This window comes from Pelobates fuscus, chromosome 4 (genome assembly GCF_036172605.1).
Source record: "Pelobates fuscus isolate aPelFus1 chromosome 4, aPelFus1.pri, whole genome shotgun sequence".
Taxonomy (NCBI): domain Eukaryota; kingdom Metazoa; phylum Chordata; class Amphibia; order Anura; family Pelobatidae; genus Pelobates; species Pelobates fuscus.
Window position 1 is genome coordinate 322563414 of NC_086320.1, and position 144179 is coordinate 322707592.

The 144179-nt window shown below is 45.0% G+C and overlaps 1 protein-coding gene across 2 annotated transcripts; it reads right to left on the bottom strand.

Moving 5' to 3' along the window:
• Positions 1 to 22439: 22439 nt before the first annotated feature.
• On the bottom strand, positions 22440 to 64641 carry CCDC126 (coiled-coil domain containing 126). Of its 2 annotated transcripts, none has more exons than XM_063452370.1 (3): positions 64379 to 64641; positions 55184 to 55573; positions 22440 to 23217 (listed from the first exon to the last, which is right to left on the bottom strand). In XM_063452370.1, exons 2-3 carry the CDS (start codon positions 55419 to 55421, stop codon positions 23030 to 23032), a joined length of 426 nt encoding a protein of 141 aa, XP_063308440.1. In that variant the 5' UTR covers positions 55422 to 55573; positions 64379 to 64641; the 3' UTR covers positions 22440 to 23029. The 2 variants fall into 2 exon arrangements, with proteins under 2 accessions (XP_063308440.1, XP_063308441.1); XM_063452371.1 differs by lacking the exon at positions 64379 to 64641 and adding an exon at positions 64199 to 64311.
• Between the last annotated feature and the right edge of the window lie 79538 nt (positions 64642 to 144179).

Below are 144179 nucleotides of genomic sequence, written 5' to 3' on the forward strand. Positions count from 1 at the left end.
CTTCTGCCTATCATCCTCAGTCTAACGGAGCTGCTGAACGTACCAACCAGAAAATTGAACAATATTTACGATGCTTTGTTTCTGAACACCAGGATGATTGGGTCGGTTTGATTCCTTGGGCGGAGTTTGCACACAACAATCTCGTTTGCGATTCTACTCATTCAAGCCCCTTCTTCATGAATTATGGTTTTCATCCGTCTATTCTTCCTTCGGATTCTCCTTCCCAGGGGGTGCCGTCGGTTGATGTTCATGTTGCTAATTTGAGGAAGTTGTGGGATCAAACTCGACAAATCCTTGTGCACAACTCTATGTTGGTCAAGAAACACGCTGATAAACGTAGAAGGGCGGCTCCGGTCTTTGTTCCAGGTGATAGGGTATGGCTGAGCACGAGGAACATCCGTTTAAAAGTGCCCTCCATGAAGTTCGCTCCTCGTTATATTGGACCCTACAGGGTGCTGACCCGTATCAATCCGGTTGCGTATCGTTTAGCTCTTCCTAATACCTTACGCATTCCGAACTCGTTTCACGTTTCATTGCTGAAACCACTCATATGTAACAGATTTTCCTCCACAATAGCCCCTCCTCGCTCCGTTCAGGTGGAGGGTCAGGAGGAGTATGAGGTCAACTCTATTATTGATTCTCGAATCTCCCGGGGGAGAGTACAATATCTGGTTGATTGGAAGGGATATGGTCCTGAGGAGAGGAGTTGGGTACCTCAGGAGGATGTTCATGCTCCCCGTCTCCGCAGGGCGTATCACTCTCGCTTCCCATCTCGTCCCGGTTCATTCCGCCCGGTGGGCGTATCTGAGAGGGGGGGTACTGTCAGGGTACCTGTGGTCTCTACCTCCAAAAGAGGTAGAGACTTAGCTGTTCCACCATCCAGACGGTCTGATGACTCCCTTCCCCGCGGTCTATCCGGTCATGCAAGGCCGGCCACGAGGGAGTGACTGCCTTTTACACCATCTAGGCAGGAAGTCATCATCAGGACACTCCCCCGGATCGACCTGTCAGTCAATTGCTGCAGGACCAATCAGGACGTCTCGGAGGTGTGGTTACTGCTCTGAACAGGGTATTTAACAGAGCTTCCTTCATTAGCTCATTGCCCTGTCGTGGTTCTAGCTTGTTCTAGTCACTCAGTGCTTGTGTATTCTATTATCCCTTTGGTTTTGACCCGGCTTGTTTACCTTACTCTGCTTATCTCTGTTACCCTTGATTCGGCTTGTCTCTCGCTTACCTGTCTTCTGTTACCCTCGACCTCGGCTTGTCTTTGACCATTCTATACGGTACTACTTACGTTAGTCCGGCCATTCTAAGGTCCGGTATACGTATCTGGCTACTGTTTGTACTCTGCGTGTTGGATCCCTGTCCCGATCCTGACAGGCCCCTAGAACAAAAGAAGGTTGTCCTCAGTACCCACGCCTCCTCCTGCCCTCACTCTGCCCTTACCATATCAGTGAGGTCATATCCGCCCATATATCGTGTCATGCTGATCCTATCTTAAAGACATGCTGTTTTCCTTAAATTCCTGCATATTATGAACAAGAAAGTTACAATTACTATAATAATCCTGCTATTAGTTTCCCTATATCAGAAAAGTGTCTGTGACAAGTGATGGTTAATATGTAGATAGAATATATATATATATATATATATATATATATATCGATTCACGTGTAAGTAACAAATGTGTTTTAACTTTGTGAAAAAAAAAATTGATAACCCCTCTTCCAGCATGTTATCTTAAAGAACATTTACTAAAAGAAGTTTCTAATAAACCAAGATTTCTTGAACAAATGGTAATACAATTAAGGTTTGGTTTCAAAATGTTTTAATCTAATTGAAAAGGAACCAGTTAACATTATAAGCATAACTATTAACAAATGGATAAGGTGGAAGCGTGTTCTAATCTGTCTTTATTGGATAGTATTTGCCTCCAAGTTTAAAGACTGACTAACATAATTTTTATTGTAAGCCCAGATATTTTATTATTGCATATGCATAGGAATTGAGACTTTGGGCATTATAGTGTATTAATTCTAGATCTGTTACTAGCAGCAAGTGCTTAGCCTTATGCCTATCCCACGCATGCTTAAACACTTCTACTGAGTTAACCTCTACCACTCCAGTTGGAAGGCTATTCCATGCATCCACTACCCTCTCAGTAATGTAATACTTCCTGATATTATTTTTAAACCTTTGTCCCTCTATTTTTGAGACTATGTCCTCTTGTTATGGTAGTTTTCCTTCTTTTAAATATAGTCTCCACTTTTACCGTGTTGTTTCCCTTTATGTATTTAAAATGCTTTTATCATATTTCCCCTGTCTCGTCTTTTCACCAAGCTATACCTGTTAAGATCCTTTAACCTTTCCTGGTGAATTTTATCCTGCAATCCATTAACCAGTTTAGTAGCCCTTCTTTGAACTCTCTCTAAGGTATCCATATCCTTCTGAAGATATGGTCTCCAGTACTGTATCCAGTACTCTAAGTGAGGTCTCACCAGTGTTCTGTACAATGGCATGAGCATTTCCCTCTTCCTACTGCTAATACCTCTCCCTATGCAACCAAGCATTCTGCTAGCATTTTCTGCTGCTCTATTACATTGTACATTGTCATTAACAGCCAGAAACTGGAAAACAAGAAATGTAAATTAATGTATAGCTATTTATAAGCTTAACAGAATCCCCATTATCTTTTTCATTTATTTTGCAGAAGACAATGTTATTTGTCTATTTTGTATGTTTTAAAAATACATTATCAGTGAAGAGTAGAATAAATTTTATCCCATTTGCGAGACATAAAATTGTGATAATGTATATTTGTGATATAAGTAGGAATTACATTTTGAGATGTTAGATATAAATTAATAAAATAAAGAACGAGAGTCAGGGATAGCGTCTGTCTCCACGGGCACAAGTCTGGTGTGGGAGAAGTGGTGGGCTAGCCACTGCGGGACACCCACGGAGTGAAACGTTCGAGGCCTGTGCAGACAAGATGAGCATGTTAGCCTTTTATTATTTTTCTCTAGGGAAAGCATAGGGCCAGTTAATAGTTGTTGTACATGGGCTATTTGCAGCCTCCATTGCATTTCTACCTAGTCTTGATTTCTGATGTATCCTCCATTGCTACATCACCTGTCTGCTCCCTTACCTGCCCACCCCCCGCTTACTCCTTCCACCGATCCCTCCCCTTCATCTACAGTCTCCCACTTTCTCCTCCTACTCCTCCCTCTACTCCACCTTCTCCTCTCTCCTCCTACTTCTCCTCTACTCCTCCTCCTACTCCTCCCTCTACTCCACCTTCTCCTCTCTCCTCCTACTTCTCCTCTACTCCTCTTCCTACTCCTCCCTCTATTCCTCCCACTTTCTCCTCCTACTCCTCCCTCTACTCCACCTTCTCCTCTCTCCTCCTACTTCTCCTCTACTCCTCTTCCTACTCCTCCCTCTATTCCTCCCACTTTCTCCTCCTACTCCACCTTCTCCTCTCTCCTCCTACTTCTCCTCTACTCCTCTTCCTACTCCTCCCTCTACTCCACCTTCTCCTCTCTCCTCCTACTTCTCCTCTATTCCTCCTTCTCCTCCTCCCTCTACTCCACCTTCTCCTCCTCCTACTCCTTCTTCCTGCTCTTACTCCTCCCTCCTCTTTCTACTCCTCCCTCTACTCCACCTTCTCCTCCCTCTACTCCACCTTCTCCTCTCTCCTCCTACTTCTCCTCTATTCCTCCTCCTACTCCTCCCTCTACTCCACCTTCTCCTCCTCCTACTCCTTCTTCCTGCTCTTACTCCTCCCTCCTCTTTCTACTCCTCCCTCTACTCCACCTTCTCCTCCCTCTACTCCACCTTCTCCTCTCTCCTCCTACTTCTCCTCTATTCCTCCTCCTACTCCTCCCTCTACTCCACCTTCTCCTCCTCCTACTCCTTCTTCCTGCTCTTACTCCTCCCTCCTCTTTCTACTCCTCCCCCTACTCCACCTTCTCCTCTTCCTACTTCCCCTGTCCTTCCTACTCCACCTTCTTCCCCTCTCGCTCTATCCACTACTCATTCCTCCATCTCCCCACTACCATATCTATATCCTTTATATGCTTCCTCCCTTCTTATTCCTTACCAATTTCCTCCGCTCATAGACAACTCTGCCTCTACCTGACAACATTATATTTTGAAGAAAAGTTGCTCTGGCCACTCTTCCGCCACTTCCCAGGGGGGAATACCACACTAACGAAAAATTATTCTAACGGAAAATTATTCAGACTGGTGGAGGTGCACTTCATCATGAAAGAACTGTTTTGGGCACTCTCAAGGAAATAGTGCGGTCCTGATCCAGATTCCCATGGAAGTAAGACACCTGTATCATCACTGGGAGGTGGCTGACCCTCATGTTTTCTTCACTAAGTCCCCAGAAATCTCATGAAAGGAACCTGACTCATTAGAACAAAACATGAACAATCAATTTACAACTCTCTACAGAGGGGGGTCAGCAAGAGAACTGTAAATAGAAAGACAAATACCCCCCAATCTCACACAGAAATAGGTGAGGAAACCTCTTCTACTGCTCCTCATGGTTGCTTTGAACAGATGAAAGAAGAAACAAGACACCTTTCAACAGAGCATGCAGTAGCTTTACCAGATCCTGACTCCACTCTGTTTGCGGATAAAGAGGAAAGGTACCATACTGGATTTGCTGTTGCTACAGAAGATCAGGTACGTCAAGCATCTTCACTTTCCTCACCCACATCTGCTCAAGACGCTGAATTGACAGCCTTCTCAGTGGCATACAAAATGCCTGAAGGAAGACATGCCAATACCTACACTGACTCAAGATATGCCCTGGGTGCAGCACATTATTTTGGATCAATCTGGAAGATAAGAAGCACCACTCAGCTGACCAAAAGCTGCCAACCAAGCCACAAGTGCACCAAGGGAAGTGGACAGAAGGGTGTCCGCTGAAGAAACTTCTATACTCACCATGTAGATCCTACCCACAGATCTCAAGCTTCTGAAAGAATGACAAGCAGCTGCTGACCCTGAAGAAATACAAAGCTGGAAAAACAGAAAGGGGCAACCCTTGAAGACGGGCTGTACTCCAACACTCTCAAGTTCTGTTTACCCAAAAACATGTACTGGGCAGTGGGCCCATGGAACTTTATACCTATCCAAGACCCTCATGAACTCTTTGATCTCTAAATACTCTAAAGCACCTAGAATTACTCCTCTAATCATCAGTTACTGCCGATCCTGTGTTATTTGTGCCAAGGACAGCTCAGGCAGAAGAGGAGGAGAATCCTAAGCACCTAGCTAACTCTCACTATCCCTTTCAAGAATCCAGGTGACAAAGAGCTGCTGGGTCAAATATGCACTAGTTATAATAGACATTTTGTCAGGATGGCCAGAAGTTTAGCCGGTCATCAATGTGACAACCAAGACCATATACCCAATAGTGCATTGTGAAAGTTGCAGAGATCACTCAGTGGATTCATTGTTCCAGATTCAAGACTCTCTCTCTCTGCAACATGGGAAGTAAAATTTGTTGATTTTGACACACTTTTGACTCTAAAGGAAAAATTACTTGTTAAAAAAAAAAAAAAGATACCAACAAGTAGGTGTTTGATGGCCATAATAATGCCTGACCACCTGCCATCGATGGAAAGCCGAGGACCCCAAAAGGAGACCTCGTGAAGCTAAAGAGATCCAAACGCCAAGCTTCCTCAGGATTATTTGCCCATCCTGAGTTTGTGGTGATATTAATATTGACTAAATGATCTGAGTCCACCTACGCTGATGTAGCGTGGGACAGGTTTAATACTACAATGCATAAGCAAATGTGCCCTAGCCAAGGTTATTATGTCCATACACATAATACATGACAAGGTACTCTTGACACATCACATTCATGCTTCAGAACACAAAGAGGAGCACCCCTCTAAAGGGAAAGTTTGACACATATATATGTTGATGCCATAGGTGTGCCAAGGGGGGTACCAGATGATTTTGCAGTAAAAGGAAAGTTTGAGTCCATTTTCCCAACCGTCACTGCTAATAATAATAATATTTTGATTTGCATTTATTATATCTATTGCAACCAATAACGTTTACCTGTCACCATGACTTGTTGTGCCTATACTCCAGATAACACAGGTCCATATGGTAATGTAAGCTTGTCTATTTTATGATGTCCCTCTGAAGAACTAAGAAGACTTTAAGAACCGTTACTTCATAGGGTTTTGTGCCTTTGGGCTAACCTGTCTTCTGGAACTAACCAATAAAGTTTATCTTTTTTAGAATCTAACATTTCATAGGGGGGACTGATGTAGAATTATTTAAAAATCTTTATTGCACCTGTATTGAATTATTGTACTAACTCCATTTTAATCTCACATAACCTCACATTATGACAGACCCTCCATTTTGTCTACATTACATGACAGAATTTCCTAACAGCATTTAGTATAATGAATAGAGACTGTATTTTCTAAAAAGACATAGCTGACTCCGGAATTATTGAATCTCCTGTAACATGCAACAAAGTATAACCAAGGCCAGAGCCAAGGCCATGAGAAGCAGGCCGAATGAAATGTTCTATTCATAAAAGAACCTTGCACCTGACCACGAGTCTGACATCACTAACTGCCCAAAATGACGCTCAAGCCCCCCTTCCCACCGAGTAAGCCTCATGCTGGGAGAGATGGCGCTTGAGCCATCTGTCCACACCTGTGTCCCGAACAATACCACCTCCCGGGGGAGGACACCTAGCTAGTCACTCAAATCCCTGAGCCAATTAATAATATTGATGGGTGGACACTGATATAGCCACTTAACATTTAATCCAATTAATGATGTTTATTTGTTATTATCTGATATTCAATGATGATGTCATTTTGCCTTTAAAAGGGTCTGCATACCCGTTTTCTAACCAGATGCCATTAAATTTTCTGAAGTGCTTTTAACCTGAACTCCATGTGTCAGTGTGAACTTACTTCTGCGTATACGCAATTTAATCATCTCAGATTTGGACAGGAACAGATAGACATTTAAACATATTTGTTTATTTCTAAATTAATCTACATCAATGAGGACCTTGTACTACTTCATCTCATTGAAGTGGTCTGGGTGCAGTGTCTCTGTCCAATTTAGTTATGCACTGTAAATCATTGCAGTTTTTGAGAAACTGCAATAATTACATTGTAAGACTAAGACTGCATCTAGTGACAGTCTTTTTCTGGAGTGAGGGGGCATGTCTAAACAGGCAGGCTTATGGTGCAGGTATAAATATCATTTGACTGTTTATCAATAAATTAACTGCCTCCTGCCCTGTAGCCAGAGTACAGGTGCACATCTCTCTCTATTGTAGGAAGGCTTTAAAATGGCATGGAGTACCCTTCATGACACCCAATACAAGTACAAAAATTATATTGGCCAGTGACATAAATAGGTTCCTTCGTTAACAGGCTTGCGAGAAAGTGAGATGACCTGCTGGAGGCCCGTCTTCACTATATAGCAGCTGTCAGCCTACAGAATGCCACTGGCATTTAAAAATTAAAAAAAAACTTAAGAGCATTATGGGGGATGTAGTCCACAACATCTGGAGTGCCGAAGGTTGCCTACACATGGACCAGGATAAGGCTTGTTACCTGCCTCAAATGTGGGTCTTCATTGCATTAGAAAAATTGAATATTGAGTCTGTAATTGAGTGATTAATGGACTCACCCAAAGCACATTAGGAACCGTTAGAGTTTAGGGCAGTGATGGCGAACCTATGGCACGCGTGCCACAGGTGGCACGCCGTGCCCTCTCTGTGGGCACGCGGCCACAGGTCCGCCATCACTGCAGAGTAGGCACCTGCCTGCCCGAAACGGCAGGCGCCTACTCTGCTTCCGTGTCGGGAAGCAGGGGGAGGGATCTGTGAAGCAGCTCCCCTGTCCTCCCGCGCGATGCTGTGTGGAGCGTTGCCGAGCGTTACCATAGCAACGCTCCACACAGCATCGCGCGGGAGGACAGGGGAGCTGCTTCACAGATCCCTCCCCCTGCCTCCCGACACGGAAGCACTGCCTGCCACCACCGGACCACCAGGGATTACGGTACCACCACCGGACCACCAGGGATGGCTGTGTCCCCCCCCCCCCCACTTCATTAAAGGTAAGAAGGAGGGAGGGGGGGGGGATACTGACACACAGCACCCCTACCCCCCCCAGAAGTACCCTTACCCCCCAAGAAGTACCCTTACCCCCCCAGCACCACCCCTATCTCCCCAGCACCACCCCTACCCCCACAGCAGCACCACCCTACCCCCCCAGAAGTACCCCTACCCCCCCAGAAGTACCCCTACTCCCCCACAACAGTACCCCTACCCCCCCACAACAGTACCCCTACCCTCCCACAACAGTACCCCTACCCCCCCACAGCAGTACCCCTATCCCCCCACAGCAGTACCCCTACCCCCCCAGCAGTACCCCTACCCCCCAGCACCCTTACCCCCCCAGCACCCCTACCATCCCCCCAGCAGTACCCCTACCCCCCCAGCAGTACCCCTACCACCATCAGCAGTACCCCTACCCCCCCCCAGCAGTACCCCTACCACCATCAGCAGTATCCCTACCCCCCACAGCAGTACCCATACCCCACCAGCAGTATCCCTACCCCCCCCCACAGCACCCCTACCCCACGCACAACACCCGTCTCACACACACATACAGCACCCCTCACACACACACACACACACAGCACCCCTCATACACACATACAACACCCACACACACGCACCCCCACACACACATACACGCACCCCACACACACGCACCCCCCACACACGCACCCCCCACACACACACACGCACCCCCCACACACACACGCACGCACCCCCACACACACACACGCACCCCCCCACACACACACGCACGCACCCCCCCCACACACACACGCACCCCCACACACACACACACGCACCCCCCCCCCACACACACACACACGCAATTGCCGTGTTGGCACTTTAAGGAAAAAAAAGTTGCCATGTATTGCGGTTTGGGCACTCGGGCTCAAAAAGGTTCGCCATCACTGGTTTAGGGTTTCCCTTGGCTGGATCTATATAGTCAGTATTTTTTTTTTTATCAAATGAAAGCTAAAATGTCCTGCCAGAATAACTATACCTACTACAGATGAACAAAAGGTTCCCTTAAAGGAACACTATAGTCACCTAAATTACTTTAGCTAAATGAAGCAGTTTTAGTGTATAGATCATTCCCCTGCAATTTCACTGCTCAATTCACAATCATTTAGGAGTTAAATCACTTTGTTTCTGTTTATGCAGCCCTAGCCACACCTCCCCTGGCTATGATTGACAGAGCCTGCATGAAAAAAAAACTGGTTTCACTTTCAAACAGATGTAATTTACCATAAATAATTGTATCTCAATCTCTAAATTGAACTTTAATCACATACAGGAGGCTCTTGCAGGGTCTAGCAAGCTATTAACATAGCAGGGGATGAGAAAATCTTAATTAAACAGAACTTGCAATAAAGAAAGCCTAAATAGGGCTCTCTTTACAGGAAGTGTTTATGGAAGTCTGTGCAAGTCACATGCAGGGAGGTGTGACTAGGGTTCATAAACAAAGGGATTTAACTCCTAAATGGCAGAGAATTGAGCAGTGAGGCTGCAGGGGCATGTTCTATACACCAAAACTGCTTCATTAAGCTAAAGTTGTTAAGGTGACTATAGTGTCCCTTTAAAACTATACCCCTAGTAAAATAGATCATAGATGGCAGTTCTAGATGGTAAGTAATGCCTCCTTATTTGGACTCTGCATTCTCATGGGTATTTTTACCCACATAACAGTGGTAAAGCAGAACTAGGCATCTGATTGGTTGCACTGCAGGGCAACCACCAGTAATCTGGGCTCTTATACATTATAGGATGAAATACTCATTTATATGACTTTAAGCACCAACAATAACATAATTGTCCACCATCTCCATCCTGTCATCTTCAAATGTGAAGAAAACGAGTATTAGAATTGCATTTCTTGCTTTCCTACCAACAGCATTCTCACTGTGACTATCTGAATAACATTAAACGTCTATATTTAGCAACTTGGTGTGAAGTGGCAAAGTGGTGCACACATTTATAGTTTCAATTGACCTCAGAAATGATCTGGTGTGCTGTGCACTAAGCAATCAAATTTTATAAATATTTTCAGGTTGATATAACTCTAGGGGTGTGTGTGTTTGTGTGTATGTGTGTATATATATATTGAGCATGTTCAAGATTTGTTTTTTTATGAACTTTATTTTTTTTTTTATTCTGTAGTTTAACATGTATATTACAAAAATGTTGTCTTTGGCACAAATAAAAGTGCACTGTGCAAATCCACAATTATGTGCAAAGAGAGATGTGAAAGAAAGTATAAATATTACCTTCAAAAGGCTTTAAAATTTTGGTCTGGGCACTGTCAGAATTTATTTATATGTGGTGGATCGTACAATGAGAGAAACATAAAGTAAATACAATATTATAGTGTAGTATTTAATATTACAAAAGTTTAAAATCACCAAATGTACACTCATAAGGATATACACACAAAAAGAATTGTGTTATATATGCATTGTCCACCAGGGGGCCATTTTTCTGGCATATATACACTGTCCCCAGGATCTTATACAGCAATAGCAATCGGCTGGAAAGGCAGTTCGTTCAGTATTTTGTATTCATCAAAATTTAAGTTCCCCAGAGTCCTTGTAGTGCGTTTGTCTATTTGGATTTGCTCGATGTGTTTCATCAACTTTCGGGACTTCGCTCTTGATAACGTTTTTCATTTATACTTTTTTATGTTTTAAAAGCTGTAAGTTAAAGGATCACTATAGTGTCAGGAAAATAAAGCGGTTTTCCTGACTCTATAGTGCCCTGAGAGTGCCCCCACCATCAGGGTCCCCCTCCCATGGCGCTGAAGGGGTTAAAACCCCTTCAGCCACTTACCTTATTCCAGTGACCTTTCCTCCCCCGCCGACGTCAGCAGAGCCGAATGCGCATGTGCCGTGCGCGCATTCAAAGTGTCCATAAGAAAGCATTTCTCAATGCTTTCCTATGGAGGCGAAATATGCCTCTAGTGGCTGTCCGGAAGACAGCCACTAGAGTCTGGATTAACCCCAAATGTAAACAAAGCAGTTTCTCTGAAACTATGTTTTCATCTGAAGGGTTAAAACCTGAGGGACCTGGCACCCAGACCACTTAATTGAGCTGAAGAGGTCTGGGTGACTATAGTGTCCCTTTAAGAAGTATTGTTTTACTATATATACTTACTGGCACTTTTCTTTCAAATACGTTGATACCCGGATGTAGAGTTTAGTGGGGACATGAGGACAAAACTGAATATCATCGTGAATATTCAAAGTCCTATTTTGAAGATGAATATAGGTGTGATCATTGTGCGTTGCTGAACTAATTAATCACTAATGTGCATGTGTGACTAACATCCTATGTTCTGTCTTTTTTGATTTGTTCTTTAGTACAGGGCTGTCGAAAACATGACCTGCTGTGAGCTTTTATTTTTGACGGTGCAGCTGCCCCGGGTGCAAAAATTCAGGGGGGACGCCCAAAAAGTGTCGCAGTTACCTGCCACAAGCTGAAGGGTCCCATCGGGTGGCCATCTTTTGTCAGAGGTCTGGTCAGGTGCTGGGAGGAAGTTAATATGTCACCTCCTCACAGCTTACGAACAAGCTGTGCGGGAGAGTGACAGAGTGGTGGACAAGAGAGGAGAAAGAGCCTGGACCTGACTCCCATCAGACCTAGTCTCATGCCACTGGTCCCCAAGGAAACCACCAGCCCTACACCAAAAGAGTGTGTTTGTGTGTGTGTGTGTGTGTGCGTGTGCGTGTGCGTGCGTGTGCGTGTCATCTCTAATTACCTCAATTTTTCCAGACTTTATATTTCAGACTGGGCCCCAGAAAACAGCATTAATTAACACCCAGCACTCACAAGCAACCAAGCCCTGCAGAATCTTCTAAGCAGAGGTATCCTCTCTGGAAGGTACCCACTCACCCAACAACCTCAGCCCAACCCCCCTCAACTCAGGAAAACCTTAATTCTATTGACCTCCAACAGCTGTCAGTTGATATTTATTCGCAACTGCTATCCATCCCTTCCCTCTCCTGTCCCTCACTGGCCATCTCCACATATAACACTATCCTCACCTCTGCCTTAAACGGTGCAGCCCTGCTCCAAACAAGCACCTCCAAATATGCTCCTATTGTGCTGAACGCTCCAGGAGGAAGTCTTGCACCCAGTCAGACTTTTTCCATTATAGATTCATATTGTGTTTATGTAGCTCTTGCCCTTGCCCTTGCCAAACAGTCATACTTTTCCTTTCGCATTAGTTCATGCTCCCGCAATCTCAGACGTCTCTTTCATACCTTTAATTCCCTTCTTCGCCCTGCTGTGGCCACCCCCCAAACTAACCTTACTGCCCATAGCTTTGCATGTTACTTTACCAACAAGATTGAACAACAAAGGAAAGAATTCTCCCCTCCTTGCCGTTCTCTCTCTCAACCACACGTAGATAATGCCTTTCCTACATTTCAGACTTTCTCCCCGGCTACTAAACAAGAGGTGGCTGCGCTTCTCGCCCCACCACTTGCCCGCTCGATCCTGTCCCGTCTCACCTTATCTGATCTCTCTCCCCTTGTCTTGTGCCTTCCTTAACACACATGCTCAACTGCTCTCTCTCCTCTGGCATTGTCCCTGCTGACCTTAAACATGCCACTGTAGTACCTATCCTGAAAAAAACATCTCTTGACCCGTCCTCACCCTCTATCGTCCTACATCCCTGCTCCCTTTATCTTCAAAGCTTCTGGAAAGACTTGGCTTTACCCATGTCTCTCACTTCTTCAATTCCAACTCTCTCTTTGACCCTCTTCCATCTGGCTTCCGCCCTCTCCACTCTACTGAAATTGCGCTTATCAAAGTTACTAACGACCTAATCGCAGCTAAATCCAAAGGCCACTACTCCGTATTAATTCTTCTTGACCTCTCTGCTGCCTTTGACACCATTGATCATGCTCTCCTTCTTCAAACTCTTCAATCACTCGGTCTCTGTGCCTCTGTCCTCTCGTGGTTTTCCTCTTATCTCTCCCAACGCTCATTTAGTGTCTCCTTTTCTAATAATCCCTCGTCCTGTCTCAGTTGGAGTCCCCCAATGCTCTGTCCTTGGTCCCCTTCTATTTTTTCTTTATACTGCCTCTCTTGGCAAACTTATTACCTCTTTTGGATTCCACTACCACCTGTACGCTGATGACGCCCAGATATATCTCTCCTCCACAGACCTCTCCCCTGCCGTCCTGCAACGTGTCACTGCTTGCCTTTCTTCCATCTCTGACTGGATGTCCTCCCGCTTTCTGAAACTCAATCTCTCTAAAACTGAGCTACTTGTCTTTCCTCCTCCTAATACTGATTCCCCTCTTTCGCTCTCCCTTCAAGTTAGTGGTATCCACATAAGTTTCTTCCTTGCAAGCACGCTGTCATGGCGTCATACTTGATTATGGCCTCAGCTTTGAGCCTCACATCCAGTATGTTGCCAAATCCTGTAGATTCCATCTTAAAAACATAGCCCGTATCTGCCCCTTTCTTATGCAAGATGCTACCGAGGAGCTTGTCCATGCTCTAGTAATTTCCCGCATGGATTATTGCAACCCCTTTCCTGATTAGTCTTCCCAAAAGCCATATTGCATCGCTACAGTCTGTAATGAATGCTGCCACCAGACTGATTTTCCTCTCTAGTCGGTTCTCTCACACCTCACCCCTCTGTCAGTCCTTACATTGGCTTCCTGTATCCTATAGGAGTCAATTCAAGGTACTAATTCACACCTATAAAGCACTGAACAACTCTAGCCCCTCTTATATCTCTTCCCAGATCCATAGGTATGCCCCTTCTGTCTCTCCGTGACCTTCTCCTGTCCGTTGTTCACACCCGTACCTTCAACTCACCCTTGCAGGACTTCTCGCGGGTGGCTCCCTTCCTATGGAATAGCCTGCCTACCGCCATCAGACTCTCCCCTAGTCTTCAATCCTTGAATAGTGATGTCCCGAACGGTTCGCAGGCGAATAGTTCCTGGCGAACATAGATTGTTCGCGTTCGCCACGGATGGCGAACATGCGATGTTCGGTCCGCCCCCTATTCGTCATCATTGAGTAAACTTTGACCAGGTACCTCACAGTCAGCAGACACATTCCAGCCAATCAGCAGCAGACCCTCCCACCTCCTAGACAGCATACAATTTAGATTAATTCTGAAGCTGCATTTTTTTTTTGTGTTTGTGTTTATTATACATTATCCTCCATAGCCAGTAACCTGTGTTTATTATACATTATCCCCCCATAGCCAGTAACCTGTGTTCATTATACATTATCCCCCCATAGCCAGTAACCTGTGTTCATTATACATTATCCCCCCATAGCCAGTAACCTGTGTTTATAATACATTATCCCCCATAGCCAGTAACCTGTGTTTATTATACATTATCCTCCATAGCCAGTAACCTGTGTTTATTATACATTATCCTCCCATAGCCAGTAACCTGTGTTTATTATACATTATCCTCCCATAGCCAGTAACCTGTGTTTATTATACATTATCCTCCCATAGCCAGTTACCTGTGTTTATTATACATTATCCTCCCATAGCCAGTAACCTGTGTTTATTATACATTACCCTCCCATAGCCAGTAACCTGTGTTTATTATACATTATCCCCCATAGTCCTTTATCGTTGGACCTAGGCAGCATGATGTCTTAGGCCGGCCCAGAGAGTGAGTGAGTGAATAATATAATATATATGTTCAGAAACATATTAGTAATATATCTAAATCGGGTTCATGCAAAGAGGGTGAAAAGGTATTAAAGAAAAACACACTTATTGCATCAAATTTACAAAGCCAACCTTTTAAAAGCTTTCCTCATTTCTTTCTCGGGATGAGGAATATATCGGTTGTAGACTGAGGATTTCCATCTGCCCAATCTTTTAATGATATGCACTGGAGTGTCAGTGTTGAAGGAGACCGAAGCTGCCCCTATTCTAAATGAAAGACCCGAGACATGGATACAACCCAATCTTAGGAGTAGTGTTCTGATGTAGAAGATGAATTTAGCCGTAGTCAGAGGGATTCAGTGAGAGTAGTGGTGAAATGTGTGTGGCATGACTGAGTGTGGGTAAGTAAGAGTCAAGTATTTTAACTGGGCACTAGTTCTAGGTGGGATAAAGTGGTATAGCGGATGGATGAGTAGTTTGGTTCGTTTTAGAGGTTTGTAGAGAAAGTATATAGTGATCATGATTTTTAGCGATATCCAATATTTTTAAGGTGGTCTCAAACAAACATAAAATGCTCTATAAAATTTGTGGGAATATCGAATAGTCGTGTACAGTAAATCAGAGAGGGCTCAGAATATCAAACCATCGATCAGTAACCTGGATAAAGTAGGGGGTCTATCTGTTTTATTAAATACACGTTAATATGTTTTTAATGGGATAGGACGTTAGGAAAGGTGTGTGATTGGGATAAGTGGTTGTGGCTGTATTTACCTTATCCTGGGGCCGACCTGGCTCCTAAGCTTGAGCCGCGCGTGGCTGGATCACTCCTGCCTCCACACGAGCCGCATGCGGCTTGATCTCCTCTTCTGACTTAGCCGCGTGCACTGACCGCAGTGATCGGTCACGTGGCCCGCCTGGCACTAGGAGTACGGCTCGAGTCACGAGCTCGCTCTTAAAGGGGCAGTGGGAGCCAAAAGTTGATTCAGGCTCCCATTGGCCCACGTCATTCCAGCACACCCACACACGAACGTTTTGGGGGCGTAGGCATGACGTGGGCCAATCAAATGTTAAAGGATATTTAAACTTCCCTAGCCCTATCCACTTTGTCCTATCGTGGTTTCTCTGTCAGTACCCTTTAGTGCGTTCCTTGATCTATTTTGTTTATTTTGGTATTGACCATGGCTTTGTTCTTGACTCTGAATTTCTCTTTAACCCTTTCCTGTCTTGTTTGCCCGTGTGACTGATTACCATCTACCTGACTCTGGTTTGTTTTCATAGTCTCTCCATGACCTCGTCTCGTTTCTGATTACGCTTTATCTCTGTCTGACGTTTAGTCTGGCCATTCTAAGTCCAGGTAATAAGTTATATCCTAGTCTTGTCCTTTGCTATCCTAAACTCTGTGTGTTGGGGTATTACATCATGACATTATAATAGGGCCATGGGCCCTGCAGGTTTAGGACAGCAAATGGCCTCCTATGAGGCAAGATTTTAAGAACAGGATCACCGTATGGACCAGATTGCCCAGGCCCATCAGACACTTTTGTCCAGAAATGCTTATTTGGCCCCTGAGACACTGGTATGCGTACCATCTCAACCCGTACCTCCCATTCCAGAGGCATCTATCCTGACTAGAGATGTCCCGAATAGTTCGCTGGCGAATAGTTCCTGACGAACATAGCTTGTTCGCGTTCGCCACAGATGGCGAACATATGCATGTTCGGTCCGCCCCCTATTCGTCATCATTGAGTAAACTTTGATCCTGTACCTCACAGTCAGCAGACACATTCCAGCCAATCAGCAGCAGACCCTCCCTCCCAGACCCTCCCACCTCCTGGACAGCATCCATTTTAGATTCATTCGGAAGCTGCATTCTTTTTTTTTTTTTAGACAGAAGTGTGTTATATTTGGGCATGCTAGGCTGAACGTGCGTATATCATGGCTAGTTGCACTGAGGGTATGAGTATATAGCAGTACATTGTTGTGAAAGATGGCTGTGTGTGTGTGTGTGCGTGTGCGTGTGCATGTGCGTGTGTGTGTCATCTCTAATTACCTCAATTTTTCCAGACTTTATATTTCAGACTGGGCCCCAGAAAACAGCATTAATTAACACCCAGCACTCACAAGCAACCAAGCCCTGCAGAATCTTCTAAGCAGAAGTATCCTCTCTGGAAGGTACCCACTCACCCAACAACCTCAGCCCAACCCCCCTCAACTCAGGAAAACCTTAATTCTATTGACCTCCAACAGCTGTCAGCTGATATTGATTCGCAACTGCTATCCATCCCTTCCCTCTCCTGTCCCTCACTGGCCATCTCCACATATAACACTACCCTCACCTCTGCCTTAAACGGTGCAGCCCTGCTCCAAACAAGCACCTCAAGGAGGATACGACCCCAACCGTGGCATACTAAATCAACACGCTACCTCCAAATATGCTCCTATTGTGCTGAACGCTCCAGGAGGAAGTCTTGCACCCAGTCAGACTTTTTCCATTATAGATTCATATTGTGTTTATGTAGCTCTTGCCCTTGCCCTTGCCAAACAGTCATACTTTTCCTTTCGCATTAGTTCATGCTCCCGCAATCTCAGACGTCTCTTTCATACCTTTAATTCCCTTCTTCGCCCTGCTGTGGCCACCCCCCAAACTAACCTTACTGCCCATAGCTTTGCATGTTACTTTACCAACAAGATTGAACAACAAAGGAAAGAATTCTCCCCTCCTTGCCGTTCTCTCTCTCAACCACACGTAGATAATGCCTTTCCTACATTTCAGACTTTCTCCCCGGCTACTAAACAAGAGGTGGCTGCGCTTCTCGCCCCACCACTTGCCCGCTCGATCCTGTCCCGTCTCACCTTATCTGATCTCTCTCCCCTTGTCTTGTGCCTTCCTTAACACACATGCTCAACTGCTCTCTCTCCTCTGGCATTGTCCCTGCTGACCTTAAACATGCCACTGTAGTACCTATCCTGAAAAAAACATCTCTTGACCCGTCCTCACCCTCTATCGTCCTACATCCCTGCTCCCTTTATCTTCAAAGCTTCTGGAAAGACTTGGCTTTACCCATGTCTCTCACTTCTTCAATTCCAACTCTCTCTTTGTCATGTTTAGGGTGTAGCTTGCACGTTATCAACTGTGTATTTAGATCAGCAGCTCCACCACTAGTTATAAATCAAGTGTGAGTCGCCCCATGAGATGAGACTAGTGAATAACATAATACATGAATGGTTAACGTAAAGGCATGTAAGGAACTACGACAATAAACTCTTTAGGAGGTGAAATAATGACATGTTTAAACGCTTGCTACTTTACGATTAGTTAATGTGCAGAGAGTAGTTCATGTGATCAAAGGCATGGTGTGGAGGATCGGCTATAGTGGGACATGCTTGGCAGGCTGCTGTTTACTGCTTGTGCTCATCCGATCCCTTCTGGGCGCCAGGTGCAGACCCTGGGAGTCCCTGATACCTGGAACAACAAAGGCAAGTCTCTAGATGAGTGCCGGGTTCGCAGCTTGAGGTGGTGGAAGCTTGTTTTGTCGGGTGGTCGGATCTGTCCCAGTGATGCTTCACGTCCGGTGCGGGATTGTGGTGGCTTAAGGTGGAGGTGAGTGCTTGACGTGGGGCAGGCTCTGCATTTCTGTTTGTGCCTCCGGTCCCATCTTTGACGCCTTTTGCGTTGGTGGATTTTAATGGGGACTGCTTTGCTTAGCTGTGGTGGAGCTTATTGGGGCTGTGGTGGAGCTTGTTAGGGCTTCCTGCTTGTTATTTGCTTCCAAAATTGATTAAAGAGTCTGTCCAGCTTAGACTCAATATCCTGCCATGCTTTGCTGGTACCAGGAGGACACGCGGCTGCCGTCATATTGGGAGAGTCGCAGATGAGTATGTCAGCCTGGGCGGCTGTGCTCTGTGCGTCCATTAGCTCCAGACAGCCTCTCAGGGGTGGACCAGGATAACCCCCACCGGTCCGAGGGGGGGGGTAACGGAGCTCCTGCCGGGAAGTAGCTGCTCCTGGGCATCCCAGGATCGGGAGATCGGCCGCCGCTCCAGCCCGGTGAGCACCAGGCCACACTTGCCACGCGGAGGTAAGTAAGACTCTGTCGAGTTGCTGACCGCTATTAAGCATGTCTGGTCGGTCAGGTAGGAGCAACATTGCTGGGTCATCCCCTTCTGGGGTGAAATTTGCTTGTTGATAGCTGCTTAAAGTGAGATATTGAGGGAGCTCACAAGAAGTGCGTCTTTCCTCCATGACAGCTAGGCCCCGCCCCCCGGAAGCTGCATTCTTAGTGAGAGGAGGGACAGTGTAGCTGCTGCTGATTTAATAGGGAAATCGATAGCTAGGCTAGTGTATTCAGTGTCCACTACAGTCCTGAAGGACTCATCTGATCTCTGCTGTAAGAACAGCGCCCCAAAAAGCCCTTTTTAGGGCTAGAACATCAGTCTGCTTTTTTTTTCCTGTGTAATCTAATTGCTGTTGCCTGCCTGCCAGCGTGTGTGTCAGGCTCACAGCGTATACTGTGCCCACTTGCCCAGTGCCACCACTCATATCTGGTGTCACAATAGCTTGCATTTTTAAAAAAAAAAGAAAAAAACTTTGACTGTAATATAATAGCAGTCAGTTCCTTCACACGTGTGCGTTTCAGGGCCTGCCAGCGCACAGTGTCACACAAGTGCAACTCATATCTGGTGTAACAGTAGTGTACATTAAAAAAAAAAAAAAAAAACTAGAAATTTGACTGTGAAATAATAGCAGTCAGTTTCCTTCACACGTGTGCGTTTCAGGGCCTGCCAGGGCACAGTGTCACACAAGTGCAACTCATATCTGGTGTAACAGTAGTGTACATTTAAAAAAAACAACCTAGAAATTTGACTGAAATAATAGCAGTCAGTTTCCTTCACACGTGTGCGTTTCAGGGCCTGCCAGGGCACAGTGTCACACCAGTGCAACTCATATCTGGTTTAACAGTAGTGTACATTAAAAAAAAAAAAAAAATACAGGGGGCTTTTTGTCACCTTTCGGGGACCCTTGGTGTTGTACGTGGCTGGGTGGAGGAAGAGACCTTCAATGACATCAGTGAGGACAAGGAACGGGACATGGCTAACTTGGTATCCAACCTTGTGCAAATGGGAAGTTTGCGGTTGTGCAAATGGACTGTTTGCGGTGCGTTAAACGGGGAGTTTGGTCTGTCACTGTGAAGCTGGCGTAACCCTTACACTACCTGATCGATACAACATCATACCTGATGTTTTAAAGCACGTTATTCCAAACAATTTAGGAATGTTAGGCGATTTATGCCTTTTATGGATTAAAACCAGACTCTGCATCAACTATGTAATTTTCCATGGGAGTTTTTCCATGGATCCCCCTCCGGCATGCCACAGTCCAGGTGTTAGTCCCCTTGAAACAACTTTTCCATCACTATTGTGGCCAGAAAGAGTCCCTGTGGGTTTTAAAATTCGCCTGCCTATAGGAGTCTATGGCTGGTTCGCCCGTTGGCGAACATTTGCGGATGTCCGCGTTCGGAAAATTTTATGTTCGCGACATCACTATCCTTGAAGTGCTTTAAAACCCATCTCTTTAGGAAAGCTTATCGCCTCCCAGAGTAACCTCTACCTTACATACTTGCTCTATTCTAAAGGGCCGCACGCTACTCTCTCCTCCAGCTCTGCTTCACTCCCACCTTATTTGATTGCCATTTCCTGTCCTATTGTGTTTTATACCCCACCTCCTATAGACTGTAAGCTCGTTTGAGCAGGGTCCTCCTATCGTTCCTGTAAGTTTTCTTGTAATTGTCCTATTTATAGTTAAATCCCCCCTCTCATAATATTGTAAAGCGCTACAGAATATGTTGGCGCTATATAAATGGCAATATATATATATATATATATTTGTGTTCGGGGCACTCTCATATGATATAGAATAAGATGGTTGTAGCGATGTAGCTTTAGGAATAATCGGTTGAGGTGTGCCGAAACCGACGTATGCTGTAGGCCGGTAAAAAGTGGGCTTACATAGAGGAAATACGAACAATGGGAGTGGAGGGTGGGGTTATTCGTCTGACCCACAAAGGTAAGTAGGGAAAGGGGGGGGGGTGGCGGGGGGAGTCCCTTTTGTAGGTCTATAGCCCCTCCCACAACTTCAGGCCATGCCTTCCAATTTGTGTTCGGGGCATTCTCATATGATATAGAATAAGATGGTTGTAGCGATGTAGCTTTAGGAATAAATCGGTTGAGGTGTGCCGAAACCGACGTATGCTGCAGGCCGGTAAAAAGTGGGCAAAAAGAGATATGAATGCAAAACATTATACAGGATCATAGTGCATTTGTTAACCATCGGGTAGACATTTTAATAAAAGCTTCCCGATTCCTGAATCGGCTGTGGTATGTAAGTCGCATAAGCCTATGATTCCGAGCGGCCCCATGTCTTTAACGTGTGCTGGGATATCTTGGCTATATAGTGCATGAACTTCCCTGTGGTAAGGACAGTATTGTACAGTGACAGTAATGGTTCAGTGGTGCGTATGGTGGCGTGCCCAAGAACGTAACCAGTACCTTAAACCAGCTGCTAGAGGAGCTTCCGCGATTCTCACTGAAAATCCCAGTGAGAAGACGCTGGACGTCCATACGAAAGCATTGAGTAATGCTTTCATATGGGCTGTTTGAATGAGCGCGTCTCTTGCCGCGCATGCGCATTCGGATCTGACATCGGCAAGGGGTGGAGAGTTGCCCAGCCCAGAGGGAGCCCGGCGCTGTAAGTGGCTGAAGGGGTTTTAACCCCTTCAGCCCAGCGGGAGGGGGGGCACCTAATGACCCTTTAGTGCCAGGAAAAAGTTTGTTTTCTTGGCACTAAAGCTCTTTCGTTACATGCACTAAGAAAAAATACTATATATATATTTTATATAAATAAAAATCTTGCACTCCTTGTATATCCCTTATTCTGATGAAAGTTTGCAATTTCAAACTGAAACATTGATTTTTATTTGAGCATTAAAAGCTACGTTTTACTTGGTTTTCCAAAATCCCCTTCCTAACTGCCTACAATCCTACATTTTCTTCATTTGGTCCACAAACATCATTGCTTTCATTGCTCCAAAACAAATTAATAGAGGCACTCTATACCATAATCACGATTGCCAATTATATTGCTTATTGTGCAAATTTAATTTAAAGACAGTCTCCCCTTTTTGTGTCAAAATATTGGATTAGTCGGATTAGACTCACATTTGGATGGTAATACGCTGAGAGCAGGTTAAGCGGGGAAAAGGGTGAGAGGGGGGAGTGAAGAAATGCAATCAGGTAAATATAAGGTAAAAAGGGGTTTGCAGTTTGTGTTTCACTAACCAAAGTGGGTGTAGAGTCATGGTGTAGAGTCGTCCACAGATTAGTTATAGGTTATGTCTTCCCTATCGGAAAGTATTGGATTGGCTGAGATCATTGATCGATGATCTGAGTCAAAGATGTGGAGCTTCACAGAGAAGACTAGCTATGCAAGGGCTGGAAGACAAGTAAACTAAATTTTTTAAACATGCAAGCGCTGGCCAGGTCACAAAACAGTAACTAGGACACAATAGCATTAGAAATACATTTGTATTTCTAACAGTGCAATGATCATTTAAGATTCACATACCATATGAACTGGATTTAGGAATTCACACAAACCAAACCTTTTTATTTTAAGTATTTCCCATCTTTATTTCATGTGTGTGCACGCACATAAATTAGAGGAGTTACAGCAAGTCTTCTACGGTTATGATTTGACAGATAGTGCAAATAAATACATTCTTTGGGTCACACGTTCAGAACCTCAGCTTTAACATAAATCCTCTGTGTAGCAAAATATAATATACTACTACAAGTGTACACTTTATTTTATAAGTCCAAAATATTTCTTACAGTACTAAGTACAAAGCATCAAAACTGAAACTTGACTCACTTACCTTCTAGAAAAACCAAAATTTAAAAACATTATCTGTATTGAGTGTGTATATACAGTAAAATATATATATTACACAAACTGTATATACCCACTCCATCTACTATAAAATGTATTATGGCAAGTAACCGTTACATTCTACAACGTTCCATCGTTTGGATCTCAGTGTTTAGCACTCTATGATACAGCAGTCTTTATTTCCAAGAATATTAAAGCGGAATTTAAATAACATCAGTTTGTAATTGTACTTAAAAGTCAGTATTAAGGATAGTTATGTTTCCTGGGAGGTGTAATTTTTAGTTTTTTAGTTGTCTCTTTATTGCTATCTTCTGTTTCCAGGGTTATTGATGCGTTTACTTGTTGTTAATGGAACCAGATTGCCACTTGGACTGCCACTAGTACTGTTGGTAGAGGAGCCATTTACCACAAAGCAATCTATTTTGTTCTCTAGTTTTCCCAGGCGTTGCAGGATGTCATCCAAAAGTACTGCAATTGTTCTCTTCAAGTCAGCTGTATAAAAAGTGGAGAGAGAAAAAAATACAAATATATATATATAAATGAAGAGTAATATATACACATGCTGCACAGCTAATGCAAATATATTACTGTTTATTTAAACGATAAAATGTCCTTTTTAAACTTTGTAATAGGAATCATAGAAAGAGTAAGTAAACATTTGACCCAGTTTTTCAAATATATACAAAGGTCTATTCCTATGTAATCATTTGCTCTTATATTTTCTTTGGGATAACTTTACACAACAGGATTTCTTAAATGTTTTTATAATTAATATTGCTGCAATTTTATCATAATTAAAATAATTTTATAGTGCCAACATATTCGGCAGCGCAGTACAATAGGTAAACAAGACAAACATAGAATTCTAATAAGAAGTGTATGACATACAGTAGGTGACGATGGCTCTGCCCAAACGAGATCACAATCGAAAAGGTTTATGCACTAAAACAACTACATTAATATGTAACAGTTTTTGGTGCTTAGAATTAAAGGGACACTATAGTCACCAGAACCATTACAGCTTAATGTAGAGGAGCTGGTGGCTATAGCCTGTCCCTGCAGGCTCAGCAATGTAAACACTGCCGTTTCAGGGAATAGGCCGTGTTTACATTGCTGCGTAGGAACACATATAGGTGACAGTCCTTCAGTATGCAGCACTGGATTTCAGCGTCTCCAAGCTCTGCATGGAGGCGTTGAACATTCCCTATAGAGCTGCATTAATTCAGTTTTAGCGCAACGCTGCATTTTTCCGCATATGTGCAATAGCCTCTCAAAGCTTTCCTATAACAGTGTGCGCGCATGTGTGAAGAGTGCATAGGGTCTATGCTGCATGTAGGTGGGAGAGATGTGAAAATCTATCTTAAATGGACATAATGGGGGGGCATAATGATGCAAGCCTTGGTGGTCCACTGCTGGCATGTTCACTTTAGCCTGCAGTTGCAGTCTGACTCTTCTTTCCTTCTGTGAGCATAGCACTGTATCGGAGCGTTGCCATGGTAATGCGCGGCAACGTTCCAAACAGCCTGCTTGCGGGAGGAACACAGAGCCTCCCAAGCCCTTCGCTCCGCTGGAACTAAGTGTCAGCGGACCGGTGAGGGAGATCTTTTATATCTTCAACAGCCAGAGAGGGCTTACAGCAAGGCTGGCTCTGCATGGGCTAACAGGGGAGATGAAAGGATCTCCATTGCCGGTCTTGGTCTACAGCCATCGAGGACAACTGGGCGTTTTCTGCAGAACTCACCACCACCCACTTGAAATTCCAAACCACCCACTAGTGGGTGGTAGGGACCAGGTTGACTACCCCTGATCTAGACAGTGATTCTCAACACTATAGTGTTCCTTTAAAGTGGCTGTGAGTATGGTAATAAGAACGTTCCATTAAGAAAGCATACCAGCGTTACTGATGAGTGGTGTTTATTGCAATATTCTGGTTAGCATTAACTTTCAGTTCATAGTTAGTTGTTTTGGCCAATTACTGGTTAATTATATTCCCAATACACCTGCAAAGTATTTCTGTAGAATAGAATGGTTTTCTCAAGTGCTGGCCAAAGTAAATGAAGGATACCTGATCAATCATGCTGCAGTCTTTCATTGTCCTCGTAGTATGCTTTGTCCTGTTTAGCAGCCTATTCTGAAAGGTCACTTGGAATGGGGCTGGTATATTATAATAAAAGTACACCAGGTTCCTAAAACCACAATTTATTACCTTATCCTCTAAAACCCAATCGGTACTTCATTAATTATAATCTTAACCTCTTGCCTCTATCTAAAACAAACCTATACCTTATGAACTCTCAATAGAACCATACAGAATGCAAGTGTGTACGTCTGGTTTGTTTAGTGGCATATGCATGTTTTTTTCTAGACATTTCATCTACTTTAAGTAGCTGTCACTTCATCTATATGAAATACTCAGAAATCCACTGATTGCATTCTAATTTCATTACACAGCCTGTATAAATCAAAGTAGGGATTCATTTGACTTCCGGTCAAGTCAGAAGTACAGTTATGTCAATTCCCAACAGCAATCGCTAGGAATGTCTGTGGGAAAGGAAACTTCTTGCACAACTTGCTGTACAGATAATCCTGCAGGATCTTTTACACCAGGAGTGCCCAAAAGGGAGATCCCCAGATGTTGTAGAACTAATGAATGACGATGATTTTGGAATGACGATGCATCATGGAAGCTGTAGTTTTAAAACATCTGGGAATCTAACTTTTGGGCACCCCAGTTATAACCTTAGTGTTATACTCTTGCTCGAGAGTAAGACAGTGAGGCAAGTGTCTGCATGTGAACCTCCTGGTGAAGAGATGGCTGTGCCATTGTGAGCTACAACATTCAAGTAAAATATCCCATTACACCCTCAACTGACCACGACCATCAGCTTTGTAAAATGAGCTTTAATTACGTATTTTGGTTTGGACAGCAGCTTTTGCCGCTATTGCTGCAGAGCCTTGGTGCTGTCTGTCAGGATATGCAATGTGGAAACAAAAACAAAAAAACGTATGTGTCTGTATGGAAAGATGGGGCAAATAGCGTATATATTACTAAAAGACTGCTTAAGGTTATTTTTTCACAATTCACAGAACTTCCCCAAACTATACATTAAAGAATATACAACTGTTAGGAGGTTTCAAAACCTTGAGGGAAACAAGCCATTGTGGTTAAAATGACATCGAAACTGTAAAAAGTTGTACAGTATTTGTTTATGGGGGGGAGAGGGGGGAGAATAATTGCATACAGTGAATGTAGATGGGTGTGACATCCTGTGGATGATCATTAACCCCTTAAGAGTGTGTGTGTGGGGGGGGGGGGGGGGGGGATAAGTTCAAAATGTGAATGGTTTAGTTTTGCAATGCAGACTTAAAGCGGCACTGTCATGCCGAACTTACCTTTCCTCAATCTCTTCCTCTTCTCCCCCTCTCTCAGGATCTGTTATTCTTTTCTTCCTGTCTTCTTTAGTTTTCTTTAAAACCATAAGACAAAGTAGGGACTCTTTGTCTTATGGGATTCCTCCGCTTGACCAGCTCTGACCAGCGGAGGAGCAAAGTGTGCTTCATTTCCGCTGGTCAGAGCAATTTTCCCATGATCCCTAGCTTTCCTCCCTGTTCCCACAATGCTTCCTGTCAGTATTGCCGAAAGTCCTGTCACTTAGACAGAACGCCGGCAAAACTGCCGAATTGCATCCTAACAGAATGAGCACTGTTTCTCCATTGGTGTTGGGATGCAATTCGGTACTTTGTTCGGATCGGAATTTCATTCAAATGAATGAAACTCCGATCCTATTCATTGCTGTGGCTGCATCTTGCAGCCGCTTAGTAGATAACTCCCTAATTCCCACGGTATCAGGGAGCTATCTACTAAAAGGCTGAAAGACCTGAATTGGTCTTTCAGCCAACTTTACTAATACTAAGTAAAGATTACTTAGTATTAGTAAATAATATGCCCCTACTCGCTATACCGCGAGTAGGGGCATGTCTAGTAAGCAGTGAGCAGCCTGTGGCTGCTCACTGTAGAAAAAAAATAAAAAAAATATTGCCCCCCACCCCTAAATGACGGGTGGGGGCCGTAAAGTAAAATAAGGGAGGGAGACCTATTGTCGTCCCCCCCCGGCCCCCACCCCTGAGCGGTGGGTGGGGGCCATAAAGATAATGAGGGGGGGGGACCTACTGTCCTCCCCCCCGGCCCCCACCCCTGGCCGGCGGGTGGGGGCCATAATAGTAATAAAGGGGGGGGGGGGACCTACTGTCCTCCCCCCCGGCCCCCACCCCTGGGAAGCGGGTGGGGGCCATAATAGTAATAGGGGGGGGGGGGACCTACTGTCCTCCCCCCCCGGCCCCCACCCCTGGGCGGCGGGTGGGGGCCATAATAGTAATAAGGGGGGGGGACCTACTGTCCTCCAGCCCCCGGCCCCCACCCCTGGGCGGCGGGTGGGGGCCCTAATGGAAAAAAGGGGGGGGGACCTACTGTCCTCCCTCCCGGCCCCCACCCCTGGGCGGCGGGTGGGGGCCATAATAGTAATAAGGGGGGGGGGGGGATCTACTGTCTTCCCCCCCCCCCGGCCCCCACCCCTGGGCGGCGGGTGGGGGCCATAACGATAATGGGGGGGGACCTACTGTCCTCCCCCCGCCCCCACCCCTGGGCGGCGGGTGGGGGCACTAAGTAAATTCCCCCCCCCCCATCAAGGTGACTAGGGGTGCCCAAGCCCCTAGTCACCCACCCCCCACCCAAATAAAAAATGCCCCTACCTACCCCCCTCACCCTAAAAAATAGTGAGGGGGGAATAAAATTGCTAACCTGTAAAGTAAAATTAAACTTACCATTCGACGTCTTCTTTTTTTCTAAAATCTTCATTTTTCAGCCCCAAAAAAGGCCAAATAAAAAACCATCATAGCCGTCGAACTAAAAATAAAATAAAAAACCCGAGCGCAAAAAAAAAACCCGACGAAAAAGAAAAAACCCGAGCGCACAAAAAAATAATCCATCTTCACCCATGGAGGGCTCCGCGCAGACTGAGCTCCGCAGGGCGGGGCAAGGCTTATAAAGCCTTGCCCCGCCCTGCAATTAGCCTAAGAACACTCTGATTGGTGGGTTTAAGCCAATCAGAGTGCTCTTTGTCATTTTACAAGCGTGGGAAAGTTCTTTGGAACTTTCCCACGCTTGTAAAATGACACAGAGCACTGTGATTGGATGGCTTGAAATCCATCCAATCACAGTGCTCTGTGTCATTTTACAAGCGTGGGAAAGTTCTTTGGAATTTTCCCACGCTTGTAAAATGACACAGAGCACTGTGATTGGATGGATTTCAAGCCATCCAATCACAGTGCTCTGTGTCATTTTACAAGCGTGGGAAAGTTCTTTGGAATTTTCCCACGCTTGTAAAATGACACAGAGCACTGTGATTGGATGGCTTGAAATCCATCCAATCACAGTGCTCTGTGTCATTTTACAAGCGTGGGAAAATTCCAAAGAACTTTCCCACGCTTGTAAAATGACACAGAGCACTGTGATTGGATGGATTTCAAGCCATCCAATCACAGTGCTCTGTGTCATTTTACAAGCGTGGGAAAATTCCAAAGAACTTTCCCACGCTTGTAAAATGACAAAGAGCACTCTGATTGGCTTAAACCCACCAATCAGAGTGTTCTTAGGCTAATTGCAGGGCGGGGCAAGGCTTTATAAGCCTTGCCCCGCCCTGCGGAGCTCAGTCTGCGCGGAGCCCTCCATGGGTGAAGATGGATTATTTTTTTGTGCTCTCGGGTTTTTTCTTTTTCGTCGGGTTTTTTTTTTTGCGCTCGGGTTTTTTATTTTATTTTTAGTTCGACGGCTATGATGGTTTTTTATTTGGCCTTTTTTGGGGCTGAAAAATGAAGATTTTAGAAAAAAGAAGACGTCGAATGGTAAGTTTAATTTTACTTTACAGGTTAGCAATTTTATTCCCCCCTCACTATTTTTTAGGGTGAGGGGGGTAGGTAGGGGCATTTTTTATTTGGGTGGGGGGTGGGTGACTAGGGGCTTGGGCACCCCTAGTCACCATGATGGGGGGGGGGGGATTTACTTAGTGCCCCCACCCGCCGCCCAGGGGTGGGGGCGGGGGGAGGACAGTAGGTCCCCCCCCATTATCGTTATGGCCCCCACCCGCCGCCCAGGGGTGGGGGCCGGGGGGGGGGGAGGACAGTAGATCCCCCCCCCCTTATTACTATTATGGCCCCCACCCGCCGCCCAGGGGTGGGGGCCGGGGGGGGGAGGACAGTAGGTCCCCCCCCCCTTATTTCCATTAGGGCCCCCACCCGCCGCCCAGGGGTGGGGGCCGGGGGCTGGAGGACAGTAGGTCCCCCCCCCTTATTACTATTATGGCCCCCACCCGCCGCCCAGGGGTGGGGGCCGGGGGGGGGAGGACAGTAGGTCCCCCCCCCCTATTACTATTATGGCCCCCACCCGCCGCCCAGGGGTGGGGGCCGGGGGCTGGAGGACAGTAGGTCCCCCCCCTTATTACTATTATGGCCCCCACCCGCCGCCCAGGGGTGGGGGCCTGAGGGGAGGACAGTAGGTCCCCCCTCATTCCCATTATGGCCCCCACCCGCCGTCCAGGGGTGGGGGCCGGCGGGGGAGGACAGTAGGCCCCCCGTCCCCCCCTTATTACCCTTTTTTTTTTTTTTTTTACAGTGAGCAGCCAGAGGCTGCTCACTGTTTAGTGGACATGCCCCTACTCGCGGTATAGCGAGTAGGGGCATTGGGGAGATTTTAATCTCCCTTGTGCTATTATGGGGGTCATATTGACCCCCATAGAGTGAGGGGGGGACCTGGGGGGCTTATGAAGTGGTGGGGAGCTCTGCTCCCTGCCGCTTCTATAGTTACATATTACAAGGAGGGAGCTGCACGCCGGTAGCTCCCTCCTTGTAATAAACTGATCGAACAAACGAACACTGATACTCAGTGTTAGTTTGTTCGTCTGATTTTTTCTATTCATTCATTCGTCTGTCTGATGAATGAATGAATAGGTGAAATTCCCGTTCGCATGTCCAGGTGTTTCACTGGGCATGTGCGGGAATCTCAGGGCTATCTAGTGTGGGCAGATGACGTGTCCCACAGGGACTTCACCTACCCACACAAAGATGGCGGCGCCCTGAATAAAGATCGGGCAGAAAATAAAGAATAAAAAATAGGTAATGTGGGGGGCATAGGGGCATTTGGGGATGACTAGGGGGTCGATTGGATGTAGTTGAGGCGGGAGGGGGGTTAAAAAAAAAAACGGAATTCGGCATGACAGTGCCGCTTTAATTTGTGAACCTACTACAGTGGGTCTGTACAGGTGTGTAGTATAATATTATATTTATATTACTACACACACACACACACACAATACATCTACATTTACAACAGTGAGAAAAAATAAAATAACATTCTAAAAACAGATTATCTGTAGCTGTCCAATCACAGACTTCTCAAGGCATCTCCCTGAGAAGTTTTTTCAAGGCAGGTGCCCCAATTGATGCCTCTGCACTAGAAAGTTTAACTAATTTGAGTTAAACAAAACAAGACGTAACAGAACTGGTTGTTGTTGGTAGCCAGGGGGTGTAACAAGGCTAATTTATAAAAAAAAAAATCTGCTCTTTTTTGTAAAACAACAAAAACACTTCATACAAACAAGTTAAAGTACAATATGTGAGTGGAGTGGATCCTTTTAGCCTAATCCAGTCAATCACTAACATTGTACTTGCTTGGATGAGGGAATTGGTGAGTATGTCAGTAACGGACATTCACTCAAGTTTTCATTTTCTAATTCAGTGATAAAGGCTTACATAGGTGATTTAAAAAAAAAAAAAAAAAAAAAATATAAACACTTGTGCAAGTGAAAAGGGAGTGATAGACTTATTACACACGTGTTGGCAATATATTCAATTTCTAGAGGGGCGTGGCCTGGACGAGCATGGTGCAGGACGCTCGGTAAAGGAGCTCCGCACCCCTGGCCGACAAAAAAGCAAAATACAGCCCTTGCACGAGAGGTGATGGTCCGGAATAAAAAGCTACCAGTCTCGGGGACGGCTGCAGTGAGCTCCCCAAGGCGAAATACGGGACCTGATGGACGAATACATTGCGACGCCATCGGACCTGCGAGGCCCCTCACACGCCGACAAAAATGGCGCCTGCCTCTCCGAGCTCGGAGAGTACAGGGGAATCCCTGCCGAGCAGCGAGCAAGGGGAAGATCTCACGCAGATCTCAGAGAGAATGCTGACCAAAGCAGACACGGGCACCTTGGTCCGGGAAATGCGAGCGGCCCTACGGGAGGAATTAGCAGGCCTACGCAAATACCTGAACGCGCTGGAACAGAGGGTGGAGGAAGTGGAGATGGCGGCCCACGGATGCGAGCAGCAACACAGGGCCTCAGAGGTGGCGGCGACGAGACAGGGGAATATGCTTCTTACCCTCCGCAGGCAAGTCGAAGATCTTAAAAATAGAAGCAGACGCAACAACATCCGCATCCGCGGGCTGCCAGAGACGGAGGCAGAACCGCTACAAGCCACACTGGTAGCATTATTTCAGCAAATCCTAGGAACAGATGCACCCGATGAGCTCAGGCTTGAGTGCGCACATATAGCACTTGGACCAATGCGACAGGATGGCAGCAAGGAGGGGGGGATCCGAGGGAGCCCTGCCTGCGGCGAAAGAGTAATTGTGAGGTCTGGAGGGGGGAGTGAGCGTCTGGGGGCATTGTAGGCCGCATAGACCCACAATAGAGGACACTGAAGCGAGTGACCCACCCTGAGCATGCGCACTAAACAGTCAGTTACCACAGCCCAAGGGTCACCCCGCACCAGCAGACTGGCCTCACCCCCTCATTGCACCCACACGACTAAGAACAGGGGCCCATGCCCATCCAAACAAAGCTAGAGAGAGCCAACGACCCACTCTCACTAGGAACATAACTTATACCTGCTGATCACTCGACAGCAGGGTACACAATATACACAGCAGTTCCTGCGCAGGTGCAGTCTAAGTCAGGTACCCACAGACAAACATCTTCCCCGAACTGGTGGGGGGAGTGCGGAACACTATCTAGAAGGTGCCCTGCACGACGCCCCCACCACAGGTGTCAAGTCTACGTAAACCCACTAACGGATCTCTACTCACGGCCAAAACCAGGCATTCACCCCCAGTGTCTGTCTGACACCGTTCTTTCCCCCCTCCCCAGCGCCCACCATGGGACCGGCTGTGGTCCAACAACGAACGCGCCCAAACGGAGGTCACACCTGCTACGCACCCCCTGGACGGAACGGGTATCAGTCGCGTTCCTACAGGAAACCAACTTCCGAGGAGACCGGGACCCGAACTTGAGAGACACAAAATATGCCCAGGGCTTCTTCGCGAACCACCAAACAGCCAAAAAAGCTCGAGCCCAGACTCAACACCTTTAGAGGGGTCAGCTCCTATCCGCCTCATGGTCTAAAAGACATAAGGGACACACTGCGCGGGGCAGGCCTGGTGGACTGTTGGAGAGCCCTACACCCGGGTGATAGAGTTCACACCTACTGCTCCACGTTACACAAACGGTACAGCAGGCTGGATTATATCTTCATGGCACAGGAGCTCCTCCACTTGCTCGTCTCGTCTGAGATTCGTCCACTGGGCTGGTCCGATCATTACCCTGTACTGGGGCTGGTCCGATCATTACCCTGTACTGACATGCATCAAGTCCCCCTTGTTCCGGCCCAGAACCTGACAATGGAGGATGGACGAAATCAACCCTGACGGATGCTACCACTGTCACGGAACTCCGAACAACACTAACCACATTCTTCGAAGAAAATGAACCCCCTGACATGCCAGCCCTTACCCTATGGGAGGCACATAAGTGCGTGATCCGGGAAATGCTAATCAAAATATGCACCCAGAGGAAGAAAGAGCAGCAGAGGTGCACAGAGGAGCTCTACAAACAGATCTCAGAACTGGAGGAGGCACATAAGGCCACGCAATCCGAAGAGGACTACAAGGCCCTACTGGACACCAGGAAGACTCTTCGTGACATCTAACAACGGAAACTGCAACATACTATTCGCAGGTCCCACCGCTTCTTTTATGAATATTCGGATAAATGCGGCCGCCTACTAGCCAGAATGCTCCAAAAGAGGAGACTCATGTGTCACATCACCAAAATCCGAACTAAAGAACAGACAACAACCCAGATGCCGGATAGAATAGTGGAATCCTTCCGGGAATTCTATGAGACCTTATATAATCTACCCACCGTGACTACCCCAGAATCGATACACCATAGGGACTTGCGGATATCGGAGTACTTACAGGAGCATGTCACTAAAACGCTAAGCCAAGAGGCGGCGGAGGAGCTGGAAGCACCCATATCGCTAGAGGAGCTCCAGGCGGCACTAAAAGGATCCAAGCATAACAAAGTCCCGGGCGGGTTGCCGGTCAAATATCTCAAGGAATTTGGGGAAGTGCTGCTGCCCAGATTCCTTAATGGCATTAACTCCCTCCTGGAGGGAGGGACGCTCCCACGGGACTCCCTAGCAGCGACGATAGCGGTCATCCCAAAGGAAGGTAAGGACCCAGCCAGCTGCTCCAGCTACAGACCGATCTCACTTCTAAATGCAGATCTAAAGCTCTTCACGAAGATACTTGCCACCCGCATCAGTAATGCTCTCCCGGAACTGGTGAGCCCCGATCAGGTTGGCTTCATCCCTGGTCGAGAGGCCAGGGACAACACCATCCGTGCTTTAAACATCATTCACGCGGCCGGGAGCTCCGCATAGAAGCTCATACTGCTCTCCACCGACACAGAGAAGGCTTTCGATCGGGTGGACTGGAGGTATAAGAAGGCTATGCTACAGGCTATGGGTTTCAGACCGCACCTGATGACCTGGATTTTTTCACTATACACGACCCCAACTGCTAGGGTACGGGTCAACGGCGTTCTCTCCGCTCCAGTTTTTATACGAAATGGGACGAGACAGGGCTGCCCGCTCTCCCCCCTCCTGTTTGCCCTCTCCCTGGAACTGTTCCTGGGGGCGGTCAGACGGGATGGGGGAATAGGGGGGTTACACCATGAGGGGCACGACGCACAAGGTGGCCGCATATGCTGACGACATGCTGTTCTTCATCAGCGACCCCTTGGTCTCCATTCCGAATCTGCTGCGAGCCTTTGCGGAGTACAGGCTCATATCGAACATGAAATTGAATGCAGATAAGTCGGAAGCCATGCCCATCTCACTGACGGAACTTCTAATCGCCCACCTACAAACTCGGTTCAGGTTCACATGGTGCCGAACAAAACTTAAATACTTGGGGATATGGCTCTCCGCGGACCTGACCCAGCCCTCCGCGCACAACTTTGCCCCAATGCTACTCACGCTGAAACATGACCTGACACGATGGGCTAGCCTATGTGTGTCGTGGTTTGGCAGAATGAACGCTATTAAAATGAACCTCCTCCCGCGCCTGCTGTACCTCTTCCAGACACTCCAGATAAAAATTCCGACGTTGTTCTTCCGCACCATTTTGACCTACTACTGGGCAACACACCTACACCACGTAGTGGACTGGCATGCACTGAAGACAGACAAGATCTGGATACGCATGGAGCTGGTGCAGACGGAGGAGACGCTCCTGGCAGCTGTTTGGCTGGACGGGCCCCCGAGGAGTGAGCAGACACGGATCCACCCTTTCATATGGGCGGCTCTGCAGACGTGGTACTCCATAAGAACCAAACTCTCGCTAACCACAACATCACGGCCGCTGACACCAACCATTCACAACCCCAATGTAGCTGGTGGCCTCAAGCCACAGGACATCAAGACGCTCGGAGCAACGGATTTTACGCACATGCAACAATAGTGTGCGGCAGACGCCCTAAAACAACTCCCAGACCTCTTACCAGATAGAGCCCCGACAGGTCTGGAGAGATTCCGCTACTTCCAAATAAAAGCATACTACACATCACATCGCGGAAGACGCCTGTTTCACAGGAGCCTGACGGAGTTCGAGGAACTCTGCAGGGCCCGAACACACCTATGCAGGGGCGTCTCCACGCTATGCGCTCTGCTCCAAATGGCAGTCTGCCCTGAACCCGCGAGATACATGGCACGCTGGGAGGAAGCCACGGGAGTCACGCTTACGGAACAACAGTGGACGAAAATCCACATACTTGCACACCAAAGCTCTATGAGCTCTAAACACCAGGAGCTCAACTACAAACTGGTGACAATATGGTATAGAACCCCTGAGAGGCTACACCGGATGAACCCTGACGCCTCCGAAACATGCTGGAGATGCGAGGAGGCAGTAGGGACGGACTTACACATTTGGTGGTCCTGTAAAAAAATAGCTCCGTATTGGACACACACACGGATTAAGGAAATACTGGATACCGACAATAAGCTACAGCCACTTCAGATGCTCCTCCACCATACAGAGATGCCCATATCGAGATATAAAAAAAAAATCACTCACGAAACACCTACTAAACGCAGCCAAACTGCTCATCCCAGCCAGATGGCGCACCACACAGGTCCCCAATCTCCAACAGTGGATGGATAAGGTAGAAGAGACTCACGGATGGAGACACTCATAGCATCCCTGAGGGGAACCACAGAACGATACCTGCAGACGTGGACAACGTGGATCGACTTCATATCCCGAAGAGGGAACTAGGACCACAACCCAATGCACTTGACAGAAGGAAACCGGGATGGCCGGCTCTGCCTTGGCCCTGAGGGGGAGGCGTGGGCAATTGAGGAGGAAAGACGCTGGCAGCCGCGAGGGGCGCGAGGGGGCACGCTCCTCCGCCCGCGGGGGGGACATCCTCCCCTCCTCACACCCTAATCTTAGAACGCACGCCATAAGTGCTTTAAAGTGCACAATGTAAGCAAGAGGAGCCATGCACCTCGAAATCCGATCATATGCTACACAATCTAAAGCATATACTGGATACTATTGAAATACTGTTGGAGAAGCCTAACTAGAGAATGACTGTAAGAAGGTTACGCATATTGTTAAGATTTTCAGAAATACGAAGTTACAATTGATGTGATTGATTATCACATTCACACTATTCTGTGACAAAATGATAAAATGAAAATAAAGATTGTAAAAAAAAAATAATAATTCTACCTTGTGGGAAATGGGCAACTTTCTATATAGTCCCACAAACATATGCAATGGAATTAATTGAGAGTGCAGCCAAAGTGAAGTGTGTAGTAGCCGGTTTGTGAGGATTCTGAGAGAATTGCCGTCATCCTTTCTATTTAGCATTGTATTATTTAGCTACCGTGTATTTGAAGCGTATTACCTTTAGTGAAACAATTTTTTCCATTATGTATATTGATTTTTTTTATCTGACCGAGCGGATGCTGTGATTGCTTTGTATAAACCTACAGCCACAGGCATCTTGGGTTGAGCACAGTTGGTCCGATAACAGTGAAGTCTGACAAAACATGGCTGCAATGCCAGATTAAAAAAATAAATAAAGGAGGTGGAGCCAAGCGCCCAAAGCGAACGGTCGCATGGCCACAGAGCTCCAGGGCAAACAACTGAAAAACCAACTAAAAACGACTTTTACAACACCCAAATCCGCACAAAACCAAGCCCGGAGACCACCCTGAGATCCAGGAGAGTCGAATGGGGCGGAAAACTAAAAAGGCAAAGCCCGACAGACCCCGCCAGGGAATGGACATAGGGGAACTATGGCGGCAGGCACACGAGGCAGGAGGCGCCAAAATGGAGTCCCTACACGGTGGATGCTCGGACTTCACGGAGGGGTCGTCGGACGAAGGAGGGGGAGACTCCATGCTGACTCCCTCACAACCAAGGGGACCGCCACACACTAAGGCCCCCACCCCAGTAACCATGGAGGCAATTGGAGACCTCATGGCAGCTCACCATCAGAAGATCTCAGCCGATGTGGCCCTAATCAGGGAGGACATCAAAAGGCATTACAGACAGGCTGAGCAGGGTGGAGACCTCCTCTGCCAGCAACTTCGTCCAGATCACGGATCTGCAGAAAGCGATCAAAGATCTGCAACACAAAACCATACAGCAAGAAACCTTAATGGCCGCCCAAGAAGACAGGTACCACCGCAACAATCTCAAGGTGAGAGGAGTCGCGGATTCCATACAGGACACTGAACTACTGCATCTCATCAGACGCCTATTCGTGGAACTACTGACGCCCAAGGCAGCGAAAGCAATTATCTTTGAGGATCTATTTCGCATACCCCGGTCCGCAAAAGCCCCACAAACTGCCACAGGGGACTTAATACTAAAATTCCAAACGGCCAGAGAAAAGAAGATGGTCCTAGGGGCCACAATGGGACAGTCTTCCTACCCCTTTGAGGGGATGACCCTCTCTTTTTATACGGACCTGTCCGCGGGAACGCTGGCCTGGCGGAGATCTCTAAGCACATATACAGCCCTACTACGCCTACACCAAATCCAGTATCGCTGGGGCCCGAACCGCACCCTCACCATAAGCAAAGGAGAAACCAAGTACGTAGTCCACAACCCCCAAGAGGCCGTAGAGACGATACAGCATCTGAACATTCCCACGGACCCACACGGTCTGGCACCACACCTTGCTGGCCGTGCACAACGGCTGGGGAGCCACAGCGTGGATGCCCCGGAGTTTGTGCCCAGGAAGCCGCCAACTGACCCATACGCCACTGCCACTACATGAACGGGGCTGCAGACTTGCCAGCCACCGTAGCCGCTGTTGGAACTCACCGCGAGGAGCGGAGACGGGGTTTTACTGGGTTGTGACTGGGATATTAGCTGCTCGGGGGGGTTGTGTAAAGGTTTAGCAAACACTGTTTTGCCGTAGATATATATATGCAACGTCTTCCCTTCCTCGCTACCAACGTCTCGGAAACGCTGGTCTTTCCCGAACCCCAGCCTAACATAACACGCAGCGCATTTAGTTCACATGTGACCCCATCGCACATGCCCTGCATGCGATCTCTAGCGCCTACACAACAGCCAGGCTTCCTCACCCACACCGAGGGCCGGACAGGGACACACATCACTTAGGGGAACGCAGAGACCGCAGACACACTCAGCAGACCACACACACTCAGAACACACGCCGAACTTAAGGCTGGAAGGTAATCTTACGATCTTGATTTCACCCCCAGCCTGCAGATTTAACATGCTAAAACAAGTTCCAGAAGTTATAGCCAGAGTGCACGTTTTATTTATTAGTTATCGTTCACATGTTTCCCTCTGAATTGACTTAACTCACTGACAGCTACTTCCGCATGCTTAAGCACAAGCCTAGAACTAAGGACACGTTGCATATCGAGCCTATACTCTTATGACCCTGGGTGACTCGAGACAGACTGGGAACAATCTGAAATTGCCGTCTAACCATGCGCTCATAAATCTTGGTTACTCGAAAGCCAGCTACAGCTGGCAAGCTTACGCTCGCACTTAAAAGATTCAGCCAGTATGCACGTTAAGCTTATGGTCTGAACATACTTTCCGGGCTTCATGTAACCCAACACCCACTAAGATAGCACGCTTAAGCTCGAACATACAGATGACCACAGGGCACTCGCTAAACCTTCAAGGTGGCATGTAACACTCACATATTTTACCTCCTTAACCTCGCCTAAATTAAACTAATAGCCAGCTGATTTAGCATGCTTAAGAGAGCACCCAAGACTGCAACCGGAGCACGATTCGAATTTAGAATTTATTGTTATTTTTATTTGTCATTGAATGTCCTACCATAATTTTAAAGTTACAGCCATTGTACTAGCAATCTGAACGTAACCCTACTGATTAGGTTAACTCAAATGCTTGCTAATTAAGCTTGAATACGCTTGTACTACATGTTTAAAATGACGCTACTGTAATATATAATGCAGCCCTGCATAACAATATTTTAAAATGTGCCTCACCTAGGAGCCACATATGTAACCTTATGTGTTTCTCACGCACTTATTCATGCTGTTGTGGCATTGTTTGACGCTTTGTTATTCCTTGCACACTCAAAATAAAGAATTAAAAAAAAAAAAAAAAAAAGAAACACAAACAAAATAAATCCTTAACTGAACACTATAGGGCCAGTAACACATACATGTATTCCCGACCCTATTGTCTACTAAATATAGTAAAATCTTACTTGAATTCAAGTTTGCAACTGCAGTCTCTGGCCCTCTTTGCCTCTGACATCATCAGAAGTGGTGGTCTGAGCCAATCACAATTCTTCCCCATATGATTGGCTGAGAATGGCAAGGAGGCAGAGCCAGCACAAGTCAACCACAGCCCTAGCCAATAATCATCTCCTCATAGAGATCAATGCATCTCTATGAGGAACGTTCAGTGTCTGCATGCAGAGGGTGGAGACACTGAATGGCAGCACTGCCACGGGAAGCACCTCTTGTAGCCTTATTAGGAGTGGCCAGTGGATGTATACCTAAGCTGTAAACACCGCTTTTTCTCTGAAAAGACAGTGTTTACAGCAAAAAGCCTGAAGGGAATGATTCTACTCACCTGAACAAATACAAAAACCTGTCGTTGTTCTGGTGACTGTAGTGTCCCTTTAAGTTTCATTAAATGCAACAAACATAAAAAAAAAAAAAAAAAAAGTGAAAATTTGATGATGGTTGTCTTTTGAGTTACATTATCCAAAGGAGTGTCTCTCCTAAGTGCTCATTCGTAGCCTTGATGCATGGCAATATTGGAGAGATTGTAATATAAAAAGTATATGCACTACAAACAAAGTTAACTTGTACAATTACATGTACTCCCTGTATATTTCTGATAAATAGGGTGTGAAATAACAAAAAAGTAATCCTTCGCACTTATTTTCTACCAAATCAATACGGTTTCTTTCATTAAATGCACTTCCTGCATAGTGTGTAGAAAACCAAAATAGGTTTACCATCTATGTTTTATCTTGGTTCCTTTTTCACGGACATTGTGAAAATATGGCAGGGTTTTATAGGGTTTTTGTTTTCTTGATTTGCATCTCCACTCTCTCTCTACATGAGGCCAACATTTAAATGCACATCTGATTACTACTGAGAAACTCAATGTTTAAACGCATTGCTTTTTTCCCCCTCTACAATAACCCTGATAAATTAATCTTTGGATTTTTTTAGGTTTTTCCTTTTACATAACTTATTAAACATCAACAAAAGCTTTTTTTTGCTTTACGTACAAAAATACACACAAACAAAATGAAACACACACAAAAATGCACAATATGCAGTGGCAGCACGTCATGAATGGTCATGTGGCATGAAGATCCTCAGCTGATGTTCTCAGCCAATGAATGGCGTCATTATTGGCACCCAGTTGCAGAAATGAGTCACAAGGAGCCTTGGAGCCCGGTGGGGAGTCATTAAGAGGGCAAACCCAAGCTGTCATAGTTTGATGCTTAGACTAACCCTTTAGTTTACTTTGGTGAATATTATAATATTATACGAAAACTTTTATTACGTATTTTCTTTATGCACTCATACTTCCCTGGAACGAAGTAGTTGAAAGAGTAAGAGGTTTTATTACGCAAAAACCATGTTGTACCGTCTACTCTCAACAATGTCTGCTACCGCAGAATGATCATAGCCAGATGTCATGTAAGAAGTCAAACCGGTTAACAAATGTAGTGACTGATGAGTGATGTTAAATTGCACTATTCTGGTTTGCATTAACTTTTAGATGGGTTTATATTTCACTGCCGTTTTATTATTGGGTTTTTAATTATATATAATTGACAGAAAAAAAAAACGGGTTTAAAAATAAGAACTATATTGAAAAGTTATATTTAGGCTGCATTTGGAATTAAATAGAATATTTAAAAGGTAATAAATGTTCCTTAAAGTGTACCTTAAAACAGAACCTATACTGGAGGGGGGCGTGGCTAGCAGCCGAGCGAGCTGGACTTGCCTGGATATAGCTCCGCTGCAGCCACGGTGCCAACAGCCTACATTAGCCGAAATTCGACGGAATTTGTTGGAAACTTTGAGTGCCAGAACAGGGGAACCGAGATGGATAAAAGGATCCCGAGGAAGCAGACGAAAAAAACGTCGGAGACAGTTACATCGGTCCCTGACATGTTCGCGGCCACCCGTGCTGCACGACTGAGCATTCAAGATGGCGGACGGGAAGGCCTGGGGACGCCGTGCTCTCCCTCGAGCCCGGGAAGCAGCGCCACGGCAGGGGCTTCTGACACAGATACAGGTCAGATTTTAGCAAAACTGTCGGAGGTGCGCACCTACCTGGCCACCGAGATCGTTCGGAATACTGCTGAGGTGAAGGCCGAGATCCAGGCCCTGGGCGCGAGGACAGCGGAGCTAGAAGGACGGATGGAAACCACTGTCCGGGCCCATAACGACTCTGCTGCCAGGATCAATACACTGTCGACTCAATTGCTAACGGCCGAAGCAGCGATCGAAGATCTTGGCAACAGGTCTCGGCGGAACAACATTCGCCTCCGTGGCCTCCCGGAACAGGAGGGTGAAGGATCCCTCATAGAAGTTGTTCTGGACATTTTCAAGCCGCTTCTTCCAGGGGTGCCAGACTACTTGTGGCACGTTGAACGGGCACACCGGGCGCTTCGGGCCAGAAGGGCGGATAACAGGCGGCCGAGGGACGTCATAATAAAGTTCCTGTCTTTCCAGACTAAAGAGGCCTTGATGAAACGGGGCAGGGAAGGCCCCATTGTGTACAAGGGGACTGACCTGGCCCTGTACCAGGATCTAACCCCGGCGACCCTGCGGAAGCGACGAGACTGGCGCCCTGTCACCGAACTCCTGCAGCAGGCATCAGTCAAGTATGCCTGGGGTCACCCTTTCAGGTTGCTGGCCTTCAAAGATGGCAGAACCAAAATCTTGTTTGCAGATGGCGACCCGGCGGGCTTCCTGAGAGAGCTGGGGATCCGACCTCCGGAGGGCTTCGCGGTTCCGGGATCGGCGGCGGAGGTCCTTCAGGCCCTCCCTCGAGAATGGTATGAGGCGGGCGAGTGAGTGAGATCGGTCTATTCTATGCGGCTGTTGGTCGGCTACCGGCGGCTCCGGGTGGTGAGCTTTCCTGGGGGGGTTCCTGTTTGGGTCGGCGGGCTGCGGGGGCTACATATCCTTCCCCTCCTTTTGCTCTTGGGTCAGGCTCGGGTCTCTGTTGTTTGCAATGGGGCCCCCCAAGATTGGCAAGATCGTTTTTTTTCGGCCTCGGGTGGGCAACTTATCCTTGGGGCGGGCTAGGGTTTTCATTATTATTATCATTATTTTCATTATGATTATATTTATTGTTATTATCATTGTCACCGCTATTATCATTATTATTGTTATGTTTCGGCTGCCGGTTCTCGCCCACATCTCCCTATGGGCCCTTTGGTTTTTGCCCCGGCTCCTGTCTGCTAGTGCGACCGCGGGAAGGGAGGGACCTGTGACATGTCGTTAGGGGGTTCTGCCTAAACAAACTCCGCTGGACTGATATGGCGGTTGGCGATTTTGCGCTTTACATTTTTCATTCTTGTTTTTCATTTCTCCCCTATCCACGGTTCAAAAAGTTACTATACATGTATTGTGCATTCCGGGCCTGGGGACCTTGGGACGGATCTGGAGGGCGGGTGGGGGGTTTTCAGATGCAGTTGGGGCGTTTGCTGTGTATTACGTTATGATTGTTCACGGTCGCATTGTATTGCGGAACATTAGCCTTAGGCTTATATTTGCCCTCCCCCCCCTCCCCCCAGATCTGGGAACGAATTGTGCTGCCCCTTAATCTGGCCTGGACCCTTTTGCACATTTACAGCTTTTGGGTTAATCATGGGGGGCGGTCTCTCCCTCTGGGGCGGCCGGGGATGTTCCCTTGTGGGGATGTAAAGAGGTTACTTGTTTCCCCGTCCGACAGGCGTCCCCTGCTAAGTCCCTCCCTTCTTATTCTTCTTATTATTATTATTATAGTTTGCGTTATATCAGGTTTCATGTCGCTTTCTTTTATCTCGCGCTCCGAGGGGCGGGCGGGCGTTCCCGTTGCCGCTTCTCGGGGCGTGTAGACTGTGTAGCTTTGAGCGGGGGAGCCCCGTCTGGGGGGTGCCCCTCTCCCGCGGGGTTCCCCCCAGCCCTCCGGGGTCTTTAGTTGATCCGGATGTCTCCCTGGTTTGTGCTTTCCCCCCTCCACCCGCTTGTCGTCCTGGAGGGGGGACTGCCCGTTCGGGAGAGGGGGGCGGAAGTGGACGCCGGGAATCAGGCGGCTATAGGCTGACGGGGCGGGATAGCTGACCCCTCATTACCGGAACTTAAGGACCGGACCATTAGCATAGGCGTAGTAAATGCACGTTGTTTTTCTAGGATACTTTTAGATTGGCACCCTAGGGGTGCTTATTTTTTCGTTGGTCTATGTTTTTGCTACTCTGGAGCCTTTTATGGACTCCGGGAGAGCTTCAACATATTCCCCTATTATCCCTGGCTATAGGTAAGACCAGGAGTTTGTTCTTATTGTTACTTGCCTTTCTTTTTCCTTCTCTTACTTTCTCTATCTTTCCTTCCCTCTCTTCCTCCCACCTCTCTCACAGTCCCCTTCCCTTCCCCCCCCCCCCCTTCTGAGTCTTCCCGTGGGAGGGGACGTTGATATATGATATATACCTCGATGCGCTGCTCCGGCCAGTGGGACCCGGGTGGCTATTTGTCAGTACTATATTGTTTACTACCTCTTGAGTATTGGACTCAGACAAATGTAGTCAGGAGGTTGGGCCGCCCCTTTAATAAACTCCAATGTCTTTGAAATTATTAACCTTAAATGTTAAGGGCCTCAACGCTCCGAGCAAACTTCGCCTTATGTTTAGGGATCTCAAACGTAAGAATCCGGATATAGCATTCCTGCAGGAGACACATATACCGACCTCAGCTAAATTCGCGCTTAGGGATTATACTTTTCGGACCGTACACGAAGCGAGGGCTCTAAATAAGCGGAATGGGGTAGCGGTGCTTATACACCACAGATGCCCGTTACGGGTGGGTACTGTTACGGCCGACCCGGGTGGGCGCTTTATATTAATTTCGGGCTATCTATACTCTCATACCATTCACCTCCTCAATATATACGCCCCCAACGACCCCTCTGTGGATTTCTGGGACAATATGACCCGGATGGTAAACGGCTTATCTCCTGGCATGGTGGTGGTGGGGGGAGACCTTAACGCCACGCCATGCCCAGCGGTGGACAGAGGACATTGCAGAGGACTCCCGCGGTCACACGGGAGGGGCAGACAAGATAAGTTGCTTCATTCCTTCTTGCACCATACCGGTCTCATAGACATCTGGAGAGCACACCACCCTGATAGACGAGATTACACTTTCTATTCGGCGCCCCACGACACCTACTCTAGAATAGACTTGTTCTTAGTTAACTCTTGTTCCGCACCCAGAGTGTCGGACAATGCGATTGGCTCCATTACATGGTCAGACCACGCGGAGGTCACGCTGACCCTGGATAGGTTGTGTGTGGCCTCTCCGTGGTCTTGGAAATTAAACACCTCTTTACTGCATGATCCGGCTGTGGTTGAAACGGTTCGTAGGGAACTGCTGGAATATTTTGCGCGAAACACGGAGGCTGGAATTCGACCAGCCACGGTGTGGGCCGCACATAAAGCGGTAATCAGGGGTATATTAATTCGCGAGGCCTCCCTGAAGAAAAAGCGTAAAACACAACTTTTATCATCTTTGCTAGAGGCTCTGGGGAAGGCGGAAGAAAAGCACAAAACGGCGCCATCATTCGACAACCTGTCGACGTCCGTAACCTTCGATCCTCGATTCGCGACGCACTTACTGACGACACCGCTAGGGCTATGACATGGTCCAAGAGGACCTTTTACGAGAAATCCAATAAAATGGATACGTTATTGGCTAGGTCTCTCCGCCCGAGACAGGGACATTCGCATATAACAAGGATTAAGGGGGCTTCGGGTAAGTTCTGTACGGATCCTAATGAAATCGCTCGGGTTTTTACGGAGTACTTCACTAATCTCTACAATCACTTTAATGGGACTGCTTCGGACCAACAACGCGAAGCGGAAGATACCCGTGCCTTCCTGGCACGCTTATCCCTTCCGGTATTGCGGGGTGTTGAATCTGCCGCCCTCGGGGCACGCATATCCGCTGAGGAGATAGCCGCTGCTATTTCCATGTTGAAAGGCAATAAAGCCCCAGGCCCGGACGGATTTGAGGGCAGCTACTACAAGACTTTCCATGAGGAACTTGTTCCCCATTTGGAGACGTGGTTTAATGATCTAATGGAAGGAGGCATGCCGGACCGGGATATGTCGCTGGCGGACATCGTACTTCTGCCAAAACCGGGGAAAGATGATCTTACCCCGGGTAACTTCCGTCCCATCTCATTGATCAATCATGATTCAAAGATCTTGGCAAAAATTTTAGCTACTAGGCTGAACCCCCTACTCACTAGATTAATACATCCGGACCAGGTGGGTTTCATCCCCGGACGGCAACTTTTCGAGAATACTAGGCGGAACGTTGACCTTATCTGGAGGCAAACAAATAGAAAAATCCCGACGCTGTTATTGTCCCTCGACGCGGAGAAGGCCTTCGATAGGGTTAAGTGGCCCTATCTCTTTGAGTTCCTTCGACATTTCGGCTTGCCGGATACTTTCATTACCATGATCAAGGCAATGTATACGGACGTTAAGGCACGGGTTCGGATTTCAGGGGCGTCACTGACGCCCTTCAACCTAGGGAATGGTACCAGGCAGGGATGCCATTTGTCCCCCTTGCTGTTGGTCCTCTCCCTGGAGCCCCTTTTGCAGGAGATACGTAGTAGCCCGAGTGTTCATGGGGTTTCGATCAGGGGTCAGCGGTACGTAGTGTCGGGTTTTGCCGACGACATATTGCTGACCCTAACAGATCCGATTGGCTCTATGGGGGCACTGGCGGAAATCTTGGATACCTACGGCGGGCTTGCCGGATACAAGGTGAACATGCCTAAATCGAGCGCACTCCCTCTCTGCATGACTGAAACAGATATAACCACTATCGGGGATACCTACCGGATTAGTATAGCGAGGGACCAGATCAAGTACCTGGGGGTAAGGTTGACGGCGGATCCAGCACGTCTATATGCACAACATTTTTCACCTTTGATACGGGCCCTGATCACCGATATGGAGAAATGGATAGACAAACCAATTTCTTGGATTGGTAGAATCCATTCGGTGAAAATGAATGTGCTGCCCAGAATCTTGTTTCTGTTCCAAGCCCTCCCGGTTAAGCCGACTAAATCTGACCTAGGCGGGCTCCAGCAGGCGATAGGAAAATTTATTTGGCAAAATAAGAGGCCAAGAGTCTCCCGAAACATTCTATATAGGGCTAAGACAAGGGGGGGCCTGGGACTCCCGAATCTATACTTTTACTACTTGGCGGCGCAGCTGTCACAAGTAGTTCTATGGCATTCCCCTCCGGAGGAAAGGCGGTGGGTAGACTTGGAATCGTCTCTCATGGGTCCCGACTTTCCTCAATTTCTGATGTGGGTCCCTAAGGAAAACCGACCCTCGACCTGCATCGAATGTCCGGCTATTGCGAATTCCCTGAGAATTTGGGATGCTACCTCGACTAAATACGGTTTATCACCCGGACTTTCACCCCTAGCCCCCTTTCTGAGAAACACGGCTTTCACTCCGGGACTGGAGGCTAAGGACTTTGGGGGCATTGAAAGTACAGGGATACAGCGTCTTTGCCATCTGTACGAAGGTGGCTCCCTTGTGACGTTTGAAGAATTGAAAGACAGGGCTACGCTGCGCCCTGCCGACTTTTTTCGCTACCTCCAGATTCGGGACTTTGCCCAAACCCCTTCGATTAAGATCAGTGCCCAGAAACCGCTCACATTCTTTGAGACTATATGTCTCAAGGAACGGAACCCTGGAGGCCTTATCTCCTTATTATACACTCACTTAAGTTCGAGTACGAAAGAATGGGGGGACCTCACTTATATATCTCAATGGGAAGCTGATTTGGGTGAAGAACTGGAAGGCATTGATTGGCAGGAGATTTGGGAAGCTGCTGCCACTTCATCTATATGTGTCTCCATGCAGGAACAAGCATACAAAACTATCTTCCGGTGGTACACCACACCGGTAAAGTTATACAAGATGCATAAATCGCCCACGGACTTATGCTGGAGAGGGTGTGGTCTGCAAGGGACGTACCTACATATGTGGTGGGATTGTCCCGAGGCACAAAAATTTTGGAACTTAGTGGCCGGGCTTCTGAAAGATATCTTTGACAAAGCAGTTAAACTAGACCCCTGGGTGTTCCTTCTGGCCAGATCTTTGGATGACTGGTCCAGGACGGAACAAGCGTTATTACATAAGGTGAACCTAGCAGCCAGGAGGGCACTCGCCCAAGCTTGGCTACATAGTGAGGCTCCCTCACTTGAAGCTGTCATACAGAAAATCAAAGATGCTTTCCTCATGGATAAGCTAACGGCGCGGGTCAGAGGCACCCTCAAAAAGTTTGACAGGGTTTGGGCCCCATGGGTAGATAGCGGAATAGGCGATTAAAGACCGGACGGCTGGGATATCTCCCCCGAGCCCTCGTCTCGGGGGCCGAACACTCAACCCCGTTCAACGCCCACAAGATGACGCCCTGTGAGGGACCTCCCCTGTCTTAAACTTCAAGCCCTTGGGGTGGCTCCGACCTCTGTCCCATGCTTTGGGCTTCTAGATCTTTATCACCTCCCATAGCTGTACAGCGCTTAGCCCACGGAAAATATCCATAGTTATCGACGGCTAGCAGTATATTGCACTCCCCCCTCCCTCTACCTTTCCCTCCCCTTACCCTTCCCCCCCCCCCCACTATGGAAGTTCCTCCTTTCTCTTTAATCTCTCTCTACGATCATCTCCATTTTCACCACATATCATTTTTTACTCTGTTCCCTCTATAGTAAAACTCTCACGACCTATGCATAGGGAATCGATGCTGCACTGTTGATTCGGTTGGACTGTTAGACCATACTGATGTTGCAGGGTTGGCTAGTCCACCCTCGCAGGGGGCTTCGTATGTTTTGCTGGGGATAGACTGTCTATTTGATATGAGCACATGTCCTACATCTTACTGACTACGAGTGCTACGCTAGTTCGAACGGTGTATGGGGATTGATCGTTTTCTATATTTCTTACAAATTAAAAACCCAAGGCGCTACACCATGACTATCTATATCCCGTTGGACTATGGCTAAAAGACAACCGTTCATGGAGACACCGTCAAGATTGTCCGCTCAGTGATTTATTTACACTCTTCATATACCAGTTACTGTTTTTGATGTTTTTCTATGCGATGTTATATACCATCAGTCACTGCTGTTTACTGTTGTCTTTTTCGAATTCATGTGGTGCTTTGCCTTGTTATAAATAAAGAATTAAAAAAAATTCTTAAAAATTCTTTAAAAAAAGCTGTATTCCAAAAACTATAGAGCCCTCTGCCTACCCCCTCCCTTGCAACCCCATTCCCGGCCAATGAAGGGTTAAAAGCCCTTTCATTATTCACCAGGTCCCAGCGCCAATGCACCTATATTTAAGACAGGGGTTCTCAACCTAGTCCTCAAGGACCCCCTACCAGTCCAGGACTTCGGGATTACCTGAGTGTGTCTAAGGTGTTTTTTTTTTTTTCCTAAACACCTTAGACACACCCAGGTAATCCCTAAATCCTGGACTGGTAGGGGGTCCTGAGGACTGGGTTGATAATCCCTGATTTAAGAGATGCATGTCATATCATCATACCAGTCTAAGTGAATTTTTTTGTTTGACTTTAGCATGATTTGTTGTCTTGCTTTACTTTACAAAATGAGATGCTAGCTTTGCCTACAACTGTAGTTGTGAGTACCATCTCCTTTTATTATATGGCAATTACGAGTTTGCATTGTTATCTTGATGTATACTACCATCTCAATTAAAAAAAAACTAAAATTCCAAAAAAATAATTAAAAATGAAGCCATATGCACATAAATTAGGAGGTAAAAACAATAAGACAAAAAGGGATTTTATAAAGTGACCAATGTCACTTTGAGAATGTGGAATGTTTTTAAAGTATAGTTTAGTGGGAGGAGAAATTAAATTCCTCCCCGAGGACATTTTTTCCAAATCTCCACTGCATTCCAAATTTTGAACATTGCTTATATTGCTAACAAACAGTCCACCTCCTTACATAACGTGGCAAGGCAGAAATACTGGAAATCAGTGCGACAGCAAAAGCCATCAAGAACAGTCTTTGCTGTACCTTATGCCAAGCTAAAGTCACCCTGGAGAAAGATCTCTGGGGAAACTGAAACATATTCTTTATTCTTATAGAAGTCAATGTTTGTGAAATTTCTAGGACTGTTCTATTCCCTTAAGTTGGTGTTAAAATTGTTCCTTTTTGGAACTGTACTGGAGTATTTATGATAACAGTAAGTGTCACATGACATATTAGCAATTACATACATTTTCAGGAGAACCTAAAAAATACAGTTATAGAAGCATTTGTACCTATCCCCATTACTGTTCTAAGAGTTAAATGTAAAAATGAATGAGAAAAAAAAAATGATGTGTGTTTTTTAATTTTAAACTGTAACATTAACAAACATCAGAAGATGTTGACTAAAACAGTTGATAGGATATATGAGACAACTATATGACAGACTACATGCCAGTGACCTGTGTATCAAAACTGCAACTCCAAACCAACTTATTTATCTCAAAGTGACAACTCTGCAATTAAACACAAAACAGGTCACACTTTGTATTATGTGGGTGGGTGTTTATTAAAATGTATCTGAATTCATAAAATAAAATGAAAAAGGAAATAATTTTGACCCATCTCCTACTAACCTTTTCTGCAGTGAGTGAGCTATATTCACTGGTGGTGCAGATGGGTTAATAAATGCTTGCTGGTTCAGTGGGAGTGTTACTCCAACCAAAAAACAGTTTTTTAATAAACAAATCAAAGAAGTGGTCATGGGGCTTGGACTAACCCTTTAATAATTCCCTACTAGTCCGCTGGTGGAGTGCATTGTTTGCATCTACCCCTGGTACAGACCATAACAATAGCTCCTTCTGGTCCAGATCTCAGTGAGCAAGTTAGACTGCAGGCTATGAATCCCAGCGGAGGAGCGATTATGGTTTGTACTAAGTGAAGGTGCAGATCATGCACTCCACTTTCTGATTACTAGTGAATCTGGCATATATTGAATTTAAAAAAAAAAAAGGTTTTTTTTTTATGGGAGTTGGGCAGTATCCTTTGACACTGCTCCCGCCTTATGGTGCATCTTCATCTGTGCTTCCTTAAGGTAGAACCAGTTGCGACATGGCAAACCTTTGGATCACACACACACAAGCAGTGAAATCCTATTATCATGGCCAATTATATAGCGCCAACAGGTTCCGTAGCGCTTTACAATATGGCACGTTGCTGTAGGTTCACCATCACAGCTATATGCCAACGTTTTGTTTTTTTTAAATATATAGTATATTAAATCTGCTTAAGCTCTCTACAATGTTTGAACAACAGTCATCACCCTCCAAAAGGTACTTTTTATCACAATGAGATGTGGAGATTATGCAAACTGTTCTTAAACGTTCATAAAAAGGTCTACCATATGTTGTATGTGGTTAGAGAGAGGGTTGAAGTCATGCAGTGCTGCTCTAGAAATAAACATTGAGATTGTTGTGAAGGCAGTAAATTAACCATATATCCTTTATATATGGTTTCTACACTATTTAATGTCTTGTTTACAAGGCTCACAGTGTAGACGTTAAGGTAAGAGATGACTAATTTTGTTTAAAGGATACCCATCATTCAGCCTAAAGGAAAATCAATGCCTGCAAGGGGAAGTAGGGAGGAGGGGCAGGTTCTGTGAGATAAGAGCAGCAGCCAGAATAATTTATTGCAGAAGCTTTAAAAGGCAATCTGGGGATGGGAAGAGGGGACAAATAAGTTATTTACACAAAGGCAACATAAAGTGTTGGGAACTTTTAACCTGTAACTCCATATTTCTCAAATAGGGGATATGCAGCACCACTCAGGGTAACATAGAAACATAGAATGTGACGGCAGATAAGAACCATTCAGCCCATCTAGTCTGCCCAATTTTCTAAATACCTTCATTAGTCCCTGGCCTTATCTTATAGCTAGGATATCTTATTGATATCTTATTGCTATCCCACGCATGCTTAAACTCCCTCACTGTGTTAACCTCTAATTTAAGACTATGTCCTTTTGTTGTGGTAGTTTTTCTTTTAAATATAGTCTCCTCCTTTACTGTGTTGATTCCCTTTATGGATTTAAAGGTTTCTATCATATCCCCCCTGTCTCGTCTTTCCTCCAAGCTATACATGTTAAGATCCTTTAACCTTTCCTGGTAAATTTTATCCTGTAATCCATGAACCAGTTTAGTAGCCTAGTAGCCCTTCTCTGAACTCTCTCCAAGTATCAATATCCTTCTGGAGATATGGTCTCCAGTACTGCGTACAATACTCCAAGTGAGGTCTCACCAGTGTTCTGTACAATGGCATGAGTACTTCCCTCTTTCTACTGCTAATACCTCTCCCTATACAACCAAGCATTCTGCTAGCATTTCCTGCTGCTCTATTACATTGTCTGCCTACCTTTAAGTCATCAGAAATAATCACTCCTAAATCCTTTTCCTCAGATGTTGAGGTTAGGACTATCAAATATTCTGTACTCTGCCCTTGGGTTTTTACGTCCAAGGTGCATTATCTTGCACTTATCCACATTAAATGTCAGTTGCCACAACTCTGACTTTTCTAGTTTACCTAAATCATTTGCCATTTGGCTTATCCCTCCTGGAACATCAACCCTGTTACATATCTTAGTATCATCAGCAAAAAGACATACCTTCTGCAATATATCACTAATAAAAATATTAAAGAGAATAGGTCCAAGTACAGATCCCTGTGGTATCCCACTGGTGACAATCCCATGCTTCGAATATACTCCATTGACTACAACCCTCTGTTGCCGGTCACTCAGTCACTGCCTTACCCATTCAACAATATTGGAATCCAAAATTAAAGATTGCAGTTTAGTGATAAGCCTTCTATGTGCAACAATGTCAAAAGCCTTACTGAAATCTAGGTAAGCAATGTCTACTGCACCACCTTGATCTATTATTTTAGTTACCCAATCAAAAAAAAATAATCAATAAGTTTAGTTTGGCATGATCTCCCTGAAGTAAACACATGTTGTCTCTAATCTTGAAATCCATGTGATTTCAGATGTTCAGCAACCCTATCCTTTAACATGGTTTCCATTACTTTCCCCACTACTGAAGTAAGGCTTACTGGCCTATAGTTGCCCAACTCCTCCCTACTACCTTTCTTGAGAATGGGCACAACATTCGCTAGCTTCCAATCTTCTCGGACTACTCCTGTTAACAATAATTGGTTAAATAAATCTGTTAAAGGTTTTGCTAGTACACCACTAAGCTCTTTTAATAGCTTTGGGTGTATTCCATCAGATCCCATTGACTTATTTGTCTTTACTTTTGACAGTTAAAATAGAACCTCTTCCTCTGTAAACTCACATGTAATAAATGACTCATTTGTTCTTTTTCCCTATCTGAGGCCCCTTTCCTTCATTTTCATCTGTAAATACTGAGCAAAAATATTCATTGAGGCAGTCAGCTAGACCTTTATCTTCTTCTACATACCTTCCTTCTTTTGTTTTTAATCTAACTAATCCTTGTTTTACTTTCCTTTTCTCATTTATGAATCACTCAGTGAAAATATAATTTATGTTCTCCGCAGGACAAAAATGGTAATGAAAATAAATAAAAATATGAACTTTTAATGGTATTATGGGAAGAAACACTTAATTGTATAACATGAGTCAAGGCAGATTGTTCGAAAACTCCAAGCCTATATTGCTCATGGCAGGTTCACTTCAAGTTTTATTTATAAAGTGTCAACAGATTCCGCAGCGCTGTACAATTAGTGGAGGACGTACAATATACACAAACAAATACAAGAGGTAGAGAGAGCCCTGCCCGTAAGTTGATAACCTCACTGCCTCACTGATGACACCAGGATTAGCTCAGCATGCATTTTCAATTAATAAGGGAATAGGACTAAAGTGCATTAAACATTCATGACATTCCCAAGCTTCAGAATATACAATATCTATTGATCTATAAATTTAATTTGACAATTAAATATGTCTAGTTTGTTTTTGTGCACTTTAAAGATCATGCAAAGATTCGAGCAGGGAGTTTACAGTGTTCCAACCACAACATTACAGTATAAGTGAAACAGTAACGATTGCAGTCAGGAAATTTAACCAGAAAAGATAGTGCCATCACGCAACTCCTGAAAAGATCTTGCAATCACAGCAAAACAGACATCCCCCCTCCTTCCAAGTGTGGTTAATGCAAGTAAGAATTCAAAAGCTCAGGATTCATTAGTGTTTAGTTATAGGTTTGTAGGTACATAACTGTATGTTTGTTATTAGAATTCATAAATAGGTTTATGCTGAAGAATTGCAAATAGTTAAAGATACTATCTAGGCACTAATAACTACCGCACATTTATAACTTTTGTCATGAATAATTAACAATTTTTTCTAAATAAATGTTTTGACACAATCTATACCTTCAAGCGAACACCATAATAATATACCTGAGTATTAAATAACGGTACAATCATTCCACCAGTCAGAAGATGTAGATACACTTATTGCAATAGGTAGCAATGGCAGTGGGAGACAGTCACCTTGTTCCACATCATGCAAGTTGGTCTATGGAGAATCCCGTGGTCTTGCAGTTTTCTCAATAGACTTTTATGCTGTACGCACACAGTAGAGCAATAGCACGGCTCCTGGCAGGTGGAGAAAGAAGATTGTGGTGCCCATGATCGAGAACTTCAAGTGAGTATAACTCACCTCAGCTGCACATCGAACATTAACATCACCTTTAGGTGTCTTCCCAAAACAATGCCTGCATGATAGGGACTTTAACTGGCTTTATTGGATTATAGGTGGCTTTCTATCACTCCTTACTAAAGCTCAGGGTCACTCGAGAGAACAGCAAATATTTCTGGGAGTTGTAGAGAATTTAAAAGCTTTTAAAGTTAAAAGTTGCTAACTGGGGGGGGGGGGGGGGGGGGCGGACCGCCAAGCTGGATGGCAGCATGCAAGCTGAGCTCCTGCAAGCCATCAAACTTTATGCTTTGAATTCAGGTTTTCCAGCTCCAGAACCAATCACCAGCGGCAGTTCACAGAGCTAAAGGGACACTGGATCCAGGGTGAGGCTGGCTCACCGAGCTGCAGTCCCCTGGAGGAGAGGGCACGGATGCCCCAATCGAGGCCTACTCCGGCGGTGAGGGGGGCAGACGGCCGCTGCCCCTCTATCCTGCCTAACAGAACCCAACCTGGGGCCCAAACGAGCGTGAACGAGCCCCCCCTCCCCCCCTCTGGACCAGTGGGGGTGATCCCGGTCCTCACCCCGAGGCCCTGACGAAAATATGGCGACTGAAGCTGTGGGGCCTAACAGCCAGGCCCAAGATGGCGGATGCCATGAGCACAGAAGACATGGGGAGAAACAGCTCACTCCCAGCGCTCTCAGCCGACACTGTAACCCCTGCCTTCAGAGACAAGCGAGACAAGCACTCCGCATCACGGCTGCAACACCAGGGAAGCCGGCGAACAGGCTCAGAGTGCGACAGGGCTGGACTGGACTGTGTTTTGCTGCCTGCTCTAGTGGACACTCACCCACTGCCGCATGAAACGGACAGAGCAAGCACCGGACAGCAACAGAACTCCCCCTGTCTTGGAGGCTCAGCAACACCACAACGACTGCTCCCCACAGAGGCAGCACCGGTAGCTTCTAACGGCCGTGGTGAAAACGGCATCAAAGCGACATCACAAGACCCAGCCTGAATATCAAATATGACCAAACTACACTAGCCTGTTTGTAAAACTACTGCTATCTAGATGCATCAAGCGACCTTTCATACCTAGCAAGTATTCTGAGCATAAACTTAGACAATTAGATGTGTATGTTTAGCTTAAGCAAATATGCAAATCTTCTCTATATCACTTTATTGCCTCCCTCATGTCTCAAACTTGTTTAAAAAAAAAAAAAATAGTGCAGCATCTCTTGACTATCCGTACTAACTGTTTATGCTGATCCTATGTGTTGTATAAGTCAGTGTTTATGCCTGTAATTTGCTCTGCGCTCAAAAATAAAGAATAAAAAAAAAAGTTGCTAACTGAACTACAATTTCCAGAAACCTCTGCTCTGCTCCTAACGCCAAATGCAACAAAGACAGCACTTTGAACAGCGCAATATTAATTTTTAAAATACATTTTATTTATTTTTTAAAGAAGAAAGGTCAATTCCAGCAAGAAGCAGCATTTCAGCATTTGTAAAAGATTTATCTTTAAAGCTGCACCCCATTCATTGCTCTATATAATGTATTTACAACATTAACAGGGCTTCTTACCGTATCCTGACACGGATCCTCCATTCCCACCATTTACAATGTCTTTGTTCTCCTCTGCCAAAGCTTTAACATATCTTCTACTCAAGTCTAATATCTGATCTCTAAGTTCCCCACTGCTTTGGTGTCTTGGATATTGAAACATGTAGCGTAGCAACATCAGTCCCCAAATGAATCCAAACGCAAGCAGCAATATGCTTAGTTTCTGTGAAACAGATTTTCTTGAAAATGTTAAAAACATGTTATTTCACACTGTGGCTGCCAGCTTTGAAAAAAATAAAAAATTTAGCTCTGTTCAACTTAGTCACAAACTGGTATAGTGGTGAAGGAGGTTCTTGCAGTTCATCTTGAAAAAAGATTTTCCATAAGCAGCACTGGGTAAACGTTTACTACCTGAAGTAAAGAAATAATATATTAGAGGTGTCTTCACAAAACTCAAATAACTTGCACACAAACATTTAAAGAAACACTATAAGGCTTCCAGACATCGTTGTCTCATTGAAGTGGTCTGTCCCCCTTAGTCCTGCAATGTAAAACACTGCAGTTTTAGAGAAACGTTTACTTTCTAGTGCATATCTACCATATAGCCCCTAGAGGCGCTTCCTGCAGCTTCACAGAGTTTGATTGCGTGAAACAGCGCTGGACGTCCTCACGCTTTGCATGAGGACATCCAGCATCAAGCAAAACCCTAACGGAAAGTAATGATTCAATGCTTTCCTATGGGAAAGGCCTGATGCATGCATGGCGCATTGGGGTCCCCCCCCCCCACCATCTGCTCACGTCGGTGGAGGAGGAACATTGGCTCTGGAACCAGATTAAGGACAAAGTGTTTTTTTAACCCTTTCATAGATTGAGGGAGGAAGCAGTTTAGCATTAGGAATGCATCTTTGATGTCCCTCGTTGCTGTCTCCTCCTCCGCGCCGCTCCTCCTACTGGCTATGTCGGCGAGACTGATCCCGCCCACAGACCGAAGAGACCTAATGCAGTCTTTCCTATGAGGATTTGAACGACTCTGGAGGTCCTCACACAGCGTGAGGATGTCCAGCGACGCTCTAGCACAGGTTTTCTGTGCTATAGAGCAGGAAGTTCCCTCTAGTGGCTGTCTAGCAGACAGCCACTAGAGGTGGAGCTAACCCTGCAATGTAATTATTGCAGTTTATAAAAAAAACTGCAATAATTACACTTGCAGGGTTAAGAGTAGTGGGAGTTGGCACCCACACCACTCCAATGGGCAGAAGTGGTCCTTTAATAATAATCCCATAAAAAATAGAAAAATAAAAGCCCAAAAGAAAACATGTACCTTGAGGAAGAAGAAAAAGCTCTAGTAGTAAGGCAACTGTCTGGTAATTCTAACCGTTGCTGCCATTTTATTTTGACCCCATTTCTTAAATTTCCTCTTTGGGTTCTGCAAGGTTCAGTAGTACTGTTCCCTCATTTGCATCAGATTTCACAGTAATTTATAAATCACAGAAGGTTTATCTAACCTAAAAAACAGTGATGTGAGCTCAGCAGTTGAGAACAGACTGCTATGGAGAAAAATATTTAATTTAACCTCAAGGACAAAAAGATGCACAAATTTAACCTCAATAGGATAGAATACACGATGCATCTATACCTATCCTACAGAGCTGTAATCTAAATTGTACACTTGCAAAGAGAATTAGAAATATGGACAAGCTGATAAAATATGGCTTGAGTTGAGAGTTTACATGTGGGGAATAAAAAAAAAAAAATTGCCACACATTCTTGGAAAGGCATGCCTACCTCCTACACCTGTTCCAATGTAAAAAAAAAAAATAGAACAGAATCATGTTCTAAACTGTAGTTTTTCCTACAAAGACTTTTTTTTTTTTTTTCACAGTGATACAGCAAATCTATTCAATTTACTAAAACATTTTAATAAAAGAAAGGAACACTTATCAAGCTTTAATAATTTCTAGATACTTTTAATTCTATTTCTTCTTTTCTATAAAATAACTGAAGTTACACTGCACGTTTGTCACCTACATGCTTCTGGTTTTACATTTTTATTAGATGCAACAGAAGATTTCTACCATGCTTTTATAAGCGGTTAGCCTTTTTTTTTTTTTTTTTAATTCTTTATTTTTGTAGTGCAAGCGAAAAATACAAGCTGCTCAGGTATGCCACAACAGCATAAACAGGCAATATTTGGTACAGGATGATACAGTGAAGTAGCATTGTTAAATCTGCACATTTTTTTTGTTTGTTAGTAGATAATTAGTCAAACGCTTAAGGTTAGGTTTAGTAAGATTTCCACAGGCTAGGTACAATCTAATAGTTGTTAAGGTATGTGTTATAGAATGTTGAGTGATGTAGTCTACGAGTAGTGACACATATTGATTTATGGGTTAGGTGCGTCTGAGAGGTCACAGGCTATGTTTATCTATTATTCTAGTTAACATAATAAACAACTAGCCAGATTTGTGGTTAAACAAGATAAACTTTGCTGCTAAGGTGACTATATAGTTGTTGTTTAATAAGGTTTGCGGAGTCTAGGCGCTCTGCGTATATGCATGGTTATGCTAGTCATTAGTCTGAACGTTAAGTAGGTCCTATGCAGTGAGTTACAGGGCCTAATCATGGCATATTTTTGATCTAGAGTCTCCTAATCTTAGCAACCATGAGAGTTCAGTTATTATGTTTAAACATTTAAGGTCGCATTAGGTGGACGACATAGTTTAACAGGAAAGTATATGGCATGCGATTAATATTCAGGCTATTTTGCATAGTAAAAAACATATGACATTAACATCATTTGTCTGCCTCAGGGAGGTCAGGCTTGAAAATATTGCGGGACATAGTCCTCTATGACTGCATAGTTGTGGTGGCGTGACAGCAGTCCAGGCCGCCGTGCGGCAGTGAGAATTAACAAAAGTCAGCCTACACCTGCAGTCGGCACTGGCAAGGCACATACCGATAAGTCCCATGGGGCCTTGGCGTCGCGGATCATGGATGCTGCAGAGACTCCTCCATTGCCGCTGTTGCGTGTTCGGCATCCTTTGAGTGTCGGGCACTTGCTGGATTTGGGTCTCACGCCTAAGGTCTGTTTCGGCTGGGTAGAGTTTCGGCGTCCTGGGGGTGGGAATCCTCCCTTGCCCCGAAGCCGTGAGAGGGTTGGTGCTCGTAGGCCTCGAGCCTGGGAACTTGAACGGCCCAGGGTCGCCCCTTTCGGGGTGGTGTGTGGAGCTTTAGTCAGTCGCTTGTGATGTTGGTGTGCTGTTCTCCACCAGTGTGGCCGGCACCTCTGGGGTATGCCCCCATTTGCTCTCTGTCTGGGGGTGCTCTGAACTTGACAATTCGGGGCTTGGGACTTGGAGTTGCCCTGGAGGGTATCCCCAGACCTCTGTCCACTTCCATCTCTGACCCCTGCGGGGATTCTTTGACGTGGTGCTTCAGGCGGCATGAGAGCCTCTAGTTTGGCCCAGAAGCAGTCGAAGATGATTGCAATGGAGTCTTTGGTGCGGTCATCGGCTTCTGTGATAGTATGGTGCGTGCGTTGCTTGTCTGACACTTTCGTGTCGAGATGATCCGCCATCTTGGCAGCCCCCTTCTCCGCTTTGTGGTGGGAGGTAGTCGTGCCTGGAGCTTGGCGCCGGGTCAGGAGCGCTCTGTCTGGCGGGGACCGAGATGTCCCCCATCAGTCCAAAGGGGGGGGGGTGAGTGCGTTGCCTTCGCTTGCTGCGGTCGGCATCTGGCGGGAAGGCGGCCGTCCTTCCCCAGTGCCGCCGCTAGACCTCAAGTTGCTGCTGCAGTTCCTTGTCGAGTTTGGTGCCCTGGGTGGCATCGGCATATCCACAGCTGCTTTCTCCATTCAATGAGACTTGCCGTGGGTGGCCACCTGCCTTCAAATTCTCGTTAGTCGGTGTTTTTAGGCCCTCGCTGCGGGAGCTCATGCAGCGTGCGACTAGTCTCCTAGCCAGTTCGGCTCCGCCCCCGGTTAGCCTTTTTAATGAGAAGTTTTTATGTCAATAGTGGTCCTGTGCTACTGGTTGCTTCAAACAGAATCACTTTTTGACCAATCTCTTGCACGGTTCACTAAGACTGGATTTTGTATATTTTTTTTTTTTCACAATGACAATTCTCATATTTACTAAATCAAAATATGGTCGGAATTAGTTCGGCCCAAGGGTATCGAAGCATTTGGTGTGCACATTCAAATCCCAGCTTTCACATACGAAGATTCAAAAAGCACCAGTTTAATAAAATTCAGAACCAAATGCATATTTGTCAGGCTATTCTTTGCCCTACAATATGAATGTTTCAGGATCCTTTGTTAAAGGGACACTATAGTCACCAGAACAACTACAGCTTAATGTAGTTGTTCTGGTGAGTATAATAGCTCCCTTCAGGCATTTTCATTGCCTCTAGGGACACCTCCAAGTGGCCACTCCTTAAATGGCCACTGGAGGTGCTTCCTGGCTCAGGGCTGCACGCTCTGCATGGGGACGCTGAATTTTCCTCAGAGATGCATTGATTCAATGCATCTCTAGGAGGAGGTGCTGATTGGCCAAAATGGTGTTTGGCCCCGCCCCTTGAATATTTTAGCCTATAGGAAAGCATTTAATTGGCTAAAAATCTGCACTTTTGATGTCACCAAGGGGGCGGGCCAGCACACCCATAGAGAGCTGACATTAAGGTGAGTTTTAACCCATCCTGAGGGTTCTAAGGTGGGGGTAAGCCACCTAAAAGGTGGGTTTTCACTATAGGGTCAGGAATACAGGTTTGTGTTCCTGACCCTATAGTGATCCTTTACATTACTACTTGTCCTACCAGTAACGTTTGAGTTTTACATTTTACATGTGCTACTCATCAAAATGTATAAAATTATATGTATCTTGCAAAAATATAACCTATGATGGGGGAGCAGACTAAAAGTTGATAATAAAATAATGTAAATAATGTAAAATAATAAAAATAGATGAAAATTATGAACAAAAGTACATTTTTAAGAGTTTAAATTGTCACAAGTATCCAAAATGTTTATAACAGTATACACCTGGGTATCAGAGTGGGTGACCTCCACTTTTAGAAGTTCTTTCAAAGTTGGTTAATAATTCTGTAAGGTTATCCCTCTAACTCTTGCTATGCTATTATTTAGCTTAGACACAAGTTTTTTTGTTATGTTTTGTTTATTTGGGATAATATTTTGGCAGGAAAAATATAAATATACAGTAAGATCACATGGAATTAAACTATAAAGGAAATATGCATATATGGAATATGCATTTAGAATTTTCAAAAGGCATATTTCCTGATTTTATATCAACATGAAGGCAAGATAAAAAAAAAAAGTAGCTCCTCCTTTTTAGGAAAAATACGAAGACAAAACAGTCCCTTAGTACATTTTTTGGACTGCATTGGAATAGAAGTGAAAATCCAACACAGTCAATGTGAGTATTTCAGAAAGATGTTATCTTTATGAAATATATATTTTGGAGGGGGCAGGGTGAAAGTGTCTCTTCAATGAATATCACATGAGATGTCATGGATGGAGTATCAAAAAGATATGAAAGGTGGAGATTAGGATTATGTTGAATCTTTGTAATGACCATTTCTCTCTATGTTTGGAACACCACAACTCCACATAAGGGATTGGTAACAATTAAAGCAATGGGACATACAGATCGAACATGCTATTTCTGTTAGATAAGAAGGGTTTCCAATGCAATTAATGTAACTATAGTATGTTCAGCATCATTATATAAAAAGCAAGGAGTATAAAGTTCCGTACTTATTGTTTTTAATATAATTTCATACTAGAATTTGTTGGGAATATCAATTTCATAATTAAGTTAAATTGTATTATAAGATCACTGCTAGATTGAGTAGGATTTTTATAACACAATGCAACACACTCCTACCTACCTGCCCGATCAGCTTTTCTCCAACCTTACATTTGTGTCGTACAAGGTCTCTCCTTCCTCATTACTCTAAGCCCTCAAACGGTTAATCCTACAATGACGCACAGAGTAAGTAGGGCACTGCGACTTCCCTCACAAGCCTAAATGGGATGGACACAGTTAACACCCCTAAAACACAAACTACGTACAAGATACGGATAAGATATGTGTATGTAAGGCACAACGATGCTTTCAATAGATAGTGCAGTGAGACTCACAACGAATAAATGTGGCTTTCAGCCATAAAGTCCTAACAGCATGGTACCAAAATCCGATTTGCAACAGTAAGACTAAGAAAAATTACAAAAAAAACCACCAAAAGCAAAACTAAACACGATCTGCATCAAAATGAGAACAAGAAAAAAAACACAATATAAAAGTCCAATGTTTGAAAGTAAAGGTTTGATTGCAGTCAGAAGATAAATAAATATGAACATTTAAAAGACAAAATTGCTGAATTAAAATGTAAAAAAAAAAAAAAAAAATGTATTATATATATATATATATATATATATATATATATATATATATATATATATATATATATAACAGGGGTGGGGGGTGGGGGGAAATGAACATCAGGTTTTTAACGAGACACTCCCCGTACTAGATTTTAGTGTAGGTGATCTAAATCACAATCGGGTCAGGCAGGTCCGCAGTTTGTAGGTAATTGAAATAAAAGAACAAAAGTCCAGGCATCTAACCACTGGTATCTTAAGCAGCATTATTTAATCAACTAAATAAAGCTGCTTAAGATACCAGCAGTGTAGTGCCCGGACGTTTTATTACTTCTAACTGATTATTGGAGTTCGTACCAACCAGAGTCAGGCTGGTGGATGGAATGCTGTGCTTATCTGCTTTGATTGTTACTTAGTTTGTATAAAATTGCCTCTCTCTTCCTCAAGAAATGCAGTAAGACTTTAGTGCTTATGTGAAGTGCACTCAAAGTGTTAAACAAATTTATACATACATATATGTGTCCTCTCCAATAGCAATGAACATATAAAAGGGAGAGACAAAAAAAACAGTAATAGTGTAAATCTATTTTAAAAAACTTAGTATAGTGATATCAAGATTTACACTCACAAAGATAGAGCAGAAAAAGCAGAGAAGCTGTATCAGCTTCTTCAAATATTTCCTTAAGGAAAAAGACTGCACGGACAAAAGATTCCTTTCACATATTTAATGCCCAGCTTTGCACAGGTACTTCACCTTCCTCTGCATACAGTACACGATCAAATAAAACAGGCCGTATGTACTTTGGGGTGTCGACAAGTCCCTCGGTTTGCTGAGATCTGATGAAGCCATAAATACGGCGAAACGCGTCATCGCGCTAATTACGCACCGCGTATTACGCACAATTGGTAACTCCTCCTTCCGGAAGTCTGGATCTGAAACAGCGGCGACAGTATCGGCTGAAAACTGAGGGACTTGTCGACACCCCCAAAGTACATACGGCCTGTTTTATTTGATCGTGTACTGTATGCAGAGGAAGGTGAAGTACGTGTGCAAAGCTGGGCATTAAATATGTGAAAGGAATCTTTTGTCCGTGCAGTCTTTTTCCTTAAAGAAATATTTGAAGAAGCTGTTTAGGTGCAGCTTTTTCTGTTTTACAATATTTCTTGGTATTTGCATTTAGACTTTTAGACAATTTTTACAAGCGCCTATTTTTACTTGTTTTTGGTGTATATATTTAGTGCTTATGTGCTGATGTGAGAGGCCTGGCAGCTGTAATAACGAATATACAAACGTTATGCTGTGGACCTACAGTAGATCACAAAACTCAAACTCTGTGCATTGTGCTATGCACCATCAGTGTTGTCTGTATGGATGAAGCCAAATGCCCGTCAAACTGTTACTAGCCTAATGCCCGTCAGTCCATTGGTATATAGGAAGGTATATAAACAAGAAATTGGAAGCGCTTTAACCCCTTAAGGACCAAACTTCTGGAATAAAAGGGAATCATGACATGTCACACATGTCATGTGTCCTTAAGGGGTTAAAAGCAGGATTTAAAAGAGATTGAAGACTTTAACTCCCAAGAGTTGACAAAGAGACTCCATGCGTTTATTCGCTAAACTTAGGATTCTGGAAAAATTACAAAGTAACTTTTACACTAAAATACACAAACTTGAAAATGTGACTTGTGAATTCTCAGTTTGCCTATTTTGGCATACAATTTGCCATTCACTTTTTCAATTTTAGTTTCGTGGTAGAAAATTGCCTTGTCTTTATCCTATCCTATCCTATGTCGCCTTGGACAAACATTGGGTGTGCAAATATAGTGTGGGAACAGCTGAGAAATGGGTCAATTAGGCATGATTAATATAGCTCAATATTTACACTGTCAGTTTATGCTATCGCAAGCATTGTGTCAGGCTGTGAGCAAAGACGTGATAAGCTACTGCTAAAATATTAATAGAACTACTAAATAATATGTCCGAGTTATACTTTAGTATATTTTACTCACATTCACCTCTCACAGGGTTATTTACCAAAGCAAGAATTGTCAGGAAATAAAGAAATTTAAGTTATGTATAAATCTCCAATAGGTCTGACAGTGTTTGCATGAAGTACTCAAATAACTTAGGCAAAATATCCAAGTTCAAAAATATACCAATTCCAGAGAATGGAGGTTTTTTTTATTTTAACTCTTGCTCTGATATTTTGGCTTGAACACTGCATTGCCTATTAAGAAATAGAACTTGCACTTCACATTGTTAAAACTACATTTTCCGATATGAGCATAATGTTGTACCAGTTATATCCTTGTATTTTCACAAGGATTAGGTTTGAGCTAAACACATCACAAGGAGCATGTGGCTCTATGTCTGCTCTGCAAGATACTGTACCCCTGTTGGACTACAGGCGCTATAGGGAGATGTTGCAAAGTGTCAATCACTTTTCTAAAGCTTGCAAGTTAAACTAGCCCCTAAGCTTACTTTACTAGCCATTCTTTGTAAAGCGTGCAGCCTCAGATCCGATGTGTCCTTGAAATAACGTGTTTTTTTTCAGGTCGAATACATGTCCCTCACACTTCAGGTATCATATAAAATCAAATAAAAATAATCAAATATAATGGGGGTCATATGATTACCTTCTAAAATAGCTTTACACAGCACACCACCAAACAAGCTTTGAATTCGTTTATTTGCCACCTCAGCACCCTTCAGGCATCCCATACAGTTAGCCAAACAAGTATCTAGACTTCGTACACAGCTAATTATCCAGTGTGCATTGTTTATATGACCTTGGCTGCTTTGATGCTTCTAATTACCTGACTGAGAACTCCTGATCATTCAATGGACAAAAAGGTCAGGCAATCCCAGTATCGCACACAGAAAGCCCTTCTGTGCAGATAGAAAGGCTGAATGCTCCGGAAAAGGATTCTTGAATCTTTTCGTATCTGGGTGTAGCCCTCAGACAGAACCTTCCTGCCATATCTGAGCCAACGTTCCGAGCGCCTGATACATTGTATCTGTGTGTTAACTAGTGAACAATGACAAGTGCACTTCACGTATACTGATAGGAGAACCTCTTCCTGGGCAGAAAATGAAAGCCCTGCTATTATTGGTGCAGCAGCAAGAACGTAGACCTTTGTTTTTTGTACGGTACGTTGTAATTGGTTGGTTTTCCCCCTCCCCTCTTCAGTGCCTCTATCCTTCCTGTTAGTGAGTGTTTGTGGTATGTGCACTGATGTTCATGAATCCGTTGTGTGTGATGCAGTGTCCCCTATCCGCTATGCCTAGAGTTGGGCTAGAAAGATAGACATAAACACAAATTTACAAAGCAATTTAATACACTTTCCGAAGGCTGATTCCTACTGAGTGTCTATACACCGTGAAAATCCAAGGGCTGTATTTTTAAACACATGGTTTTTATTTTTTTGTACAATTTTGTTTTTTTAGTTTTTTTAATGAGGGGAATACTGGGTTGATACAAGTTAATGATAGTTGGTGCAATCTCTCAAACTCCCATCAAGGTGTCTAGCAGCTTGAGGCAACCAAAACAGTTCATAGTTTTTGTGTTTTTTTATGTGTGTTTGTGTGATTTCTTCACTGATAAGACTTTTAGGGTAATTCACTAAACTGTGATTAGTTGAAAATTTGCCAGGGAAATGGAAATTTGTTAATATTCTTACTCAGCTGTTGTAATCTAAATTTTGCAATTTCCTGGTGAATGCCTAACATTTCGGTATCATTAAAGGAACAGTAAAATGAAAAATACAAACGTATTACTACTGGAGTGTGGATTCTTGCCCTGCTCTTCCCTGAAAAGTTAAATAAATAAAACTTACATACTTTCTATCCCTCTCTGGTCTCTCTGCTATGCTCATCAGTGACTGCAATCTCAGCCAATACAGTGCTTTCCAATCAGGAGGCATTGCAGTGGCGGATCCAGAGCCTGATCTCGGGAGGGGCAATTGTAGATTATTTAAAGAAATAATCCAGGCACAATAACCACTACAGCTCAGTGTAGTAGTTATGGCGCCAGTAGTGCCAGGATCCCATCCATAGAGTAAGTAGTCAAACCGTTTAAGAACAGTTTGACAACTTACCTGGGGTCTGCTGGGATATAGGGCATATGAGCAGTGGTATGTGTTAGGGGTGAAGTGTTTGTGTGAGCGGTGAAGTGTGTGTGCGAGTCCGTGAGGGCGGCAGTGTAGGTCAGGGTTGCAGTGTGTGTGTTAGGGGGCAGTGTGTGTGTGAGAGAGCTGCAGTGTGTGTGTGAGCGGTGCAGTGTGTATGAGAGTTGCAGTGTTTGTGGGGCAGTGTGTGTAGTGTGTGTATTGGGGGCAGTGTGTGTATGGGGGGCAGTGTTTGTGGGGCAGTGTGTGTATGGGGGCAGTGTATGTAGTGTGTGTGTGCAGTGTGTGTATGGGGGTAGTGTGTGTGGGGGCAGTGTGTGTAGTGTGTGTGGGGGTAGTGTGTGTGGGGGCAGTGTTTGTGGGGCAGTGTGTGTGGGGGCAGTGTTTGTATGGGGGTAAGGAGGCTTTTTTTTTCTTCCAGTTTAATTAAAATCAATATTAATTATGTCCCCCCTCCCTTCTTACCTTTACTGAAGGAGGAGGGGGGACATTTCCCTGGTGGTCCGGTGGGGAATCCCTGGTGGTTCCAGTGGGGAGAGTGAACTCTAGCCCGTAGCTCCAGGGCTAGAGTTCACTCTTGCGAGATTTGGAGCATTGCCGTGGTAACCGCAGCAACGCTCCGTGCTCGCGAGAGGAGGACCCGGAGGAGCTGCAGGTAAGAGCTCCCGGGTCCTCTCTCCCTCCCTCCCTGCCGGCAGCCAGCACAGTGCCTGCGGACCGGGGAGAGAGATCTCTGATCTCCCCGGTCCACAGGCACATTGCAGGGCTGGCACTTGGGCAATGCCAGCCCTCCATTAGCCGGCAGGGGGGAATCTCGGGGGGGGGGGGGGGAGGAGGCAATTGCCCCGTTGCCCCCCCTGGATCCGCCACTGAGGCATTGGGGGGCTATGCGCGTGCACTACAATTACCAATTAGCTCAATGCATCTCTATAGGGAGTATCCAGTATTTTGGGAAGCACTCTTTGTGCAAGCAAATAATAACTATGAAAATAAATTTTAAAAAATGGGAAAGTTTAAAGGAGACGAGGAAGCATGACAGAATAATTATAAGCTAGAAAGAAAAGGGGTGACAGCTGGCTACAATCTCCTGATTAAGTGGTTCAATTCTTTATATGTAAGAAAGAAAAAAAGGTAAAAAGGAATTGGTCAAAATGATGTGATTGCTGTGGTTCTGGCATGGCTTCCGTGCACTGCGATTCTAGCAACTGTTGAGATACAGGTGGCGGGGAAAGCACTGATGAGAAAATTATGTCATTTAGGGGACCCATTCTCAGTGGTGTGTGGAGCTATATGTAGCTAGATTAATCGCCTCATGTAGCGGATCACAGAAAAAGCATATCTCATCATAATGGATATCAAGCCTCACCAACTTGCATTATATTTTGTCACTCATTATTCTGACATTTTAGCCCAATCGTTCTATATCTTGTTGATATAATACATGAATATCTGAGGTACAGTCTTATCAAACACACATAATGCCACTAATTATATTTTTAGGGTTTTATTATTGCTTGTGCCAAACTTTGTCATATTAGTCTATAAGCCGATGCCCCTAACTTGTTAACCCCTTAAGGGCGGAGGCAGTTGTCCATGTTCTGAACCAAAACAAAACCTTGAATTTGAGCTATAGATTTGATACACGGTAATTTAAGGATTTCTCTTGAAGTGCCCCCCATACATATTACATATATTTTTTAAAGGACAGAAAGGGCTTTCATGTAACATCCTATATGTATACCTAACACAACATTATGTGTAATAAAAATGTTTAAAAATATATATATTTTTTTTTACATTTTTGCTTTAAATAATAATTACACATCCAGTGCAACTAATTAAACTCAAAATAAATTGATATATCAGTACTGATTGTTAAATGCCTAAAATATGTTTAGGATTTAAATAAATTATTGATCGTTAACATTAACCCTATACCATCCCTCACACTAACACTACACCAAACATACCATACCTTACCCGATGCCTACGCTAACTCTAACTGTATGCCTACCCAAATCTTACCCTTAATCTGAACCCTACACTATATTTAACACTAAACGGCACTGACCCATACCCAGTATTAATCCTTACGTTACCCTAACCCTACATTGTCCCTAACCCTACACCCAGGGCTCGAGTCCTGCAGGAACGCGTGGGAACGGCGTTCCTGCACTTTTTCCACAGCAGGAACGCCGTTCCCATTACTAGTCCTGCAGGACCCAGGGCTGGCACAAGCGGCTGCCAGAGCAGGGGGGAGCACAAATCCGAATCCCCTGCCTCTGACTGGGGACTCGGATTTTTAAACTCACCTCTCCCCCTGCAGTCAGTGGAGTCGTCCGGCCTCTCCTGATGATGTCAGTAGGAGGGGGCGTGACTTTCTCTGCTCTTCTCACAGGACCGCTGGGGAGCAGAGGAAGTCACGCCCCCTCCTCCTGACATCATCAGGAGAGGCCGGCTTACTCCACTGACTGCAGGCTGCAGGCTCCACATCCTGTCCCAGCCCTCCTGGCCCAAGGTAAGCCTCAGGGAGGGGGGAAGGCACTTTAGTTTTTTGTTTTTTTTATCCCTTCCCTCAGTCTCTGTCCCCCTATTTAAGGCCCTGTCCCCCCTCCTCAGTTCCTGCCCCCTTTCCCCAGTCCCTGTCCCCCTCCTCAAGCCCTATCCCCTTACTCAGTCCCTGTCCCCCTCCTCAGGCCTGTCCCTTTCCAGAGTCCCTGTCCCCTTCCTCAGGCCTGTCCCTTTCCCGAGTCCCTGCCCCCCTCCTCAAGTCCTGTCCCGTTACTCAGTCCCTGTCTCCCTCCTCAGTCCCTGCCCCTTTCCTCAGTCCCTGCCCCCCTCCTCAAGTCCTGTCCCCTTACTCAGTGCCTGTCTCCCTCCTCAGTCCCTGCCCCCTTCCTCAGTCCCTGCCCCCCTCCTCAAGCCCTGTCCCCTTACTCAGTCCCTGCCCCCCTCCTCAGTCCCTGCCCCCCTCCTCAGTCCCTGCCCCCCTCCTCAGTCCCTGCCCCCCTCCTCAGTCCCTGCCCCCCTCCTCAAGCCCTGACTCCCTCCTCAGTCCCTGTCCCTTTCCTCAAGCCCTGTCTCCCTCCTCAGTCCCTGTCTCCCTCCTCAGTCCCTGTCTCCCTCCTCAGTCCCTGTCTCCTTACTCAGCCCCTGCTCCCCTCCTCAGCCCCTGCTCCCCTCCTCAGCCTCTGTCCCCCTCCTCAGCCCATGGCCCCTTCCTCAGCCCTGCCACCTTACTCAGCCCATGGCCCCCCCCTCCTCCTAAGCTCCTGTCCCTTTTCCACAGCACTGTCACCTTACTTAGCCCCTGTCCCCCTCCTTAGCCCCTGTCCCCCTCCTTAGCCCCTGTCCCCCTCCTTAGCCCCTGTCCCCCTCCTTAGCCCCTGTCCACCTTACTCAGCCCCTGTCCACCTTACTCAGCCCCTGTCCACCTTACTCAGCCCCTGTCCACCTTACTCAGCCCCTGTCCACCTTACTCAGCCCCTGTCCACCTTACTCAGCCCCTGTCCACCTTACTCAGCCCAGTGCTCTTTTTTTTTTTTTTAATTCTTTATTTTTGTAGTGCATATAGTAGTCACAGGCATACATATGGTACCCCAACGGCATTCCATATGCAGGTTTCAAGACATTAGTTACAGTAGGGGGTAAATAGACAATGCACTTTTTTGATATTTGTAGTATGCATGAATAACAGGTGTATAAAACAGGCTTAAACGACAGGCATATAAATCGAGCTGAAAAAACAGGCTTGTAAATCAGGCATAGAAAACAGGTTGTGAAATCAAGCTTTTAAATCAGGCTATTCAGTCCGGCTATTCAGTCCGGCTATTAACTCAGGTTATTAAATCAGGTTAACAATTCAGGCTAGTAAATCAGGTGTATAGAATATATACAGGCAAGTTCCTAGACCTGTGGTTATAGAGGAGCCGAGGATATAATCCCTGTGAGCAACCAGAAGGGCTTAACCAAGCTAATTTAGCCACCTCAAAACAGTGAACCCTTTGTATTAGGCTACACATCGATTATGTGAGGAATCAATATTGATTAAACAGTGCACCGGGTAGTATATATTTGCACATATCACATTATAAAGGTGCTGCGCAAAGTCACGTTAGGAGTGCGTTTTAGGCACCTGGATTAACGATATCTGCATGAGAGAGTCTCGGTGCGAGTGTGCAGGGCTTGTGTACCCATCTCCCGACCTGCCTGCGTCTCGATGGTGTGTCCAGCATGGCGATGATCTGCCAGTCCATGGCTCTCCCGTTTGGTGAGTGGGTGCCTATGCCCAGTCTGCAGGGGGGGAGGTCATGGGGTGGCTCCATGGGCTTCTCCTGTGGGTTGTGGGCCGACGGTAGTGCGCTGGTGTGTGTTACCTCCCTGTTGCTGTGGATAGAGCATCCACCGTCAGCTTGTTTTCTCTGCCGGCAGCTTTGTTTCCGCTGCTTTCCCCTCTGCATCACCGTCAGGTTAGTGTAGGGTATTCTGAGCAGTAGTGTGCAAAAGCCGTCAAGCCGGGTCCCCAGTGCAGCTGTTGTAGGGCCTGCTGGGGCAGTGTGCGATAAAGATAGGCCTCGTGTCGCTGAGTCCGGTGCGGTCGCCATCTTGTGAGGCACCATTCCTGCGCTTGTGTGGCTCAGCTTAGTTTTGCGCGGCTGCCCGGTTTGGAGCTGGGTTTGCCGTCTCTCCGTGTAGCACTGCCGGGTTGTTGGAGCCTCCCTGTTTGTTGGGAACGGGAGATGGGAGCTGATCTTCCCTTTGCCGTCGGTACACTTGGCGTCCGCCATTCTAAGTGTGGCAGGCTGGCTCCCTGGCCTCAGTTGCCGCGTCGCGGTCAATGCCACAGGGTGAGGACCGGGATCACCCCCCCGGTCCAGAGGGGGGGGGAAACGGGGCCGGACCCGCTTCGATCTGCACCCGTGGCTGGATTCCGTGGCGCAGGATAGTGGGGCAGCGGCCGTCTGTCCCACTCACCGCAGGAGAAGGCCCTGGTCGGGGCAACATGCTTTTCTCCCCCCGGGGGACTGAAGCACGGTAAGCCAGCCTCTCCCCGGGTCCAGCAGTCTCTCAGCTCCGGGTAGCTGCTCTGGCGGTCTGATTTTTAAGCGGTTATACTTGGATTTATAGGGTATATATCGTAGGTTTGCAGGAGCTGCTCAGGCATGCGACCTTCCAGCTCGGCGGTCCGGCCCCGCCCCCCCTCAGCCCAGTGCTCTTACTCAGCCCCTGCATACGAGCATCAGCCCCTGTCCCACTCCTCAGCCCCTGTCCCACTCCTCAGCCCCTGTCCCACTCCTCAGCCCCTGCCCCTCTTCCTCAGCCCCTGCCCCTCTTCCTCAGCCCCTGACCCTCTTCCTCAGCCCCTGCCCCCCTTCCTCAGCCCCTGCCCCCCTCCTTAGCCCCTGTCCACCTTACTCAGCCCCTGTCCACCTTACTCAGCCCCTGTCCACCTTACTCAGCCCCTGTCCACCTTACTCAGCCCCTGTCCACCTTACTCAGCCCCTGTCCACCTTACTCAGCCCAGTGCTCTTACTCAGCCCCTGCATACGAGCATCAGCCCCTGTCCCACTCCTCAGCCCCTGTCCCACTCCTCAGCCCCTGCCCCTCTTCCTCAGCCCCTGCCCCCCTTCCTCAGCCCCTGCCCCCCTTCCTCAGCCCCTGCCCCCCTTCCTCAGCCCCTGCCCCCCTTCCTCAGCCCCTGCCCCCCTTCCTCAGTTCCTGTCCCCCTCCTCAGCCCCTCAGTTCCTGTCCCCCTCCTCAGCCCCTCAGTTCCTGTCCCCCTCCTCAGCCCCTCAGTTCCTGTCCCCCTCCTCAGCCCCTCAGTTCCTGTCCCCTTCCTCAGCCCCTCAGTTCCTGTCCCCCTCCTCAGCCCCTCAGTTCCTATCCCTTTCCTCAGCCCCTCAGTTCCTGTCCCTTTCCTCAGCCCCTCAGTTCCTGTCCCTTTCCTCAGTCCCTGTCCCTTACCTCAGCCCATGTCCCCTTCCTCAGCCCATGCCCCCCCCCCCAATCTCCTGTCCCTCTTCCTCAGCTCCTGTCCCCCTCCTCAGCCCCGTGCCCTTACTCAGCCCCTGCATACAAGCGTATCTTTTTTTGGGGTGAGGGGGGGAGAGAGCTGGGAGTGGATCTTGGGTGAGTTCCTGCACTTTTTGACCCAGGACTTGACCCCTGCCTACACCTAACCCTAAAAAGAAAGTGTAAGCCCACCCTACTAACTCTATTTTACCCTAATGATTCCAGTGCTACAAACATCTCTTCTAAAAGTCTGTGGCTACTAAAATCCCCCCAGCAGACAGAGGATTTAACCCTGCATAAACCAAATATACAGGTTCTATGCAGTCCTGTAGGCTTTAACCCCTTAAGGACACGACATGTGTGACATGTCATGATTCCCTTTTATTCCAAAAGTTTGATCCTTAAGGGGTTAAAGCCCATTTTATGTAGGGCGATGAACATCGTTTAAGAGTTAATTAAACATAAGAAATAAAAATATGTGAAAAATATTTTTTTGAGAGGAAGAAACAGTTTGCTTTAAGAGGTATCAGGTGATGATATCATCAGAATTTGTCATAAAGTAGAACAGTTAGGTATCTTTTATGTCGTTTTTGTAACGGACTTTTTTTAGCATTGAAAAAAAGCTGTGTAAGAAAATAGGTCACAGATGGGTGATATAAATAGAATACTTAATAAAAGCGGCATACATTAAGGTGTAAAGCAGTATAACAAAATGCAAAGTGTAAAAACAGTACACAACACAGATGAAAATGTGTAAATAATTATAAAAGAGTTCTAAAAACTTTTGCGGTAAATAACAGAGGACAAACGTATGACAGCAGAGGAGGGCTGACAAATGCAGCAGGGCGGCAATTGCATCTTTCAGCTTACAGAAGAATTCGACCCAATTCAAATCTCTTTGTACAGTTAGGATCCATATTTAAAAAGGCACACCCACTCTTCAATTCATCAATGTATCTAATCAGTTCGTTTTGAGTTGGGAATGCGACCTGAAAATAAGCTTGAAATTTCAGAACTTGAAATATAAATTACTTATGGTTTGGTAGAGAATTCCAGCTATGCTAATAATATCTCGGAGAGGATATCAGAAATCTACTGGCGATATGGGAAGGAGGTGTGAACAGGTTTTCATATTTGGTGGTCATTCACTGTCATCACACTGTGTTGAAGATTAATGCATACCAAAACCTGTGAAATTGATTATATCAATCTCCCCTTTCAACCCTTAGAAATACTCTTATACTGCAACAGAAACAGTCTTAAGATACACAAAAAAACATTATTTAACAAAATATCTATTGAATGCCACTAAATCTCTAATACCAACCTTGTAGAAACAGTGGAGGGCACCTAATCTCCAACTGTGGATGGTGAAAGTTGGGCATGTTAATAACATAGAATCCTTCCCTGTGGCCCTGAAGAGCACCTCTGAAAAATGGTGATTTGGAACAATTATATCTCTCTCGTTGGTCAGGCATTACATAAATATGCACATACTCCACACCCCTGATTTTTTCTTTCTTTACTTTTTCCATATTTCATCTCTTTCTCTCTCCTCCCTTATGCTTCTCATTTTTTGTGCTGTTGCTTATCTGATTTTGAAGTCACTGCAAAAAAAACTAAATTAGTTTTGAGACCCATGATTAAATGAACGCTGCTTTGCTGTGTCAGTTTTATCCACCGTATGGATCATTGCTTTAAAATATTTTCCTAAAACCAGGTTGAAAGAATCCAAATACTGAGTCATATCGAAGAGCTCAGTGACTTTAAATGTGGCACTGTCATAGGATGTCACCTTCGCCACAAGTCCATGCATTACTTTCTGCTTCAATAGATCTGCCCTGGTCAACTGTAAGTGCTATTATCGTGGAAGCATCTAGGAGCAACAACAGACCAGCCACATAGGGTTAAACAGTGGTGTATCCTGGTTTTGTGCTGCCCTAGGCCCCCGCCCCGCCTTCTAAATACACACACACACACACACACACACACACACACACACATTAATTGACAGATACGCATACATTAGCTAACAGACACACACACACTCACTAACAGACACACTCACACTCACTAACAGACATACACTCACACTCACTAACAGACATACACACACACACACACACACACACTCACAGACATATACACACACTCACACACTAACAGACACACTCACACTCACTAACAGACATACACAATCACTGACATACATACACACACTCACACACTAACAGACACACTCACACTCACTAACAGACACACTCACTGACATACATACACACACACACACTAACAGACACACTCACACTCACTGACATACATACACACACTCACACACTAACAGACACACTCACTAACAGACATACACACACTAACAGACACACTCACACTCACTGACATACATTCACACACTAACAAACACACTCACACTCACTGACATACATACACACACTCACACACAGACACACTCACACTCAGTGACATACATACACACACTCACACACTAACAGACACACTCACACTGACATACATACACACACTCACACACTAACAGACACACTCACTAACAGACAGACATACACACACTCACACACTAACAGACTGACACACACACTAACACACACTCACTGACATACATACACACACTCACTAACAGACACAGGGCCGCCATCAGGGGGTGACAACCATAACGGTTGTCACGGGCACGGCGGCCCGGGCCCCACGTGTGGGGCCCATTGGGTGGCCCACACACTTAGGGCCACCCGATGGGCCCTATATCTTCAGGGGCCCGGTCAGCGCTGTGGCCGTTGTATAGCGCGACTGGGCCCCTTTAAAAAAAAAAAAAAAAAAAAGCAGCCGCAAGTGCTGCTGGAGTCACTTCCTCCCAGCACACTCCGCGCGGGAGGAGCGTGCGCGCCAATGAAGAGGGAGAGCCAGGCAGTGAAGAGGCAGCCGCGCCGACTCCCATCATCCCCAGCCACCCTCCTGCAAAGAAAAGGTAAGAGACAGGAGGGTGGCTGGAAAATGAGCTCTGTGTGTGTCTGTCTGCCTGTATGCATGTATGTGTATGGCTGTCTGTATGTCTGTATGTATGCATGTATGTATATATGTATGTGTATGTCTGTCTGTCTGTGTATGTCTGTCAGTGTATGTCTGTATGTCTGTATGCATGTCTGTCTGTCTGTATACACGTATGTCTATGTCTGTCTGTATGCATGTATGTATGTCTGCCTGTCTGTATGCATGTCTGCCTGTCTGTATGCATGTATGTATGTCTGTATGCATGTGTGTATGTAGGTATGTCTGTCTGACTGTATGCATGCATGTATGTCTGTGTGTGTATGTATGTCTATGGATGTATGTATGTATGTCTGTATGCAAGTATGTCTGTCTGTAGGTATGTCTATGTATGTATATATGTATGTCTGTATGTCATTATATATGTATGTCTGCATATTATTATGAACGTATGTCTGTGTGTATGTGTATCTGGATGTCTGTATGCATGTATGTCTGTATATATGCATGTATGTCAGTCTGAATGTATGTATGTATGTATGTATGTCTGTATGCCATTATGAATGTATGTGTGTATGGATGTCAGTGTCTGTATGTCTGTCAGTATGTCTGCATGTATGAATGTATGTGTGTGTGTATGTATGTATGTCGGTGTCTGTATGTATGTGTCTTTATGTCCTCGTGCATGTGTGTCTGTATGTATGTTAGTATGTGTCTGTCTGTCACTATGTATGCCTGTGTGTATGTCCCAGTATGTGTGTGTCAGTATGTATGCCTGTATGCGTGTATGTCTGTTTCAGTATGTGTGTCTGTTAGTATGTTAGTATGTGTCTGTCTGTCACTATGTATGCCTGTGTGTATGTCCCAGTATGTGTGTGTCAGTATGTATGCCTGTATGCGTGTATGTCTGTTTCAGTATGTGTGTCAGTATGTATCTGTGTCCTTTTGTATCAGTGTGTGTGTTTGTGTCTGTGTGTGTATTCCTGTGGGCAGTATTTGGAGGCGGACCCAGTGCAGTGGCGGATTCAGGGAGGAAGCGGGGCAATTCCCCCCTCCCCCCCCCGAGAAAACCGACGGTCTCCCTCTCCCTTTCCAGCACATGCAGGTGCTAGCCCTGCAATGTGCCTGCGGACCGGAGGGGAGATCAGAGATCTCTCTCCCCGGTCCGCAGGCACTATGCTGGCAGCCGGCGGGGGGAGGGAGAGAGGACCCGGGAGCTCAGCCTGCAGCTCCTCCAGGTCCTCCTCTTGCAAGCTTGGAGCGTTGCCGGGGTTACCACGGCAACGTTCCAAATCTCGCGAGAGTGAACTCTAGCCCTGGAGCTACGGGCTAGAGTTCACTCTCCCCACTGGAACCACCAATGAATCCCACTGGGACCACCATGGATCAAGAAATGTCCCCCCTCCTCCCAGTAAAAGTAAGACTATCCAGACTCACCACACACCGGCTACAACTTACAGGGAATGAGGCAGCTTGGAATAAGGTTGCACCAGTATAAGATTTTAAACACCACATGTAAACAGTAATTTGCTTATTAGATTGTAATTGCTAGCTTCATGATAAGAAGTTATTATTTTATGTCATTTAACTATTAAACTATTTAACCAATACGTATACTAATATAGCATATGTATATACAAATAAATAACATATTACAATATTTGCATTTATTATTGTCTGCTGTTAATGTGCTAAGGTAATAAATATTTTTTGGAACAAGTAATATTGTGTGCCTATACGTTTTTTGTTTTTTACATTTAAGGGACCACTATAGGCACCCAGACCACTTCAGCTTAATGAAGTGGTCTGGGTGCCAGGTCCATCCAGGATTAACCCTTTTCTGTTGTAAACATAGCAGTTTCAGAGAAACTGCTATGTTTACCTATGGGTTAATCCAGCCTCTAGTGGCTGTCTCATTGACAACCGCTACAGGCGCTTCTCACTGTGATTTTCACAGTGCAAAGACTCCAGCGTCCATAGGAAAGCATTGAGAATGCTTTCCTGTGGACTGGCTGAATGCGCGCGTGGCTCATGCCGCGCATGCGCATTCAGCCACTGATGAGGAAAGGAGGAGGAGAGTCTCCAGCACTGAGGGAGAGTCTAATGACTAAAAAAGAATAATGGGGAATTTGCAATAACATTTCTATTCAGCTCTTCATCCAGAAAAGAAACATTGGCATAGTTTTTATAATTCCCCTGCAAATTCAACTACATTTTTTATTGGTTACTGACTATATAAAGAATAATTTTGTGATATTAGTTACCTGTGCCTCACACAGTTGATGGACCTGCACTCCTCTCCAACAGAGTTTACAGCATCCCTTATCCTGGCCCAGGCAGCCTTCTTCCCCGATGATCTGGCAGAAAAGAGTATGTCTTTTTCCTGGATGACGGCAGCCACCAGCGTACAGTTTACATTATAGCTGAAAGGGGGGCCCCGTGATATTCCTCCAAGAGGTGCCTCCTCAGTTGTGGAGTCTGTACTGCTACAGATGAGGGGGCTCCCGGGCAAATCCTCCCCAACAACCTTCCTTCTACCCTCCTCCCTGGGAGCCCCTTCCCCGCCTCTAGAACGCCTACCTTCCCTCCCACCACCCTGCCTGGGCAAACCCTCCCAAACTCCACCTCCCTCCCTGCCCCTAGTACGCCTACCTTCCATCGCACCACCCTCCCTGCCCCTAGAACGCCTACCTTCCCTCGCACCACCATCCCTGCCCCTAGAACGCCTAGCTTCTCTCGCACCAGCCTTCCTGGCCCTAGAAGGCCTAGCTTCCCTGGCACCACCCTCCCTTCCTCTAGAACGTCTACGTTTCCTCCCACCACCCTCCCTGGGCAAATCTCCTACAACTACCCCACTACCACCACTCTCCCTGAGGGACTCCCTGCCAGTGCCAGCCACAACTACCCCACTACCACCACTCTCCCTGAGGGACTCCTTGCCAGCCACAACCACCACTCTCCCTGAGGGACTCCCTGCCAGTGCCAGCCACAACTACCCCACTACCACCACTCTCCCTGAGGCACTCCTTGCCAGCCACAACCACCCCACTACCACCACTCTCCCTGGGGGACCCTACACTGCTCTCCCTACCAGACATCATTTGCTCTCTCTCACACACTCTCACTTGTTTCTTCACACACAAATTGCTTTCTCTCTGCTCACACTCTCTGCTCACACTCTCTGCTCACACTCTCTTTGCTCACTCTCTTTGCTCACTCTCTTTGCTCACTCTCTGCTCCTAAACTCTCCACAAAGATGGTGTCACTGGGGTGGGTTTATATAGTGTGCAGAATGTTGCATGCTGGTAGTGCTCCCTGATTGGCTGCACTATCTGTGCAGTGAAAATCAAAATATCATCCATTTTGTAAACTGTATAATATATATTACACTAACACTACACTACTAAGTATGAGCAATTATTAACTAAACCCAAACCCCTTCTTTAACCCCTTAAGAACCAAACTTCTGGAATTAAAGGGAATCATGACATGTCACACATGTCATGCGTCCTTTAAGGGGTCATGATTCCCTTTTATTCCAGAAGTTTGGTCCTTAAGGGGTTAAGATTAAGTTGTCTGGGTGCTGCTGTGGTCTAAAGCAGTGTAAAAAAAACAAAAAAAAACCACACACACATAAATGTCTATTTTTCCGAAGTTCCGAAGTCGCTGAAGTTTCCGAAATTCCGAAGTCTCCGAAATTCCGAAGTCTCCAAAGTTACAAAGTCTCCAAAGTTGCCGAAATTCCGAGGATTCAAAGTGCCGAAGGTCCGAAGTTGCCGAAGTTCTGAAGAGTCGAAGGTCCGAAGTACCGGAGTCCCGAATTTCGGAATGCCGAACCAAACTTTTTCGCCATGCACATGCCTAGTGACTATAGTGTCCCTTTAAGTCTATTGAAATATAATTGAATGACCTATGAGCAATATGTTAGATGAAGTGTTTACCTTCACACCTAAATTATCTAAAAATACCTGCTGCTACAAGTACAGCGACAGCTCAAATTATAAACTGCTATCACATGCTGGTATAACCGAGTGGAGCGGAATGCGCATGTGCGGCAAGAGCCGCACACGCATTCTAACAGTCCATAGAAAAGCATTTCTCAATGCTTTCCTATGGACGTTCTGCACGCTGGATGCGAATTCCCCATCCAGCGTCGCAGAAGCGCCTCTAGCGGCTGTCAGGAAGACTAGAGGTTGGATTAACCCTGCTATGTAAACATAGCAGTTTCTCTGAAACTGGTATGTTTACACGTGAAGGGTTAAAACGTGAGGGACCTGGCACCCAGACCACTTCATTGAGCTGAAGTGGTCTGGGTGACTATAGTGTCCCTTTAAGAATTCAAAGTGCATTTTAAATTAAAGACCAAAAGTAGTCAACCTGGTAGGATTTTCAGACCTTTTCTGTTTTGGGATCACAGAGATGACATGGACCAATCAGTGGGTCCAAAATAATTTAAATAGCTTTTCCTGCCTAAAAGTTAGTGCCCTGTTGTGGTTTCCCTTAGCTTCCCGATCATTGCGATTGTTTCACAATTTTGACTCTTGGTTCTGGCGTTGGCTTGTTCACTGACCCTGTGTACCTATAATCCCCACCGGCCTAAATTGACTTGTTCTCCCTTATCGTTGTAATCCTGATCTCGTCTTGACTAATCATTTAAGCCTGGGCATTCTAGGGTTCAGTAATACCTTCTATTCTACTTTCATACACTCTTACCTAGGTTTTATGTGTTTAGGGTAACTTCACCAGAGTGATCGAGAGGGTAGATCAGTGGTGTATTCTGGTTTTGTGCTGCCCTAGGCAGGACAAAATTCAGGCGCCCCCCTCCCCCCCCGCGCCACCGCCACCCCACCCAACCCTTCCCCCCGCCCCGCATTCTAAATACACACACACACACACATTCACTGACAGATACGCATACACTAGCTAACAGAAACACACACACTAACAGACACACTCACACTCAGTAACAGACACACTAACAGACACACACTCACTCACTAGCAGACACACACACTCACAGTCAGACACACACAGTCAGACACACACACAGACTAACAGACACACAGACTAACAGACACTCTCACTGACACTCTCACAGACACTATCACTCTCACAGACTCACTCTCACACTCACAGACTCACTCTCACAGACTCACTCTCACTCTCACAGACTCACTCTCACTCTCACATACTCACTCTCACAGACTCACTCTCACAGACTCACTCTCACTCTCACAGACTCACTCTCACTCTCACAGACTCACTCTCACAGACACACTCTCACAGACTCACTCTCACTCTCACAGACTCACTCTCACAGACACACTCTCACTCTCACAGACTCACTCTCACAGACACACACACTCACCCACATTAACATTTTTTTTTACATTTATTTAAACACCCCCCCCCCAGCCTCCTTACCTTTGGGAATGCTGGGGGGGGGGGGGTATGCAGAGGTATGTTTCCCTGGTGGTCCAGTGGCTGCTGTGCGGTCGGGCGGCGCGGCCGGCGAGGGAGCACTTCCTCTGAGCTGTCTGCTCAGCTCCCTCGCGCACGGCCCGCAGAGTGAGGCTGGAAGGCGGAGCCGGAATATGACGTCATATTCCGGCTCCCAGCCTCACTCTGCGGCGCGCGAGGGAGCTGAGCAGACAGCTCAGAGGAAGTGCTCCCTCGCCGCCCGCGCCGCCCGACCGCCCAGCATGTCTGTTAGCCGCGAGGCTAACAAGGCATTTGCCCTGGGCATTTGGGGGCGGCATTTTTTGCCGCCCCCTGGAAAATGCCGCCCAAGGCAAATGCCTTGTTTGCCTCGCGTCTAATACGCCCCTGGGGTAGATGCAGACACAGCAATAACTCAGAAATGTAAAAGCAAAGGTTCTACTACATGCAGATCTGTGTAAACATCTATAAAAGGACCACTTAAATCTTTCGACTGCAATTTATATATTGACACTTCATGTATATATTTGCACAAGTTTGCATGTAAAAGCACCTTTGTTAAACATATTATTTTACAAGAAGATTTTATTACACTCTCCGTCAAAACTACATACATATTATTTACTTTTAAATTATTGAAAGAATAACTTTGATGTGTTTGAGCAGCTAGTTAGAGTCACTAGAGTCAAGTACACATAATAAAAATACAAAATGGAGAAATAAAGTAAACAGAGTGCAGGTCAGGAGTCCGGAAACAAGTCAAGGGCTCATGAGCTGCACCACTGTAACCACTAGTGATGTACCGAACTGTCCGCCGGTGAACAGTTCCCGGCGAACTTAGCGTGTTCGCGTTCGCCACGGCGGGCGGACACATGCGCAGTTCGATCCGCCCCCTATTCGTCATCATTGGGCAAACTTTGACCCTGTGCCTCTCGGTCAGCAGACACATTCCAGCCAATCAGCAGCACTCCCTCCCTTCCACACCCTCCAACCTCCCTCCCAGCATCCATTTTCGATTCATTCAGAAGCTGCATGCTTAGTGAGAGGAGGGAAAGTTTAGCTGCTGCTGCTTAGATAGGGACATTGATAGCTAGGCTAGGGTATTCAGTGTCCACTACAATCCTGAAGGACTCATTTGATCTCTGCTGTAAGGACAGCACCCCAAAAAGCCCTTTTTAGGGCTAGAACATCAGGCTGCTTTTTAAAAAAATTAATTCTGTGTAATGTAATTGCAGGTGCCTGCCTGCCAGCTTCTGTGTGAGGTTCACAGTGGATACTGTGCCCTCTTGCCCAGTGCCACCACTCATATCTGTTTTTACAATAGCTTAAGCTTTAGATTTAAAATAAATAATTTTTTTTCACTGTAATAGAAGAGCAGTTAGTTGTCTGCAAGCGTCTGGGTGTCAGGCCTCCTTCAGCGTGTGCTCTGCAGACCTGTGCCAGCGTACTTTGACAGTTGCCAATCATATCTGGTGTCTCTTTAGCGTGCTTTTACAAAGAAAAAAGGTTTCCAGTGTAAGCTAATAGCAGCCAGTCAGTGTCCTTCAAGCGGCTCTGTCAGGCCTACAGTGTGTGCTCTCCAGAACTGTTACAGTGCACATTGCCACTCATATCTGTTGTCTCTATAGCGTGCTTTTAAAACCAAAATTAGTTTTTCACTGTTATAGATTGAATAGCAGTTACTTGTCTTCAAGCGGGTGTGTCAGGCCTACAGTGTGTGCTCTGCAGAACTGTTACAGTTCACATTGCCAATCATATCTGGTCTCACAGTAGCTTGCACGCGTAGTACCACTAATCCCCCAAAAAATGACAGGCAGAGGCAGGCCACCCCGCAGGGGCCGTCGTGGTCGTGGTGCTGTGATTACCTTTTGCCCTAGAATAATGCCCAGTTTTCAGAAGCCACGTACCCTGAACTTGAAAAGTTCTGAGGACTTAGTTGACTGGCTAACACAGGACACCCAATCTTGTACAGCCTCCGCTCGGAACCTTGACGCACCATCCTCCTCCAGCTTAGCTTCAGGCACCTCTCAAGATACCACTCACCCGCCTGCCGCCACCACCAAAACTAGCACCACAGCCGCTTTACTTGGTATGTCAGAGGAGTTATTCACACACCCGTTTGAAGAAATGAGTGATGCGCAACCATTATTGCTAGAGGATGTAGATAACAGGGATATGTCTCAGGCAGGCAGCATTAAACACATGGAGGTACGGTGTGATGATGATGATGATGTTGTACCCGCTGCTGCTTCCTTTTCTGAGTTGTCAGATACAAGCGAAGCGGTTGAGGATGACGATGCGTCCATGGATGTCACGTGGGTGCCCGCTCGGCAAGAAGAAGAACAGGGCGAAAGTTCAGATGGGGAGACAGAGAGGAGGAGGAGACGAGTTGGAAGCAGGGGGGGTCGTCGCAAGGAGCTAGTGGCACAGTCAGACAGCATGCATCGGCACCCGGGGTCAGCCGGACAGCATGCCAATCAACGCATGCTGTGTCCACCACCAGAATGCAGTCATTGCAGAGCTCAGCAGTGTGGCATTTTTTTTGTGTGTCTGCCTCTGACAACAGCGATGCCATTTGCAACCTGTGCCAAAGGAAACTGAGTCGTGGGAGGTCCAACACCCACCTAGGTACAACTGCTTTGCGTAGGCACATGATCTCACATCACAAACGCCTATGGGATCAACACATGAGTACAAGCAGCACGCCTACTCTAAGCCGCCATCCTCCTCCTGGTCCAGCATCTTCAGCCACGTCAACCACTGCTGTCCTCCTTGCCCCCTCTCAACCATCCGCCACTCCGTCTCCCGCCTTGAGCAGTTCCCGCTCATCTGCCCACAGTCATGTGTCTGTCAAGGACATGTTTGAGCGTAAGAAGCCAATGTCACCAAGTCACCCCCTTGCCCAGCGTCTGACAGCTGGCTTGTCCGAACTATTAGCCCGCCAGCTTTTACCATACAATCTGGTTGAGTCTGAGGCGTTCAAAAAATTTGTAGCTAGCGGGATGCGCCTACACTCCGGCAGTGGATGGACAGGGTGGGGGATATATACACTATGGAATCCCTTACGGCGGCCCTGCAGGATAGACAAGAAAAATGTACCCGTGTCTGGACGCCATGGCTGTGGCACATATCGGCCGCCGGGGTGGGGGTCGGGAGACAGGCAACCCGACTCGCCCCCCCTCTTTCCCTCCCCCCTTCCCTTAGTCCCGACAGACAGACTCCTTAACTCCTCCGTAGAGACACCCCCCCTGATTTCCACACTGTAAAGTACCGTATTGGGTACGGCCTAAAGCCGCTCTCGACCGTTCCGAGTGACGAACTCACAGACCCGTCAGAGGGTCGACACTCTCCCCTCCACCGACATGACTTGCTAACATTTAGTGTCCTATTCTAGATCACATGGACCAGTCATGGATACCCCATTGACGATCTACTTAGCGGTGGCCCTGTAACCCTGCGAAGATGGCACGTAGTATTACTACAGACACACGGAAAGTCCCACATGTTACTGGGGGGAACTAAAGGGGTGAGACGAGAAATCGACTCGGAGTGAGATAGGATGAAAGTTACATGTAGCTCCGTAACAGTATAACTTTGTAACACTAAACATTGCACAGAAATCCAGATAGCTTAATATGTCTTACAGTGGTCTTAAACGAGAGTTCTACAACGTCCTACCACCTCGACTGTACTAGGGGTTAACAAAATATGTATAGCAGTTGTGAATATATCGCGCATTCAATATCTTATGCAGTATCCTATTAACTAAAATTCTCTACCCCGGATTATCCTATGTACACCTGTTATAAGCTTGGTGAATTGTACTCATGTCATGTTTTTGCTTGTTATTGTTATAATACCTCTTGCTATGACATCCAAAATAAAGATTGTCAAAAAAAAAATAATTTGTAGCTATTGGGACACTGCAGTGGAAGGTACCCGGCCGGAATTTCTTTTCACAAAAGACAATCCCCAACCTGTACTCGATTGTGCAAAAGGAAGTCATGGCATGTCTGGCACACAGTGTTGGGGCAAGGGTCCATCTGACCACTGATACCTGGTCTGCAAAGCATGGTCAGGGCAGGTATATCACCTACACTGCGCATTGGGTAAACCTGCTGACGGCTGACAAGCAAGGAATGCGTGGCATTGCAGAGGAGTTGGTGACACCGCCACGACTTGCAGGCAGTCCTGCTGCCACCTCCTCTACTCCTCCTACTCCATCCTCTTCCATAACCTCCTCGGCTGAGTCCTCTTGTGCTGCTACGTCTTGCTCCACATCAACGGCACCCCCCAGCTCCCTAGGTACTATTCCACATCCCGGTTACGGCAGTGTCACGCCGTCTTGGGTTTGACTTGCTTGAAAGCAGAGAGTCACACCGGACAAGCACTCCTGTCCACCCTGAACGCACAGGTGGAAAAGTGGCTGACTCCGCAGCAACTGGATATCGGCAAAGTGGTGTGTGACAACGGGAAAAATTTGATAGCGGCATTGAAGTTGGGCAAGTTGACACATGTGCCGTGCATGGCACATGTGTGTAATCTGATCGTACAACACTTTGTGCATAAGTACACAGGCTTACAGGACGTCCTGAAGCAGGCCAGGAAGGTGTGTGGCCATTTCAGGCGTTCCTACACGGCCATGGCTCACTTTGCAGATATCCAGCGGCGAAACAACATGCCAGTGAGGCGCTTGATTTGCGACAGTCCTACACGTTGGAATTCAACACTCCTAATGTTCGACCACCTGCTCCAACAAGAAAAAGCTGTTAATGAATATTTGTATGACCGGGGTGCTAGGACAGCCTCTGGGGAGCTGGGAATTTTTTTGCCACGTTACTGGACGCTCATGCGCAATGCCTGTAGGCTCATGCGTCCTTTTGAGGAGGTGACAAACCTAGTCAGTCACAACGAAGGCACCATCAGCGACATCATACCATTTGTTTTCTTCCTGGAGCGTGCCCTGCGAAGAGTGCTGGATCAGGCCGTAGATAAGCGTGAAGAGGAAGAGGAAGAGTTGTGGTCACCATCACCACCAGAAACAGCCTTATCAGCATCGCTTGCTGGACCTGCGGCAACGCTGGAAGAGGATTGTGAGGAAGAGGAGTCAGAGGAGGAATGTAGCTTTGAGGAGGAGGAGGAGCAGCAAGACCAAACACAACAGGCATCCCAGGGTGCTCGTTGTCACCTATCTGGTACCCGTGGTGTTGTACGTGGCTGGGGGGAAGAACATACCTTCAATGACATCAGTGAGGAGGAGGAACGGGAAATGAGTAGCTCGGCATCCAACCTTGTGCAAATGGGGTCTTTCATGCTGTCCTGCCTGTTGAGGGACCCTCGTATAAAAAGGCTGAAGGAGAACGACCTGTACTGGGTGTCCACGCTACTAGACCCCTGGTATAAGCAGAAAGTAGCGGAAATGTTACCGAATTACAACAAGTCGGAAAGGATGCAGCATTTGCAAAATAAATTAAAAAGTATGCTTTACACAGCGTATAAGGGTGATGTCACAGCACAACGGGAATCTAACAGGGGGAGAGGTGGAAGTCATCCTCCTCCTCCCACGACCACGCCGGCAAGGACAGGACGCTTTAAAGACGTGTTGTTGATGGAGGACATGCGGACCTTTTTAAGTCCTATGCATCGCCACAGCCCTTCGGGGTCCACCCTCAGAGAGCGACTCGACCGACAGGTAGCAGACTACCTCGCCTTAACTGCAGATATCGACACTCTGAGGAGCGATTAACCCCTTGACTACTGGGTGTGCAGGCTTGACCTGTGGCCTAAGCTATCCCAATTTGCGATAGAACTTCTGGCCTGCCCCGCTTCAAGTGTCCTGTCAGAAAGGACCTTCAGTGCAGCAGGAGGTATTGTCACTGAGAAGAGAAGTCGCCTAGGTCAAAAAAGTCTAGATTACCTCACCTTTATTAAGATGAATGAGGGATGGATCCCGAAGGGACTGACACTGGGCGATACATTCGATTAAAAAAGGCCTGATGAGATGAGCTGCCTTGGGCTAAAAATGGCCCACACGCTGCTGTATTTTATTTATTTTTTAAATTCTTTATTTTTGCGGTGCTTTGCATGACAGTAAAACAGTACATTGCAAGTCAGAATTTCCAGTATATAGCATCAACATATTTATCTTGCATCTTGTGAGACTGCACCAATTATATAATTTTATAAAATACAAGCTATAACTTGGATCCGGGTCATTAACCGCTTAACCTGTGTTATTTGTGTGTTTGAGGCGTATATTCGGTGCTGGTATCCGCGTTCCGTGTGTGAAGTAGTTATGGAGTATGTGGTGCCTCCATGGTTATGACACTTGGGTGTGCCTGTATGTGTCGGTATGGTGTCCCGTGGGCATATTGATGGGTGTGTACTAGTGAGTGACTTCTGAAGCGTGTGGGCTGTCCAGTGCTGCCTCCTGCCGTGAGTGTGGTCTCTGCCTCACGTGATCGAAACTCCTAACCTAGGGAGTCGCGGGGGGGGGAGGGGTGGTCGTGGTAAGAGTGTAGCAGTTACTCCATTAAGCGTTTGTGGTATGTCCCCGTCTTAGGTGTACCAGTCGTGCGAGAGTGGGTCCCGTTGAGCCTGTGGTGTCAAGTCAAGTACGGTCCATGTCAGGGTTAGGCCTGTCGATTGTTGTACGTGTGTCAGTCTTCTAGTAGGGATCGCAACAACATAAACAATAAACCGTTTAAACGTCCTTTTGTAACTCAGGTATGGTGTGAAGTTAGATAGGTTTCTCCTGACCTATGCTTTTGTATGCAATTCTTGACTCGTTTTAGACTTCACGAACCCTCGAGCTTAAAGCTCTACACCCACTAAGAGTGCAGGACAAACCCTAATCTTTGCAGAATAATGTACGTTGCCATATGGACACTTTGACGGTAGGTAATGGGTCGTATACAACCTGTACCTTTACTATGCTGCCCTCTTAAAGGCCGGCTACTATTCAGTATTCTAGATTAGTCATCTATATAAGGTCAGCATTTAATGGGCTTTAGCAATATATACATTTTGTCAGACCATTTAATCTTGTTTTGTAGCTTGAAAGTAGTGAGGTGTGTTTATTAAATTTTAGTGCCCCTATTCAGCCTTAGGAGGGTAATGTCCCCTAGTCATGGGACACTGAGCTTGGCTTTAACCTCTATCAGATGTTTGGAGACCTTACAAACTGACAGCCACCGGCTCAAAAACAGGGTTCAGGAGAAAGAACAAGGTAATAAACAATTGTGATTTTCGCATTGAGTGTACGAACTGTAGGAATTATGGTAACGTTTCCAAAACGGCACTTGGTTACCAAAATTGGGCTCACAAAAGAAAAAATATATATATAAATATATTGTTGCCCCCAAGAACAATGGGGTACTATAAGAAATGTTAAACGTTCAATGAAAATAACTTGAGGGGGGGCGGGGCCGGGCCGATCGGACGCCGTTAACAGGGGCTCCTGCACTATGCCGATAGAAAGGCATTAAAATAACCACCCCTGACCGCCCAAATACATAATACCCCGTTAATAATGGTACCAGCTTACCCCAGGTGCCTGCATGATGCCCGCAGCAAGCCAGGCAAGTTGAGAAGGCCGGGACCGGCCTACACGTGGCAGAGAGCCAGAATCCTAGCGGCCATTGCAGGCAGCACGACACTGCGGAGCAGAGACACCCCGCTACAGACTCCTTCACGGGGGGAGATACCAGGCTCGGGGCACGGCCCTGCCCCCCCCCCCCATTAGCCGGCGGGGGATATCCCGGCTTCCAGGTGGAGGCGCGGATCGCAGCGGGAGTCCCCGCAAGGTTCGGATGCCGACCGCCTGCACTGGCACCGGCTGCATGGAACTCAGCCAGCCAGCAACATTGGAGGTACACGCAGAGGGGCAGAAACACCTGCCCGAGGAAGCACCCAAACCGGGAGCACGAAGGTTTGGACCCACACAGAGAGAGCCTCATTACCGGCAATAGCACTTTTTAGAGGCATTACCATAAAATTAAATGGCAGATCAGGCACTGACTTGAGGAACCGCACCAGCTTATACTCAGAGTCGCTTCAACATACCTTCACACATCCGGTGGGCATCAGCAGAATATACAAGGAAGGACTGGCATGGACAGCTCGAACAGGCCCAAAGGTACCGAGCGCTGAGCGGAATCTCCGCACTGCCCACGCGTCAGCCGGAGCAGTGAGTACCCTGGTCTCTGGGTGGGGGGTCCCCGGAGACCAATGTCCCCGCTGCCGTGAGCCCTGTGGGGCGGGAGTGCGCTGACCTACCGGCGGACCGGTGGCCGTTGGGACTGTGTACCAGCTTCAAGAGGGAGGCCGGCAGGGGGTGAGACATGGGGGTGCTCGCACTATAGGGCACAATGTGATGCTGGGGAGGTGCAGGGGGCGGGAGGACCACGGACTTTGTGGTGGGGTCTGGTGGACAATCTCTGCCCCTGAGTGCCCACGGCACCGCGGAGGACCCAGCCGGTGGGCAGGGGCCGGTGTGGAGAGGACGGGCGGAGGCTCGGAGACCCGAGGACTGTACTGCAGCAGAGACATGTGAGGCCTCCATTAGACTGCCACACACCCGCCATATAAGTTACTATCTGCCATGCTTATATATTGTTGCTAGCTTTCGTACTTATCCTCTCTGCATTTATTAATATTGATACTGCATTTCAGCGCCATAATTTTTTGCCATTCATTTTGATTGCCCTATATATTTTCGCTATAAATATGCAAGGATGGTATGGGAGCGTTATTTGCATCAAAATACCCAGTATTGCATAAGCTCCACTAGATGGCTGCCACCTATCTCGCAGGCCAACTACAATTACTTTTTATACACATGATGCATTAGTGTTGGTTTAACTTCTATGATACATGTTAACTACGTATAAGACTAGAGATTACGTACAGATTTTCTGCGCTATTAGATTTCGTTAAATTATTATTAAGGCATGTATATGTTTAAGCCCACAAAGCGCGGCTACGAGATACATAACCACGAAGCCTCACGCTCACGAGCAGCTAGCGTAACATAATACGTCTGTTCCTTATGCGCAGTCCGTGCTGAAATATGTACCAATGCATTCCTGCAAAGTTTATATATGTTTGTATGTACTGCCTACCTCGCCTAAGCGCAGGTGATATTCTGCATTGCCCCTTTTGAACCGATACCTTAATCTAAGCTTGTATACCATGCATACAGTTTGTTGCGCAATCAGTTTTCTTTAAATTATTATTAAGGCATGCATGTGTTTAAGCCCGCAAAGCGCGGTAATAAGATGCATAACCATGAAGCCTCACGCTCACGAGCAGCTAGCGTAACATAATAAATCTGTTCCTTATGCGCAGTCCGCGCTGAAATACGTACCAAAGCATCCCTGCAAAGTTTATATATGTTTATATGTACTGCCTAACGCGCCTAAGCGCAGGTAATATTCCGCATTGCCCCTTTTGAACCGATACCTTAATCTGAGCTTGTATACCATGCATGCAGTTTTTTGCGCTATTAGTTTTCTCGACATTATTATTAAGGCATACATGTGTTTAAGCCCGCAAAGCGCGGTTATAAGATACATAACCATGAAGCCTCACGCACACGAGCAGCTAGCGTAACATAATAAATCTGTCCCTTATACGCAGTCTGTGCTGAAATATGAAATTTGCATTCCCGCAAAGTTTATATATGTTTATATGTCATGACTAATTCGCCTCTGCGCAGGTGATATTCTGCATTGACCTTTTTGAACCGATACCTTAGCCTCTGCGCAGGCAACTGTTTGCTTTCATAACAATCTATCCGATAAGAGAACTCAAGACATGAAACCAATAAACATATTTAAAAAATAAAATAAAAAAAATAACTTGAGGTAAAGGTGAGCGCTGGGAAGGTGTCCCTACTGTGCCTCATTGTCAGCCAGTCCCTTGAGGCTGGCTTGGGTCCGAGAACCGAGGGCTTCTGTTCCGTGGTACAAACGTTGCGGTGCGCTCTGGGTCCCAATTGGTAGTAGAGGGTCTTGAGGGTGAGTTGGCGGTCGGTGGGTCCAGTCCCAAGGCCTGTATTATTGTGGGTGCCTCTTCCATGGAGGCAAGTGTGAGTTGGGATCCGTTCTGTGGTATCACCAGGGATCCGTGTGCCCCCCATCGATAGGTGATGTCTGCTGCCCTCAGTCTGTTGGTGAGGGAGTTGAAGGTTTTGCGCCACATGAGGGTAGACTTTGTAAGATCCTGGAAAAAGGTTAGGCTAGCGCCCTCAAATATCAGGGGTGTTTTACCTTTTAATGCAGACATGACCTGAATCTTGTCGTGTACATTTGGGCACCTGAGTATCACATCTCTGGGTGTGTTTGAGCGTACCTTTGAGGACGTAGGCAGGCGGTAGATCTCCTCAGTGACCATCTTTTTGACCGTGGTGTGAGGCAGAATAGTGGCCAGAAGGCGCCTTGTGTAGTGCGGTAGTTCATCTGGCAAGATGGCTGCCGGGATGCCTCTAATTTTTATATTAGTGCGCCGATGGCGTTCCTCCATGGTTGTCTGCTGTGCCATTATGGCTCTTTGTTGCGCCTGAAGGTGGTGCATTGATTCTTGCAGCTCAGCTAGGTGAGTTTGCATATCTGTAATGTGTTTTTCATTAGTGTGTACGCTGTTTATAGTCGCAGTGATATCCTTTTTGATGGGGGCCAGTTCTGCCGCAAGGATTTTATGGAAGTCCGATAATAGGATTTTTAAATCATGCCTGGATGTTGGGGTCATGTCTGCTGGAGGGTCTAGTTGGTGTTGTGGCCCTATGTGGGCTTCTGAGGTTGTTTCTGCCTCCGGTTGATCCGTGTGTTGGTAGTGGGGCGCCGTACGCGGCGTGTCCGCGGGAGTAGTTTTAGCCGGAGCAGGCCTTTGAAGCATGGTCCCTATGTCCCGGTTTTGTTCTATGGCTTGTGGGCGCTGTGAGCGGCAGCCCATGGCTGGTGTGTGTGCCGGATGGTCTGACCTTTGGAGGGAGGCTTCGTCCCGCGCTTGTCGCGCTCCGTAGCCGCCGAGTAGTTTCTCCAGGTCTGGGATTGTGAGCGTGGGGTAGGCCCCAACCTTCCGTCTCCGCTTCTGCTGGGTGGAAGCCGCAAAGAAGGGCATCGATCGGCTCGGGAGTAGGTAGGGAGTCCAGCTGGGGGCTGGAGGGGGTTGGATCGGCTGAGGGTGTTGGGATTTTTAATAGATTGTGCCCGTTTACTGGGGAGCTTGTCGAGATGGCGTCCGTTTAGCTCGCTGGTTAAGCTCCGCCCCCCACGCTGCTGTATGTTAGCTCTGAATGACGTTTGACTTGTGTGACTTATCCGCCACCAACTAGGGTTCAAGCCGCCATGTTTTAGGGCACTTTCTGCCTGTGAAACAAACATCAATTTTTCTGGCCGCTGCTACAGCAGCGGCAGCAACAATAACAAATTTTTCAGGCATGTGTACATGCCTAATTTTTAGGCCCACTGGTGCAGCACTGTGGCTTCAAAAACCAAACCAAAAAAAAATCCTCCAAGATGGCACCAATATACCAGTGGTCTAAGCATCTTCCCACCTTGGCCTAAAAAGGGGAGGTGATTCAACAATTAAAAATCGCTGCCATTTACACGTCCACTGATAGGAGACGCGGAAGGTATTAAACTGATATGAACAATACTAAACTCACCACTCCTATCTGGTGGCACATTAGCTTGCCCGCGCAGTGCCCCAAATTTCAAGTAAGAGGACCGACCAAGCATCTTCTTCCATCTCCCTGTTACAGAAATCACTGCCATATCCATAGAAATTGTACATAATATCCAGGAGAGTTTTACAGGGCCAAATCATGTCGCCTGTTGAAAGAGGTGACCTTGCTCGGGTCCCAGGTGTGCGGTTCCTAAAATGGCTGCCATATACATGTCCACTGATAGGAGACGCGGAAGGTATTAAACTGATATGAACATTTACTAAACTCACCACTCCGAGTGCTGTTATTTATTTAATTTTTTTGTGGTGAGGCTTTACAGGACAGAGTGCTTCTCCACGGGACATGTTAACTCACGGGCAGCTGGCTCATCAAGGAACCAGAGCAGCTTGAACGAGGTGACCTTGCTCGGGTCCCAGGTGTGCGGTTCCTAAAATGGCTGCCATATACACGTCCACTGATAGGAGACGCGGAAGGTATTAAACTGATATGAACAATACTCCACTCCTATCAGTAGGTCCGTCCCATTGTGATTTATGCCCCCCACCCACCGCGCAGGGATGGGGGCCGGGGGGGAGGAAAGTAGGCCCCCCATTGTGATTTATGGCCCCCACCCACCGCGCAGGGGTGTGGGCCGAGGGGAGGAGGACAGTAGGTCCCCCCATTGTGATTTATGGCCCCCACCCACCGCGCAGGGGTTGGGGAGGACAGTAGCTCCCCCCAGTGTGTATCATGGGCTTTGGGGACAGGTGTCAATCCATACCTGGCAAGTGACCCTATGTAGGGGTAACAGTCTCTATTCTGCTCTGTGTCAGTGTGTATCACGGTCTCTGTGGACGTGGAACAGTCTCTATTCTGCTCTGTGTCAGTGTGTATCATGGTCTCTGTGGACAGGGAACAGTCTCTATTCTGCTCTGTGTCAGTGTGTATCATGGTCTCTGTGGACGGGGAACAGTCTCTATTCTGCTCTGTGTCAGTGTGTATCATGGTCTCTGTGGACAGGGAACAGTCTCTATTCTGCTCTGTGGATAGATACAAAAAGATATGGAAGGGCTGCGCCAAATAAGGGTAGATAGTCCAGTAAAGTATTGCTAGGGTGCCAATAGATGGTCTAGGATACTTGATAGAGTTCCTCTGTGGATGCGTCTAGTGTAGACCGTTCCGTATATGTAAATACAAGAGAGGTAGAGGCGACTAATGGTATAGTATGAAAGTTCAGGGTGTGATAGGTAACAAAATGTAGAGAACTCACATTCAAGAGAGCTATGGCCAGCTCTGGTGTGGATTGCATACAGCGGTATAATCCCCGCTTATGGGATATGTAGGGAGGGGGTCTCCGTCAACACCGTCTGTAGTCCAGAGCTCGGAAAAGAAAAACAGAAAGCGACAATAGTGCTCTCAATTTTGATGTGGTTCAGTGTGCAGATAAGAAGAGGTAAAAAACTCACATTTGAGGGAGCTATGGCCAGCTCTGGTGTGGATAGCGTACAGCGGTATAATCCCCGCTTATAGGATTTGTAGCGGCGATACGTCCGTCAGCACCGTCTGGTGATCCAAGGCTCCAATATAGAAAAATAAAAAGCAGCAATAGTGCTCTCAATTGTGATAGGTTAAGAGAGTAGTAGAGGAGATAAAATAATACTCACAAAGATAGAGCAGAGGTACTGCTCTATCGATAGGCGCTGGTGGTATGATCCCCACCTAGGATTTCTTGGAGTACTGGAACTTTAAAATTGCCAGTGGAAGTAAAAGTAACCAGGAAAGGTTAAAATGCCAGGAATAGGTAAAAAAAGTTTAAAGTGCATAGAGAGTGCAATAAAAAGAGGATTGGTACAATAAAGTAGCCAAAAAACTTTTATTGATCTAAAATACACAATAAAATACAGAATTAATAACCATAAACGCGTTACACCATAAGTGGCTTCTTCAGAATGGGATAAAAGTAGTAACCTGGCAGGGGTTGTTTAAATAGGGCTATGTTAATTTGAAAACTGCGCCAAAAGTGTAATTGGCCAATCAGAGACAATTTTTAAAAACACTTTTAAAAATTAGGATTCAAAAGTATGGGAGTGATGTTATAAGGGTGATGAGTCCATTTAAATTATTTAAATGTAAAAACGAGGGTGAGAAAGTTGTTTTTAAAAACAAAACAACAACAACAAAAAAAGGTTGTTTTATAAAGTTCATTAACCCTTTAAGGACCGCTGACGGTTCAGGACCGTCAGCGGTAAAACAGGCGTTTGGACCGCTGACGGTCCTGAACCGTCATAACGGTCTGGGGCTACTTACCTGATCGCCGTCGGTCCCACGGCGGCGATCAGTGCTCCACCCGGTCCAGGGGGGTTGCCTGTCTGCCCGGGCAGTCCCCCCTCGGCAGATCAGGACCCCACGGCCATGTGATCACTCGATCACATGACCGCAATAGGGGTCTGTGTATCTGCCTGCAGGGGGACTGTCTGTGCTGACAGGCAGTCTCCCTGCAAGTGAAAAATCAAAAAAATAAAGTTAAAAAAAAACAGTGTAAAATCAGTGTAAAAAAAATAATAATAATATGTGTATATATATATATATGATATATATACATGTATTATATCTATATATAATATATGTATATGTATCATATATATAATGTCATAAGTGTATTTTTATATTTATATATACGTATATTAATATAAAAATACACTTATATTTAAATTACACACGAATATATACAATATATATAATTGCTATATATATGGTATATATATATATTATTATAAAATACAAATAATATGTTAATAAAAATAAATAACAAAAAAAAAAATAATTTTTAATAATTATAAAAAAATATTTATATATGCAATTTTATTCTAACAGTATTTTGATATATATATATATATATTTATATCAAAATATACTTAGAATGTAATGATATATATATCTATGTATAAATAAATAAATAAAAACAATACGAAATATACATATGTCCATATACATAATTACATAAATAATTTCATAAATATACACGTAGACGTCAAATATATAAATATGTATATATATTAAAATTCTACATGTGTATTTATGTAATATTTTTACCTAATTAAGTAATTTTAATGATTGCAATTTGAGGGACCTGCCTGCCATCCCAGGCCGAAAGTCCAGATAATTTAATTTGCTAGCACTGTGTTTAACCCTGTAACTTTCTATGACACCCTAAAACCTGTACATGGGGGTACTGTTTTTCTCGGGAGACTTCGCTGAACACAAATATTAGTGTTTCAAAACAGTAAAACATATCACAGCGATGATATTGTCAGTGAAAGTGAAGTTTTTTGCATTTTTCACACACAAACAGCACTTTCACTGAGGATATTATTGCTGTGATACATTTTACTGTTCTGATACACTAATATTTGTGTTCAGCGAAGTCTCCTGAGTATAACAGTACCCCACATGTAGAGGTTTTATAGTGTTTGTGAAAGTTACAGGGTCAAATATAAGGCTTGATTTTACTTTTTTTTTAATTGAAATTTGTCGGATTGGTTAGGTTGCCTTTGAGAGCGTATGGTAGCCAAGGAATGAGAATTAGCCCCATGATGGCATACCATTTGCAAAAGAAGACAACCCAAGGTATTGCAAATGGGGTATGTTCAGCCTTTTTTAGTAGCCACTTAGTCACAAACACCGGCCAAAGTTAGCGTTTCTTGCATTTTTAACACACAAACAAATATAAATGCTAACTTTGGCCAGTGTTTGTGACTAAGTGGCTACTAAAAAAAACTGGACATACCCAATTTTGAATACCCTGGGTTGTCTACTTTAAAAAAATATGTACATGTTAGGTGTGTTTCGGGGATTTATGACAGATAACGGTGTTACAAGGTCACTATTGATACATTTAAAATATATATATATTGAAACAGCAATTTCCTACTTGTATTTATAGGCCTATAACTTGCAAAAAAAAGCAATAAAGCATGTAAACACTGGGTGTTTTTAAACTCGGGACAAAATTTTGAATCTATTTAGCAGTTTTTTTCATTAGCTTTTGTAGATAAGTAAAAGATTTTTCAAGTAAAAGTCCAAAAACATGTTTTTTTTTTTTTTAATTTTTCACCATATTTTATTATTTTTTTTAAATACAATATTGGACATAATACAAATAATGGTATGTAAAGAAAGCCCCTTTTGACCTGAAAAAAACAATATATAACTTGTATGGGAACCGTAAATGAGAGAGCGGAAAATTACAGCTAAACACAAACACCACAAAAGTGTTAAAACTGCTCTGGTCCTTAACGTACAAACATCGCAAAAACAGGCCGGTCCTGAAGGGGTTAAAAATAAAAAAAAAACAGCAAAGGTATTTTAATAAAGTTCAGAAAAAAGAAAAAAAAAAGAGAGAAAAAAGGTTGTTTTATAAAGTTCAGAAAAAAAAAAAGAAAAAAAAAAAAGAAAAGAAAAAGAAAGAAAAAAGGTTGTTTTATAAAGTTCAGAAAAAAAAAAAGAAAAAGAAAGAAAAAAAGGTTGTTTTATAAAGTTCAGAAAAGGAAAAACATGTCTCATATCTAAAAAAAACATAAGGAGATGGTTTAAAGGTACAGAGATATATGTAAATGGAGTATGCATGAAAAGGGGGTAATATAATCCCAAACATAATGATTTAAATAGGGGTTACATTATACCCCAGAGTAATAATATATTACAGATGTTAAATGAAAATAATAGATAAAATAAAATAAAATAAAAATACAATTAAATAAAAGATAACACAGAATACAAGATACATAAATGGAAAGGCATAGATGAAAAAATTATTAAAAATTATTATTATGGGGGCGGGGCCTGAGCTCCATGGCGGCTGGACGTGCCTTGTGCGAGCTCCGAGCCTAATCTTCATTCCGAGCCGGAATAATTGCACTCCAGCCAGCCAGGAATCGCAAAACCGAATCGCACTCACCTCAGGAGCCAGCCGAGGTGCCCCGGGTCAGCCGCCCACGGATGCACGGAGCTTCCACAGAGGGTGCCGGGAGTGAGGCCTAGCAGTGGCGCCAGACGGGTGAGGCGGCCGATCCCCCGCTCTGCGCGACCTAGTGCCTTCCTAAGCCTGAAATAGTGCCCTGTTCCCCCCCCCCCCCCCGGACCGGTGGGGGTCATCCCGGTCCACCCTAATCCGCACCTGGAACCAAGCGACATAAGTTAATTTGCCCTAACTTGCCGAGCTGTCGGAGCATAAACAAAATGGCCGCCCAGCACAAGCCAAAACGAGGGACCACAGACGGCCACCCACACTCTCACCCCCTGGAGAATTTAAACCGACTCTGCTTAAGCTTCTGCAAGGCTCTTCACGACAGGGGTTTGACCTACCCTCACGCGGCTAGGGTGGTTGCCTCGTGGATCCGTCCAGCGACACGACGCCGCCATTACGGAATCCCGTTACAAGCCTTCGGGGTGGCCAGCCTGCCAAACAAAAGCCGACAACCTAGACAGCGGAAAAAGGTCCCGAGCAAACTGGGCGCACACACCCAATCTCAACCACGCAGGTATGAGACCGCCGGGCAACCCCACAGGCCCAGCAACGCACCCAAACATGGCATCTCAGACCAGCAAGCCACTCGGTCCCTATCCGGGGCTCCAGCAAAACGCCACGCCACAGCACCAAAGAACATGGGGAGAAAACGAACCGGAGAGGGACTCACACACAGTGCAGTCAAGATCGCCTTACTGAACCCCCATGTTCCAGGTCTCTGTTTCCCAGACTTGGGAATTGGCTGACTGGACGCAGATCATAGACCAGTGAAGTCCCTACTAAGCTAGTGACCTTCAAATTCATGATTATAATGCCGGTTTTATACAGTATCACTACTTTGTGCATGCTCGATTTGCTCTCAAGTTTACTCTTTATGCTAGCAAAGCTGTACTGTATATAATGTCTTGTTCACTTGTTCATATGATAACCATACTACTGTTATTACTACTATATGATCGTACTATGTAGCAACGTAACAACCCACTAGTTTTGTTTAAAGCAAAAAGGATAACCAGTTATGTTTTAAACTATGCATACACCCACGCCATCACTAAGCATGTATACACATCTCGGAACGCATCTATGGCGTATAGATAAGCCTGTACCTAAAAATCTAAAATGCGCATGTAACGCTGCCACTGTTTTAACTAGTTGATTTGCATTTATACGCTGTTGTGGCGTTCGTCAATATTTCTGTAACCACCTGCGCAACAAAAATAAAGAATTCAAAAAAAAATAAAAAATTATTATTATGAGGGTTGGTTAGGTCCAAACATAAAGAATAAAGGCATGTAGATAAGGGTTGTATATAGGAATTTAAATAAAATTGAACAGGTCAAAATCAACATTTAAACCAGATGGGATAAGAGTTTTTAGATTAAAAACCCATTCCATCTCAGCTTTACCTAATATATTCTTAATGTTACCACCTCTCCATGGTATTATACATTTTTTTATGCCGATGCATTTTAGGTGTCTTATGTCGTTATTATGTGTACAAAAGTGTTTGGAGACTGAGTGATTCAGGTAGCCTTTTTTGATATTTCTACAGTGTTCACTCAGTCTCACTTTAAGACTTCTTGTGGTCATGCCTACATACTGGAGACCACAAGGGCACTCCAGCAAGTAGATTACATTTTTGGTATCGCAACTGATAAAATCTTTAATTTTATAGGTTTTGTTAGTGATATTTGCTTTAAAACTGGTGGTTTTGGAAGGGACGGAGGGGTCTGTGTTTTTGCATACAATGCATCTTTTACATTTATAAAAGCCACTGGCATTGGGCATAAAAGAATTAAAAGTAGGTTTGGTTTCTTTTGTAAAATTGGTGGTTAAAATGGATTTGAAGTTTGGGGCACCTCTAAAGACAACATTAGGTTTGTCAGGTATAATATTTTTAAGTATTTCGTCTTCTTTTAAGAGGTGCCAATGTTTTTTGATAATTTTTTTGACATGGCCACTTTTGTTATTAAAATTGAAAATAACAGGAAGGGGCATGGGGTTGGTGGTGGGTTGGGTATTGTAAGTTAGGAGGTCTGCTCTATCTTTTTTGGTGATGGTATTTATAGTGGTGTTGAGGCGGGTTGGTGAGTAATTTTTCTCAATAAATTTTTCTTTTAGATAATTTGATTGTTTATTAAAATCTTCTATTTGGGAGCAATTCCTTCTGAGACGAAGGAATTGGCTTTGAGGGGCACTTTCCAACCAAGGTTTGTAATGGCAGCTAGATCTTTCGATAGCTGTGTTAATGCAGACTTTTTTTAAAAATGTTTTGGTGTGGATGGTGTTGTCTGTAATGAAGATGTTGAGGTCTAAAAAATTAATAGATTCCTTACTTGTTTCGTGGGTTAGGGTGATGCCTCTATTGTTGATGTTGAGGTGGTGGATAAAAGAGTTAGAAAGAGCTTTTGTGCCATCCCAGATAAAAAACAAATCGTCTATATATCTAAAATATGTTACAAGGTTCGTACACCAAGCGTGCCTTCCCCATATGGCCGTGGATTCCCAGTCGGCCATAAAGAGGTTGGCGTAGCTTGGCGCGAACCTTGTACCCATCGAAGTGCCTTGTTTTTGTAGGTAAAAGGAGTCAAAAAAACAAAAATAGTTGTTGGTTAAAATTATATTAATACCTTCTAAAATAAAATCTATTTGGGCTGGGGGGATTCTGTTTTCTTTAGTTAAAATGTCTCTGATTGCCAGGCATCCTATATGGTGGGGTATAATCGTGTATAGGGATTGGACATCACAAGTAGCTAAAATGTAATTAGTTTGCCATTTGAATTTGTCTAAAAAACTTAGTAGTGACATAGAGTCTTTTAGGTAAGAGCGCATTAATTTAACAGATGGTTGGAGGAGGATGTCAATGTATTCTGACAGATTGCAGAGTAGGGAATTTATCCCTGACACGATGGGTCTGCCAGGGGGGTTATTAATATTTTTATGTATCTTTGGTAAAAAATATATGACAGGGAGTTTAGGGTATTTGATGTTAAGATAGTTGTATTCGTTTTTGGTTAGGATGCCAGAATCCAAGCCTTTTTGTAAAAAAGTGGATAGGGTGATTTGGATGGTAGGGGTGGGGTGAGAGGGTAATTTGTTATATGTTTCTGTATCGTGTAGTTGTCTATGTGCCTCATCTATGTACCTCTTGCTAGATAGGATAACGATCCCACCTCCTTTATCTGCCGGCTTTATGACAATATCTTTGTCTTCTTGTAGTTGTTTCAGTGTGTTACGCTCGGCATGGGTGAGGTTGTGTGAGTCATATTTGTTATATTTAATTTTTTCAAAGTCTTTTAACACAAGTTTTTCGAACATGATGAGGGGTGCAGATTTGCAGTAGGAAGGGTAAAATTTGGATTTTTCTTTCAAATGAGTATTGATGTTATTGGGGTTGATACGAGGCGTGGGGGGTGCAGAATTGGTTGTGGTGGGTAATTTGTCGTTAAAAAATCTCTTTAGGGTAGCTTTGCGAACAAATTTGTTGATGTCTAAAAAGGCTTCGAAAGATTTAAAAGGGTTAGTCGGTGCAAATTTCATACCTTTGTTAAGGACGGCTATTTGGGTGGCGGATAAGATTTTGTTGGATAGATTAAAAATACCATTGCAGGAAGTGTTTGAAGGGTTTACTGTCTGTCTAGCCTTTCTCTTTTGTGCTCTTCCGCCGCTGCGTTTACCTCTGGGCTTAAAATTCTTTTTTTTGTTCGTGGAGGGTAAGGTGTATTGGCTGTTAAATTTGGGTGGGTGCGAATCTCTAAAAAATGATCTTCGTTAACTGAGCATACCAATATTATAAAAATTGTGCCTCATTGTTTTATTTGCTTAGTTTGTTTAACCTGTACGGACAACTCTACTGTTAAACTTTAAAAAAAAAAAAAAAGAGGCTGCTACTCTTGGGAATACATGCAACTATTGTGTACACTTATGCAAACTGTATGTTTTACATGCATTAACCCATCACTTTATTTTCTGTACTGAACCATCATATGCCTCAATAAAAACAAAGATTGACAAAAAATGATCTTCGTTTTCTATTTCTGAGTCAAGTGACAGTAATTGGAAACGATTAGGGTGATTGGGAATAGTAGGTGATTGGGTGAAATTGGAATATTGTTGGTGACTATTTGCGTATTGTGGTCTTTGGGGTTTGGGTGAGTGTTCAGGTACATTGTAATAGTGGGGTGATCGTGGTGGTTTATATGAAGTTTTGCGATATCTTTGGGGTGCTGGTAAGTGTTGGGGAGGGTGAGAGTAGGATGGCTTGGAGGTAGGTTGGTGGTGGTGGTGGTTAGTTCTATAAGTGTGTGGTTTGAAAGGAGACCGGTAGGGGGGTCTGTGTCCTTGGTAGTGGTGTTGTGGTGGTCGGTATGAGGGTTTGGGTGCAATTTGTTGGTGATGAGATCTGTCATATTTGTATGGTTCAGAGGAGTATTCATTGTGAGGAGGGTTGTCAGAAATGTATTTTTTGTTTAAGTGATATGTCCTCACTTGTTTGTTTGCGTAGTCGTGTTTGTCTCTAATATATTTCTTGATTTTGAGGTGTTTGGTGTCCATTTCTATTTTTTCTATTTTGCTTTGAATAAGGATAGAGTTTTGTCTGTATACACGTGTATCCATAAATGGCATTAATTTCTCTTTTAGGTCATTAATTTCTATGTCTAGTAGTGACAATTTTTTAACTTTTTTTAGTGACTAGAGTCTCCATGAGTCCGAATGTGCATAGTTCAAGTTTACTGTACCACTCGTCCATAAATTCTAAGCCATCTTGATCTGAGGCAGGGAGTTTGAGCAATCTTAAGCCTCGGGGAGTGATTTGCTCTTCTATGTATTTTTTCATGGTGGCTATTTCCCATTTTAGTTTAATTTCAGATGTTAATGCTTTTTCTAATTTTATGAAAAGTTCTTGTTGGCTTAAGGTGTGGTGTCTGATGGGTACAGGGCTAATGGGTCTTGTAGGTTCAGAATCAAATACATTGTTAACATCAATAACATAATTATTCCTAAAGTCAAAGATGGACATAATTGAGGAGAACAAGCAGCTAAAGACGAGGGGAATAGATATAAACACAAAAAGAATTCAGCGCTAGTAATCACAAAATTAGTCAAGGTAGGCAGCAACCCAAATGAAGGAAAACCCCTCGGATCCTTCGGTGGATAGATACAAAAAGATATGGAAGGGCTGCGCCAAATAAGGGTAGATAGTCCAGTAAAGTATTGCTAGGGTGCCAATAGATGGTCTAGGCTACTTGATAGAGTTCCTCTGTGGATGCGTCTAGTGTAGACCGTTCCGTATATGTAAATACAAGAGAGGTAGAGGCGACTAATGGTATAGTATGAAAGTTCAGGGTGTGATAGGTAACAAAATGTAGAGAACTCACATTCAAGAGAGCTATGGCCAGCTCTGGTGTGGATTGCATACAGCGGTATAATCCCCGCTTATGGGATATGTAGGGAGGGGGTCTCCGTCAACACCGTCTGGTAGTCCAGAGCTCGGAAAAGAAAAACAGAAAGCGACAATACTGCTCTCAATTTTGATGTGGTTCAGTGTGCAGATAAGAAGAGGTAAAAAACTCACATTTGAGGGAGCTATGGCCAGCTCTGGTGTGGATAGCGTACAGCGGTATAATCCCCGCTTATAGGATTTGTAGCGGCGATACGTCCGTCAGCACCGTCTGGTGATCCAAGGCTCCAATATAGAAAAATAAAAAGTAGCAATAGTGCTCTCAATTGTGATAGGTTAAGAGAGTAGTAGAGGAAACTAGAAAAGCTACAATTTCTGGGGAAATTGTGTGAAGTGTTCTTGCCTCCACCAGTAGTCTACAACTGGAGTGGGCGGAGTAACTGTTATCATTTATATAGCACATTTAATTGCAACGTTGTTGCACAGTTACATTAAAACATACATTTATAAAAACATTAGCAGGTGTGAAAAAGGCTTTGTCTATGACATCACTTGCTGCTGCAGCCTTGCACAGGTCAGAGTATTTTGGCAGTTGCCATCTTCAAACGGTCGTATTTTAAAAACTATAAATCCTACAGTGAAGAGCTTTATATTGTGAGAATCACAAGACCCAGACCTACATTTTAATGCATAGTATGTCTCTGCAATATTAACAATGAAGGCACAGTCGCAGTTTAGAAATTGCCCTTCAAATGTGAGCTTTGCAGAGTGGAGTTTCAATGAATGTCAATGGACTGCGTGAGTTGCAAACAAATGGTCATATTGTGAAAACTATAAGGACTTAGCTGTAGACATTTTTAGCGACAGCAGGGATAGCTGAACGTTTTGATATAAGATTTGTGTAGGTTGGCCTGAAAATGAGGGAGTGGTGGCAGTTTAGAAATCATGTCCTGATTTTTCAGCTTTTGACAGCTCCCACTCTAGCTTTGCCATTCATTCTTATGGGACAAATTTCGCCACAAGAACGACGATATTCTGAGAACCATTCGCCGAAACGTTCCACAAAGTAATAGCAATCCGATCGGGAACAATCTGCACGTTTTGGTATATTTTTGTCTATGTAGTGTAAAAACTGTGGGAGGAGTTAGGGTGGCAAATTTGGCTATAATAATAATAAGAATAACTAGAAAAGCTACAATTTCTGGGGAAATTGTGAAGTGTTCTTGCCTCCACCAGTAGTATACAACTGGAGTGGGCGGAGTAACTGTTATTTATTTATATAGCACATTTAATTGCAACGTTGTTGCACAGTTACATTAAAACATACAGTTATAAAAACATTAGCAGGTGCAAATGGCCCTGTCTATGACATCACTTGCTGCTGCAGCCTTGCACAGGTCAGAGTATTTTTGCGGTTGCCATCTTCAAACGGTCGTATTTTAAAAACTATAAATCCTACAGTGAAGAGCTTTATATTGTGAGAATCACAAGACCCAGACCTACATTTTGATGTATAGTATGTCTCTGAGATATTAACAAGGAAGGCACAGTCGCAGTTTAGAAATTGCCCTTCAAATGTGAGCTTTGCAGAGTGGCGTTTCAATGAATGTCAATGGACTGCGTGAGTTGCAAACAAATGGTCATATTGCGAAAACAATCAGGACTATGGCTTAGCCGTGGACATTTTTAGTGGCAGCAGGGATAGCTGAACGTTTTGATATAAGATTTGTGTAGGTGGGCCTGAAAATGAGGGAGTAGTGGCAGTTTAGAAATCATGTCCTGATTTTTCAGCTTTTGCCAGCTCCCACTCTAGCTTTGCCATTCATTCCTATGGGACAAATTTCGCCACAAGAACGACGATATTCCGAGAACCATTCAGCGAAATGTTCCACAAAGTAATAGCAACGCGATCGGGAACAATCTGCACGTTTTGGTAAATTTTTGTCTATGTAGTGTAAAAACTGTGGGAGGAGTTAGGGTGGCAAATTTGGCTATAATAAGAATAATAAGAATAATAATAATAATATATATGTGAGATAACATTAAGTGGTCTTGCTATGCAAGAACACTTAATAATAATAACTAGAAACGCTACCATTTCTGGGGAAATTGTGTGAAGTGTTCTTGCCTCCATCAGTAGTCTACAACTAGAGTGGGCGGAGTAACTGTTATTATTTATTTATATAGCACATTTAATTGCAATGTTGTTGCCCAAAGTGCTTCACAGTTACATTAAAACATACAGTTATAAAAACATTAGCAGGTGTAAAAGGCTTTGTCTATGACATCACTTGCTGCTGCAGCCTGGCACAGGTCAGAGTATTTTTGCGGTTGCCATCTTCAAACGGTCATATTTGTAAAACTATAAATCCTACAGCGAAGAGCTTTATATTGTGAGAATCACAAGACCCAGACCTACATTTTGATGTATAGTATGTCTCTGAGATTTTAACAATGAAGGCACAGTCGCAGTTTAGAAATTGCCCTTCAAATGTGAGCTTTGCAGAGTGGAGTTTCAATGAATGTCAATGGAAGGCGTGAGTTCCAAACAAATGGTCATATTGTGAAAACTATCAGGACTATGGCTTAGCCTTGGGCATTTCTAGTGGCAGCAGGGATAGCTCAACGTTTTGATATAAGATTTGTGTAGGTGGGCCTGAAAATGAGGGAGTGGTGGCAGTTTAGAAATCATGTCCTGATTTTTCAGCTTTTGCCAGCTCCCACTCTAGCTTTGCCATTCATTCCTATGGGACAAATTTCGCCACAAGAACGACGATATTCCGAGAACCATTCGCCGAAACGTTCCACAAAGTAATAGCAATCCGATCGGGAACAATCTGCACGTTTTGGTATATTTTTGTCTATGTAGTGTAAAAACTGTGGGAGGAGTTAGGGTGGCAAATTTGGCTATAATAATAATAAGAATAACTAGAAAAGCTACAATTTCTGGGGAAATTGTGAAGTGTTCTTGCCTCTACCAGTAGTATACAACTGGAGTGGGCGGAGTAACTGTTATTTATTTATATAGCACATTTAATTGCAACGTTGTTGCACAGTTACATTAAAACATACAGTTATAAAAACATTAGCAGGTGCAAATGGCCCTGTCTATGACATCACTTGCTGCTGCAGCCTTGCACAGGTCAGAGTATTTTTGCGGTTGCCATCTTCAAACGGTCGTATTTTAAAAACTATAAATCCTACAGTGAAGAGCTTTATATTGTGAGAATCACAAGACCCAGACCTACATTTTGATGTATAGTATGTCTCTGAGATATTAACAAGGAAGGCACAGTCGCAGTTTAGAAATTGCCCTTCAAATGTGAGCTTTGCAGAGTGGCGTTTCAATTAATGTCAATGGACTGCGTGAGTTCCAAACAAATGGTCATATTGCGAAAACAATCAGGACTATGGCTTAGCCGTGGACATTTTTAGTGGCAGCAGGGATAGCTGAACGTTTTGATATAAGATTTGTGTAGGTGGGCTTGAAAATGAGGGAGTAGTGGCAGTTTAGAAATCATGTCCTGATTTTTCAGCTTTTGCCAGCTCCCACTCTAGCTTTGCCATTCATTCCTATGGGACAAATTTCGCCACAAGAACGACGATATTCCGAGAACCATTCAGCGAAATGTTCCACAAAGTAATAGCAACGCGATCGGGAACAATCTGCACGTTTTGGTAAATTTTTGTCTATGTAGTGTAAAAACTGTGGGAGGAGTTAGGGTGGCAAATTTGGCTATAATAAGAATAATAATAATAATATATATGTGAGATAACATTAAGTGGTCTTGCTATGCAAGAACACTTAACTAGAAAAGCTACAATTTCTGGGGAAATTGTGTGAAGTGTTCTTGCCTCCACCAGTAGTCTACAACTGGAGTGGGCGGAGTAACTGTTATTATTTATTTATATAGCACATTTAATTGCAACGTTGTTGCCCAAAGTGCTTCACAGTTACATTAAAACATACAGTTATAAAAACATTAGCAGGTGCAAAAGGCCCTGTCTATGACATCACTTGCTGCCGCAGCCTTGCACAGGTCAGAGTATTTTGGCGGTTGCCATCTTCAAACGGTCGTATTTTAAAAACTATACATCCTACAGTGAAGAGCTTTATATTGTGAGAATCACAAGACCCAGACCTACATTTCGATGCATGGTATGTCTCTGCAATATTAACAATGAAGGCACAGTCGCAGTTTAGAAATTGCCCTTCAAGTTTGATCTGGCTAGAGTGGAGTTCAATGAATGTCAATGGACGGCGTGAGTTGCAAACAAATGGTCATATTGTGAAAACTATCAGGACTATGGCTTAGCCATGGAAATTTTTAGTGGCAGCAGGGATAGCTGAACGTTTTGATATAAGATTTGTGTAGGTGGGCCTGAAAATGAGGGAGTGGTGGCAGTTTAGAAATCATGTCCTGATTTTTCAGCTTTTGCCAGCTCCCACTCTAGATTTGCCATGCATTCCTATGGGGCAAATTTTGCTACAAGAATGACGATATTCCGAGAACCATTCGCCGAAACATTCCACAAAGTAATAGCAATCCGATCGGAAACAATCTGCACGTTTTGGTATATTTTTGTCTATGTAGTGTAAAAACTGTGGGAGGAGTTACGGTGGCAAATTTGGCTATAATAAGAATAATAATAATAATATATATGTGAGATAACATTAAGTGGTCTTGCTATGCAAGAACACTTAATAATAATAATAATATATATGTGAGATAACATTAAGTGGTCTTGCTATGCAAGAACACTTAATAATAATAATAATAATATATATGTGAGATAACATTAAGTGGTCTTGCTATGCAAGAACACTTAATAATATATATGTGAGATAACATTAAGTGGTCTTGCTATGCAAGAACACTTAATAATAATATATATGTGAGATAACATTAAGTGTTCTTGCTATGCAAGAACACTTAATAAAATAATACTCACAAAGATAGAGCAGAGGTACTGCTCTATGGATAGGCGCTGGTGGTATGATCCCCACCTAGGATTATTTAAATTTTAATAACAAAAGTGGCCATGTCAAAAAAATTATCAAAAAACATTGGCACCTCTTAAAAGAAGACGAAATACTTAAAAATATTATACCTGACAAACCTAATGTTGTCTTTAGAGGTGCCCCAAACGTCAAATCCATTTTAACCACCAATTTTACAAAAGAAACCAAACCTACTTTTAATTCTTTTATGCCCAATGCCAGTGGCTTTTATAAATGTAAAAGATGCATTGTATGCAAAAACACAGACCCCTCCGTCCCTTCCAAAACCACCAGTTTTAAAGCAAATATCACTAACAAAACCTATAAAATTAAAGATTTTATCAGTTGCGATACCAAAAATTTAATCTACTTGCTGGAGTGCCCTTGTGGTCTCCAGTATGTAGGCATGACCACAAGAAGTCTTAAAGTGAGACTGAGTGAACACTGTAGAAATATCAAAAAAGGCTACCTGAATCACTCAGTCTCCAAACACTTTTGTACACATAATAACGACATAAGACACCTAAAATGCATCGGCATAAAAAAATGTATAATACCATGGAGAGGTGGTAACATCAAGAATATATTAGGTAAAGCTGAGATGGAATGGGTTTTTAATCTAAAAACTCTTACCCCATCTGGTTTAAATGTTGATTTTGACCTGTTCAATTTTATTTAAATTCCTATATACAACCCTTATCTACATGCCTTTATTCTTTATGTTTGGACCTAACCAACCCTCATAATAATAATTTTTAATAATTTTTTCATCTATGCCTTTCCATTTATGTATCTTGTATTCTGTGTTATCTTTTATTTAATTGTATTTTTATTTTTATTTTATTTTATTTTATCTATTATTTTCATTTAACATCTGTAATATATTATTACTCTGGGGTATAATGTAACCCCTATTTAAATCATTATGTTTGGGATTATATTACCCCCTTTTCATGCATACTCCATTTACATATATCTCTGTACCTTTAAACCATCTCCTTATGTTTTTTTAGATATGAGACATGTTTTTCCTTTTTTTTTTCTGAACTTTATAAAACAACCTTTTTTCTTTTTTTTCTTTCTTTTTCTTTTTTTTCTTTCTTTTTCTTCATTTTTTTTCTGAACTTTATAAAACAACCTCTTTTTTGTTGTTGTTGTTTTGTTTTTAAAAACAACTTTCTCACCCTCGTTTTTACATTTAAATAATTTAAATGGACTCATCACCCTTATAACATCACTCCCATACTTTTGAATCCTAATTTTTAAAAGTGTTTTTAAAAATTGTCTCTGATTGGCCAATTACACTTTTGGCGCAATTTTCAAATTAACATAGCCCTATTTAAACAACCCCTGCCAGGTTACTACTTTTATCCCATTCTGAAGAAGCCACTTATGGTGAAACGCGTTTATGGTTATTAATTCTGTATTTTATTGTGTATTTTAGATCAATAAAAGTTTTTTGGCTACTTTATTGTACCAATCCTCTTTTTATTGCACTCTCTATGCACTTTAAACTTTTTTTACCTATTCCTGGCATTTTAACCTTTCCTGGTTACTTTTACTTCCACTGGCAATTTTAAAGTTCCAGTACTCCAAGAAATCCTAGGTGGGGATCATACCACCAGCGCCTATCCATAGAGCAGTACCTCTGCTCTATCTTTGTGAGTATTATTTTATTTCCTCTACTACTCTCTTAACCTATTACAATTGAGAGCACTATTGCTGCTTTTTATTTTTCTATATTGGAGCCTTGGATCACCAGACGGTGCTGACGGACGTATCGCCGCTACAAATCCTATAAGCGGGGATTATACCGCTGTACGCTATCCACACCAGAGCTGGCCATAGCTCCCTCAAATGTGAGTTTTTTACCTCTTCTTATCTGCACACTGAACCACATCAAAATTGAGAGCACTATTGTCGCTTTCTGTTTTTCTTTTCCGAGCTCTGGACTACCAGATGGTGTTGACGGAGACCCCCTCCCTACATATCCCATAAGCGGGGATTATACCGCTGTATGCAATCCACACCAGAGCTGGCCATAGCTCTCTTGAATGTGAGTTCTCTACATTTTGTTACCTATCACACCCTGAACTTTCATACTATACCATTAGTCGCCTCTACCTCTCTTGTATTTACATATACGGAACGGTCTACACTAGACGCATCCACAGAGGAACTCTATCAAGTATCCTAGACCATCTATTGGCACCCTAGCAATACTTTACTGGACTATCTACCCTTATTTGGCGCAGCCCTTCCATATCTTTTTGTATCTATCCACCGAAGGATCCGAGGGGTTTTCCTTCATTTGGGTTGCTGCCTACCTTGACTAATTTTGTGATTACTAGCGCTGAATTCTTTTTGTGTTTATCTATTCTGCTCTGTGTCAGTGTGTATCATGGTCTCTGTGGACGGGGAACAGTCTCTATTCTGCTCTGTGTCAGTGTGTATCATGGTCTCTGTGGACAGGGAACAGTCTCTATTCTGCTCTGTGTCAGTGTGTATCAGGGGCTTTGAGGACAGGTGTCAATCCACACCTGCCAAGTGACCCTATGTAGGGGGAACAGTCTCTATTCTGCTCTGTGTCAGTGTGTATCATGGTCTCTGTGGACGGGGAACAGTCTCTATTCTGCGCTGTGTCAGTGTGTATCATGGTCTCTGTGGACAGGGAACAGTCTCTATTCTGCTCTGTGTGAGTGTGTATCAGGGGTTTTGAGGACAGGTGTCAATCCATATCTGCCAAGTGACCCTATGTAGGGGGAACAGTCCCTATTCTGCTCTGTGTGAGGAGGAGGAACGGGAAATGAGTAGCTCGGCATCCAACCTTGTGCAAATGGGGTCTTTCATGCTGTCGCGCCTGTTGAGGGACCCTCGTATAAAAAGGCTGAAGGAGAACGACCTGTGCTGGGTGTCCACGCTACTAGACCCCCGGTCTCTATTCTGCTCTGTATCAGTGTGTATCAGCGGCTTTGAGGACAGGTGTCAATCCATACCTGCCAAGTGACCCTATGTAGGGGGAACAGTCTCTATTCTGCTCTGTGTCAGTGTGTATCAGGGGCTTTGAGGACAGGTGTCAATGTTAGGTGATTTCTGCCCTTTATGGATTAAAAGCAGACTCTGCATCAACTGTGTAATTTTCCATGGGAGTTTTGCCATGGATCCCCCTCCGGCATGCCACAGTCCAGGTGTTAGTCCCCTTGAAACAACTTTTCCATCACTTTTTTGGCCAGAAAGAGTCCCTGTTGGTTTTAAAATTCGCCTACCCATTGAAGTCAATGGCGGTTCGCCCGGTTCGCCGGTTCGCGAACATTTGCGGAAGTTCGTGTTCGCCGTTCGCGAACCGAAAATTTCGGCTTCGCGACAACACTAGTAACCACCTAATAGGGAGCTCTAATGAGGGGGTAACCTTCCAAAATATGTAGGTAATAGAAGTAGGTGATGTGTAGAGTCCCACAAGGGGAAACCAATATCAGGAGAGCTCCACTGTATAAAAAATGAGGAAGGGAGGCCCTACCTTTAATCAATCAAAGGATAAAAAAGGATATGCAAACAAAAAGTATAACTTGAAAAAAAGGGAGATCTACTAAACGGTGCCCAGGGGATCAATGGTCTGGAGTACTAGCTAGCATCTAAGTTCCAGTTCCCCTAGTGTCCGACTGACAGGAAGGTAGTGTAAACGAGGTTAGGGAGAGAGAAAAGGCACAGGGTCCCCAGAGAACCAGGGACCAGGTAATCCGGTCTAAATGCAAATGAAAAGCCTCACACACAAAAAAAAAGAATAAAATAAAAAAAAAGAATAATAATTACAAATTAAATTAAATAAAAATAAATAAATAAATCTCTCCATTCACCCTAAAAGTTACCTCGACACCGTGGTCAAACCACTAGTGTCTACCTGAACCAACTCTCCCTACTAAAGTTATAAATAGATAAATAAACACCTAAAAATCAATAACCATAGTGGTAACAAAAATAAAAAAGTGCTACCAAGTGCAGAGATTAAAGAAAAAGAAAACGCTCGACGCGCGTTTCGGCGTGTTCAAAACGCCGTCGTCAGGAGCCTGACAACGGCGTTTTGAACACGCTGAAAAGCGCGTCGAGCGTTTTCTTTATAAGGTATTTATCCTGTTACTTTAAAATGTATAAAAATCTTAGGCATACAAGGCTTGTAATCCCAAAATCAGGTCACAATGATGAATCACATACTATTTATTTAGTTGCATTTGTTGCATACACATTATAACATTCAAAACCGTGCTAAATTATGCGTTTTACAGTACATTGGTATTTGCTGTACAAAGCCATAAGAGTAAAAAAGAAATTAACAATAAACAAAGACATAGCAAACATTTAGAAATTGCTCTTGTCCTCAAGGTACAAAACATTCCTTTTCATTAAGGGTATAACTCATTCATGACAGGTGCATAGTCCCCATATGGGCAGGCGGAATCAAAACAAAAACCCCCACATACCTAACCCAATAAAACACACACTACCTAATATGGGTCAAAATTGTCCACAGCTATATTAATAATTATATTTTAATAACTTAACATGGGAAAATGTCATTGCCCCAAACCCTGCTACACCACCTCCGTATCCCCACAGTTAGGTATAAAAAGGCAATGACCCATATAATAAACAAATAACATATAACAGTATTTCAACATGAACATAAATTAAAGTGCCAACGTTTTATTAACTATGGTAGGGATATACCCGGATACCACTACCCCACCAGGTTCTGAGCCACCGACAAGCACGAAACCTTCCAAATTTACCAAGAACCGTATTACGTAATCATTTCCAAAAAAACATCAGAAGATAGGATTTTGGGATGTCGCTGAAATGCCTATAATGAAAGATAGAAAACGTAGTGCAATATTGTTTGAAACCAAATCAAGTTGTAAGGTGTGACAATACACTCACAAATTCCAAGCGTTTTTAGAGCATATCAAAGGTGCCTCTCCACAGTAAAGATGGGGGTTGGAATAGAAGGCCTCCTTAGATGATGACCGCAGGGTGCCCGGTTGCTAGGACATAGCAAGTATCCAGCCTCACCAAACAGCTCCCAAAAAACGTTTTTAATTGATAAATAAAATCAAATACAATACAAAATAACAAATTGATTCAATATGAGAATAAAAAATAGAATAAAAAGTCCACAGGTCCTACGCGTTTCGTTCTATGCAAGAACTTCCTCAGGGACCAGATAATAAAACAGTGATTAAGATTCATGCATCAAAAAATCAATCTAACAAACAGTGCCTTGATCTAGCCCATGTTTTATGTGCTTTGAGAAGATGGCCCACAGTGGAGCAATATTTCTGTGTGCTATGTGCTCCATACATCCTCATTACAACATTTCTCACAACATTCCCAGTCCAATAAGACTGCTGCGATATCAAGGTCTTGTTTCACTGTCCCACGACCAAGGATAGGCTGAAGACACCCTGTGGATATTATTAGTGATTTTATTTGGTTTGTTTTTACATTATTTTGATTTAATAATGATATACTGTCTTTTTTACCATCTGGAATATTTCCTACATTTTAGTATTGGGAAGCATCTGAAAACAGCAATTGAAATAGCTCAACACAACGAATGCTTCAAGTGGTTTCCTCAAATTCAACTGAAAATGCAACTTATAATGACTTTTCCAGTCTCAAAATTATGCAACCCCCTGAATAGAATCCCCCACAACAGCACAAATATGCAAAACAGGTGTTGTCTCAAGCACACCTGATGCAGGTAATCAAGGGCTTCTTTAGTTGCACCAGGTGTGCTTAAGGAACACTTGAAATACCTGATCTGGCTAGGTATTTGTAGCGGAGAGCTGATTTCCCACAGCTTAACTCCACTGGTATACTAAAAGTATGCAGGAACAAGTAATAAATCCAAGAGAATATCCAGCACAATCAGCAATAAAATCCAATAGTATCCCATCACCTTTCCCAATCACTGGACGACACACAGTATCAGGAGTAGAACTGAAGTTTAATGGCAACATTTCTGCTTTTATGAGATTCTCCCATGCAAGGGAGGGATTCACCACAATTAGTACAGTACCCAATCCCATAGACGTTACCTCCTCCCCTTAGATTAACAGTTAACACAATTATACAGTGCATACTTTTCCCCACTTCTTAGATGTACCCCAAATATGTTACCTTTAAATATGGTACCCCCTGGTAGCCCTGATCTGGGTGAGGAACATATCCAAAAATCACCCAGATTAGACCAGAGGTTCGGGAGTTATGGGAATGTAAAGATTTGACCAACCGCATGGGTAAGGTAGCCGAAAATAGTTCCATGAGATCTGGCCCTGTGGTCGGTCTCAGTTCGTGCCTCAAAAGTCCCGAAAGGCTATACCATCCATAGTTAAGTCGGTAACCGGATGAATCCCCTAGTTCATAGGATTCAACCTACCGAACGACGGGCCGTTTGTGCGTTTCCATCTGTATTTTCTGAAGCCCTGGAGGTCTTAGCGGTGTTCGGTTAGTCGAGTGTCCGTTTTGAGTTCCAGACACTCGACAACCAAACACCACTATTCGCGGGTTTAAGATGGCCGCCGCCACGTGTTCGGCTGCCGAAATGGCGGCCACCCAGGGAATATAGCAGCGTGTTTGTACGTTCAAGGGAATATAACAAGCACTCAGGGAGGTAAATTACATCCATTCTTCACATCAGGGTGGTCCGGGTGTTCGGTACTTTGTTCGTATGGTGAATATAGTCGTTCACATGCAAGCTGGTATATCCTTATACCGAACAAAGTATGGCCACATATAGTTGTAGGTAATTCTGTATACTCCAGGCACAGGAAAAACTCTGAAGTGTCAACAATAAAACGAAATAGATGGGACAGACAAAGGGGTTCTGCTACAGTATTTGTTGAGTGTCATGTTTGACTGCATGTTAGAAATATGGTAAGTCAAAAGAATGGTCCAAAAAGTTAAGAGAAGAGATCATCGCTCTTCACAAACAAGGTACAGGATACAAAAATATAGCGAAGGCACTGACTGGTTACACTACCTGGACGGGCAGAAAAAGGAAGCTATCAATGGCTGCAACATGATTTCTGAGAAGGCACGTTGTGAAAAAACCTCAAGTGACTGCAAAAGATCTGCAGCAAGACTTGGTTGGAACTGGTACTAAGGTTTCAGTGAGCACAGTAAAGCGTGTACTAAACACAGAAGGTTTCCATTCCGAACTCCAAGACATACATCTCTACTGACCCAAAAGCCTGAGTGAAGCCAACTCCAATGTGCTCAAAATCATATACATAAGCAACAGAAGTTTTGGGATTCTGTTGTGTGGTGAAACAAAACTGAAACTTTTCAGCCCCATGGATCAGCGGTATGTCTGAAGAAAGAATAATGAAGCATACGCTGAAAAGAATATTCTGCCTACAGTTAAACATGGTGGTGGCTCAGTGATGCTCTGGGACTGCTTTGCCTCCTCTGGCATGGAAACCTGCAGCGTGTGGAGGCCAGATGGATTTATTGAAGTACCAGGAAATCGTACATGAAAATGTCGTGCTACCAATTCTGTCGTATCTCACCTAGACTAGGCGCATCACGACTCTCAGAACACACAGCATGCCGCCTCAGTGCCTACCTTAAGCTAGCTATCTAACATCCACCAGACAAGCCATGCATCTAACATTTACACTTTATTACGATACATCATAGTCACTCACATGATACCCACTACGATATGCAATCAATGTATGTACCTAGCTTGACCTTCCTCACATAAATATAAAAATGTGCCTACAACTCAATGCCATAAATGTGAAAATTTTGCGTTACTGAACCTGTACCATGCTGTTGTGGCATCGTCTGCTGTTATGTTACCTCACGCACAATAAAAAAAAAAAAATTTCATGCTGTCTGCGAGAAAGCTGAAGCTTGGGCGTCATTGAACCTTCCAACAAGACAATGATCCCCCCCTCCCCCACAAATTTTTCAGCTTGTGCATTCTTCTTTTGAGATTGATAATACACTGCAATACCTGTGTATGGAGAAAGGCAGGGATAGGAAGCTACATCTTATCCCTACTTCTCTCTCCTGACTGAAACCGCGGGGGAGCCGCACAGAGTGCAGCCAGCAACTGCCAGACTGCAGAGACAGCCTACAGATCAGGTAAGTGAGGGATGGGGGGCAGTCTACAGACAAGGTAAGTGATGGATGGGGTAGTGGCAGCCTACAGATTAGGTAAGTGAGGCATGGGGGCGGGGAAGCCTACAGATTAGGTAAGTGAGGCATGGGGGCGGGGCGGTGCAGCCTAAAGATTAGGAAACTGTGGCATGGGGGCGGGGCAGCCTACAGATTAGGTAAGTGAGGGATGGGGGCGGGGTAGCCTACAGATTAGGTAACTGAGGCATGGGGGCGGGGCAGCCTACAGATTAGGTAAGTGAGGGATGGGGGGGACAGCCTACAGTTCAGGTAAGTGAGGCATGGGGGGGTCAGCCTACAGATCAGATAAGTGAGGGATGGGGGGGCAGCCTACAGAAGAGGCAAGTGAGGCATAGGGGAGGGAAGCCTACAGATCAGGTAACTGAGGGATGGAGAGACAGCCTACAGATCAGATAAGTGAGGAATGGGGGGCAGCCTACAGAACAGGCAAGTGAGGAATGGGGGGGCAGCCTACAGATCAGGTAAGTGAGGGATGGGGAGACAGCCTACAAATCAGGTAAGTGAGGCATGAGGGGGGCAGCATACAGATCAAGTAAGTGAGGCATGGGAGGGGCAGCCTACAGATTAGGTAAGTGAGACATGGGGGCAGCCTACAGATCAGGTAAGTGAGGGTTGGGGGCAGCATACAGAACAGGTAAGTGAGTTATGGGGGGTAGCCTACAGATCAGGTAATTGAGGGATAGGGAGCAGCATACAGGAAGGGTCAACAAGGAGCAGGAAGGTAAAGTATGAGAAGGAACAGAAAGGAGAAGGAACAGAAATTAACAGGAAGTGGCAACAAGAAGCAGAAAGGGCCAGCAATGAGCTGGAATTGGCAGAATGTGCACAAAGGTAGAGTAGGAGAAGGAGCAGAAATGAGCAGGAACAGGCAGGGAGGGTCTGCAAGGAGTAGGAAGGGTCTGCAAGGAGCTGAAGGCTGCAGCGGAGGAGTCCCGATACTGGAAAAGAGGCGAGTAATCATTAGTTAACTTTAATCTTTTAGGTGAAAAGGGGTGAATAATGGGAACCTATAGTCCAGAAATAACTTTTGCTGTTTTCAGGACTATAGGGACCCTTTAAACACACCATGTACTCCAATACTCCAATAATTCTAAAAAAAACACTTATACCACAACAATAAATCTTCAAAGTTTTTTTGGGTGCATACATGCAGTCATCAGGGATCTAAGCCTCTAGTACTCCATGATGGTCAGTGTCATTAAAGGATGTAAAAGCCCAGCATACATGCATTGACAATCATAGGACCATTAAGACGTTAACATTTAAATTTAAATATTCTTACATACTGTATATCTATATAACCAACTTTTATTGGCCATTTGCAATTTATTAGGCTCTCCTATATGTTCCAGTTAATTGATGACTACTATTGACTAATCCAGTTTCTCTTAAATGCTTGGAGCCTGGTATTTTGAATCAATTGCTTAATTCTAAATGAGGAAGCGAGGGAAGGATGCTGCATAAACTAATATGTTAACGAGAATTTTGCTAAAGATGTGTACCTCCAATTACTAGTGTAGGTCTAGGCTTCTAAATCTGCCTAATTTAAATCAATAACCACCAAAACCACCTAATGGTTTATTTCTCTTTTTCTCTTGAAGAGGTCAGAAGGGGAATCAAAAACACAAGATACTCTGTAGGGCATTTATGTTATATCTAACTTGCTGGACTGCAACTCCCTCATGTTTAGTGATATTCTGACTAAGGCTTGTGGCAGTTAAAGTGGCACTCAAAGCACGCAAACCACTTCCACATAATGAAATTGTTTAGTGTACAGGCACTGTCAGGAAAATAGAGCATTTTGCCTAAATCACACCTGTAGTGCCACCCTGACAATTTCTGAAGGTCATCATGCCCAGCATGTCAGAAGCATCAATTTGGAGAAGAGCCGTAATTGCTGCACATATGTATGTAAAGTGTGAATACTTTTTCTGGGGTAAAATCTTCTAATGCGACAGCAATCTGTCCGTTTAGAAGGCGCAGAACTACTGGTAGTGTAACAAGTTCAATTCCACCAATGCCCTAGCAGGTCAGGTGCACAAAGGGGCTGCATACAGCCACGCTTGTGCCACCGGAGGTTCCCACATTGAAATAGAGGAAGTTGGCGCTGCACGGGGGCTCACCCAGTGGGGGCAGACATGTGAAGTGCACACACAGGAGGAAGAGCTGGACTCGGGTCTCGGAGAGAGGATAAGTGTATCTATGTGTGTTGTGTGCATATAAATCCGTGTTTGTGGATCTCTATCTGTGTGTCATTGTGGGTATCTGTACCTGTGTGTGGTGCTAGTCTGTGTGTGTTATTGTATACCAATGTGTGTATATGTCTGTGTGCATCTATGTGTGGCAGTGTATGTGCATTTCTTTGTGTGGAAATGTGCATCTGTATGTGTATGTGTGGCAATGTATTTGTATATGTGAACACACACCTGCATGCAAACACCAACATCACACACACAAACACCAACAGTGCACACAAATGCACTCTTGCATTCAAACACTGACATTACAAAAAACACACCTGCATTCAAGTGCCAACATTAAATTGTCAGTAATGGAGTGGATCCTTAGCAAGATATAAGTCAACCCCTAACAAAAGGACCAGTAGGAGCATTAGCAGAGGAGTATTACTAGATATTAGAGTTGTCGTTCTTAAAGAGACACTCCACTGCCCAAATAAAATAAATACTGTAATAATACAACAATGAAAACTTGAATTCATTTAATTATGCATTTATTATTAATTATTGTATATCCAACACAGCTTGCATAATCTACAGATCTCATGTCTGCAGCTTTTACAAACCCTCCCATTTTCCCCAGCCAAGACTTTCTGTGGCTGTCCAATCACAGACTTCCCAATGAAGCTCAATGAGAAGTCCTTGCAAGGAAGGTGCTCTGAGCAATTGCTGCCTTTTGAGTTTAGCTCCACTGAACTAAACAATCAGGAAGTAACAGGACCAGTCGTCTGATTATAAACTGACCAGGTTAGTTTATAAAAGTGTACATTTTTATTCTCCAGCCAGCTATAGTGCTTTAGGTGCTTGGGATGCTCCATTAGCAATTAGTATAGAATTATACTGCTTAAATATATATACATATATAGAACTAAATAATCCAGTATTTTACACAGAAGTGATCTTTTTGTTGTGTTACAAAACTGGCACAGGGGCATAATTTTTTGGTGGGTGTTCATACATAAATCCAGCATAGGCTCGGCACTCACACTCCAGTCTTGTTCCTCCCCCAGTGCAAATTGTGCCTTGTATATAATATTCCAAAAAAGTGTACTCGGAGGACTTATTTTCCTGTGGAATCAATCTTTCTTTATTGTGCAAAAAGTGCTACACCATATGGTCAACGTTTCAGTCCCTTGCGGACCTTTTTCAAGACAAGGCCATTTAGTTCATACATAGACAGAAACATATCCCTGCATTCAAATACACCACTGCATTCAAATACACCACTGCATTCAAATACAATACACAAAAACAGCCTTGAGTGGAAAAGCAAAACTACGCACAAATACTCCCCTGCGTTCAAGTACTAACACTACAACAACAAAAAAACACCTCTGCATTCAAACCTTTACACTGTACACCAAGCATGTCAAACTCGCGGCCCGCGGGCGGCTCACAATGAATATCTTTCCGGCCCAGGGAGCTGCGAGTTTGACATGCTTATTGTTAAGGCAGAATAGGCACCTGCTCTCCCCACATTTCAGGTGCCTACTTTGCTGAAATTTACAAGACCGGGGTGACAGGACACTGGCGGCAGTGAGGGAGCTTAGTCTGTTCTTCCTGCTCCTCACTGCTTCCTCGCGCGCGCCCTCTGTAGTGATGTGACGCAATTTCAGCCCGGCATCACTAAACTGCGCGCGTGAGGGAGCAGCGAGGAGCAGGAAGGAAGATCTCCACGGAGAAGATCCCCATTGGAAGCGAGGGAGAGACCCCACACCACCTCCAAAATGTAGGGAGCAATAAATAAAATGATTTGCGAGTGTGTGCAAGAATGTGTAAATGTGTGTGTGTGTGTGTGTGTGTGTATCAGTGTGTGTGCCTGTTAGTGAGTGTGTGATGTTTGTCAGAGAGTATGTGTGTGTCTCACAGCGGCAGAAGAACACAGGCAACTCTCCAGGATTAAGAAGGTAAGTTTATTTCTGGAAACACCACCTCATAAAGTGCAACGTTTCGGCTCTGTGAGTATTCTGGTGGATTCAGTGTTGTCCACCTTTGGCACAGAGCACCTCCACGACATATGGCTGGAATTTGCAGGTGGAACCAGTGTGCAGGGATTCCTGTTTTTGTAGTATGTGTGTGTCTGTCAGTGTGTGTGTGTTTATCAGTGTTGCGATCGTCGCGGCTGGACAGTGGAGGACCTGGAGGTGCACCGAGGCACGCAACGCCATGTCACATTCCGACGTGATGTCAACATGCTCCACCCTCACAGGGTTTCAAAGAGTATCGGGAGGATCCGCTCTGGTACAGGGTTCGGATGGCGCCATTGGGGGTATAAAAGAGGCTGGACTCCGGAGTCGCATACTGGCAGCGGCAATGTGAGTGGAGTCTGCTTGTTGGCTAATATAGGTTGTTTTTATTTAAAACAGGGGCCGGGTTTGGTAGAGGGTTGTGCTGGGATTTAGTAGCGGAGGTGACGGGGGGACTGGGATTTGGTATAGAAGGGGGGGGACTCGGGTTTAGTAGAGGGGGGCCTGGGATTTAGTATAGATGGGGGGACTGGGATTTGGTATAGAGGGTGGGGGGGAGGGGACTCAGGTTAAGTAGAGGGGGGGGCTGGGGTTTAGAAGAGGGGGATGCTGTTTTTTTTTTTTTTTAATACTGTACTTTTCAAAATAAAAGTATGTTTCTATAAAAATTAAGTTTTTTGTTTTTTTTTTGCGGCCCACCCACAAAAATTTAAACCTTGCTTATTCGGCCTGTGCTAGCCTTTGAGTTTGACATGCTTGCTGTACACAAACACAGCCTTGCATGCACACACCAACACTACACTCAAGCACTACCCTGCATTCAAATACATTAGTTCCACCACTGCCTGTGTATAATTTTACTTGTCTTGCTCATTTGAACATATTAACTTGCTCTTGTCCACTCTAGTCTCCTATTTGTATGTTCCTGTCTCTTATGGTGCATCCTGATGTAGGTACATTAACTTAATGGAAACGCTTTCTGCTCATAAATCATTAATTCCCTGAAGTGCAGTGTAACATGTTCTAGAAGCATTTTAGAGGATGTATTCTAACTATCTATATTAACAATGAATAATTCATGGGAACAAGTAATGCATATGTCTTGACTAGACATACACAATGTATCATTAACTGCTTTCCTAGTCTACCTCTTAAAATATTTTTTTTAAATAAAAAATTATAAAAAAAACGTTAAATTTACCAGTAATCCAGTGGCTAGACAATATTCTTAATGCAGCTCATTCTGCTTACTGCAAGATCATAAACAGTGACCTCTGGTCCAATCCATTGGTTCTTAAAGAGAAGCATTGGGGACCTTTAACGCATGGGCAGCAATTGCCTTGCTCTACCAATCAAATTCTACAATGCTTTATGAGAAGTAAAGCATTGTAGAAAATGTAAAAAATGCAAATTCTTAACAGAAAAATATAAGCAAAAATAAGGGTGTGTGCAAAAATCAGAATCCACTTCCTCTGACTGGGGACTCAGATTTTTCAACTTACCTCTCTCTCCCTGCAGCCAGTGGAGTCGGCGGCCTCTCCTCATGCAGCGCGTGAAAATGTAAAAATGCAAATTCTTAACAGAAAAATATAAGCACCATAACCATGACAATGTAGAGGTTTGGGGTGTTGGCTTGGAGCGCTGTGGATGGACGCACAGGTGCATAGCTCCCCAACAAACTAGCCGTACAGCGTATTACAAAGCGGATCCAGTAACCAGGGCGGGGTGCAAAAATCTGAATCCACTTCCTCTGACTGTAGTATGTGGGCCTCGGTGCAGCCGCAATACCAGCATAATAAATACTATGCTATTTGCATAAACCATTATATATGCGTGACATCACAAGGAATAATGTGAGTGCAAATTAAAGAGACAATATAGGCACCCAGACCACTTCATCTCACTGAAGTTGTCTAAGTGCACTGCAGTTTCACAATAAATAAATACGGATAAGTGAATAAAAGGTTATTTAACTCTTAACAACGCTAGGAGGGGGATGTGGGGGCTGAAGAACATGTCAGTGTTAGAAATACATCTTTGTTATCCGAACACTAAAGTGTTCCTTTAAAATACATTCGGGACAGACGTGGGGAAGAAGAGCTCCTGTCAGGCGGGCAGCATAAAGGGCACATACTGCGGCTACAAAGCCTAATCCTCTCACCGGGGGCATTGCCTAAGCCGGGGGTACACTCCTGTATCGGGTGATACCTCCCTGGAGCCCATCGGAATCAAGCGACTGAAACGCCGGCTGCAGCCTACTGGAGCGTGCGCCGGAGAGAGGCGGCCGCTCACTCCGGCATCGGGACCCCCACAAGACTTCATTGTTCTCCTACCCTCCCCCCTCTGGACCGGTGGGGGTCATCCCGGTCTCCACTTGACAAGTGGACTAAACCTGCGGACAAGTGAGGCTAGTTACAAGGCCTGCGGGGAGACGGTACCGCTGGGCCTCATCCAAGATGGCCGCCCGGAATGGCCCTCAGAAAGGAACCACAAGCGGTCACCTACCCTCGCATCCCCTGGAAAATCTTGACCATTTATACCTGAGCTTCTGTACGACCCTATGTGACAGGGGAGTACCCTATAGCCGAGCAGCCCGCAAGGTGGCCTCATGGATACGGCCCACTACACGCCGACGCCATTACGACTTCCCTCTCCTAGCCTACCATGCAGCCACCCGGTCACGCAGACACCAAAAGCCGACAAGGCGGGAAACTAACCCAAACTACCTAGACACCCGTAACTGCTCCCACTTACAAGTGAGCAAGTCCACCGGGCAACTCTCATGCTCAGGCACCTCACCCGAGCGCAGACCCTCAGACCAGCGGGATCCTTTCCGGCACCTCAGGGCCATATCTGTGCATCACTCTGATGTGCAGAAGGAATCATCGCAGAACCAAGCCAGAGAAGGGATGCAGCAACATCTCTCATACCCGCACTCACACACCGGGAAGACAAGCCAAGGCGCCACACAGATGAACACACCGCGGAAAGCCACTGGAGCTGTATCTCAAACTGGGGAAGCCATCGAGACTGGCACACCGCAAACTTGGGAGATGATTGCACAAGGTATAGGCTGAAACGCAGGCATTGCAGGACTCTAGGGGTCTAGTGGACGCTGTCTGCTGCCTCAGGTGCCCCCATGTCACAGAGAGCATCATAGCTAACTGCTGTCTACATTACAGATGCTCACAAGTTGGCAGGGTGAACTTTCTTTCAGCTAAAGCTTTTTCGTTATTCCAGTTTACCAAAGCATTCCAAGAATGAGAGACTCAATGTACCAAGCTAAGTTCATTTTTGCAAACCCATCCACGATGACCACTTACCACGAACCGGCATGGGGTGAGAGAGACTGGCTCCCAGACGCATGACCCCCCTTAAGCATACCCTCTCCTTCAGCGTAAAAACTCTTAACTGTTGAAATGTCTTGCCCCTAATTATACCCTCAGCACGGTTATCATCTGGCACAACTCGTTCTATAATACCAGTTTAACCTGCTTGTTTATAGATGTTTCTTCCTAACATTGCCATAACTACACAGTTCAAATGAAGTTACTCATGTACACAGCAAGCCCCAGTGGTCTTTCACTTTAAGTTTACATAGCTCTTGTCACAGCATTTTAATTTTATGTTTAGAAGTGACGCGAGGTCACTCTATGTTAAATGCATGCCCAAACATCGAAAATCTTTATTGTCCATTATGACATAGATATATAGCTTCACAGGAGTGAGTTGTTTTACTTTAATAAGCATTATTGTGACCATAGCTCACGATTTATACATGCACCTACGAATGTGTGCCTAGACATTTAAATGTGTTAACCATCATTGATATTACCTACATAAGTCTGCCTAGCTTAGGTTTTCAGTTTGTCAATGTATAGAAGCAATGTTAACTGCTGTATGATGTGTCTAAGCTTAAATACACATAGTTTAACTTTTAAATGTATTATTACATTAAGTTACTGCTAACTGCAACCGTGCTTATACAATATGACTACGAATTTAACCTGAAGCCACTCTTTAAGCATTTGACTGCACCGATCTCTAATGACAGCTAATATAATCTGTTGATGTTCCTACTATATGCTGTTAATCCCCTGTCATAATTCAATAAGCCTGTTTATATTGCCTACACCGTAAACAAAAGTGTGCTACTACTTTAATGCCATGCCTGCGAATTACAGTGAAGATGCAGTACTTACCTAAGCTGTCATGGCATCAACCGATATCCTTAGCTAGTTAGGCAATGTTTAATCATATCCAACCACTACTATATACGCTAGAACCACTGTATGTTTACTGTCTCAAGCTTGAAACCCCCTTCGTGACCCACCGTAAAAGTCATACAAAGCTAGCCTGTATATAGCATCTTTAAAGTGTTCCCAGTCTGTTGTTTTTCTCATAAAAAATGTGCTGTTTATTTCTGCCATGACAATGTATGCCATTGAAATGCCTGTAACTGCTGTCGTGGCGCTACGGGTACCTCTGTTATATAATCAAATGCACAAGAAAAATAAAGAATTAAAAAAAAAAAGATACATTCAGAAGAGGATAATTACCTGAGGTACTAAAAAACTGCCTACAGTTTGTTTTGCTGTATGTAGGGATTGTACTGCAGTTTGGGTAGATTGGACAGTAAGCCTGCTCTCCTGAATGCTCATTCAATGGACTCAGTGGCATTCTAGAAGTGTGCCCTGAGTGATGGACAGAAAGGTAAACGAGGGTGTGACAAAATGGCTTTTGTCACTGGGTCTGCATGTGACAAACTGCCCTGCCCCCCTATCTCTTGGAGGAGCCGGATTGCTGGCCTCTTACCCTGGGATGCTGGCCCGTTAAGTCATGGGGTCTTAAGGCACTTGGGACAGAGCCCTCTGGCTCTGGATCACATAATTTGCCTTACTTGCTTGGATTGTACATTTCCCCTGTTACACTCGTATGTGGGTTCGTGCAGTTTAACGTCCATTACAGCTGGTGAACTTAAACTTTACTCAACGTTATTGAGAACTGTGTTCGTGGGATCTGAGCGTTATTCGCCTATAACATGCGCTCAGATCCAAGCTATCTGGGGGTGTGTGGAACATGGGGACTTCGTTCAGCGAAACATGAGTTATTGATTTTAATACAGTTTTGTTAAAAGGTTAAAAGCACATGTTTCTCTCTGCCCGGAGATAATTAGGTTCTCTGCAACCACTTAAGTTAATTATCTCCAGGATAGAGAGGAGGGGTTACACTCTTCCTGTGGGTGTGTATAAGAATTGTACTGTATACTGATTGGTTCTGCATATTTTGTTACAGTCTTCCACAAGGTCCCATGTGGGAGTTCCCTTGCTTGGAGACCATCATAAAAGGGCTGAGTTTGGCCATCAATAAACACATTCGTTTTACCCCTTCATGAAGTCTCGACTCATGTTTGTGGAATTGGGAGCTATAATCACTACTTCACTCTTTTCAGCTTGGATTTCGGGAGACGCTACAAGGATCAGCGCTGCACGGATAGCAGGATCCTTTACACTGGTGGCAAGCGGCGGGATTTTCTCCCGAATGGATATACAGAACCGAATCAAGTAGTGAATAGCATCCTAGCGACACCGGTACCATGGATTTATAATTAGGGCAACGCTAGTATTCGTACAGTGCCCCTGGCTACAGCAGCATGGAATCAGCTAGTTCCTGGACAGCGTTCCATGAGGAGGAGCACCCGGATTACAGGGATGCAGCCCGGAAAGGCGTATGGCACGAGGCCATGGAGGACATGCAGCGACAACGGAGCGAGAGTCTCCCCAGCGAGGAGCAGAGGTTGCGAATGCGATTGGCGCTGTGAAAGCCTCTGCTGGGGGAGCAGCCCCTGAAGGAGTGGGTGTCGGAGCTCGAGACCCTGGTATGGCAGGAGACCTGGTTAGAGGACGCATACCAGGCACTATGGTGGGACACAGTGCGGCAGGCTCCCTGGACGGAGGAATACCACAGACCCGAGGGTGAGGATTACAATGGCCCTGGTCTATTATGGGAGTCCTTTGATGAAATGGATTTTGGGAGCACGGGAGAGTCCAGATTCTGGGACCTTATGGACTACAGGAAAGACCTACACGATTGGCCTCCCGAAAGGGGGTTGAGAGCAGATCTAACATTCCTGGTCAGAAGGGAGTGGGAGCTGGAGCAGGACTACCAACATCTGTTCAGCTTGATCCACTCACAGCCTAACCTGCAGCACTACCACTGGCAAGACCCGGCTGAGGTACACCCTGCTCCGCTACCAGCTGCAGAGGTAGGGGACCTCATAGACTGGTCCGGGGAGGATCCACAGTCGGCAGGTGGAGATGGGACCGAGGTCTCTTCACCGGTCCTGCAAGGATTTGGGAGCCTAGTCTCCATTCTCCAGCAGCAGTGTGTCCAGCAGGGAATAGAGAGCCCAGTCTCCTTTCCCCAGCAGCAGGACACCGTATTAGGAGTAGAGACCGTCGGTCTCCAGCAGCAGAGCTGTGCAGCTAAAGGGGAGACAGTCGGTCTCCAGCAGCAGAGCTGTGCAGCCAAAGGGGAGACAGTCGGTCTCCAGCAGCAGAGCTGTGCAGAAAAAGGGGAGACAGTCGGTCTCCAGCAGCAGAGCTGTGCAGAAAAAGGGGAGACAGTCGGTCTCCAGCAGCAGAGCGGTGCAGCCAAAGGGGAGACAGTCGGTCTCCAGCAGCAGAGCTGTAAAGTTAAAGGGGAGACAGTCGGTCTCCAGCAGCAGAGCTGTGCAGAAAAAGGGGAGACAGTCGGTCTCCAGCAGCAGAGCTGTGCAGAAAAAGGGGAGACAGTCGGTCTCCAGCAGCAGAGCGGTGCAGCCAAAGGGGAGACAGTCGGTCTCCAGCAGCAGAGCTGTGCAGCTAAAGGGGAGACAGTCGGTCTCCAGCAGCAGAGCTGTATAGAAAAAGGGGAGACAGTCGGTCTCCAGCAGCAGAGCTGTGCAGCTAAAGGGGAGACAGCCGGTCTCCAGCAACCAGGCTTCAACCAGACTACTCCCGTAGTAGTGCTGGTACCAGGGCAGAGTACCGCTGGTCTCTGCCCACTCAGCCACCCACCAAGGCAGCCTACCAGTCCCACACACAGCCGTGGTGAGGCACCTGGACATGGACAAGTTTTTCCCTCACTCAGGTGTAGAAACCAGTTATTGTGGGGGGGCTGTGCTGCTGTTTCTGTTTTGTGGGTGGGCTGCTGGACTAACAAGGGCACTGACCGGCAGGAGGTCAGATACCCTGTTAGTCCGTTTGGAAAAGGGGAGATGTGTGACAAAATGGCTTTTGTCACTGGGTCTGCATGTGACAAACTGCCCTGCCCCCCTATCTCTTGGAGGAGCCGGATTGCTGGCCTCTTACCCTGGGATGCTGGCCCGTTAAGTCATGGGGTCTTAAGGCACTTGGGACAGAGCCCTCTGTCTCTGGATCACATCATTCGCCTTACTTGCTTGGATTGTACATTTCCCCTGTTACACTCGTATGTGGGTTCGTGCAGTTTAACTTCCATTACAGCTGGTGAACTTAAACTTTACTCAACGTTATTGAGAACTGTGTTCGTGGGATCCGAGCGTTATTCGCCTATAATATGCGCTCAGATCCAAGCTATCTGGGGGGGTGTGGAACATGGCGACTTCGTTCAGCGAAACATGAGTTATTGATTTTAATACAGTTTTGTTAAAAGGTAAAAAGCACATGTTTCTCTCTGCCCGGAGATAATTAGGTTCTCTGCAACCACTTAAGTTAATTATCTCCAGGATAGAGAGGAGGGGTAAGTTAATTATCTCCAGGATAGAGAGGAGGGGTTACACTCTTCCTGTGGGTGTGTATAAGAATTATACTGTATACTGATTGGTTCTGCATATTTTGTTACAGTCTTCCACAAGGTCCCACGTGGGAGTTCCCTTGCTTGGAGACCATCATAAAAGGGCTGAGTTTGGCCATCAATAAACACATTCGTTTTACCCCTTCATGAAGTCTCGACTCATGTTTGTGGAATTGGGAGCTATAATCACTACTTCACTCTTTTCAGCTTGGATTTCGGGAGACGCTACAAGGATCAGCGCTGCACGGATAGCAGGATCCTTTACAGAAGGAAACAGGACGAGGTGTAGCAACATATTCCACGCTAGCCGAAAGTGTCGGACTGTGCTGCCAGTGCCATTTGCAGAAGTCAACCACAGAGGAGAGCCAGCAACCATCATATTGGCCCTGCCATCTGACCTTAATTGCAGTTAATTGAACTCTTGTGATGCAAGGGAACTATGGAGCCTACCTATACACCTAGTAGAAATTTTATTTCCCCGGATATATCCATGGCAGCACTACGTATGGGTATAGCTCCTCCCCATCTCAATTGGACAGGAACACCTTCTAAATAAAAGAGACTCCCCCCTATACCCCTCACTGTCTCAGTTTCATGACCTTCATATATTATTGTTCCTGGATCTACTCCTGTGCCATATATTTGGAACCCAAATAGATTTCCAAATTTGTCAATAAAGTGTTGGGGATTAGAGATGGTCATATGGACCGGATTACATTCCATAGATTTACAATATGGTGTGGTAGGCAACCTTTGGATAATCATATGCTGATCCACTGTTTTTCCCCAGGTTGCCCACCCTACACAAGACCAATAGGGACAAAAGTTATAATCTCTATTTGGGCAATCAGGATCAGTAGATCTTTTACTGGGACATAAGTATTTATCATTAAACCCATAAGTTCGTTCCCATTTAAGATTACCACATACATTCCAAGGTTTTCTACTACCAAAAATCGCCTTACATGCATCAAATAGCAGAACACCCGTAGAATGTATGGTATTTATCACAGTCCTTTTTATTAAAGTTCCCTGGGAATTACTATTCCTAATTACGAACCAAATTGTATGGGGTTGGAATTGGGGATCGAAACATTTAGACTCTCCTGATACTGGCTTGCACACACTGTAATCAATATCCAAATATCTACATTTAGATACAGATCCCTTGCATTCATACTGTGAGTGCCAAATAAGAGTTTGGGATATTTGGTTACCTGTTTTCGTAGTCTTAATGCAACTATCGCAATTCGGTATGTCTGTACTCCTACCCTCCTGAAAAATCACAAAAACACTTAAACACATAATATAACACATCACTTCAAAATTCCTCATTTTACTCTTCGACCGTGCAACGGCACCTCAGCTTCCTGATTGTGAGGGCTGCAAGGTTTGTCGTTCTTCTGATCCTCACTTTTCTTCACAGAGATCCCTTCGAGACACTCTGGTTATGAAACGTAGGCAGGTGGTCAGGCTTTATTATGTACCATGTCAAAACACCTTCCTTCACCTAACTGATTTAAGTCCCCCCTTAGATTACTGAGTATGGGAAGTGGACGCCCATACATAATTTCAAAGGGAGACAGACCCATTCTTCTGGTAGGCGTACTACGTATCCGCAACAGAGCTATTGGCAAAAGGACATTCCACTTGAGCTGAGTTTGCTGACACATTTTAGCAAACTGGGTTTTTTATTGTTCTGTTCATCCTTTCCACCTTTCCAGAACTCTGAGGTCTATATGCTGTATGAAGTTTCCACTTGATACCAAGCACATGAGTTAATTGTTGCAAACACTGATGGATAAAGGCTGGACCATTGTCTGATCCGATAGAATACATAAGTCCATATCTGGGTATAACTTCACGCAACAGAAAACGTACAACTTCTCCTGCCTTTTCTGTACGTGTTGGACAAGCTTCTACCCAGCCTGAGTAGGTACACACAGCTACCAACAAATAACGGTATCCCCAAGATTTAGGCATTACAGTGTAATCTATTTGCAAATCTGACATTGGGAGTCCTCCCATATATTGAACTCCAGGGAGTTTGACAGGGCCTTGTCTTGCATTATTTTGGGCACACAAAACACATCTCCGAACAATGGCTTGAGTAAGATTAGATAACCTTGGTATGTAGAAATGTTTCCTAAGAGATTCTTCCATACTATCTCTTCCGGTATGTGTACCATTATGGAAGTTTTGAACAATCTCTATAGCCAGAGATGTCGGAATAACTATTCTTCCATCTTCTAACTGATACCAGTTATTCTCCAAATATTTCCCAGCTTCCGTCTTCAACCACTCCATCTCTTGGGTTGTATATATTGGAGTCCATTGAGACAAAGGTGCCGGTACAAGGGCTGCAATATATCCCACGTATTCCTCTTGCCCAGATTCAGCGACATGTTTTGCTGCGTTGTCGGCCATACGATTTCCTTTTATGACATCACTATCACCTCTCAGATGTGCCCTCAGTGTATAATACAGACTTCCTTCAGTTCCCATACCGCCTCTAATAGTTGGAGTATTTCTGCCGCATACATGGGTGGTTAGAAAAGCATATTTTGAATCAGTGTAAATATTCACTCTCAACCCTTCAGCTAATTGCAAAGCCCTGGTTAATGCAATCAGTTCCGCCTTCTGTGCTGATGTCCCTTTCGACAGTGGCCGTGCTTCTGTCACCTTATCTATAGTAGTTACCGCATATCCTGCATAGCGTACACCTTCTTTCACATAACTACTACCATCAGTATAATACTGTATGTCCGTATTCTGGATAGGAAAATCATGAAGATCAGGCCTGCTTGAAAACACTTCATCCATTATCTCCAAACAATCATGTTGACTTTCAGTAGTCTGGGGCAAAAGGGTAGCTGGATTCAAATTATTGACGGTTTCGAGGTGTACTCTTGGATTTTCACACAACATAGCCTGATATTTGGTCATTCGACTGTTGCTAAACCAATGATTTCCTTTATAATCCAATAGGGTCTGTACTGCATGGGGTACTCGCACATAGAGTTCCTGATCCAAGGTGAGCTTGTCAGCCTCTGCTACTAGTAGGGCAGCAGCAGCCATTGCTCTCAGACAAGGTGGAAGACCACAGGCCACTGCATCCAACTGTTTGGACATATAAGCTACAGGTCTTTGCCATGATCCCAAATATTGAGTTAATACTCCCACAGCCATTATTCTTTGCTCATGCACATACAGATAAAAAGGACGCGTATGATCTGGCAGACCTAGGGCTGGTGCTCTCATTAGTGCTTTCTTTTTTTAAATTTTTTTTTTATTCTTTATTTTTACTCGACAGGCAAAATCAGTGTACAGAAACGGTCAGGCTTATGCAGAAGCCAACATAAATATTGCAAGTGGTGTAAACAATACAGATTAAGTAGGCATTGCGCATCCTTCCTACTTCCCTGCACAACTGTTACCCCATCGAGAAATTTTTATATTTATATTTATTCAGGCATATGGGCGGCATTTGGGACCCCTTCTTTTACCTTATGTCTTATGGCTAAACCCATTCGTGGGCTTCCCAGCACCTCCGGCAGCTTGATTATGCCTGGTATATAAAAAACTTGTCCCTTGGAGACCAAGGGGTAATAGAGAGAAAGAAATATAAAAAATAAAATAAAGAGAAAACGTAAAGCAGGAATTGAAATAATAAGTAAGAATAACATTTTGAAAGAAAGTGAGAAGAGATAGTTAGTTAAGAAAAAGATGAGAAAAGAGGAGGAGGGAGAGGGGGTGGGAGAACATCCCTGTTTGCAGTATTATACCCGTATTGGTCCGGGGGGCCTTCGTATGAACTGAGTCTAGTCTCTGGTCAGTATCCTATCAAACTCCACTCGAGCCCACTTGGCTGTTGTCCCAAGGCTCCCATAGTTTTTGGAAAGACACCGTCGTACCCCTCACCCTAGCCGTCAAGTCTTCCATAATTCTACATTCACGTATTCTAGAGATCACCCCTGAGAACTCATTAGTGCTTTCTTAACATCTTCAAATGCCTTCTGTTGTTCAGAGGTCCACAAAAAGGGGTCATATTCTGTTCCTTTCACCGCTTCATATAGAGGTTTCGCCAATATTGCATAATTAGGAATCCATATCCTACAGAATCCAGCCGCTCCTAAGAATTCTCGCACTTGTCTTCTACTCTTAGGTATAGATATCCGACACACTGCTTCTTTTATTTCAGGTCCCATCATTCTTTGACCTTCGGATATATGGAATCCTAAATATTTAACAGTTGGCTGGCACAATTGCGCTTTCTTCCTCGATACCTTGTATCCTGCTCTCCCTAGTATGTGAAGCAAATCATAAGTTGCTTGTTGGCATATCTCTTTAGTAACAGCCGCTATCAAAAGATCATCCACATATTGAAGTAGTACACATTCTCCTAGGATGGACTTGAAATCTTGCAAATCCTGGCTTAATGCAGATCCAAAAGGGTAGGGGAATTCTTGAACCCTTGAGGTAGTCTGGTCCAGGTCATCTGACGCTTTGAACCTGTAACAGCATCTTCCCATTGGAAAGCAAAGATATGTTGACTCTCAGCAGCAATTCGAAGGCAAAAGAAAGCATCCTTAAGGTCTAGAACTCTGAAGTAGGTTGCTCCACCTGGTATCAAAGCAAGCAGATTGTAAGGGTTGGGGACAACTGGGTGTATATTAACTACTGCATCATTAACTGCTCTCAAATCCTGTACAGGACGATATTCATCCGATCCTGTTTTTTGAACAGGTAATAATGGAGTATTCCAGGAGGAAGTACAGAATTTTAGGATGCCATACCTTACGAACTTATCCAAGTAGGTTTGTATGTTTTACTTAGCCTTTTGGGGTATATGATATTGACGTAGGCTCACAGGATAGGCCCCAAGCTTTAGTTCAATATGTATAGGTGGAATATTACGAGCAAGTCCAGGTGGATTATTCTCTGCCCATACTCCTGGAATGTCAAATAAGGATTCATCACTCTTAGGGTTAACACTTGTCACCATGGAATAGAAGCGCCATTCTTCTTCCCTTGGCACCAATACCGCCATTATGCCTGGTATCCATTAAACTTTAGAGACGTTGATCCATTAGGTAAAAAGGTTATCTGGGCTTGAAGCTTCGATAATAGATCTCGTCCTAGAAGTTGAATCGGATACTCTGGCATATATAGGAACTGATGCTTCACCAAATACAAGTGCGACTCTAAAGAACCGGTCTAGCTGCGCTTCTCCCAGTAGCTCCTATCACAGTTATAGTTTTCCCCGAAGGCGGAGCCACCAGCTTAGTCACCACAGAATGTTCAGCACCTGTGTCAATCATGAAAGAACTTCTCTTTCCCCCTATTGCTACATCGACCATAGGCTCTGCTCGGCCAAGGGGGATGGAGCCTGGTCGGTATTAATAGTCTTCCATGATAGTGTCAGCCAGACCCACAAAATCTCTATCCTCTCTTTCTCTAGGTCTTTGCGTGGGTGGATAATATCTATCTCCTTGAACACTCCCTCTACTATTCCCACTGTTCCCTCCATAACTTCCTCTTCCTCCATAACTACCATTATAACCTCCCGTACTCTTCTCTCTCCTTGTCTGTTGCCTTCAAAATGCTCTCTCTGTAGACACTCATTCTTCCAATGTCCCTCCTTTCTACAAAAAGCACATTGATTCCTACTTAAAGGTCCCTTACTCAGCCTATTCTCGTCTCCTCTATTCACTTCCCTTCCCTGTCTTTCTACACTTGTGATAGCTACTGCTAGCATATCTGCCTTTTTCCTCATTTTACGTTCTTCCTCCCGCTTTACCTCAGTCTCCCTATTCATGTATACTTTATTTGCAATCTCCATTAGCTGTTATATGGACATCCCTACAAATCCCTCTAATTTCTGTAATTTCCTTTAAATATCACCTTGGGCCTGGCTGACAAATGCTGAATTAATCATCCTAGAATTCTCAGGAGCCTCTGGATTAAGAGGAGTATACAACCTATACGACTCCAATAGTCTCTCATAAAAGGTACTAGGTGACTCATCAACCTTTTGCAACACCTCAGCCGTTTTGGACATATTGATTGCCTTCTTCCCTACTGCCTTCATGCCAGCAATTATGGCTTCCCGATATGCCCTTAGTTGGGGCATGTCAGCACCATTCACATTCCAATTTGGATCGACATTTGGATGCAACTGGATTGGCCTGATTTTGAGTACGGGCCGTTTCCTCGAGCGCTTTAATAGCCGCTTGATTAATCTGGGTCCTTTCCTCACAATTAAATAAAGTCAATAATAATTGCTGGCAATCGGCCCAGGTAGGATTATCTGTTTGGATAATAGAAGTAACCAAATCTGTCATGACTTGAGGTTTGTCAGTATATGAAGAGTTATGAGTCTTCCAGTTAAATAAATCGGTCGTAGTGAAGGGGACATATACAAACACTGGATCTGCCCGTTGTATTTGGCCATTCTCTTCCACGTGTGTTGGGCCTGGTGTAAGTCGGAGGGGCATTTGGTAATGTCGGGGTTGAAGGGCACCAGTCATCTGTCGGGTTAATATGGGACTACGATACGATTGTTTTATATTAAGTTCCGGTCTAGGGGTAGTAAGGCAAGGGGAGTGAGGCGGATTAATTTTACTGGGCAGAAGTTCGGTCAACAGGATATTACGGGCCGGGCTGGGAGGAGCCTGACCAGGAACCAGAAGTGATGTTAGTTCCGGATATATGGAACTAGTGGAGGTAGGTACCGGAAGGGGAGGTGTCATAGCCTAATTGATGGTATCACCGATACCCTGACACTTCCGGGTAGCCGGAGCCTTGCCACGCCCCCTTTTTCTGACGCGGTCATCCCGTGCTACTTAGGGAGACCGCGCCAGATCTAAATTGCTGGATTATTGAAAAAGGTTACAACCGCAATCACTTACCCGGCTGAAGTTCTTCGCTCTCTTTACACGTGTACCCGACCGGACTGGATATCGCTGACTCCCTCTCTTCTCACCACGACCTTGGATAGTATCACGGACCACCCCTGCATGCTCAATAACCTCCCCAGCTTAGCGACAAGCTAAAAGCAGGCTGGAACTACTCTCATCAAAAGCTAAGTAAAATCTTCAGTGCTAATTTGGATTTCACCTACAAGCAAGTCTGTCTTATTTCCTATTGCTACAACTAACAATCCTTCCTGCAAACTTGCCTCATTGTTACTCCCAGGAAGCAGTCAATTTTCATGGACTAACTAATTGCTTTCTTGAAATTGCAAACTACTTCTGCTTGCTTCATCTAACCACGCTGACATTTAAAGCTACAGTATCAGTATTAACTCTTGCTTCAATTGAATCTGCTTCTACTTGCTTTGCCTAACTACGCTGATAATTAGAGCTACAGTATCATTATCATTACTTGCTTCAAGTTCAAACTGCTCTACTTATTTGTCTAACTACATTGAGATTTAAAGCTACACTATCAATATCTTTGGTTAAAACCAAATTAATTAATTAAAGAATCATCAGATATCTGCAGTTTTGTTCCAAATCTATTCATAATATTCAAGTGAGCCTGACAGGAGGACTCACAGTCAGTGTGCTGGGCTCTGAACTAGATGCATGAGTGGGCAGGGACAATGGAAAAGGGGGAGTGGCAGCACCAGTAGCACCACCTCTAACCTTAGAGGAAGTGTAAGGGGGTGGGGAGGGAAGTTCAGTTTCAGTGGGAGAGTCTAAAATAGGCGGGGTTGCGGCCCTGATGGAGAGGCGAGTCCTGGCCACCATGAGGCGACATTGCTCCTCGTGGCATACCTTAATCCATTTAGGCAATTCTGTTTCCAATCTGTTTCCAACAATCAATATACGGAAACTGATCGTAAAATTCAGGCCTACTAGATACAGCTGTGTGCACACGTTGTACCAAAATTAGATCGAGGCTACCACGTGGTGGCCATGCGGTCACCAAGATAGGCCACTCTCTACTACATAAGGTAGTCAAACATTTTGAGGACAATTTTACTGTAAAGGATCCTGCTATCCGTGCAGCGCTGATCCTTGTAGCATCTCCCGAAATCCAAGCTGAAAAGAGTGAAGTAGAGATTATAGCTCCCAATTCCCCAAACATAAGTCGAGACTTCATGAAGGGGTAAAACGAATGTGTTTATTGATGGCCAAACTCAGCCCTTTTATGATGGTCTCCAAGCAAGGGAACTCCCACATGGGACCTTGTGGAAGACTGTAACAAAATATGCAGAACCAATCAGTATACAGTACAATTCTTATACACACCCACAGGAAGAGTGTAACCCCTCCTCTGTATCCTGGAGATAATTAACTTACCCCTCCTCTCTATCCTGGAGATAATTAACTTAAGTGGTTGCAGAGAACCTAATTATCTCCAGGCAGAGAGAAACATGTGCTTTTTACCTTTTAACAAAACTGTATTAAAATCAATAACTCATGTTTCGCTGAACGAAGTCCCCATGTTCCACACACCCCCAGATAGCTTGGATCTGAGCGCATATTATAGGTGAATAGCGCTCAGATCCCACGAACACAGTTCTCAATAACGTTGAGTAAAGTTTAAGTTCACCAGTTGTTCGTGCAATTCCATCCGAAGAGAGTTCCATAACTGTAGCTACCTGGGGTCGGTAGTTTTATTCGTTTCTTAGTATTATACGAATTGAGCATAATACGTATGGTCAAACGAAATGCTGTGTCCGAGGTTGGTTAAACAGGGATTTCGTTACATTTACCTTTTAGCTTTATATCCCTTCAACATACATGACAAGGGATCAACCATCTTTGAGTCAGACGCACCCATACTGGCAACAGAGCTTCTAATGCAAAGAAACACAATACTCCAAACACACTTCCAACAGTCACACTCGTTTCCCTGGCAACAGCACCACGTGGCACAGTTGCTAAGCCAAACATACACACGATAACACGCAGAGAATTCTCGTACATACAATGATATCACAGCGTCTCACTCACAAAGATTTACCAAACACTAGCCAAAAGATTTACCAAACACTAGATATTTACCTCTATAACTATAAATCGACTCTACAATTATCTGTACCATAAATTAACTTTTAACTAACCGACTATATCAAATCCTAGTAATCTCATCTTTACAGTCAGTGGTTATGGTACAGTTAGTAAGTGGTTATAATACAGTTTTAAAGTCACAGATCTGAGCGCATATTATAGGTGAATAGCGCTCAGATCCCACAAACACAGTTCTCAATAACGTCGAGTAAAGTTTAAGTTCACCAGTTGTTCGTGCAATTCCATCCGAAGAGAGTTCCATAACTGTAGCTACCTGGGGTCGGTAGTTTTATTCGTTTCTTAGTATTATACGAATTGAGCATAGTACGTATGGTCAAACGAAATGCTGTGTCCGAGGTTGGTTAAACAGGGATTTCGTTACATTTACCTTTTAGCTTTATATCCCTTCAACATACATGACAAGGGATCAACCATCTTTGAGTCAGACGCACCCATACTGGCAACAGAGCTTCTAATGCAAAGAAACACAATACTCCAAACACACTTCCAACAGTCACACTCGTTTCCCTGGCAACAGCACCACGTGGCACAGTTGCTAAGCCAAACATACACACGATAACACGCAGAGAATTCTCGTACATACAATGATATCACAGCATCTCACTCACAAAGATTTACCAAACACTAGCCAAAAGATTTACCAAACACTAGATATTTACCTCTATAACTATAAATCGACTCTACAATTATCTGTACCATAAATTAACTTTTAACTAACCGACTATATCAAATCCTAGTAATCTCATCTTTACAGTCAGTGGTTATGGTACAGTTAGTAAGTGGTTATAATACAGTTTTAAAGTCACAGATCAGTTAGTAACAGTTATGGTATTATACATATAACATAAGACAACAGTTGTTAGCAATTTTTACACAATGTCAGTGGTTATAGTACATGTCAGTGGTTATGGTACCGTGCGCTATTTTACAATTATACACACAATTTACACTCCCACTAGATGTCAGAGCTCTAGCTTTCTAGCAGGACATACAATTTAACCAATTCACCAACTACAGTATATTTAACAACATTTACAATAATCCCAACTACTCTAACTGGCCAGCACCTCGAGAGCTTTCGATCAATTTACACCAAAGATTCGATAAGTCTTCGCTGCCCAGACACCACACATAGCGAACTAGTGGGCAGAATTTACACCAGTACCCATTTAGTCTATATACGCTTTCAATAATCTAGTAGCTGGATTTACAAGCAAGCACACTTAGTCAAGATAGGGTGAGAACTAGCGGACAGAATATACACCAATATCCGCCTAGTCTCGCCGGTCTCCCCGACCTAGCAACCAAAATGTAAACCTAGCATGCTAGTCAAGACAGGACACCGGTGTCCGACATTAAGTATGTACACCAAGTTTCAGTCTGACCCAATACCACCTATATTAGACAGGCTGACTACAGAGCGTCTAATGTCCAATAAGCGTTGCGGCTTCACTTCTTGGGAAGGGGCCAATTCCAATAACCGGTTCCAAATATAAAACCCCTTGTGGGTCTACCGCTCTAACGGTATCAGTCTTACCTGTTAGTTCCTGGCCCTAGGCTCAAATTCATCAACGGGGCACCCCGGTACTTACTACGTAAAGGCCGATGATCTCCTGGACGAAGCAGCCCAGTGGCGCCGAGATGAAGGGATGTCCATGCAGAAGTCCAGGGGTGCTGCCGTGGAGAACGCTGGTAAAAAGTTTTACCGTCTCAAATCTCTGCGCCAGCTTCCGTGCGATGAAAACTTCCCGGCCAATGCACCAATTATGTTACCGAGTAAACTAACAGAAGCCAAACACATGGAGAGATGGATGCAGGTCTTCAGGAAGTAAGAAGTCTTTATTAACATACCGATCGGGCCTCAGATGAACTATCATTCCAAAACAGGTCTTGGAGACCAATACATGGTGTACATTCCTTTTATAGTACTATAACTCCTCCCATTAATAGCTACGCCCACATATACCCTTAACCAATCAATGAGCAGAGTATAGACTTGTTCATCGGGTCAGACCACATGGCTCATCCAAGACAAAGGAGAAATAAGTGCAATTTCAGTTCCTGCATTCCTGCACATGCTCAGTACATTGATGACAGTATCCTAGCTACGTGTAGCTAACTAACTGACACAACATACACATATGCCACGTGGAAATCTCGGCCTACTAAATTTACATTCACTGAAATTCCACCACACTGACAGGTATAGTGAATAATATTGAATATATTGTTACAATAGCACCTCTCAAGGGGTGGGATATATTAGTCAGAAAGTGAACAGTCAGTTCTTAAATTCATGTGTCGGAATCAAGAAAAATGGGCATTTGAAAAGATCTGAGCGACTTTGAAAAGGGCCAAATAGTGATGGCTAGATGACTGGGTTAGAGTATTTCCAAAACAACAAGTCTTATGGGGTGTTTCTATTATGCAGTGCTTAGTACATACCAAAAGTGGTGCAAGGAAGGACAACTGGTAATCCGGCATCAGGGTCATGGGCGCCCTAAGCTCCTTGGTGCACATGGGGTGTGAAGGCTAGCCCATCTGGTACAATCACACAAAATCGCTACTGTAGCTCAAATTGCTGAAAAACTTAATGCTGGTTATGATAAAAGGTGTCAACAATTGCAGAACTACCACCAGTGTAGCCGGTGCTGCTCACCGGGGCTCACACACTGGGGTGGCCTGTGCACTTCAGGCCACCCGATGGGTATTTCTAAGCAAGGGCCCAGTCAGTCGACACGGCCCTGACTCCCCTGTGGTTTCGGATCCTGAGAGGAAGTAACAACCTGTCATTTCCTTCAAGCTATAGAAAGTGCGGCACAGGAGAGACAGAAAAGGCACTGGGGGGAGAGACAGGAGTGAGCTGTGCTGCTGCAAGACCCACACACATCAGCCTCAGCCAGCAGTGCCCCAAGAGAGCCACCCTCCTGCGGGCAAAGGGTATGCTAACAGGAAGGTGGCGGCAAATATAAAAGTTATGACATGTATCTGTGTACCAGTGTGTGTATCTTGTGTATCAAGGTGTGTATATGTGTCAAGGTGTGTGCATGTGTCAATGTGTGTATCTGTGTGTCTATCTATGTCTGTGTATGTGTCAATTTGTTTCTGTTTATGTATAGTGTATGTGGTAGCAAACACGAACACAACATAAAAACACAAGCCTGCAATCAAAAACAAACATTACATACAAACACATCCCTGCATTCAAACTCCAAAATTATATTCAAACACACCCCTTCACTCAAACACCAATACTACACACAAATGTACATCCACGTATAAAAGCCAACACTACATTCAAACACACCAATGCACCCATATGCAAACATTACATACAGATACAGGGCCGGTGCAAGGATTTTTGCCGCCCTAGGCAAAAGTAAAGTTTGCCGCCCCCCGCCCCCCGCCCCCATATGACATCACAATGCCCCACCCATATGATCTGCCATGTTCACTAACGCAAGTGCTGCAGTGCCGCCATGTTTACATTAAAAGGCCTGCAGGGACAGACTATAGACACCAGAACCACTACATTAAGCTGAAGTGGTTCTGGGGACTATAGTGTTTCTTTAATGTGAGGTAAATTAGAGATTAGTGTCACTAATAATATACTAGATTGCCTACTTACAATCAGATGAGGATGATGATGGGCTCTAGCTGCAGTCTGGCTCCACTGGTCTGGTGTAGAACAGGCTCTCTGGAGGCTGTTTGTAACTGTGGTCACAAAAATCAATGTTCTGGGAGAACGGGAAGCAGCTCCATTTTTTTAATGCCCTTTACACAGCTCAAGGTCTGGGTCCCAGGGTCCACCTTCATGTTCCACCAATGAGTTTGTTCACAGGAGGTGGAGTAGGGGATGTCCTGATGTGTGTAAGGAATGCATTGTGTGAATCTGTGTTTGTATGTGTAAGGGCTGCAAGGTGTGTTTCTGAATATGTACGGGATGCAGTGTGTGCGTCTGTAAGGGGTGCATTGAGTGTGTGTAAGGGTTGCATTGCTTGTGTGTGTGTGTCTGTGTGTGTAATGCATTGTGTTTTTCTGTGTGCAAGGGGTACATTGTCTTTGTGTGTAAGGGGTGCATTGTGTGTGTGTGATGGATGTCAATCTCTCCCCCCTCCCTTGTCACTCTCTTCTCCCCCTCTCCCTCCCTTGTCACTCTCTTCTCCCTCCCCCTTGTCCCTCTCTTCTCCCCCCTCCCTTGTCATTCTCTTCTCCCCTGCTTGTCCCTCTCTTCTCCCCCCTCCCTTGTCACTCTCGTCTCCCCTGTTGTCACTCTCTTCTCCCCTCCCAACCCCATCAATTCCCCTCCCTGTCAATTCCCCCCCCCCCACCCTGTCAATTTCTTTCCCCTCCCTGTCAATTTATTTCCCCCACCCTCCCTGTCAATTTATTCCCCCCACCCTCCCTGTCAATTTATTTCCCCCACCCTCCCTGTCAATTTATTTCCCCCACCCTCCCTGTCAATTTATTCCCCCCACCCTCCCTGTCAATTTATTCCCCCCACCCTCCCTGTCAATTTATCCCCCCACCATACCTGTCAATTTATCCCCCCTTCCCTGTCCATTTATTCCCCCCCTCCCTGTCCATTTATTACCCCCCTCCCTGTCCATTAATTACCCCCTCCATGTCCATTTATCACCCCCCTGTCCATTTATTCCCCCTCCCTCCCTGTCAATTTATTACTTCCCCCTCCCTGTCAATTTATTCCCCCCACCCTGCCTGTCAATTTACCCCCCTGTCCATTTATTCCCCCCTGTCAATTTATTACCCCCCTTCCCTGTCCATTTATTACCCCCCCTGTCCATTTATTACCCCCCTGTCCATTTATTCCCCCTCCCTCCCTGTCAATTTATTACTTCCCCCTCCCTTTCCATTTATTTCCCCCCCCCTCCCTTTCCATTTATTTCCCCCCCCTCCCTTTCCATTTATTCCCCCCCACCCTCCCCTACCTATGTTGTATCGTGGCCGAGCCCTGTATGATCCGCGGGTACTCAGTGTGCACTTCTTGTTAGTCCGGCCGGGTACAGGAGACAGATGCTCCCTGTACCCGCGGACCATACAGGGCTCGGCCACGCTACAGTGAGGGAGTGACAGGAGGGAGCGCTGAGCGCTTCCCTCCTGTCAGCCCCTCTCCTCATGCTGCGCCCGGACGGTGCGCCCAGGCAAAGCCGCAGCCGCCTGAGGCTCTCTGCAGAGCACTCGGGCGGCTGCAGCATGAGGGGGGCCGGCGCTCCTGGCGGTGCCCCTTTCCAAGGGGCGCCCTAGGCGGCTGCCTAGTCGGCCTTACAGGTAGCGCCGGCCCTGTACAGATACACTCCTGCTAAAATTCTATGCAAACACCAACACTACACACAAAAGCACACCAGCTTTTAAATGTGCAAACACACTGAACCCTGCATTCAAATGCAAACACTACACACAAGTACACCACTGCATTCCAATGGCAACAGTGCATTCAAATACACGCCAACATGCACACACATACTCTATACCAAAACATGCTTACATTCAAACGCACAAACACTGCTCACAAGTAGAACCCTGCAAGGATGGGAAAATGGTACATCCTCAGTTGGCATAGCATTGATGAGCTGTACAACAGATAGGTATCTACCTTTTTGCCACTCTTGCGATAAAACTGCATTACAGTTTGGGGCAACCCGTTCAGAGTGCCTATGATGACCCCTGTTACATAGTTACATAGCCGAAAAGAGACTTGCGTCCATCAAGTTCAGCCTTCCTCACATATGCTTTTGCTGTTGATCCAAAAGAAGGCAAAAAACCCAGTCTGAAGCGCTTCCAATTTTGCAACAAACTAGGAAAAAATTCCTTCTTGACCCCAAAATAGCAGTAAGATGTCTCCTTGGATCAAGCAGCTATTACCCCACTAATTAGAAATTATATCCCTGTATGTTATGTTTTTGCAAGTATTTATCCAATTGCAGTTTAAACATCTGTATAGACTCTGACAAAACCACCTCTTCAGGCAAAGAATTCCATATCCTTATTGCTCTTACTGTAAAAAAAACCTTTTCTGTGCCTTAGATGAAATCTCCTTTCTTCAAGCCTAAATGTGTGACCTTGTGTCCTATGTATAGCCCTGTTTATGAATAGATTTCCAGATAATGGTTTGTACTGACCCCGAATATATTTGTATAATGTTATCATATCCCCTCTCAGGCGCCGTTTTTCCAAACTGAAGAGATTTAAATTTTTTAACCTTTCTTCAGAACAAAAATGCTCCATTCCTTTTATCAATTTTGTAGCTCGTCTCTGCACTTTTTCTAGTGCCATGATATCTTTCTTTAGAACAGGTGCCCAAAATTGCACAGCATATTCAAGGTGTGGTCTTACCAGCGATTTATAAAGAGGCAAAATTATATTTTCATCTCGAGAATTTATTTATACATGACAAAACCTTACTGGCCTTAGCAATGGCAGATTGTCATTGCATATTGCTACCGAATTTGTTGTTTATAACAATTCCCAAATCCTTCTCGTGTGTGGTTATCCCTAGTTCACTACCATTTAGGGTGTAAATTGCTTGTGCATTCTTAACCCCGAAGTGCATAACTTTGCATTTTTCTACGTTAAATTTAATCTGCCATTTTAGTGCCCAGTCCCCCAATCTATCCAAATCCCTCTGCAGCAAGGCAATATCCTGCTTACATTTTATTACTTTACAAAGTTTTGTGTCATCTGCAAACACTGATACACAGAGGCGGCTCTCTAATTAGGCGGTTTAGGCGGCCGCCTAAGGCCTCGCGCTGGCAGGGGCCTCGCGGCCGCCTAAACCGCCTGTTGGCAGAGTGTGTCAGGTCCTCGGTCAGTGACCGAGGACCTGACACCAGGAGGGGGCCCGGCGCCTTGCCCGGTATGCCGCCGGGTGCGAGGCCCCTCCTGGCTGCCAGGCCGGCCACCGCAGACACTGGTCTGCAGCTCCGCAGTGTGCAGAGCTGCAGACCATGTGACTCGTGAGAACTGGCCAATCAGAGCGTTGCCGCGGGTTACCACGGCAACGCTCTGAAATCTCGCGAGATTACACGGTCTGCAGCTCTGAGGAGCTGCAGACCGGGAGCAGTGGCCACCGGACCACCAGGGAGCCCACTGGACCACCAGGGAAAGGTAGGCTCTCCCCATCACCCCCCACCACACTCAGGCTCACCCCCGACCACCATCACCCCCCACCACCACCATCACCCCCACCACCCTCAGCCTCACCCCCACCAACATCACCCCACCCTCCCCCCACCACCCTCAGCCTCACCCACCACCATCACCCCCACCACCCTCAGCCTCACCCCCCACCACCACCATCACCCCCACCACCCTCAGCCTCACCCCCACCACCATCACCCCACCCTCACCCCACCACCCTCACCCCCACCACCCTCACCCCCACCACCATCACCCCCACCACCATCAGCCTCACCCCCCACCACCCTCAGCCTCACCATCCCCCATAACCCCCCACCACCCTCAGCCTCACCTCCCACCACCCTCAGCATTACCCCCCACCACCCTCAGCATAACCCTCCGTCACCACCCTCAGCCTCCCCCACTCACCATCACCCCCTCCTTCTCACATTACCCCTCTCACTCTCACATTATTCACTCTCGCATTACCCCCCACTCTCACATTAGCCCCCCCACTCTCAC

Excerpts from the sequence above, each read along its gene's own strand:
- CCDC126 (XM_063452370.1), bottom strand. The coding sequence starts at position 55,421 with ATGTTTTTAACATTTTCAAGAAAATCTGTTTCACAGAAACTAAGCATA. Across the intron at positions 23,218-55,183 it reads AGGATCCGTGTCAGGATACG|CTGACTTGAAGAGAACAATT; the intron begins GTAAGAAGCCCT and ends CTTTTTATACAG.